Raw genomic sequence first — 102509 nt, forward strand, 5'->3', positions numbered from 1 at the left:
ATGTGTTGGCCCAAGATGATACGCAATACGAAATATGGCTATGAATATAAGCAAAATACAAAGTACGTATGATGTGAAGCGGAAAATAAGTTCGTGTCTTGATGATAACGTGAATACCAAATTCAATCTTTTTAACGAGTGATGCTGCATGTTAATGAAATTTTAGTTCGCTATCTAAGATGACGCCAAGAAACCGCACTTCCCTGGAAATGTTTATGACGTTATTACCAATGTGAAGGGAAGGTTGTATGTCAAGTGAAATGCGCGGAGAATGGAACAACATTAACACAGTTTTAGTAGCATTGATCTGAAGATAATTGGCCTGGCACCATAAGGTTATGTTATGTAAATCTGTGGTGAGGTCAGACTGGAGTGAAGAAACTGATTTAGATGACTGAAAGATGGTTGTGTCGTCAGCGTAAAGTATGCACTTGGTCCTTGTAAGAGTGGTAGGTAGATCATTAATAAACATCAAAAATAAAAGTGGGCCAAAAATTGATCCCTGTGGAACACCAACGTTAATTAACTTGGGCGTTGAAAGATGGCCATTAACATGAACCATTTGAGACCGGTTACTGAGGTAGCTCTTAATAAACCTTAGTGGCGGACCAGACATACCAAATGATTCGGGTTTAGCAAGTAGAACGTGATGATTTATAGTGTCAAAAGCCTTCGTCAAATCGATAAACACAGATCCCACAAGTAACCCTCTATCAATAGCTTGTTTAATTTCCTCCTTTAAGGTAATTATTGCCAGCTCAGTGGAATATCCTTGACAGAATCCGAATCGTTGTGGAAATAAAAGATTAAATTTTTTCAGAAAGCGCATTAATCTAACGTGGAATAACTTTTCCATTACCCTACCGAAGAAAGGCAGGATACAGATTGGCCTATAATTCTGTACAAAAGTCTTATCACCCTTCTTAAAAACTGGAACTATTTTTCCAGCCTTAAGGCAGCTCGGAAACACACCCGCTGAAAACAGCTTGTTAATAATTACTGCCAAAGGTGGTGATATTAAGTTTGAAACTAGTTTTACTTTAAAAGGATCAATATTATCTAAACCAGCACTTGTGGTCTTTCATCATCATCATCATCATCAGCCTGACTACGTCCACTGCAAGACAAAGGCCTCTCCCAAGATCCGCCAGTTAACCTGGTCCTGTGCTTGCTGCTGCCAATTTATACCCGCAAACTTCTTAATCTCATCATCCCACCTAACCTTCTGTCTCCCCCTAACCCGCTTCCCTTCTCTGGGAATCCAGTTAGTTACCCTTAATGACCAGCGGTTATCCTGTCTACGCGCTACATGCCCGGCCCATGTCCATTTCCTCTTCTTTATTTCAACTATGATATCCTTAACCCCCGTTTGTCCCCTAATCCACTCTGCTCTCTTCTTGTCTCTTAAGGTTACACCTACCATTTTTCTTTCCATTGCTCGCTGCGTCGTCCTCAATTTAAGCTGAACCCTCTTTGTAAGTCTCCAGGTTTCTGCTCCGTAGCTAAGTACCGGCAAGATACAGCTGTTATATACCTTCCTCTTGAGGGATAGTGGCAATCTACCTGTCATAATTTGAGAGTGCTTGCCGAATGTGCTCCATCCCATTCTTATTCTTCTAATTACTTCAATCTTGTGGTTAGGCTCTGCGGTTATTACCTGCCTTAAGTAGAAATAGACTTTTACAACTTCAAGTGCACTATCACCTATCTCGAAGCGCTGCTCCTTTCCGAGGTTGTTGTACATTACTTTCGTTTTCTGCAGATTAATTTTAAGACCCACCTTTCTGCTCTCCTTGTCTAACTCCGTAATCATGAGTTGTAATTCGTCCCCTGAGTTACTCAGCAATGCGATATCATCGGCGAAGCGCAAGTTACTAAGGTATGCTCCATTAACTCTTATCCCTAACTGTTCTCATTCTAGATTTCTGAAAACCTCCTGTAGGCACGCGGTAAATACCATTGGGGAGATTGTGTCCCTCTGTCTTACACCCTTCTTGATTGGTATTCTGTTGCTTTCTTTATGAAGCACTACGGTAGCAGTTGATCCCCTGTAGATTTCTTCCAGAATGTTTATATATACTTCATCTACGCCCCGATTCCGCAGTGTCTGCATGACGGCTGATATTGCTACTGAATCAAACGCCTTCTCGTAATCTATGAAGGCTATGTATAGTGGTTGGTTATACTCTGAGCATTTCTCTATTACCTGATTGATAGTATGAATGTGGTCAATTGTTGAGTAGCCTGTTCGAAATCCTGCTTGTTCCTTTGGTTGATTGAATTCTAATGTTTTCTTTACTCTGTTAGCAATTACCTTTGTAAATAGCTTGTATACTACAGAGAGCAAGCTGATTGGCCTGTAATTCTTCAAGTCCTTGTTATCTCCTTTCTTATTTATTAAGATGATGTTAGCGTTCTTCCAAGACTCTGGTACCCTTCCCGTCAGGAGGCACCTCGTAAACAGGGTGGCTAGTTTTTCTAACACAATCTGTCCTCCATCTTTCAGCAGGTCGGATGTTACCTGATCCTCACCAGCAGCTTTGCCTCTTTGCATGCTCTCCAAAGCTTTTCTGACTTCTTCTATCATACTGGTGGGGTGTACCTGGGTTACTTCTAGTTCTTATAGTATTAAGGTCGTGGTTGTCTCGGCTACAGTACAGATCTCTGTAAAAATCATCTGCTACTTTAACTATCCTATCCATATTCGTAGTTATTTTGCCTTCTTTGTCCCTTAGTGCATACATCCGACTTTTTCCTATCCCAAGTTTCCTCTTCACTGCTTTGACGCTTCCTCCGTTTTTCAGAGCGTGTTCAATTCTCTCCATGTTATACCTTCTTACATCGCATACTTTACGTCTATTAATCAACTTCGAAAGCTCTGCCAGTTCTATTTTGTCTGTTGTACTTGACACTTTCATGATTTGACGCTTCTTAATTAGGTTCTTCGTTTCCTGGGAAAGCTTGCCAGTGTCCTGTCTAACTACCCTGCCTCCAACTTCCACTGCACACTGCGTAATGATACTCGTCAGATTATCATTAATTGTATCTACGCTAAGGTTGGTTTCCTCAGTAAGAGCCGAGTACCTGTTCTGCAGCGACACTCTGAATTCCTGTACTTTCCCCCTCAGTGCTAGCTCATTGATTGGCTTCTTGCGTATTAGTTTCTGTCGTTCCTTCTTCAAGTCTAGGCGAATTCGAGACCGTATCATTCTATGGTCACTGCATCGTACCTTGCCAACCACTTCCACATCCTGCACGATTCCTGGGTGTGCAGTCATTATAAAGTCTATTTCGTTCTTATTTTCGCCATCAGGGCTCCTCCATGTCCACTTGCGGTTTTCTCGTTTTCTGTAGAAGGTATTCGAAATCCGCAAATTATTGCGTTCTGCGAATTCTACTAGTAGCTCTCCTCTGGCTTTTCTAGTGGCGATGCCATAATCTCCTACTGCCTGTTCTCCAACCTGCTTCTTCCCTACCTTTGCATTAAAGTCGCCCATCACTATAGTATACTGTGTTTTTACCCTACTCATTGCCGATTCCACGTCTTCATAGAAGCTTTCATCTGAAGCGTCATCATGGCTGGATGTAGGCGCGTAAGCCTGTACTACCTTCATCTTGTATCTTTTATTCAGTTTAATTACAATACCTACCACCCTTTCATTAATGCTATAGTATTCCTCTATGCTGCCAGCTATGTTTCTGTAAATTAGGAACCCCACTCCCAGTTCTCTTCTGTCTGCCAGGTCCCGATGGCAAAGGACGTGCCCATTCTGTAGCACAGTATAGGCCTCACCTGTCCTCCTAACCTCACTGAGCCCTATTATATCCCATTTAACACCCTCCAGCTCCTCGAATAGTACAGCTAGACTTCCCTCACCAGATAAGGTTCTAGCGTTAAATGTTGCCAAGTTCAGGTTCCAATGGCGGCCTGTCAGAATCCAGAGATTCTTAGCACCCTCTGCTGCGTTGCAGATCTGACCGCCGCCGTGGTCAGTTGCTTCGCAGCTGCTTGGGACTGAGGGCCGTGAGTTATTTGACGTATGCATGTGGGAGGTAGTGGCCAGATACTGCAACAGGGTGGCCAATCCTCCTCTGGTGAGGGAGGGCGTTCCCGGCGGTGGTTACCGGTGAGGCCGCACCCCAGGCCTTTTAATGCAGTTCCATCAACACGCGGTTTTTTTTTTTTAATCCGGTTGGGAACTGGGCGGCACCGGGATTTGAACGGACCCAGGGGCTGCGCCAGGGGGGGGGGGCAAGGGTGGGCTGGAGCTTTCCCAAAATTCTCGCCTGCCCCCCCTATGCCCACCCAAGTGCCCGGAAGCATATATTGAAAACCTAGTAGGAGCAGAGCTAGCAACCGACGGCGAGAGCTGATTGGCTACTTGCGCCGAGGGACCATATCGAATCAAGCCATACGCAATTCGATGTGGCAATTCGATGTGGAGGCTGCTTGCTCGCTTGTTTCAGCGATCGCTTTCCAGACTACAGTAGGCAGTGGAACCCAGAGCGCGCCAGCGGCACGGCCTTGTCTAAGCTTAAACCGCGTAGGCCGCTGCACAAAAGCACGCAGAAATGTGGTTTGGTGTGAAGGGGAGAAAGATTCGTTCTGCCAGCCTCAAGGACCCCACAACCCGCGAAAGACTTAAAAAATGCTGGCCGTGGACAGCGGGAAGGAAAAGCGCACGTGGCCGTTCGGAGCAAAAAAAGTTAACCTCTGAAACAAAATTGTCATGCGAAACAAGAAAACGAACAAACCTATCAACTATATACATTTTAGAGAAACAATACTTCCAACTGTTCATCTCCTCTTGCTCAAGTTCGCGGATATTTATTTGCAAGATAGAAATGTGGTGTTTGAAGGGTCACAGCTTATGTACAACGCTGTATACCAGTTTCCTTTATTTCACGAGTTACACGTGGCATGATTGGGTCGCAAATCGGCCAAAGTGCGTGTATGTAGGCTCTGCGCAGTTCCGATTAAAGTTGATATAGGTGACATAAAGGCACGTGCTGGCTCCGGAGACTGCGCCGTGCGCATTATTGCAAAACTGTGCGCGATGGGAAACGCCTGCAATGCATTGTAAGCTTTAATTAATACGTATTATTTTATTATTATTTGCTGTTCGATAAAATAACTTAACGGGCGCTTTAGAGCATGTGGACCAAACTAGGTGATATAATAAAGGCACATGCTGGCTCCAGATACTGCGCGTACTTAACAAAGCAGCTCTCCGCGCGATGGGAGGCACCTTCAATGCACTATGAGCTACATCGGCCAGACAGGGCGCTGCCTCAATGACCGACTCAGGGAACACGAAAGAAATCTTAACAATAACGAGAGAAGTCATCTTGTTGACCACTGCGCGGCGTGCTCGAATTGTGAACCACGGTTCCGCTGCGCAAACATCCTTGGCAGAAGTAGGCAAAAAACGGCCCGTGAAACCTTAGAAGCGTTTTTCATTATAAAAGCAGGTGAGGATTGTGTCAGCGACACTTCCATTGCGCTGTACAAAGCCGAAATTCAATTTCTGACGCGCCTTGTTTGAACGTTTTTTTTCTGTTTCCTGTTCTAAGGATCGCTGTGACGATGCGCCTGCGCAGCTTGCTGGTATATATACTTGTTGATCTGCGTTCAATAAATCAGTTGTTAGTTTGCGCCTGTGCTCGTCTCTTTTTCCCTTGTGTTGTGTGGTAGCGCTTTTACGATGTATTCCATGGCTTTAATTACAGCCCGTTATTTCAGTACCGAATGTTGCTGATAGGCTTTTTTTAATACAATTCAAAAAAGTTTGTGAACGGCGCAGCAATTTTTCGGCGCAAAATTGCGTAATGCTCTGGGAAAAGCTAGGAATACATTCCTAATTAAGGCAACTTTATTCACTAAACAATGCGCGTCGGATGCGATAGGAGATAGCTATGAGCTTTAAGTACAGCCTATGAGCTTTAAGTACTATGAGCTTTAAGCGCTATGAGCTTTAAGTACAGCCATTGTATTGCGATGCGTAATTTTGGCGATTACATGAAGTTTCTTAATAGAGTTCAAATAACTCCATGAACGGCGCAGCATTTTATTGTTTTTTGCAATGCCCTGGAGAAGTGTAGGAATGCATTCCTAGTTAAGGCAACTTTATTCACTAAATAACGGCGCGCGTAGCGCTCATGGTTTGGCAAGGTTCTCCAGTAGTCATCGGCGGCCCAGCGCAAAACGAGAAGCGCCGCGCGAGAGAGAGCGGTTCGGGCGGCCAAACGCGCGCAGCGCGAAAGCCAAAACCGCGTACGAAGCAGCGGTAACGGTGGCGCGGCCAAAGCGGCCAAGATCCGAAGCGGCGCCGGCGCCGTTGCTATGGCGTGACATCACAGCGTCCCTCGGCTCAAGTAGCCAATCAGCTCTCGCCGCCAGTTGCTAGCTCTGCTCCTACTAGGTTTTCAATATATGCGGCCCGGAAAGCTTACCCAAGGGATGCGGTATCAAAATAAAGTATCAAATTATTGGAAATTTCTGATCACAGGCTATTACCCTCTCGCCTGTGATAAACAGGCACTTGAAATACAGTGCGAACAGGCACGATAAGAAAAGAAATGGCTCTGACTGATAGTAGATTGAAACAAGAAAGTCCACAGTTTGTAGTTTCCTCTGCTTGTGTGAAGTAACAAGCTCGTGCGAGATCCTCTTTTCGAGGCGCGCCTTCCCCTCACACACCACCACCGCAGAGAATAAGCTTCGCCCTGCTGGGGCAACGAGCGCTGGGGAACCTTAGACAGGGTGCACGTGCAGTGGCGTAGCCAGGGGGTGGCACATTAGGCCTGTGACCCCCCTCCCTCCAAATATGCCATCGCATACAGGGCACAAAACAAAACGACGCTCGACCACGTCTGCCTGGCCGGCCCCAACTTCGGATCCAGGTAGTATCCCCCCCCCCCCCTCACCTTAAACAAATTTCTGCCTGCGTGCCTGTGCACGTGTGGCCATAAGCAGGCTAGAACACAGGAGCAGCAAGCAGCGTGGGCTCAAAACCGTAGACGTTCATATACGGAGCCGGTTTCGATACCTTTTCATGTGAAGTTTAACCTTGGACATAGGGAGATCCCAGCCGCCCACGTACGTTTCTTTGCATATTCTGCAGGTGCAGTTGGGAGTACAATGGAACGCCAGAGCGTGCGTACGCCGGCGGCTGGGGGTCCCTGGCACTAAATCTAGAACACACAACACGCGATATGCGTGTCGTCTTTAGGCGATGCCAAAGCGGCACGTAAAAAAAACAAAACTGGACAAACTGCCGTGGTATTCCATTCGTTTGCTAGCTCTCGCGGTGTAAGACACACACTTTTTTCTTATTTTCTTACTCTGTGCTCGCTCCCAAGCAGTGTTCGTGTCACGCATAGGCATACGCAGGGTTCCCCTTCAGGAGGGGCGAAGGTTCGTCGCAGTGCCACCCCTCCCTCTTATGTCAATGCATGGGGCTGACTTGGCGCTCCCCCCCAGTCGCAGCCTCTATTATATCAATGTGCAGACCTGACTGCGCCCCCCCTGCCCCCCGTCGTGAAAGAGAAGACCCGAGAAGTTTGTCCGGCGACGTCAACGCTTCTCTGCCGGAAAAAGCGTACAGCCTCCGCTCCCTTTGGTTCCCGCGTATACTTGTGAAGCGCGCGCTGCACGTGAAACAACCCTAGTTCCGCCATGTCAACGCGACAAAGAAGAGGGAATCATAGCTGTGTCGTCAACTGTGACAATGGCCATGTAAACACGAAGGGGTCGACTTCAACATTCCCAAACAGAAAAAGCAGGCGACAAGCATGGATCGCAACAGTGCGCCGAGACAAGTAAATTTTTTTATAAAAATGAGCACGTGCACGATGCATTTAACCTGACAGGAGTTTATTCCTGCGTCACCACTCCTCTAAGCTTTTGAGTTACATGGAGAAACATATCTGCATCTTAAAAGCGCAAATTGCCATATTACTTTCAACTTGCATCTTTTCAGCACTGTCAAAAAATTGCGAAGGCATGTTTATGCTGCTACTGTTATTCGATATTGTAGTAGTTGAAGTTGTGTACACATGTGGTATTTGTGATGTGTGATTATATATTTTTTGTATCTAAGCAGCGCCGATTGAAGAATGTGGTTGCCAAAAGCTTCGACAATGATTTGTAGCAGCCATTTTGTGGAAAACTGCAAAATGACTCAAGCGAGCACACTTCTTATGTACTGACGATAGTTCCAGCGGCTTACAGGAAACGGGCATCTCACGCAGAAACGGCGCAGAGGTATGATAAGCAGCGAAGCGCATAACTGACTATGCATTTTAAAGCATTCTCTTTAGACTGTTGATTCCAAAATTTACGCTCAGCGAAAATTTGTTCCGCGCACGTGCAATTATCAAGTAAAGCTAGAATAAAAGGGTATTTATCATAAACGTGACCCCTTCATACCACCACGTTTTAAGGGTAAGATTGGAACGCGGTTAGTAACAAGGACATTTGTCTATGCAACAAGCGCGCCCGCCCTGTCTATGTGTTTTCTTCATTTGCAGTATGGTCGTGATTTTGGCGCGAAATTGACTATTTAATTGAGACATGTACCAACTAGCCTAACAACGAGTACAACAAGCGCATTGCTCTTTGGATACCTTTCATTAAATGTAATAATGATTCAAGCAACGGACTACGCACAATGTTTGATAAATAAATTTCCATACATAGCTATCTCCGTGCAGTTCTCGTATGACATATTTCTGTGCACACCAGATGGTCGCAATCGCTAGTTTTTTTTTAATGAGGCATTTTGCCATCGCACATGTTTTTATAGAGTTTGATTATGGCGTTGTCTGCTACCACTTGCTCCGCATCTGCTACATGGCTGAGCAGATCGCTGACCTTTCACCAAATTGCTGCCACGAAAAAAATCTTAAATTACGGCGATCTTAAACGCGACAAAAGCGTGTACATCCTAAACGCGCGCGAGGCGAAACTCTCAAAAACACGTGCAGAACGCGTGTAGCGTGGGAGCAAAGGAACAGGTTTTTTAAAGACAGGTTGAAGGGAACATCGGAGAGGTCAACATTCTTGTAACGAGTTTTGCCCCCCCATTCAACGGCAGCGGCCGACCCCGCAGCGCCCTCTACGGCGTGGGTCTCCCCTGCCATCCCTCCAACGTTCAGTCTACATTGGCTTGTCTCAGTATGTCACAGAAAAGGTCTATTGCCGACTTTTTTTCGCCTTCGAGCAAGCGGGCCAAGCAAAAAGCTGTCTCCCCCGAGCTTTTTGCTTCCACAGCAGAAGATTCGGAGACGCTTCAGGAACAAGAAAATGCTCAGTGCTTTGTTTCAATTCCGCTTGAAGAGACTGTGCGTAGCATCGCGTCTGACGATGCTTGCCCGTCCTCGTCAGGGCACATGGACCGCGAATGTGATGACCTTTCCGCATCGTGTGCAGCAAGACATCAACCTGATTCTGCGACAGAATTCACCGCCTCTGATGTGGATGTCGACCACGCAGGCCAGTTGGACATTTCGAAATTCAAGACAGAGCAACCCACACAGCCAATACTGAACCCATTTCCATCTAAGAAGTACGGCAAATTGAGCAGAAGCTTCAACTCAAACTGGTACCGCCTATTTCCTTGGTTGGAGTACAGCGCGCAGGCTGACGCAGCTTTCTGTTTCCCTTGCAGAATGTTTTCAACTGGTGACAATGAGAAATCTGCATTTGTCAATGGTGGATACAGTAATTGGAAAAATGCCCTAGAAAGAGACGGTGGCTTCAGGAAGCACGAAAACTCACTCGTGCATAAGACTTGCCAGGCATCGTGGGTTTCCTTCACGCAGATGAAGGCGGGAGGACAAAGCAGGTCGGTTGCAACACATCTCAGCGACACGTACTCCAGGGAGGTGCAGGAAAATCGCCTCTATATAGCAAGAGTTGCCGATATATTGCGATTTACTGCCGTTCAGGGAATCTCTCAGAGGGGCCACGATGAAAGTGCCAGAAGTGAAAACAAAGGAAACTTCGTTGAGCTCTTGAACTTGTTTGCTAAATATGACGACATTATAGGAAAGAAACTGAATGGTGGAGCAGCGAATGCGAAGTACGTTCATCACTCGATACAAGACCAGATCCTCGAAATTCTCAGCCACATCACATTAACAAGTATAAAGGAAGAGATGAAAAGCTCCCAGTGCTTTGCACTTATCGTCGATGAAACCAAGGATCTAAGTAAGACGGAACAGTTTTCAGTGGTAGTAAGGTACTACCTCAATGGGGCTGTCTTTGAGAGGTTCCTTGGATTCCGCAACGCTGAGCAATTGGATGCTAAGTCGCTCCTGAGCTACGTCAAGGAAACGCTGAATCGCTGCGGCATTGATTCTCAACTGTGCATTGCTCAAACATACGATGGTGCAAGTGTCATGAGCGGTACGTCACGAGGCGTCCAGGCACTATTCAGGCAGGAAGTGCCGCAGGCAGTGTACGTACACTGCATGAACCACCGTCTCAATCTTGTCATCGTGGATGTCTGCAAGGCGATAAAACCGGTGAGGGATTTTTTCTCTCTTTTGGAAAGCCTTTATGTATTCCTAAGTGGATCTGCAGTTCACTCCCTCTATGTAGATGTTCAAAAAAGGTTGTCTTTGCCTGTGACCGAGCTGCAGCGTCTCAGCGATACACGATGGGCCTGCCAGATAACGGCTTGCACAGCTGCCATGAAAAGCTTTCCTGCCATTCTTGTATGCCTCAGCGAAGTCATCGCTACAAACAGCAGGCGGGCAACGGAAGCCGGGGGTCTGCTGGAGCAAATGAACTTCTCTTTTCTTTTCCATTTAAGGCTATTCACCAAGCTACTCAGCCGCCTTAAGGTTTTTTCGGACATACTACAAAGTAAAGACTGCAACCTTAGTCAGGCATGCCTCATGGCGCACACTGTCATTGACGAGTTATCCGAAATCAGAAATTCGCAGAGCGCGTTTGGCACTGTGTGGGAGCAAACCTGCACTATTTCTGAGGAGAACGGGGTCCCCCAAAGGGAAAAGCGGAGAACGAAGCGCCTTCCGCTCCATTTAGAGCAGTTTGTATTAAGTGAAGGACGGCCCGTTGAAGAAGAGTCTCCAGAGTCAAAAGAAACTTTCAGAGTCAAAGTTTTTCTGCCCGTTTTGAACCACCTCATTGTGGAACTGACTAGGCGATTTGCGGAAAATAATGACGTACTCTGCGGAGTCAGCGCCCTCCACCCTCAAAGTGAGAATTTTATGGACGTCTCCTTGCTCAAGCCTTTCGCTGAGCACTATGCATGCGACATCAACAGCGTTGAAGTTGAATGCAAGTTGGTAATTAAACTTCTTCAGCGCATCGAAGCCGAAAGAAAGTGCAAGATAGAAACATTGCTGCAATTGGTCACCGTCTTGGAAGAGTATAAGTTAGCCTTTCACGAACTGCACAAGCTAAGTGTTATCGCCGTGACGATACCGGCATCATCATCTTCTTGCGAGCGCACATTTTCGTGCCTTCGAAGACTGAAGACTTATCTTCGCAGCAAAATGACTAACAACCGTCTGAGCGACCTAGCTGTGCTTGCGGTAGAACGGTCTCTAGCCAATAAGATAGACCTTCAGCGTGTTGTTGACATGTTCGATGCTGCACACAATAATCGGCGTATACGTCTGCACTAGTATGCCGGTAAATGAAACTCTATAGTACCTTTGCGGCACTTTCATAAGAAAAATGTTCGGGCACGGAAACCCGCTTCGCCATCGAATAATTCCGCCCGTTTTTTCTCGCTTTCAAACAAACTGCAAAAGGTGCCCCGCTTGTCTGAGGCCACGTCGGTGCCCCGCTTGTGTGGTGAACAGTGCATAGTAGGAGAGCTGACACGTTTGTGAAAACTGGTGTACTGTTTAGTCAGATGTGAAATGACTTACCTGCCTATGCGTGATCCAGTTTTACAAATCTATGCCCTTCATTTGTTTATTCTTTTGCTACATTGCTTCTTTTTTCTTTTCCCATTTCCAACGTTTAGCAACACCAGCAGGTGCAAGAACAGCCTTTTAACATTTTGTAATCTGGCGCATCATTACGAAACTTGGAATTGATATGAACATTACTTAGTGGTGTTAGTTATCTCTGATGCTCTGAAATGACTCTTTCGAAGCTATATTGTGATCTAGTTAACACGTGTTATTTTGTTGCTGCTGGTTACCAAGCTTAATTTCTTTTATTTGGTACTGCATTTTGTATATCGGTTGTTTGACAAACTGTATCAATTTTCATTTTACTAGCAATACAACTGCTGTGTAAACATGCTAAATATTAAGTTGTATCCTACTGCGTTGCTCGAATATCTTACTTACACTGGTGTGTTTAGAACCTGGGCCTTTAGCCCAGCCAAACGGTTTCAGCCACCGACTAATTGGTGTCCTCTTGTGTTTTCGGAAGATTGTGGTGAAAGATTGTGGTATTTCGTGACTAAGCAGCACTTGCGTGCAGCAAATGAAACAGTTGCAGGTGAGCTAATAGATAGCTATCCTTGGCGAGATTGCAGTGAACTGCGCATAGCAGTAGATACAGCTACAGTGTACTAGACAGCAAAGACAGCGAAGCAGCATAGCGGCGTCAAACCGGTCGACGCTGATGACGTAGCTGACGTCGTGACACGCAGGCTTGACAAGTTCTAGGAGGCGTTGCTTCGGCTCGACTTCTCCCAGAGGCTTGGCTGGCTACCTCCGACTACATCACAGCTGCGCCCATTTTCTCAAGTTGCTATCGTTCTGGTAATATTATCAAGGAAGCTATAGATCAGCTGTTTTTCGCCCAGCTAATCCCATTCTAACCCGTATAAAGCTAGCGCCTAGGTGATTTCTTTTGTAAGAGTTGATTTAGATCAAGAGAAAATCTTTCAGATAATATATTACGTTGAACTCACCTAAGCAGAACAATACGCATGTTTATTGACGTGTTGAGCTACTGAACGAAGTGTAGGTGACATGTAACAGGACATATCGTAGACTTCCATCGAAGAAGTTGGGCGTTTATAAAAGAAGAAAAGGGGAAGAGAGTAAGACAGTGAAAATACAACGCATAAGCTCCCTACTTGCTTGCCCCCCTGGAGGAACTCACTTTTCGTGGTTGCCCCCCCCCAGTAAAAACATCCTGGCGCCGCCCCTGCACGGACCTCTTGCATGCGAGGCGGACATGCAAGAGGTCCGTGGTTCAAATCCCGGTGCCGCACAGTTCCCAACCGGATTAAAAAAAAAAAAGGTCTTTAGTGATGTGATAAACTGAAGGAATTCATCTGCAGATGTGGAATGAAGATAAAAAAAAATGAGTACACCGTGGTATATTGCGTAAATACCTGGGGATTGCTGCGTATCCGCAGATGCGCATAAATGCTCACTGAACGTGGCGGCCACTCTTACAGGGTCGGTATACATTTCGTCAACTTGCTTTATTTTCATTGTGGGCTCTAAGCGGTTTTTCATGTTCAAAAATTTTTTAATGATTTCCCAGCAGCGTCTCGTGTTAACTGTGTGTTTTACAATTAGATTCCGGTAGTAATTGCGCTTAGCACGCCTAAGTAAGGAAGATAATGTTGCTGAGTATTTGTGAAAGCGGCATTTTAATGCAAGGTTATAAGGCTGCGACTTTAGTTTCTTATGAAGGTTATTCTTTTTATTAATGGACTTCAACAACGAGTTGCTTATCCATGGATTTCTAGGGGAACGATACCACTTTGTGACAGTAGTGGAAGTGGTGCATGCATCTATACCTGAAGCTATTACTTCTGAGAAAGACTCAAAAGCCTTTTCTGCGCAGTCTAGATTAGTCACCGATCTCCAGTCTACTGTGCTAATTATTTGCACAAACTTGTCCGTGTCGAATCGGCGTTTCGTAAAGATGTTACTGGCCTTGGAATTTTCGGAGCCCAAAATGAAAAATACGGGATTATGGTCTGCCGAACACCTGATAATTTTCTGTAAAGGGCAAGCAGAGTTTTGCAAAGCACTGGGGTTTAAGGACAGCCAGGGCAAAATAGACTAGAGATATATCGCACTCCTAAGCAGGATATTGCCAAGGAAAGGATCTATGATAATACTCGAGGTAGTTCTCTACTGTTTGAGGCCAGGACCAGGACTTATCGGGCCAAAGACGAAGAGGTAGACACGGTATGCAGTGCGTGTGGAGAGGGGTAGGAAACTGCCGAACACCTGATAATGTTCTGTAAAGGGCGCGCACAGTTTTGCAAAGCACTGGGGTTTAAGGACAGCCGGAGCAAAATAAACTTTAGACGGCTAGAAATAAAGAGGAGGAGGTTATCTGATTGGTGGCTACAATTAAGGCACGAGTTAAAACTAAATCCTTCACTGCATAGTACCAGTCTTCAACTTCTCTATTTGAAGGAAAAACAAGAAAAGATAAATCTAGTTGGTTGGTGACTAAGTAATATTGCTATTTAGCGCAAGCTACCGGCCGATCTAATTTAAAGAGTTCAACCATACTTATCCATCCATCATAACAGCACAGCACATCCATCTATTTATTCATCAATGAGCAGTGTTGTCGTTTAAGAGCTGCGCGCGGCTCTGCACTGCCAAAAGGGCCCAGATTTTTCGGTGAATTTTTTAAATTCTTAGTTTCACTTGTACAGTTATAATGGTTTGATTTTTTTCTTCATTATAGCTTCAGTTGCTACAGGGTGTTACGAAAAGTCACGAAAGTTATGAAGTAAAGAAAAAGAAGTTTGACAGCGAGCGTATTAGACCGCCTACTAGACCGGCACGCTCCCTGTCAAATTTCTTCTTAACTTCACACACGCACTGTCGTTCTGCAGTAGCTCGTGGTGCACGTGCAGCTGTTATCATCACTATGGCTCCTAGGAAAATGGGATTGTTCTACTTTTTAATGCGAGAACTACAGAACGAGCGTAGAGAACGCAACTTCACTTGCACTCTAGAAACAGTCTGAGCAGAGGCTGGAGAGATGTGAAAGGTATGCCGGCACTTTTCTCTATACCCGCAGATTTCGCGTTTTCTATATGTCTTGCCGACGGCATTGTTCACACGAAGGGTTTGTTCATTGCGCGTCAAACAGAACGGCACTGTCCGCGACGTTGCTCTTGGCGCGAGCCTCGCCGCATTCTTTTCTGTCACGAGCAGTTTCCAAACATGAACACGGAGGTTCTACGCTCGTCATGCGTTACTGTGGGTCTTCCTACTTTCCGTACGGCCTTAGAAGTCCTCTGATGTCAATGCCTTGAATGGTGCTCCACCGTTCAGTGCTGTCGTTTCTACTTTTATGAGCTCTAACAGACCTCCAACTTTGCAGTCGTTGATGCAAGAGGAGAAAGCCCGTTACGACTCCATGGCGAATCATTACAAGGAAAAGCAAGTGGGATCCTTGGAGAACTACTTCACGTCTGATGGGCGTAGCATTACAGTGATTCAACACGCTGTCTGGCTCTTTTTACGCATCTCATTCATTTCATCACGCGAGGAGTTGCTTTGCATGTAGCGCTGCATGCGTCGTTTTGCGACATATCTTGTCCCTGTCAGTGCAGCTTACAGGAGCAACGTTGCCATTGTTACTGATCTTTTTTGTCGTGCTGCTCGACTAGAATTTGGACAATTTAACCCCTCCCTGACTTGCCTCTCTCTCTTTTTGCCATATAGAAATCAAGAAATTTTCGTTTTACATTCTGGCAGCCAACATTGTCAGTGGGCAAGGAACATGTCACCCCTTATAAATTGGACTCGCTGTGTATGTAATTCAACAAGGATTCATCCGTGCATATCATAAATTAAACGACCCAGGTATGAAGCTTGTCTTTTTTCATTTGCACGAGACTGTTGATTACCATTTTGGATATTAAGTGCCGGTAACCCATTTTCAGGTACCATACCACTTGGTTTTGCGAGTGCTGCAAAAGGCCACAGTAAGTGCCCCGTCATTTTTGTGATGTTTGGATTGACAATGAAAGAATTGTTCCTAGAGAGCGTTTTAGCAGTCTGAAATGGTGCACATGTGCTTCTGCATATTTCACGGCGTCGTGTTTACTGCAGTGAGTAAGCATGCAGTAAACGTGGTTCTAAGAACTGCGGAAAACTTTGTAAAGTAATTAATTTTGTTTTGCCTCCTGTATCCCAGAACCGTTTGTCTCATAATAGGCCAGTGCTTATTTGAGCAAGATAACTTTAAAAACCATAAAGCTATGCAACATTTTTTAACGTTCCAGCAGGCATGCATTTAAGGTCTGTAGGTTCCACAGCAGTGCCGTGAAAAGTTGTCCTCGAGTATAGTTGTGCTGACTAGTGGCTAAGAAGATACCATGAGCTTTGGATGAACTGAACCACCTGCATAATCAGTGAGTGCTTGTTCAGTTAGCTTATTTTGCTGCACATGCTGCTCAATATAATCACTCTGCTGAGGACGCTACCACGTTCGACTAGGCATTCAACATGCTGCTTTCATTGAGTCCTAACTTAGCTGTTTTTTTTTTTATTCAAAGTGAATGCAACCGAAAAAGAAACTGCTGAATATTTCGAGCCTGAGATTTCTTTCTACTCGTGCCTCAATAGAAGGCGAATGACTTTGTGATAAATGGATATTTTTAGTCAAATTTCATAAACACGAATTAGTGAAACATACGTCAGTCTATATATTACAGCATTATTACTCTTGCAATAGAATATCAAGTATCGTGGAATAGTGACATGTAAATTGGATGCACTTACAAATGCTCATAGGTTACACATGAGGGGCTTTCGTGTCCCTCGGGGTGGATGGGACTAGAACACTGTCAGTTGGCATGCATAATGCGGGTCCTTGAAATCACTGAAAACCCACAAATTCGAAAGATTCATTTTCAAGGCCTTGAAAGTTTTCTTGAGTTTTCGCAAGCCATGAAAACCCTCGAATTCCCCCCCCCCCCCCCTTTATTTTAAAGATAATGTCCCATACTTCATGGCCCATTACTTGTGATGCCATAAATTTAGCAGGTGGCCATCACATAAGATTTTAAACATAAATAGATTCTGCATGGAACCAACATCGTGCATTTCCGGAAATTCGTAAAAGATAGGAGCAGAGGATAAAAAAGAGAAAAAGAAATGTTGCATGCAGGAGGAGGTCGGAATGTTCTCAAAATAACGTGGCTGATAGCCCTACTTAGGAATTGATATTACATGTAAGTCAAAGGTGTCTTTACAGAGGTACTTATGCATTTATTATGCATTGCCTCAGCAACAGCAATGAATTGCAAAATTATGTTAGGAATGGCAAACAGCTCGAAACTTGCAGCGCATACCTCAAGCAGAAATAACGCACGAAATTAGCATATGCAGAACGAGCGCAGACAAACAACTGTCACACTCGAAACTTAGAGCACGCTGTTCAAACAGAAAGAAAAATGCACGATCAAGCAGAAAGAAAGACGCATTAAAGGAGCGCACAAGTATACGCAGGACAAGAGCGAACAACTGTAGTAATAATTCGTGCATCTCGAGTCAGCAGCGTGCTCCTTTCGTAAAAGCGGCCTTAGCAGCGTGCGAAGTGAACTGTGTCCTTTCTCTAATGACAAGTCCGATGAGCGCTCGCGTAGGAGAGACCACTCTCTCTCCTTGTAGGCAGGGTTTCATGGAGGGGACGACCTTCATAGAGCGCCCAACGAGAGCCCATTGTGCTGTCTCGCCACTGATGTAGAAAATGCGCTAAAGTTTCGAAGCCCTGAGGGCAACCGAACGGCGTATGTGGTGTGCACTCTACGCAGGGCACGCCACGTGGTGTAGTGGTTATAGTTGCGCGCTGAAAACCTAGAGGTTACTGGTTCGATTCCGCATGACAGATGCTTGCCTTCTAGTTTGTTTTTTTTCAATCTCTTAGTAAATATTTTTCAACGTCACGAAGTGATGGAAGTACGCTAGCAGAGCATTGGTACACCCTGGCATTTTCGTGGTAAAAAGAAAGAAAAAAAAGCTTGAAGCCGTCAAGTAATTATCAGCTACCGCAGACTCATATGCAGAAAAAGCACAGAGAAACGGCGACCTGACGGGCATCATCAAGTCAAACATTCTTAGGAGGAGTGCCAAGACCAAGCAGCGGGAAATAGTTATATGGATATGAAAATTCAAAAAAAAAGCAACAACAAGATAAAGGCATTGGGTCCCAAGTCTAAGCAGACTTTGAGAGAGGCAGCGAGCAAAACAATAATCACTCCTGAAGTCCCCGATGGATGGAAACTTAGCAGGATGAGCATGATCTAAAAAGGAAAGGGGGACAAAGCTGACACAAACAACTACCGTCTTGTAACAGTGACACCAGTGGTCTACAGGCTGGCAATGCAGATTATGAAGGAGAGACTGCAGGCCTGGATAGAGGATGACGGGGTGCTGGGGGAACTAGAGAATGGGTTTCAGAAACACAGGAGGTTGGAATACAATCCATTATCAATGACGCAGTGCATCGAAATAGCAGAAAAGGAACACAGGTCCTTTCAGCTAGCATTTTTGGATATCAAGGGAGGGTAAGACAGCATGGTTCAAGAGGACTTCTGGGGAATACTGGACACACTAGGTGTGGGAGAAGGAGTCGCTAATTCTTTAAAGGATATCTATAAAAGTAACAAGATAGTTATAAAATGGTAAAAACAGGCATCCTAGCTTACAGAGATAAAAGGGGGGCTTAGGCAGGGGTGTCCTCTGTCACCCTTGTTATTCGTGTTGTACCTACAAGGATTAGAGGCCAAACTATAGGGGAGTGGACTTGGCCTCAAGCTCTATTTCATCAAACAAGAAAAACTCATTGCACAGGCACTACCAGCTTTACGTACGCAGATGATAAAGTACTACTCACCGAGAACAAGGAAGATTTGCAGAGATTGATGAACATCTACGGTAATAAGGTTGACAGGTTAGATTTCAGATTCAGTAAAGAAAAATCAGCAGTCACGATTTTTAATAGTAATGAAGGTGGTGAGCTTAGGATACAGAAGGTCACCCAAGAGATAAGAGATAAATACAAATATCTCTGGGCGTATGGATAAGCAATGGGACAGAGTACCTAAGGGAACATGAAATATGCGTAATGACCAAAGGTAACAGAAATGCAGCGGTGATGAAAACTAGCGCACTGTGGAATTACAATAGGTATGATGTTGTGAGAGGAATATATGTGAAAAGGCGTGATAGTTCCTGGTTCAACTTTCGGCAATGCGGTCTTGAGCATGAGATTAGAGGTAAAAGCAAGATTCGAAATTCATCAACGTGGAATAGGCAGGCTCGCTTTAGAAGCTCACGGGAATACACATAATCGGGCAGTACAAGGTGACATGGGATGGACATCATTTGAGGGCAGGGAAGCTAACAGCAAGATAAATTTTGAGAAGCGATTGAGAGAAATGGGGGAGGAGCATTAAACTAGGAAGGTTTTCAGGTACTTTTACAAGAGGAATGTCGATACCAAATCCAGGAAGAGAACCAGAAAGTTGACGGGTAAGTACTTGGAAAAGTGCAGGGGGCCAAATAAAAAAAAAAGTATCGGTTAAGAAGAAGGTGTAGGAAACGGAGACCGGCATGTGGAGAACTGGCATGATTAAAAAGTTCGCACATCTATCGAACTCCTAAGCAGGATACTGTCAAGGAGGATCTACGATAATACTCGGGGTAGTTCTCTACTGTTTGAGGCCAGGACCAGGATTTATCGGGCCAAAGACGAAGAGGTAGACACAGTATGCAGTGCGTGTAGAGAGGAAAAAGAAAGTGCCGAACACCTGATAATGTTCTGTAAAGGGCGCGCAGAGTTTTTCAAAGCACTGGGGTTTAAGTACAGCCAGGGCAAAATAGACTAGAGATCTATCGAACTCCTAAGCAGGATATTGCCAAGGAAAGGATCTATGATAATACTTGGGGTAGTTCTCTACTGATTGAGGCCAGGACCAGGACTTATTGGGCCAGAGACGAAGAGGTAGACACGATATGCAGTGCGTGTGGAGAGGGGAAGGAAAGTCAAGTCAAGTTTATTAAATAGTTCAGTTGAGTTACATGGTTAGTGTTATTACAGCAGGAGGTCCCAAAGTTTTAGAAAAACTGACAGGGGGACCTCCTACGTCTACATGGATGGGGTAATTAGAAAAAATACAGCAATAGTATACGGACGTGTGAGTAATAATGAATAATCTTGATTAACAATAAAAATATGATCAATACACAACATAATGGTAATACTCACTATTGAAAAATAACAAGCAAATAGTCAAAAGCAAGTGAAGACAAAAAACAATATTAATGAACTCTACGTGACAAATGCAACATGTTTCATTATCAGTGTTATCAATTATACAAAGGCAAATTGAAGTAGTGAAATAGCACAGAACTGTGGAGAGCTATTAACAGTTAATTACACAAATCGGATGAGCTGATTAATTCCTGAACGTAATATTTCTTACTGCGCAAAGTGGAAATATGGATGTTATGCGATGATTTCAATTCGAAAGGCAATGAATTACAAATGGCTATGCTAGTAAATAAGTTTGAGAACTTGCCGTAGTTTTTCCTTACGGCCGGCAAAAGAAGATTACTGCACTGGGAAAACTGGGTGATGTTACCATTAGTCAAGTGACGATGATCAATGCATGCAATAAATATGTCATGCGTGATGAGTCTAAAGGCGACAATGGACATTCTATGACATAATAATATTCTCAATGGGAGTATGTTAAGCTGAGGAAAGAACGAGCTGCAGGAGAAGTAAAATGGGCTTAAAGTCATTAATCTAACTGCTTGATTCTGAAGTCGCTGTAAACGTTCGATGTGCGTGAAATATGTGTTGGCCCAAGATGATACGCAATACGAAATATGGCTATGAATATAATCAAAATACAAAGTACGTATGATGTGAAGCGGAAAATAAGTTCGTGTCTTGATGATAACGTGAATACCAAATTCAATCTTTTTAACGAGTGATGCTGCATGTTAATGAAATTTTAGTTCGCTATCTAAGATGACGCCAAGAAACCGCGCTTCACTGGAAACGTTTATGACGATATTACCAATGTGAAGGGAAGGTTGTATGTCAAGTGAAATGCGCGGGGAATGGAACAACATTAACACAGTTTTAGTAGCATTGATCTGAAGATAAATGGCCTGGCACCATAAGGTTATGTTATGTAAATCTGTGGTGAGGTCAGACTGGAGTGAAGAAACTGATTTAGATGACTGAAAGATGGTTGTGTCGTCAGCGTAAAGTATGCACTTGGTCCTTGTAAGAGTGGTAGGTATATCATTAATAAACATCAAAAATAAAAGTGGGCCTAAAATTGATCCCTGTGGAACACCAACGTTAATTAACTTAAGCGTTGAAAGATGGCCATTAACATGAACCATTTGAGACTGGTTACTGAGGTAGCTCTTAACAAAACTTAGTGGCGGACCAGACATACCAAATGATTCTGGTTAGTAGAACGTGATGATTTATAGTGTCAAAAGCCTTCGTCAAATCGATAAACACAGATCCCACAAGTAACCCTTTATCAATAGCTTGTTTAATTTCCTCCTTTAAGGTAATTATTGCCAGCTCAGTTGAATATCCTTGACGGAATCCGAATCGTTGTGGAGATAAAAGATTAAATTTTTTCAGATAACGCATTAATCTAATGTGGAATAACTTTTCCATTACCTTACCGAAGAAAAGCAGGATACAGATTGGCCTATAATTCTGTACAAAAGTCTTATCACCCTTCTTAAAAACTGGAACTATTTTTCCAGCCTTAAGGCAGCTCGGAAACACACCCGCTGAAAACAGCTTGTTAATAATTACTGCCAAAGGTGGTGATATTAAGTTTGAAACTAGTTTTACTTTAAAAGGATCAATATTATCTAAACCAGCACTTGTGGTCTTTCATCATCATCATCATCATCATCATCATCATCAGCCTGACTACGTCCACTGCAAGACAAAGGCCTCTCCCAAGATCCGCCAGTTAACCTGGTCCTGTGCTTGCTGCTGCCAATTTATACCCGCAAACTTCTTAATCTCATCTGACCACCTAACCTTCTGTCTCCCCCTAACCCGCTTCCCTTCTCTGGGAATCCAGTTATAGTTACCCTTAATGACAAGCGGTTATCCTGTCTACGCGCTACATGCCCGGCCCATGTCCATTTCCTCTTCTTTATTTCAACTATGATATCCTTAACCCCCGTTTGTCCCCTGATCCACTCTGCTCTCTTCTTGTCTCTTAAGGTTACACCTACCATTTTTCTTTCCATTGCTCGCTGCGTCGTCTTCAATTTAAGCTGAACCCTCTTTGTAAGTCTCCAGGTTTCTGCTTCGTAGCTAAGTACCGGCAAGATACAGCTGTTATATACCTTCCTCTTGAGGGATAGTGGCAATCTACCTGTCATAATTTGAGAGTGCTTGCCGAATGTGCTCCATCCCATTCTTATTCTTCTAGTTACTTCAATCTCGTGGCTAGGCTCTGCGGTTATTACCTGCCCTAAGTAGACATAGTCTTTTACAACTTCAAGTGCACTATTACCTATCTCGAAGCGCTGCTCCTTTCCGAGGTTGTCGTACATTACTTTCGTTTTCTGCAGATTAATTTTAAGACCCACCTTTTTGCTCTCCTTGTCTAACTCCGTAATCATGAGTTGTAATTCGTCCCCTGAGTTACTCAGCAATGCGATGTCATCGGTGAAGCGCAAGTTACTAAGGTATGCTCCATTAACTCTTATCCCTAACTGTTCTCATTCTAGATTTCTGAAAACCTCCTGTAGGCACGCGATAAATAGCATTGGGGAGATTGTGTCCCTCTGTCTTACACCCTTCTTGATTGGCATTCTGTTGCTTTCTTTATGAAGCACTATGGTAGCAGTTGATCCCCTTTAGATTTCTTCCAGAATGTTTATATATACTTCATCTACGCCCTGATTCCACAGTGTCTGCATGACGGCTGATATTTCTACTGAATCAAACGCCTTCTCGTAATCTATGAAGGCTATGTATAGTGGTTGGTTATACTCTGAGCATTTCTCTATTACCTGATTGATAGTATGAATGTGGTCAATTGTTGAGTAGCCTGTTCGAAATCCTGCTTGTTCCTTTGGTTGATTGAATTCTAATGTTTTCTTTACTCTGTTAGCAATTACCTTTGTAAATAGCTTGTATACTACAGAGAGCAAGCTGATTGGCCTGTAATTCTTCAAGTCCTTGTTATCTCCTTTCTTATGTATTAAGATGACGTTAGCGTTCTTCCAAGATTCTGGTACCCTTCCCGTCAGGAGACACCTCGTAAACAGGGTGGCTAGTTTTTCTAACACAATCTGTCCTCCATCTTTCAGCAGGTCGGATGTTACCTGATCCTCACCAGCAGCTTTGCCTCTTTGCATGCTCTCCAAAGCTTTTCTCACTTCTTCTATCATTACTGGTGGGGTGTCATCTGGGTTACTGCTATAGTTCTTATAGTATTAAGGTCGTGGTTGTCTCCGCTACTGTACAGATCTCTGTAAAACTCCTCTGCTATTTTAACTATCCTATCCATATTCGTAGTTATTTTGCCTTCTTTGTCCCTTAGTGCATACATCCGACTTTTGCCTATCCCAAGTTTCCTCTTCACTGCTTTGACGCTTCCTCCGTTTTTCAGAGCGTGTTCAATTCTCTCCATGTTATACCTTCTTACATCGCATACTTTACGTCTATTAATCAACTTCGAAAGCTCTGCCAGTTCTATTTTGTCTGTTGTACTTGACACTTTCATGATTTGACGCTTCTTAATTAGGTTCTTCGTTTCCTGGGAAAGCTTGCCAGTGTCCTGTCTAACTACCCTGCCTCCAACTTCCACTGCACACTCCGTAATGATACTCGTCAGATTATCATTAATTGTATCTACGCTAAGGTTGGTTTCCTCAGTAAGAGCCGAGTACCTGTTCTGCAGCGACACTCTGAATTCCTGTACTTTCCCCCTCAGTGCTAGCTCATTGATTGGCTTCTTGCGTATTAGTTTCTGTCGTTCCTTCTTCAAGTCTAGGCGAATTCGAGACCGTATCATTCTATGGTCACTGCATCGTACCTTGCCAACCACTTCCACATCCTGCACGATTCCTGGGTGTGCAGTCATTATAAAGTCTATTTCGTTCTTATTTTCGCCATCAGGGCTCCTCCATGTCCACTTGCGGTTTTCTCGTTTTCTGTAGAAGGTATTCGAAATCCGCAAATTATTGCGTTCTGCGAATTCTACTAGTAGCTCTCCTCTGGCGTTTCTAGTGGCGATGCCATAATCTCCTACTGCCTGTTCTCCAACCTGCTTCTTCCCTACCTTTGCATTAAAGTCGCCCATCACTATAGTATACTGTGTTTTTACCCTACTCATTGCCGATTCCACGTCTTCATAGAAGCTTTCATCTGAAGCGTCATCATGGCTGGATGTAGGCGCGTAAGCCTGTACTACCTTCATCTTGTATCTTTTATTCAGTTTAATTACAATACCTACCACCCTTTCATTAATGCTATAGTATTCCTCTATGCTGCCAGCTATGTTTCTGTAAATTAGGAACCCCACTCCCAGTTCTCTTCTGTCTGCCAGGCTCCGATGGCAAAGGACGTGCCCATTCTGTAGCACCGTATAGGCCTCACCTGTCCTCCTAACCTCACTGAGCCCTATTATATCCCATTTAACACCCTCCAGCTCCTCGAATAGTACAGCTAGACTTCCCTCACCAGATAAGGTTCTAGCGTTAAATGTTGCCAAGTTCAGGTTCCAATGGCGGCCTGTCAGAATCCAGAGATTCTTAGCACCCTCTGCTGCGTTGGAGATCTGACCGCCGCCGTGGTCAGTTGCTTCGCAGCTGCTTGGGACTGAGGGCCGTGAGTTATTTGACGTATGCATGTGGGAGGTAGTGGCCAGATACTGCAACAGGGTGGCCAATCCTCCTCTGGTGAGGGAGGGCGTTCCCGGCGGTGGTTACCGGTGAGGCCGCACCCCAGGCCTCTTAATGCAGTTCCATCAACACGCGGGTTTTTTTTTTTTTTAATCCGGTTGGGAACTGGGCAGCACCGGGATTTGAACCACGGACCTCTTGCATGCGAGGCGGACATGCAAGAGGTCCGTGGTTCAAATCCCGGTGCCGCACAGTTCCCAACCGGATTAAAAAAAAAAAGGTCTTTAGTGATGTGATAAACTGAAGGAATTCATCTGCAGACGTGGAATGAAGATAAAAAAAATGAGTACACCGTGGTATATTGCGTAAATACCTGGTGATTGCTGCGTATCCGCAGATGCGCATAAATGCTCACTGAACGTGGCGGCCACTCTTACAGGGTCGGTATTTCATTTCGTCTACTTGCTTTATTTTTATTGTGGGCTCTAAGCGGTTTTTTATGTTCAAAACTTCTTTAATGATTTCCCAGCAGCGTCTCGTGTTAACTATGTTTTTTACAATGAGATTCCGGTAGTAATTGCGCTTAGCACGCCTAAGTAAGGAAGATAATGTTGCTGAGTATTTGTGAAAGCGGCATTTTAATGCAAGGTTATAAGGCTGCGACTTTAGTTTCTTATGAAGGTTATTCTTTTTATTAATGGACTTCAACAACGAGTTGCTTATCCATGGATTTCTAGGGGAACGATACCACTTTGTGACAGTAGTGGAAGTGGTGCATGCATCTATACCTGAAGCTATTACTTCTGAGAAAGACTCAAAAGCCTTTTCTGCGCAGTCTAGATTAGTCACCGATCTCCAGTCTACTGTGCTAATTATTTGCACAAACTTGTCCGTGTCGAATCGGCGTTTCGTAAAGATGTTACTGGCCTTGGTATTTTCGGAGCCCAAAATGAAAAATACGGGATTATGGTCTGCCGAACACCTGATAATGTTCTGTAAAGGGCGCGCAGAGTTTTGCAAAACACTGGGGTTTAAGGACAGCCAGGGTAAAATAGACTAGAGATATATCGCACTCCTAAGCAGGATATTGCCAAGGAAAGGATCTATGATAATACTCGAGGTAGTTCTCTACTGTTTGAGGCCAGGACCAGGACTTATCGGGCCAAAGACGAAGAGGTAGACACGGTATGCAGTGCGTGTGGAGAGGGGTAGGAAACTGCCGAACACCTGATAATGTTCTGTAAAGGGCGCGCACAGTTTTGCAAAGCACTGGGGTTTAAGGACAGCCGGAGCAAAATAAACTTTAGACGGCTAGAAATAAAGAGGAGGAGGTTATCTGATTGGTGGCTACAATTAAGGCACGAGTTAAACCTAAATCCTTCACTGCAAAGTACCAGTCTTCAACTTCTCTATTTGAAGGAAAAACAAAAAAAGATAAATCTAGTTGGTTGGTGACTAAGTAATATTGCTATTTAGCGCAAGCTACCGGCCGATCTAATTTAAAGAATTCAACCATACTTATCCATCCATCATAACAGCACAGCACATCCATCTATTCATTCATCAATGAGCAGTGTTGTCGTTTAAGAGCTGCGCGCGGCTCTGCACTGCCAAAAGGGCCCAGATTTTTCGGTGAATTTTTGAAATTCTTAGTTTCACTTGTACAGTTATAATGGTTTGATTTTTTTCTTCATTATAGCTTCAGTTGCTACAGGGTGTTACGAAAAGTCACGAAAGTTATGAAGTAAAGAAAAAGAAGTTTGACAGCGAGCGTATTAGACCGCCTACTAGACCGGCACGCTCCCTGTCAAATTTCTTCTTAACTTCACACACGCACTGTCGTTCTGCAGTAGCTCGTGGTGCACGTGCAGCTATTATCATCACTATGGCTCCTAGGAAAATGGGATTGTTCTACTTTTTAATGCGAGAACTACAGAACGAGCGTAGAGAACGCAACTTCACTTGCACTCTAGAAACAGTCCGAGCAGAGGCTGGAGAGATGTGAAAGGTATGCCGGCACTTTTCTCTATACCCGCGGATTTCGCGTTTTCTATATGTCTTGCCGACGGCATTGTTCACACGAAGGGTTTGTTCATTGCGCATCAAACAGAACGGCACTGTCCGCGACGTTGCTCTTGGCGCGAGCCTCGCCGCATTCTTTTCTGTCACGAGCAGTTTCCAAACATGAACACGGAGGTTCTACGCTCGTCATGCATTGCTGTGGGTCTTCCTACTTTCCGTACGGCTTTAGAAGTCCTCTGATGTCAATGCCTTGAATGGTGCTCCACCGTTCAGTGCTGTCGTTTCTACTTTTATGAGCTCTAACAGACCTCCAACTTTGCAGTCGTTGATGCAAGAGGAGAAAGCCCATTACGACTCCATGGCGAATCATTACAAGGAAAAGCAAGTGGGATCCTTGGAGAACTACTTCACGTCTGATGGGCGTAGCATTACAGTGATTCAACACGCTGTCTGGCTCTTTTTTTACGCATCTCATTCATTTCATCACGCGAGGAGTTGCTTTGCATGTAGCGTTGCATGCGTCGTTTTGCGACATATCTTGTACCTGTCAGTGCAGCTTACAGGAGCAACGTTGCCATTGTTACTGATCTTTTTTGTCGTGCTGCTCGACTAGAATTTGGACAACTTAACCCCTCCCTGACTTGCCTCTCTCTCTTTTTGCCATATAGAAATCAAGAAATTTTCGTTTTACATTCTGGCAACCAACATTGTCAGTGGGCAAGGAACATGTCACCCCTTATAAATTGGACTCGCTGTGTATGGAGTTCAACAAGGATTCATCCGTGCATATCATAAATTAAACGACCCAGGTATGAAGCTTGCCTTTTTTCATTTGCACGAGACTGTTGATTACCATTTTGGATATTAAGTGCCGGTAACCCATTTTCAGGTACCATACCACTTGGTTTTGCGAGTGCTGCAAAAGGCCACAGTAAGTGCCCCGTCATTTTTGTGATGTTTGGATTGACAATGAAAGAATTGTTCCTAGAGAGCGTTTTAGCAGTCTGAAATGGTGCACTTGTGCTTCTGCATATTTCACGGCGTCGTGTTTACTGCAGTGAGTAAGCATGCAGTAAACGTGGTTCTAAGAACTGCGGAAAACTTCTTGTAAAGTAATTAATTTTGTTTTGCCTCCTGTATCCCAGAACCGTTTGTCTCATAATAGGCCAGTGCTTATTTGAGCAAGATAACTTTAAAAACCATAAAGCTATGCAACATTTTTTAACGTTCCAGCAGGCATGCATTTAAGGTCTGTAGGTTCCACAGCAGTGCCGTGAAAAGTTGTCCTCGAGTATAGTTGTGCTGACTAGTGGCTAAGAAGATACCATGAGCTTTGGATGAACTGAACCACCTGCATAATCAGTGAGTGCTTGTTCAGTTAGCTTATTTTGCTGCACATGCTGCTCAATATAATCACTCTGCTGAGGACGCTACCACGTTCGACTAGGCATTCAACATGCTGCTTTCATTGAGTCCTAACTTAGCTGTTTTTTTTTTTATTCAAAGTGAATGCAACCGAAAAAGAAACTGCTGAATATTTCGAGCCTGAGATTTCTTTCTACTCGTGCCTCAATAGAAGGCGAATGACTTTGTGATAAATGGATATTTTTAGTCAAATTTCATAAACACGAATTAGTGAAACATACGTCAGTCTATATATTACAGCATTATTACTCTTGCAATAGAATATCAAGTATTGTGGAATAGTGACATGTAAATTGGATGCACTTACAAATGCTCATAGGTTACACATGAGGGGCTTTCGTGTCCCTCGGGGTGGATGGGACTAAAACACTGTCAGTTGGCATGCATAATGCGGGTCCTTGAAATCACTGAAAACCCACAAATTCGAAAGATTCATTTTCAAGGCCTTGAAAGTTTTCTTGAGTTTTCGCAAGCCATGAAAACCCTCGAATTTCCCCCCCCCCCTTTATTTTAAAGATATTGTCCCATACTTCATGGCCCATTACTTGTGATGCCATAAATTTAGCAGGTGGCCATCACATAAGAATTTAAACATAAATAGATTCTGCATGGAACCAACATCGTGCATTTCCGGAAATTCGTAAAAGATAGGAGCAGGAGGATAAAAAAGAGAAAAAGAAATGTTGCATGCAGGAGGAGGTCGGAATGTTCACAAAATAACGTGGCTGATAGCCCTACTTAGGAATTGATATTACATGTAAGTCAAAGGTGTCCTTACAGAGGTACTTTGGCATTTATTGTGCATTGCCTCAGCAACAGCAATGAATTGCAAAATTATGTTAGGAATGGCAAACAGCTCGAAACTTGCAGCGCATACCTCAAGCAGAAATAACGCACGAAATTAGCATATGCAGAATGAGCGCAGACAAACAACTGTCACGCTCGAAACTTGGAGCACGCTGTTCAAACAGAAAGAAAAACGCACGATCAAGCAGAAAGAAAGACGCATTAAAGGAGTGCACAAGTATACGCAGGACAAGAGCGAACAACTGTAGCAATAATTCGTGCATCTCGAGTCAGCAGCGTGCTCCTTTCGTAAAAGCGGCCTTAGCAGCGTGCGAAGTGAACTTTGTCCTTTCTCTAATGACAAGTCCGATGAGCGCTCGCGCAGGAGAGACCACTCTCTCTTCTTGTAGGCAGGGTTTCATGGAGGGGACAACCTTCATAGAGCGCCCAACGAGAGCCCATTGTGCCGTCTCGCCACTGATGTAGAAAATGCGCTAAAGTTTCGAAGCCCTGAGGAAAACCGAACGGCGTGTGTGGTGTGCTCTCTACGCAGGGCACGCCACGTGGTGTAGTGGTTAGAGTTGCGCGCTGAAAACCTAGAAGTTACTGGTTCGATTCCGCATGACAGATGCTTGCCTTCTAGTTTGTTTTTTTTCAATCTCTTAGTAAATATTTTTCAACGTCACTTCTGTGATGGAAGTACGCTAGCAGAGCCTTGGTACACCCTGGCATTTTCGTGGTAAAAAAAAAAAAAAGCTTGAAGTCGTCAAGTAATTATCAGCTACCGCAGACTCATATGCAGAAAAAGCACAGAGAAACGGCGACCTGACGGGCATCAACAAGTCAAACATCCTTAGGAGGAGTGCCAAGACTAAGCAGCGGGAAATAGTTATATGGATATGAAAATTCAAAAAAAAGCAACAACAAGATAAAGGCATTGGGTCCCAAGTCTAAGCAGACTTTGAGAGAGGCAGCGAGCAAAACAATAATCAATCCTGAAGTCCCCGATGGATGGAAACTTAGCAGGATGAGCATGATCTAAAAAGGAAAGGGGGACAAAGCTGACTTAACAACTACTGTCTTGTAACAGTGACACCAGTGGTCTACAGGCTGGCAATGCAGATTATGAAGGAGAGACTGCAGGCATGGATAGAGGATGACGAGGTGCTGGGGGAACTAGAGAATGGGTTTCAGAAACACAGGAGGTTGGAATACAATTCATTATCAATGACGCAGTGCATCGAAATGGCAGGGAAGGAACACAGGTCCCTTTGGCTAGCATTTTTGGATATGAAGGGAGGGTACGATAGCATGGTTCAAGAGGACTTGTGGGGAATACTGGACACACTAGGTGTGGGAGATGGAGTCGCTAATTCTTTAAAGGATATCTATAAAAGTAACAAGATAATTATAAAATGGGAAAAACAGGCATCCTAGCTTACAGAGATAAAAGGGGGGCTTAGGCAGGGGTGTCCTCTGTCACCCTTGTTATTCGTGTTGTACCTACAAGGATTAGAGGCCAAACTATAGGGGAGTGGACTTCCTCAAGCTCTATTTCATCAAACAAGAAAAACTCATTGCACAGGCACTACCAGCATTGACGTACGCAGATGATAAAGTACTACTCACCGAGAACAAGGAAGATTTGCAGAGATTGATGAACATCTACGGTATTAAGGTTGATAGGTTAGATTTCAGATTCAGTAAAGAAAAATCAGCAGTCACGATTTTTAATAGTAATGAAGGTGGTGAGCTTAGGATACAGAAGGTCACCCAAGAGATAAGAGATAAATACAAATATCTCTGGGCGTATGGATAAGCAATGACAAGGAGTACCTAAGGGAACACGAAATATATGTAATGACCAAAGGCAACAGAAATGCAGCGGTGATGAAAACTAGCGCACTGTGGAATTACAATAGGTATGATGTTGTGAGAGGAATATATATGAAAAGGCGTGATAGTTCCTGGTCCGACTTTCGGCAATGCGGTCTTGAGCATGAATTAGAGGTAAAAGCAAGATTAGAAATTCATCAACGTGGAATAGGCACGCTCGCTTTAGAAGCTCACGGGAATACACATAAACGGGATGTACAAGGTGACATGGGATGGACATCATTTGAGGGCAGGGAAGCTAACAGCAAGATAAATTTTGAGAATCGATTTAGAGAAATGGGGGAGGAGCATTAAACTAGGAAAGTTTTCAGGTACTTGTACAAGAGGAATGTCGATACCAAATCCAGGAAGAGAACCAGAAAGTTGACGGGTAAGTACTTGGAAAAGTGCAGGGGGCCAAATAAAAAAAAAAGTATCGGTTAAGAAGAAGGTGTAGGAAATGGAGACCGGCATGTGGAGAACTGGCATGATTAAAAAGTTCGCACATTCGCACATATATCGAACTCCTAAGCAGGATACTGTCAATGAGGATCTACGATAATACTCGGGGTAGTTCTCTACTGTTTGAGGCCAGGACCAGGACTTATTGTGCCAGAGACGAAGAGGTAGACACGATATGCAGTGCGTGTGGAGAGGGGAAGGAAAGTCAAGTCAAGTTTATTAAATAGTTCAGTTGAGTTACATGGTTAGCGTTATTACAGCAGGAGGTCCCAAAGTTTTAGAGAAACTGACAGGGGGACATCCTACGTCTACATGGATGGGGTAATTAGAAAAAATACAGCAATAGTATACGGACTTGTGAGTAATAATGAGTAATCTTGATTAACAATAAAAATACGATCAATACACAACATAATGGTAATACTCACTATTGAAAAATAACAAGCAAATAGTCAAAAGCAAGTGAAGACATAAAACAATGTTAATGAACTCTACGTTACAAATGCAACACGTTTCATTATAAGTGTTATCAATTATACAAAGGCTAATTGAAGTAGTGAAATAGCACAGAACTGTGGAGTGCTATTAACAGTTAATTACACAAATCGGATGAGCTGATTAATTCCTGAACGTAATATTTCTTACTGCGCAAAGTGAAAATATGGATGTTATGCGATGATTTCAATTTGAAAGGCAATGAATTACAAATGGCTATGCCAGTAAATAACTTTGAGAACTTGCCGTAGTTTTTCCTTACGGCCGGCAAAAGAAGATTACTGCACTGGGAAAACTGGGTGATGTTACCATTAGTTAAGTGACGATGATCAATGCATGCAATAAATATGTCATGCGTGATGAGTCTAAAGGCGACAATGGACTTTCTATGACAAAATAATTGTCTCAATGGGAGTATGTTAAGCTGAGGAAAGAACGAGCTGCAGGAGAAGTAAAATGGGCTGAAAGTCATTAATCTAACTGCTTGATTCTGAAGTCGCTGTAAACGTTCCATGTGCGTGAAATATGTATTGGCCCAAGATGATACGCAATACGAAATATGGCTATGAATATAAGCAAAATACAAAGTACGTATGATGTGAAGCGGAAAATAAGTTCGTGTCTTGATGATAACGTGAATACCAAATGCAATCTTTTTAACGAGTGATGCTGCATGTTAATGAAATTTTAGTTCGCTATCTAAGATGACGCCAAGAAACCGCACTTCCCTGGAAATGTTTATGACGATATTACCAATGTGAAGGGAAGGTTGTATGTCAAGTGAAATGCGCGGTGAATGGAACAACATTAACACAGTTTTAGTAGCATTGATCTGAAGATAATTGGCCTGGCACCATAAGGTTATGTTATGTAAATCTGTGGTGAGGTCAGACTGGAGTGAAGAAACTGATTTAGATGACTGAAAGATGGTTGTGTCGTCAGCGTAAAGTATGCACTTGGTCCTTGTAAGAGTGTTAGGTAGATCATTAATAAACATCCAAAATAAAAGTGGGCCTAAAATTGATCCCTGTGGAACACCAACGTTAATTAACTTGGGCGTTGAAAGATGGCCATTAACATGAACCATTTGAGACTGGTTACTGAGGTAGCTCTTAACAAAACTTAGTGGCGGACCAGACATACCAAATGAATCGGGTTTAGCAAGTAGAACGTGATGATTTATAGTGTCAAAAGCCTTCGTCAAATCGATAAACACAGATCCCACAAGTAACCCTTTATCAATAGCTTGTTTAATTTCCTCCTTTAAGGTAATTATTGCCAGCTCAGTTGAATATCCTTGACGGAATCCGAATCGTTGTGGAGATAAAAGATTATTTTTTTTTTCAGATTACGCATTAATCTAATGTGGAATAACTTTTCAATTACCTTACCGAAGAAAGGCAGCATACAGATTGGCCTATAATTCTGTACAGAAGGCTTATCACCCTTCTTAAAAACTGGAACTATTTTTCCAGCCTTAAGGCAGCTCGGAAACACACCCGCTGAAAACTGCTTGTTAATAATTACTGCCAAAGGTGGTGATATTAAGTTTGAAACTAGTTTTACTTTAAAAGGATCAATATTATCTAAACCAGCACTTGTGGTCTTTCATCATCATCATCATCATCAGCCTGACTACGTCGACTGCAAGACAAAGGCCTCTCCCAAGATCCGCCAGTTAACCTGGTCCTGTGCTTGCTGCTGCCAATTTATACCTGCAAACTTCTTAATCTCATCATCCCACCTAACCTTCTGTCTCCCCCTAACCCGCTTCCCTTCTCTGGGAATCCAGTTAGTTACCCTTAATGACCAGCGGTTATCCTGTCTACGCGCTACATGCCCGGCCCATGTCCATTTCCTCTTCTTTATTTCAACTATGATATCCTTAACCCCCGTTTGTCCCCTAATCCACTCTGCTCTCTTCTTGTCTCTTAAGGTTACACCTACCATTTTTCTTTCCATTGCTCGCTGCGTCGTCCTCAATTTAAGCTGAACCCTCTTTGTAAGTCTCCAGGTTTCTGCTCCGTAGCTAAGTACCGGCAAGATACAGCTGTTATATACCTTCCTCTTGACGGATAGTGGCAATCTACCTGTCATAATTTGAGAGTGCTTGCCGAATGTGCTCCATCCCATTCTTATTCTTCTAGTTACTTCAATCTCGTGGTTAGGCTCTGCGGTTATTACCTGCCCTAAGTAGACATAGTCTTTTACAACTTCAAGTGCACTATTACCTATCGCGAAGCGCTGCTCCTTTCCGAGGTTGTTGTACATTACTTTCGTTTTCTGCAGATTAATTTTAAGACCCACCTTTCTGCTCTCCTTGTCTAACTCCGTAATCATGAGTTGCAATTCGTCCCCTGAGTTACTCAGCAATGCGATGTCATCGGCGAAGCGCAAGTTACTAAGGTATTCTCCATCAACTCTTATCCCTAACTGTTCCATTCTAGGTTTCTGAAAACCTCCTGTGGGCACGCGGTAAATAGCATTGGGGAGATTGTGTCCCCCTGCCTTACACCCTTCTTGATTGGTATTCTGTTGCTTTCTTTATGAAGCACTATGGTAGCAGTTGATCCCCTGTAGATTTCTTCCAGAATGTTTATATATACTTCATCTACGCCCTGATTCCGCAGTGTCTGCATGACGGCTGATATTTCTACTGAATCAAACGCCTTCTCGTAATCTATGAAGGCTATGTATAGTGGTTGGTTATACTCTGAGCATTTCTCTATTACCTGATTGATAGTATGAATGTTGTCAATTGTTGAGTAGCCTGTTCGAAATCCTGCTTGTTCCTTAGGTTGATTGAATTCTAATGTTTTCTTTACTCTGTTAGCAATTACCTTTGTAAATAGCTTGTATACTACAGAGAGCAAGCTGACTGTCTGCAATTCTTCAAGTCCTTGTTATCTCCTTTCTTATGTATTAAGATGATGTTAGCGTTCTTCCAAGACTCTGGTACTCTTCCCGTCAGGAGACACCTCGTAAACAGGGTGGCTAGTTTTTCTAACACAATCTGTCCTCCATCTTTCAGCAGGTCGGATGTTACCTGATCCTCACCAGCAGCTTTGCCTCTTTGCATGCTCTCCAAAGCTTTTCTGACTTCTTCTATCATTACTGGTGGGGTGTCATCTGGGTTACTGCTAGTTCTTATAGTATTAAGGTCGTGGTTGTCTCGGCTACAGTACAGATCTCTGTAAAACTCCTCTGCTATTTTAAGTATCCAATCCATATTCGTAGTTATTTTGCCTTCTTTGTCCCTTAGTGCATACATCCGACTTTTGCCTATCCCAAGTTTCCTCTTCACTGCTTTGACGCTTCCTCCGTTTTTCAGAGCGTGTTCAATTCTCTCCATGTTATACCTTCTTACATCGCATACTTTACGTCTATTAATCAACTTCGAAAGCTCTGCCAGTTCTATTTTGTCTGTTGTACTTGACACTTTCATGATTTGACGCTCCTTAATTAGGTTCTTCGTTTCCTGGGAAAGCTTGCCAGTGTCCTGTCTAACTACCCTGCCTCCAACTTCCACTGCACACTCTGTAATGATACTCGCCAGATTATCATTAATTGTATACGCTAAGGTTGGTTTCCTCACTAAGAGCCGAGTACCTGTTCTGCAGCGACACTCTGAATTCCTGTACTTTCCCTCTCAGTGCTAGCTCATTGATAGGCTTCTTGCGTATTAGTTTCTGTCGTTCCTTCTTCAAGTCTAGGCGAATTCGAGACCGTATCATTCTATGGTCACTGCATCGTACCTTGCCAACCACTTCCACATCCTGCACGATTCCTGGGTGTGCAGTCATTATAAAGTCTATTTCGTTCTTATTTTCGCCATTAGGGCTCCTCCATGTCCACTTGCGGTTGTCTCGTTTTCTGTAGAAGGTATTCAAAATCCGCAAATTATTGCGTTCTGCGAATTCTACTAGTAGCTCTCCTCTGGCGTTTCTAGTGCCGATGCCATAATCTCCTACTGCCTGTTTTCCAGCCTGCTTCTTCCCTACCTTTGCATTAAAGTCGCCCAGCACTATAGTATACTGTGTTTTTACCTTACTCATTGCCGATTCCACGTCTTCATAGAAGCTTTCAACTGAAGCGTCATCATGGCTGGATGTAGGCGTGTAAGCCTGTACTACCTTCATCTTGTATCTTTTATTCAGTTTAATTACAATACCTACCACCCTTTCATTAATGCTATAGTATTCCTCTATGCTGCCAGCTATGTTTCTGTAAATTAGGAACCCCACTCCCAGTTCTCTTCTGTCTGCCAGGCCCCAATGGGAAAGGACGTGCCCATTCTGTAGCACAGTATAGGCCTCATCTGTCCTCCTAACCTCACTGAGCCCTAATATATCCCATTTAACACCCTCCAGCTCCTCGAATAGTACAGCTAGACTTCCCTCACTAGATAAAGTTCTAGCATTAAATGTTGCCAAGTTCAGGTTCCAATGGCGGCCTGTCAGAATCCAGAGATTCTTAGCACCCTCTGCTGCGTTGCAGATCTGACTGCCGCCGTGGTCAGTTGCTTCGCAGCTGCTTGGGACTGAGGGCCGTGAGTCATTTGACGTATGCATGTGGGAGGTAGTGGCCAGATACTGCAACAGGGTGGCCAATCCTCCTCTGGTGAGGGAGTGCGTTCCTGGCGGTGGTTACCGGTGAGGCCGCACCCCAGGCCTCTTAATGCAGTTCCATCAACACGCGTTTTTTTTTTTTTAATCCGGTTGGGAATTGGGCGGCACCAGGATTTGAAGCACGGACCTCTTGCATGCGAGGCGGACATGCAAGAGGTCCGTGGTTCAAATCCCGGTGCCGCGCAGTTCCCAACCGGATTAAAAAAAAAAAAAGGTCTTTAGTGATGTGATAAACTGAAGGAATTCATCTGCAGATGTGGAATGAAGATAAAAAAAATGAGTACACCGTGGTATATTGCGTAAATGACCTGGTGATTGCTGCGTTTCCGCAGATGCGCAGAAATGCTCACTGAACGTGGCGGCCACTCTTACAGGGTCGGTATACATTTCGTCAACTTGCTTTATTTTCATTGTGGGCTCTAAGCGGTTTTTCATGTTCAAAAATTTTTTAATGATTTCCCAGCAGCGTCTCGTGTTAACTGTGTGTTTTACAATTAGATTCCGGTAGTAATTGCGCTTAGCACGCCTAAGTAAGGAAGATAATGTTGCTGAGTATTTGTGAAAGCGGCATTTTAATGCAAGGTTATAAGGCTGCGACTTTAGTTTCTTATGAAGGTTATTCTTTTTATTAATGGACTTCAACAACGAGTTCTTATCCATTGATTTCTTGGGGAACGATACCACTTTGTGACAGTAGTGGAAGTGGTGCATGGATCTATACCTGAAGCTATTACTTCTGAGAAAGACTCAAAAGCCTTTTCTGCGCAGTCTAGGTTAGTCACCGATCTCCAGTCTACAGTGCTAATTATTTGCACAAACTTGTCCGTGTCGAATCGGCGTTTCGTAAAGATGTTACTGGCCTTGGTATTTTCGGAGCCCAAAATGAAAAATACGGGATTATGGTCTGCCGAACACCTTATAATGTTCTGTAAAGGGCGCGCAGAGTTTTGCAAAGCACTGGGGTTTAAGGACAGCCAGGGCAAAATAGACTAGAGATATATCGCACTCCTAAGCAGGATATTGCCAAGGAAAGGATCTATGACAATACTCGAGGTAGTTCTCTACTGTTTGAGGCCAGGACCAGGACTTATCGGGCCAAAGACGAAGAGGTAGACACGGTATGCAGTGCGTGTGGAGAGGGGTAGGAAACTGCCGAACACCTGATAATGTTCTGTAAAGGGCGCGCAGAGTTTTCGAAAGCACTGGGGTTTAAGGACAGCCGGAGCAAAATAAACTTTAGACGGCTAGAAATAAAGAGGAGGAGGTTATCTGATTGGTGGCTACAATTAAGGCACGAGTTAAAACTAAATCCTTCACTGCAAAGTACCAGTCTTCAACTTCTCTATTTGAAGGAAAAACAAGAAAAGATAAATCTAGTTGGTTGGTGACTAAGTGATTACACTTTGATCTTAGCCAAAAGGCCGAGAAGTAATATTGCTATTTAGCGCGAGCTACCGGCCGATCTAATTTAAAGAGTTCAACCATACTTATCCATCCATCATAAGAGCACAGCACATCCATCTATTCATTCATCAATGAGCAGTGTTGTGGTTTAAAAGCTGTGCGCGGCTCTGCACTGCCAAAAGGGCCCAGATTTTTCGGTGAATATTTTAAATTCTTAGTTTCACTTGTACAGTTATAATGGTTTGATTTTTTTCTTCATTATAGCTTCAGTTGCTACAGGGTGTTACGAAAAGTCGCGAAAGTTATGAAGTAAAGAAAAAGAAATTTGACAGCGAGCGTATTAGACCGCCTACTAGACCGGCACGCTACCTGTCAAATTTCGTCTTAACTTCACACACGCGCTGTCGTTCTGCAGTAGCTCGTGGTGCACGTGCAGCTATTATCATCACTATGGCTCCTAGGAAAATGGGATTGTTCTACTTTTTAATGCGAGAACTACAGAACGAGCGTAGAGAAGGCAAATTCTCTTGCACTCTAGAAACAGTCCGAGTAGAGGCTGGAGAGATGTGAAAGGTATGCCGGCACTTTTCTCTATACCCGCGGATTTCGCGTTTTCTATATGTCTTGCCGACGGCATTGTCCACACGAAGGGTTTGTTCATTGCGCGTAAACAGAACGGCACTGTCCGCGACGTTGCTCTTGGCGCGAGCCTCGCCGCATTCTTTTCTGTCACGAGCAGTTTCCAAACATGAACACGGAGGTTCTACGCTCGTCATGCGTTGCTGTGGGTCTTCCTACTTTCCGTACGGCTTTAGGAGTCCTTTGTTATCAATGCCTTGAATGGTGCTCTACCGCCGTTCAGTGCTGTCGTTTCTACTTTTATGAGCTCTAACAGACCTCCAACTTAGCAGTCGTTGATGCAAGAGGAGAAAGCCCATTACGACTCCATGGCGAATCATTACAAGGAAAAGCAAGTGGGATCCTTGGAGAACTATTTCACGTCTGATGGGCGTAGCATTACAGTGATTCAACACGCTGTCTGGCTCTTTTTTTACGCATCTCATTCATTTCATCACGCGAGGAGTTGCTTTGCATGTAGTGCTGCATGCGTCGTTTTGCGACAAATCTTGTCCCCGTCAGTGCAGCTTACAGGAGCAACGTTGCCATTGTTACTGATCTTTTTTGTCGTGCTGCTCGACTAGAATTTGGACAACTTAACCCCTCCCTGACTTGCCTCTCTCTTCTTTTGCCATATAGAAATCAAGAAATTTTCGTTTTACATCCTGGCAACCAACATTGTCAGTAGGCAAGGAACATGTTACCCTTTATAAATTGGACTCGCTGTGTATTGAGTTCAACAAGGATTCATCCGTGCATGTCATAAATTAAACGACCCAGGTATGAAGCTTGCCTTTTTTCATTTGCACGAGACAGTTGATTACCATTTTGGATACTAAGTGCCGGTAACCCATTTTCAGGTACCATACCACTTGGTTTTGCGAGTGCTGCAAAAGGCCACAGTAAGTGCCCCGTCATTTTTGTGATGTTTGGATTGACAATGAAAGAATTGTTCCTAGAGAGCGTTTTAGCAGTCTGAAATGGTGCACTTGTGCTTCTGCATATTTCACGGCGTCGTGTTTACTGCAGTGAGTAAGCATGCAGTAAATGTGGTTCTAAGAACTGCGGAAAACTTCTTGTAAAGTAAGTAATTTTGTTTTGCCTCCTGTATCCCACAACCGTTTGTCTCATAATACGCCAGTGCTTATTTGTGCAAGATAACTTTAAGAACCATAAAGCTATGCAACATTTTTTAACGTTCCAGCAGGCATGCACTTAAGGTCTGTAGGTTCTACAGCAGTGCCGTGAAAAGTTGTCCTCGAGTATAGTTGTGCTGACTAGTGGCTAAGAAGATACCATGAGCTTTGGATGAACTGAACCACCTGCATAATCAGTGAGTGCTTGTTCAGTTAGCTTATTTTGCTGCACATGCTGCTCAATATAATCACTCTGCTGAGGACGCTACCACGTTCGACTAGGCATTCAACATGCTGCTTTCATTGAGTCCTAACTTAGATGTTTTTTTTTATTCAAAGTGAATGCAACCGAAAAAGAAACTGCTGAATATTTCGAGCCCGAGATTTCTTTCTACTCGTGCCTCAATAGAACGTGAATGACTTTGTGATAAATGGATATTTTTAGTCAAATTTCATAAACACGAATTAGTGAAACATACGTCAGTCTATATATTACAGCATTATTACTCTTGCAATAGAATATCAAGTATCGTGGAATAGTGACATGTAAATTGGATGCACTTACAAATGCTCATAGGTTACACATGAGGGGCTTTCGTGTCCCTCGGGGTGGATGGGACTAGAACACTGTCAGTTGGCATGCATAATGCGGGTCCTTGAAATCGCTGAAAACCCACAAATTCGAAAGATTCATTTTCAAGGCCTTTAAAGTTCTCTTGAGTTTTCTCAAGCCATGAAAACCCTCGAATTCCCCCCCCCCCCCCTTTTTTTTTAAAGATATTGTCCCATACTTCATGGCCCATTACTTGTTATGCCATAAATTTAGCAGGTGGCCATCACATAAGAATTTAAACATAAATAGATTCTGCATGGAACCAACATCGTGCATTTCCGGAAATTCGTAAAAGATAGGAGCAGGAGGATAAAAAAGAGAAAAAGAAATGTTGCATGCCGGAGGAAGTCGGAATGTTCACAAAATAACGTGGCTGATAGCCCTACTTAGGAATTAATATTACATGTAAGTCAAAGGTGTCTTTACAGAGGTATTTTGGCATTTATTGTGCATTGCCTCAGCAACAGCAATGAATTGCAAAATTATGTTAGGAATGGCAAACAGCTCGAAACTTGCAGCGCATACCTCAAGCAGAAATAACGCACGAACTCAGAATATGCAGAACGAGCGCAGACTAACAACCGTCACGCTCGAAACTTGGAGCGTGCTGCTCAAACAGAAAGAAAAACGCACAATCAAACAAAAAGAAAGACGCACTAAAGGAGCGCACAAGTATACGCAGGAGAAGTGCGAAGAACTGTCGCGATCCTTCCTGCGTCTAGTGTCAGCAGCGTGCTCCTTTCGTAAAAGCGGCCTTAGCAGCGTGGGAAGTGACCTTTGTTCTTTCCCTAATGACAAGTCCGATGAGCGCTCGCGCTGGAGAGACCACTCTCTCTCCTTGTAGGCAGGGTTTCATGGAGGGGATGACCTTCATAGAGCGCCCAACGAGAGCCCATTGTGCTGTCTCGCCACTGATGTAGAAAATGCGCTAAAGTTTCGAAGCCCTGAGGGCAACCGAACGGCGTGTGTGGTGTGCACTCTACGCAGGGCACGCCACGTGGTGTAGTGGTTAGAGCCGCGCGCAGGAAACCTAGAGGTTACTGGTTCGATTCCGCATGACAGATGCTTGCCTTCTAGTTTGTTTTTTTTCAATCTCTTAGTAAATAGTTTTCAACGTCACTTCTGTGATGGAAGTACGCTAGCAGAGCCTTGGCACACTCTGGCATTTTCGTATTAAAAAAAAAAAAAGCTTAAAGCCGTCAAGTAATTATCAGCTACAGCAGACTCGTATGCAGAAAAAGCACAGAGAATCGGCGACCTGACGGGCATCATCAAGTCAAACATCCTTAGTAGGAGTGCCAAGACCAAGCAGCGGGAAATAGTTATATGGATATGAAAATTCAAAAAAAGCAACAAGACGTTGCATAATAACTGTTCCTTAGTTTTTCCTATCTGAATAAGAGTTTGCAATTTGTGTCAGACTGAACGGTATTACCCAAGCAGTTTCAAGAAACTATAATTGAAAGTTGTCTGAAGAGAAAATGTCACTGGAGCCACATTTTGACGTCTGCTCCATTGATGTTGCGTTTTTTTTACGAATAATAGTTACTTGAAGCCTTTGTCTTTCCCTGAAAATGTTGATTGGGATTTTAACAGACACTGTGGTTCTTGAAAATTGCTAGACATAGCCTTGAAAGTCCTTCAAAACCCTTGAGTTTTTTTCATGTAAACAAGCATGAACCTTGAGCTAGTGATGTTGCCGCTTGGTTTCTTCACATTGTTGCCCACTTCCTGACCTTATAAGGACACTGAAGGGAAAAAAATATGTTTTTTCTAGTTGTAAGTTACTAAAGACACCGTGCATGCTGTGAGAAGATGCTTGACGATTGCAAAATACAGGTGGTGTCAACTTGAGTTCGTGATAATGAACAGCGCCGAAAAAAAAAAATAAACTGAAGGAAGAACCACCAAGACAAGCTCAGACAGCAGACTGAAAAATTAGTGCACATAACCTGTGCTTAAACGTCGATATTAATTATTATTATTATGCATTCATACCAACTAGCCCAGTTTGAACCTCTTCATTCTTTGAAGTCCCTACACTAGTCGCTGTGTCATTAAATTTTGATAAAGTCTGCTAAATGAAGTACGTTTTTTCGTCAGGGGCCCAGAGAACGAATGAAATTTCGGAAAATTTCTTGACCAATGCAAAAAGAAAAAAAAGCCAGATATCTCATATCACCACTCCAAGACCACGCTCGGAAATCTCGAAATTTTTATTTTTTCGCTTGCTCGTAAACCAATGGTGGTGAAATCAATGACGCTAAAGTTTTCATAGAAAATTTGTGTGTCTATAATCACCGTTTGGCTTTATAACCCTTTGATCATTATTTTTTTTTTTCTGTTTCCAGGCGAAGACACTCACGGGATCCTTATCACTGGTTTTGAGCTGGGTACGCCCGACTGCCGGGCTGTTGTGTGAGACCTGATGGCCCACCTCCGACCTTCCTCGGACGGCCTGGCTCTGCCACCGTTCTTCTTCATGCCAGACATTGTGCGCCAGGCTGACGGCTACCTGCAGTGGCTCGTAATGCATGGAGATTGAGGGGGGATGAGGTGGAAGAAACCTTGACTATATTTGTTTTTCTTATAATTGTGATATTCATATATTTATGATAAGTTCAATAAAATCAGTCAATTAAAAAATTTGAGAGTGATAAATTCCGACATAGCATGCCGCTTTGAGTCCTTGAAAAAGTTGCAACAGGTCCTGGAAAGTCTTTGAATATCTTTGATTTTTCGGTTTGAAAACCTGTATGAACCCTAGACCGAACTCGGTGCAAAATGATGTAGTCATCTTGAGCTGCTGAGCATACCAGCAGTGACTGAAATGTCTGGTTTGAATTTTGAGCACTGCACATACTTGGCTGTGTTGTGATTGCGGCTTGCAAAATGGAAACTGAAAGGGCCAGGAAGATCATCATTATCATCATTTATTGAACCCTTAAAGGCCCCTTGCGGGGTATTACATAAAGGGGAGGCAAAAACACAATTCAACAGATGCATGAATGTCAATGGTACAAAGCATAATCGAAAGTGAACTACATGATAAGAAACAATGTCAACAGAAGGAAAAAATATATATACATGGAAGAAAATGGCAACAATTGCAAATTAACTTAACATATCAAGTGATTTGTGATTAGCTGTTTAAATTTTAAGGGGTTTTGTTCGTGCACTATGGATTCAGGCAAATTATTCCAGTCTTCAATGGTAGTAGGTAAAAATGATTTATTGAAAGCGTTAGTTGAACCATGTAAGGGCTGTAAACATAGGGAGTTAAAGAGGCGACGCGATGAACGGGCGGGAGGTAGAAGAACGGTATTGCGTTGCGATGGGAAATTATGGTATAGTTTGTACAGAAGGCAGAGCCGAGTGACTTTGCGGCGAATTTCTAGAGGCGGGAGGTTGAGTGATTGTTTGATACTGGTAATACTTAAGCGAGAACTGTATTGTGAGGTGATGAATCTGGCAGCGCAATTTTGAATTGCTTCTAATGTGTCGATTAGGTAATTTTGATGAGGGTTCCAAATAGCAGAAGCATATTCAAGTTTAGTACGCGTGAAGGTTTCGTAAGCTAATTTGCGGTGGGCAGGACGTAAGCAATGTTTTAATGTAGCCAAGTGACTTTGCTGAAGCGGTGACTAGTTTATCTATGTGCTCGGACCATGTTAGTTTACTTGTTATTATTACGCCAAGATAACGATATGAGTCGACCTGGGTGAAGGGTTGGACGTTCACAGAATACTGGAAGGGAAAGTTAGGGCGCTTGCGCGAAACTTGCATGAATTTACATTTTTGTGTATAAAGCTGCATTAGCCACCGCGAACACCAATTATGTATGTTAGACAAGTCATTCTGGAGTGTAATTTGGTCAGTGCAACATGAGATGCGACGGTAAACCACACAATCGTCTGCAAAAAGGCGGATGGTGGATGAAATTTTGTCTGGAATATCATTAATAAAGATTATAAACAAAAGAGGCCCAAGAACGGAACCTTGTGGTACACCGGAAACGACATCAACACGGGTTGATTCATTATTCGTGACAACAGTATACTGAACGCGACCGGTTAGAAAATTTTTAATCCAAGATAGGGCTAAGGGGTCTATACTGAGACAAGAAAGTTTACTTATTAGACGGCGGTAGGGAACACGGTCGAAAGCTTTGGAAAAGTCGAGGTATATCACGTCTGTTTGAAAGGAAGAGTCTAGGTTAAAATGAAGGTCAGTAGAAAATTCGTACAGCTGTGTCTCGCACGACAGTCCATGCCGGAACCCGTGCTGGTTAGAAAAAAAGAAGGAATTTTGGTCCAGATGAGTTGCAATATGGGAGTAGATTACGTGTTCTAGCAGCTTGGAGGCAATGCATGTTAACGAAATAGGACGATAGTTTGAGGGGTCTGAAGGGCTTCCTGATTTGGGCACGGGGGTGACTTTACTTATCTTCCAGTCTTTAAGAATAAAACCAGTGTCAAGGGATTGGTTAAAAATAAATTGTAGGATAAGACTGGACATTATTTTTCTGCTTTTCAGTATTTTAGCGAGTATATTGTCTGGGCCAGGGGAACACGAGAATTTAAGGTTGTCGATTAGATTTGCTATTCCTTCACTTGTAGCAAAAATGCGTGGCATCTGCGGGAAGTCTCTGGGCGGCAAGGACGGAACATCGGTGGAGGGTTCTTGCGTGAATATAGACGAAAAATGGTAATTCATAATTTCGGCGGAGTCAGTGGCGGAAACGTCCGAACCATCGGGATTAGTAAATGGCAAGTTTTGAGCAGCGCTGTTTTTAAGAGACAAATACTTCCAAAATTTTTGTGGGTTGTCGCGCAGGATGCCGAGGAGACCATGACCGAAGAATTGCCTTTTTGCATTTTTAAACAGTGAAGTGTACTCGCGCAAACATGTGCAATACTTTTCCCATTTAACAGGGGATTTCGATCACTTGGCTTCTCTGGAGAGGCGTTTTTTCTTTTTTGACAGCCTCCTCAAGGAATTAGAGTACCATGGTCTTTCAGCATCCCCGCGAATACAGATTATAGGTATATGTCTGTCAATTAAGGACAGCAATTTGTTTTTAAATAACACCCAGTTTTGTTCGACTGATCGCGAAGCAGCACAATGTAAAAAGATTTCATAGAAATCTGCCAGTTCTTCATTAATTTGGGAAAAATTGGCTTTGTTATAATCGCGGATGTACTTATTGAGAGGTTGTCGGGTAGGAATAGGAATGGAAAGGCCAATTAATAAAATTTTATGGTCACTGATACCATCTACGCATTGAACTGAGTTTACAAGATCGGGAGTTGAGACCAAAAATAAATCGAGTATGTTGGTACAACGAGTGGGCATAGTAACCATTTGGGCAAAATTAAACGTAAGGCAGGTTGGGAAAGTTAGATTTACGCACAGGATTTCATGACGGCATTCTGCATCAATTCTGGAGGAAGGCAAACTCGGCTTTACAAGCGCCACAACCCCGCCTCCCTGGCGCCCCAGCCTATCTTGCCTGTGAATACAGTATAAAGATTTTGCGGAAAGTAGTTCATTATCCTGAATGTCCGGGTTAAGCCAAGATTCAGCAAATATCGCGAGGTCAGTACCGTTATCTTCCAGTAGAGCTTCAACGGTTTCTCTTTTGGACAGGTAGCTCCGGACATAAGTAAGCATTACAGTTGCGATATGGAAAGCTGAAATGGCTGTGAAGGGCTTGCTTGGAACGTTAGCATGAGAGAGAGCGGACTTGTGGGCACGTGGAAATTGCTATGTGGTTAGTTCAACAACGGAATCGGTCATTACAACGTAGGTGTATTTCTTATCAATTGTCAGTTTGTGAAAGCGGATTTTGAAGGTTGCGTTACTTTGCTGCCCAAAAGAGTATAACTTTTGCCTTACGAGGCGCACGCGTGCTGAATAGTCTTCCCGTATAAAGAAGGTTGCTTTCTTCAGTTTCCGAGAAGACTGGAGGATTCTAGATTTATCTTTGAGGTGCGCAAACTTAACGATAATTGGACGCAATTTGTCGGCGCAGTAGCGACCGAGCCGGTGCGCGCGCTCTAAAGCTGCGTCGGTGATGATTATTTCAACGTTCGTGGCGCAAAAAGAAATTATTTCTGCTTCAGATTTGGCCCAAGTTTTTGTATTTTCGTCTTTAATTCCAAAGAACAGTATATTCGATTGGCGTAGGCGGTTTTCAGCGTCATCACATTTGTCAGCGAGTTGTTTTACCTCATAAGAAAGAGAAGCAATTTCGGAGGGAGGGGGGGGGTTCGAGGGGTGGGCTTTTGCACTGGTTTATGTCGAATTTTTTTTCAGTCTCATCTAGACGCGAAGAGAGGTTGCCGACAAGTTTTTCGATGTTAGCATGAGCCAAGCGGATTGATGCAAGTTCATTCCAAATGGTAGATTGTCTACAAGTCAAGCATGAATGTGTTGTATTGTGCTCTATTCCAATTTCATTCTACAAATGCAAGTCAACCCATATATTGCGAGAAAAAAAAAAGAACTTGACTCGTGTCTGTTTTCAAGAAACATGGCGTAAGTGCTATAATAAGCATGGTCAAGACCCATTGTACGTGCCGGTTTTTTTGGCAAGGGAAGGCACGGCCTTTGCGATGAGAATTCCCAACTGTTGGCAGCAATGAAATCTGGTATAGCGAGCATGGTTCTGCGGTTGATGCAGTATTTATTTTCTTGGCTATATCACTCAAAATCAGATCTTGACTAAGGGTTCCGGTGTGTGGAGCTTGAACGGCCGAGCTGCAGCATTCTAGGTTGTCGGTGTACATTTTTTCTAGAGTTGCTTATAATTTTGGTTGTGTGTCAACGTACTGCAAGTGTACGTGTGTGAAGTACCTGTGTAGCTGGTGCGAAAGTAGAGCTCCATTATCTCGATACATTCACTAGCTTTGATCAAGCTCTTCTGGTTTCAGAGAGAGGTCGAAAGCTAACTATAGGTGGCATTTCCGAAAAAAGAAAAAAAAGCAGTTTCGCTGCTAGGGTGAAGCAACTAATGCGATATCAAGCAATTCGAATCTCACACGAATAACGACAAGTACCTCGACGATTTCAGCATGCCCCTGCAGCACAAAGGAGGATGCTTGAAAAGAACTCATAGGTATACTCGGGACACGTGCCGCTGTATGTCGCCACCATCGCTAGGATCTTTTGCTGCCATTTGAGCAGGGCGGTTTTTCCTTTTTCTTCATGTTGGACAATCATTAGAGCATGGAGGTTTTTCCCCTTTTCACTTGTACTCATCGGGCGAATAAGAACAGTGAAAATTGCGGAAATGGAGGAGGCATATTTCTGATGTCACGGAAAGTTGAGTGGGCCGCTTGCTCGAGTAAGGGCACTTGCTCGGAGGTTTTACGATCGTGTCGCAAAATAGCAACATGTCATGCGACTGCCATGTATGTGTGTTCAATCCTGTCATGCAGGGGTCCTTTTTAAGTTTTTGCACCATTGTTACACAACTGCCTTTGAAAACATGTTTGGAACAGTTCAAAAACAAATTACACAGAACAAATAAGTCATTATATGTTCTTCCCCAGAGCCCTGAGGCCAACAATGGAGCCCAAGACAATTCTACAGAGTCACCAATACTCAAGCCACGTGGGGTCCGTGGAAGAAGAAATGGACGACTTGAGCATAAAGGCAGAGCTAAATGGGACATAAGATATATGGGTGGCAGGAATAGGTTGAAGTGGCAAGAGATAGAAGAGCAGTTAAGGCAGGAGGAGCTGATTGTATATGGCGTTGTGGAGACACATCTTCCGGACACAAAGCAAACACCTTGCCATCCGGACTACGTATGGGAATATTGCAATAGAACAGAAGGCAGGAAAAAGGCAGGCGGAATTGGGGCATTTACACTTAAAAGTATGTGTTGGCAAAAAATCAAGCAGGGATGCACGGATCATTTATGTTTAAAACGGAAAGCAGCTGGGCACATGAAACTCCTTGGTTTAATGTACTTGTGGACAGGAGCAAAGGCCAGAGAGGAAAACAAGGCAATGGTAGGCTGTATAAGAATTGACATTGAGGAATTAGGAGGAGAGTGCGAGATAGTTATACTAGGCGATATGAATGTGCACATACAAGATATAGAAAGCTATACTGACCCATCATTAAAAATGATCATGGATATATGTTAAAGGCATGATTTGATCATTTGCAACAGTACTGAGAAGTGTGAAGGGCAAACAACATGGGAGGTAGGAAGGCTGCAGTTAACGATAGATTGTGCACTGATGTCACATAGGATGTATGATAGGCTTAGGGGAATGCACATTGATGAATGTGGCTCCAAAAGTCTGGTTAGTGATCACAAATGTATCAAGCCAAGTTTTGGAAGAGCATTGAAAGTGGGAAGGAGACAATGTGATCAACAACAAGCGAATTTTTATTCGGAAAGGCAAACAGAAATAGCTACTGAACAAGTTGAGAAAGTAATTGCTGACGATAATAAAACAGTGTGGACGTACACGAATCAAATTAAACTGAGCTAGAACTTGCTAGGGCACGTGACAAGTTGCCCCAGTAAAGGACACACAAACTCAAGAGTTGTCGGGATGAGGACGTTAAGAGAGCCATAGCAAAACGTCGGGAAGCCTCTAGGGAACACAGACATGCTAAACAGTGGGGTGAATCAACAGATGATGTTGAAATAAAATGGGAACGTCTTTCTAAGCTGTAGAAACGAAGCATTCCTTCTGCCCTTCTGATCAATGAAAAGATTAAAAATGCTGGCTCAGAGTGTGGCAGAAGTACATAAAAAGATAGAAAGGCAGCTGCAAAATTTTGGAACCAACTTAACTCCCTTAGAAATGAGACAAGCCTAGAGCAGAAGTTTATAACTGTAGCTCAAGGTGTCAGCATAGAAGGGGACGAAGCTATTGAATATAAGAACAAGGGTGACAGAAAAATTTCAACAAGGATGTGCCTTATGCACATTAATAGACAAGCATAGATCAAGTGGTGCAGTGGCTCCACTTTCACAAAGAGAGTGGGAAAGGGCTAGAAAAAGGGTTCCAGGAAGTATATCAACAGGCCCTGATGGCATCCCAAATATGCTGATAAAGGCATTGGGTCCCAAGTCTAAGCAGACTTTGAGAGAGGCAGCGAGCAAAACAATAATCAATCCTGAAGTCCCCGATGGATGGAAACTTAGCAGGATGAGCATGATCTATAAAGAAAAGGGGCACAAAGCTGACACAAACAACTACCGTCTTGTAACAGTGACACCAGTGGTCTACAGGCTGGCAATGCAGATTATGAAGGAGAGACTGCAGGCATGGGTAGAGGATGACGGGGTGCTGGGGGAACTAGAGAATGGGTTTCAGCAACACAGGAGGTTGGAATACAATTCATTATCAATGATGCAGTGCATCGAAATAGCAGAAAAGGAACACAGGTCTCTCTGGCTATCATTTCTGGATATCAAGGGAGGGTACGATAGCATGGTTCAAGAGGACTTGTGGGGAATACTGGACACACTAGGTGTGGGAGATGGAGTCGCTAATTCTTTAAAGGATATCTATAAAAGTAACAAGATAGTTATAAAATGGGAAAAACAGGCATCCTAGCTTACAGAGATAAAAGGGGGGCTTAGGCAGGGGTGTCCTCCGTCACCCTTGTTATTCGTGTTGTACCTACAAGGATTAGAGGCCAAACTATAGGGGAGTGGACTTGGCCTCAAGCTCTATTTCATCAAACAAGAAAAACTCATTGAACAGGCATTACCAGCATTGACGTACGCAGATGATAAAGTACTACTGACCAAGAACAAGGAAGATTTGCAGAGATTGATGAATATCTACGGTAATAAGGTTGATGGGTTAGCTTTCAGATTCAGTAAAGAAAAATCGGCAGTCACGATTTTTAATGGTAATGAAGGTGGTGATTTTAGGATACAGAAGGTCACGCTAGAGATAAGAGATGAATACAAATATCTCTGGGTGAATGGATAAGCAATGACAAGGAGTACCTAAAGGAACACGAAATATACGTAATGACCAAAGGTAACAGAAATGCAGCGGTGATGAAAAGTAGCGCACTGTGGAATTACAATAGGTATGATGATGTGAGAGGAATATATATGAAAAGGCGTCATAGTTCCTGGTCCGACTTTTGGCAATGCGGTCTTGTGCATGAGATTAGAGGTACAAGCAAGATTAGAAATTCATCAACGTGGAATAGGCAGGCTCGCTTTAGAAGCTCACGGGAATACACATAATCAGGCAGTACAAGGTGACATGGGATGGACATCATTTGAGGGCAGGGAAGCTAACAGCAAGATGAATTTTGAGAAGCGATTGTGAGAAATGGCGGAGGAGCATTGAACTAGGAAGGTTTTCAGGTACTTGTACAAGAGAAATGTCGATACCAAATCCAGGAAGAGAACCAGAAAATTGACGGGTAAGTACTTAGAAAAGTGCAGGGGGCCAAATCAAAAAGAAGTATCGGTTAAGAAGAAGGTGTAGGAAACGGAGACCGGCATGTAGAGAACTGGCATGATTAAAAAGTTCGCACATCTATCGAACTCCTAAGCAGGATACTGTCAAGGAGGATCTACGATAATACTCGGGGTAGTTCTCTACTGTTTGAGGCCAGGACCAGGACTGATCGTGCCAAAGACGAAGAGGTAGACACGGTATGCAGTGCGTGTGGAGAGGAAAAAGAAACTGCCGAACACCTGATAATGTTCTGTAAAGAGCGCGCAGAGTTTTTCAAAGCACTGGGGTTTTAGTACAGCCAGGGCAAAATAGACTAGAGATCTATCGAACTCCTAAGCTGGATATTGCCCAGGAAAGGATCTATGATTATACTCGGGGTAGTTCTATACTGTTTGAGGCCAGTACCAGGACTTATTGGGCCAAAGACGAAGAGGTAGACACGATATGCAGAGCGTGTGGAGAGGGGAAGGAAAGTCAAGTCAAGTTTATTAAATAGTTCAGTTGAGTTACATGGTTAGCGTTATTACAGCAGGAGGTCCCAAAGTTCCAGAGAAACTGACAGGGGGACCTGCTACGGCTACATGAATGGGGTAATTACAAAAAATACAGCAATAGTATACGGACTTGTGAGTAATAATGAATAATCTTGATTAACAATAAAAATACTATCAATCCACAACATAATGGTAATACTCACTATTGAAAAATAACAAGCAAATAGTCAAAAGCAAGTGAAGACAAAAAACAATATTAATGAACTCCACGTGACAAATGCAACACGTTTCATTATCAGTGTTATCAATTATACAAAGGCAAATTGAAGTAGTAAAATAGCACAGAACTGTGGAGAGCTATTAACAGTTAATTACACAAATCAGATCAGCTGATTAATTCCTGAACGTAATATTTCTTACTGCGCAAAGTGAAAATGTGGATGTTATGCGATGATTTCAATTCGAAAGGCAATGAATTACAAATGGCTATGCTAGTAAATAAGTTTGAGAACTTGCCGTAGTTTTTCCTTACGGCCGGCAAAAGAAGATTACTGCACTGGGAAAACTGGGTGATGTTACCATTAGTTAAGTGACGATGATCAATGCATGCAATAAATATGTCATGCGTGATGAGTCTAAAGGCGAGAATGGACATTCTATGACAAAATAATTGTCTCAATGGGAGTATGTTAAGCTGAGGAAAGAACGAGCTGCAGGAGAAGTAAAATGGGCTGAAAGTCATTCATCTAACTGCTTGATTCTGAAGTCACTGCAAACGTTCGATGTGCGTGAAATATGTGTTGGCCCAAGATGATACGCAATACGAAATATGGCTATGAATATAAGCAAAATACAAAGTATGTATGATGTGAAGCGGAAAATATGTTCGTGTCTTGACGATAATGTGAATACCAAATGCAATCTTTTTAACGAGTGATGCTGCATGTTTATGAAATTTTAGTTCGCTATCTAAGATGACGCCGAGAAACCGCGCTTCACTGGAAATGTTTATGACGGTATTACCAATGTGAAGGGAAGGTTGCATGTCAAGTGAAATGTGCGGAGAATGGAACAACATTAACACGGTTTTAGTAGCATTGGTCTGAAGATAATTGGCCTGGCACCATAAGGTTATGTTATGTAAATCTGTGGTGAGATCAGACTGGAGTGAAGAAACTGATTTAGATGACTGAAAGATGGTTGTGTCGTCAGCGTAAAGTATGCACTTGGTCCTTGTAAGAATGGTAGGTAGATCATTAATAAACATCAAAAATAAAAGTGGGCCTAAAATTGATCCCTGTGGAACACCAACGTTAATCAACTTGGGCGTTGAAAGATGGCCATTAACATGAACCACTTGAGACCGTTTACTGAGGTAGCTCTTAATAAACCTTAGTGGCGGACAAGACATACCAAATGATTCGGGTTTAGCTAGTAGAACGTGATGATTTATAGTGTCAAAAGCCTTCAGCAAATCGATAAACACAGATCCCACAAGTAACCCTCTATCAATAGCTTGTTTAATTTCCTCCTTTAAGGTAATTATTGCCAGCTCAGTTGAATATCCTTGAAGGAATCCGAATCGTTGTGGAGATAAAAGATTAAATTTTTTCAGATAATGCATTAATCTAATGTGGAATAACTTTTCAATTACCTTACCGAAGAAAGGCAGGATACAGATTGGCCTATAATTCTGTACAAAAGTCTTATCACCCTTCTTAAAAACTGGAACTATTTTTCCAGCCTTAAGGCAGCTCGGAAACACACCCGCTGAAAACAGCTTGTTAATAATTACTGCCAAAGGTGGTGATATTAAGTTTGAAACTAGTTTTACTTTAAAAGGATCAATATTATCTAAACCAGCACTTGTGGTCTTTCATCATCATCATCATCATCAGCCTGACTACGTCCACTGCAGGACAAAGGCCTCTTCCAAGTTCCGCCAGTTAACCTGGTCCTGTGCTTGCTGCTGCCAATTTATACCCGCAAACTTCTTAATCTCATCTGCCCACCTAACCTTCTGTCTCCCCCTAACCCGCTTCCCTTCTCTGGGAATCCAGTTAGTTACCCTTAATGACCAGCGGTTATCCTGTCTACGCGCTACATGCCCGGCCCATGTCCATTTCCTCTCCTTTATTTCAACTATGATATCCTTAACCCCCGTTTGTCACATAATCCACTCTGCTCTCTTCTTGTCTCTTAAGGTTACGCCTACCATTTTTCTTTCCATTGCTCGCTGCGTCGTCCTCAATTTAAGCTGAACCCTCTTTGTAAGTCTCCAGGTTTCTGCTCCGTAGCTAAGTACCGGCAAGATACAGCTGTTATATACCTTCCTCTTGAGGGATAGTGGCAATTTATCTGTCATAATTTGAGAGTGCTTGCCGAATGTGCTTTGAAGTACCTTTGCAGGGAATCAAGTGTGATTGTAATGTAAAACATTCTGATAAACTAAACTGCACTACTGCAAAGCAAAAGTCGCGCTAAAGAGCCACAGCTTCCCCCTCTTCAGTGATATAGCTAGAAATTTTTATCAGAAATTGTGAAAACACTGCTGAAAGGGGAACTGGGGGTGTGAAGGCTAGTTGTAGAGAGACTACTGAAGTCAAACAGGCAGCTTTAATGAGATAATTAACAGACCTTACTGTAATAGGATCCCACCGATACATATCTTAGTACCTCAGTACGCAACTACTGAAGGTGTCACCAAGCTTTACTCAAATGTTCCAAAACATCCAAGCTACTATTCAAGACAGCTCATCTGTATGAGTACGTAGTACACTAGCATTAAGGCTAACCCCCGTATTCTAGGACCTCCCTTCACTCAACGCTTCGCCTTCACTTGAGAAAGCTGATGGGAGCGCCATCTCTATAGGTACGGCAAGTCACTGCATATTAGCGATAGTCTGTTGCAATTCTTGTGTAGTGCAGCATTATTTTTAGCCGAGTGGTGGTACAGTGCTCTACTCTGTCAAGTGAAGGGTGAAAGTCGAGTCGAGGAGCGTTTGTGAATTCGGGGGTAAGTTTCACAACTGTTGAAAGGACTGTCTACCATCATTTAGGATGTTTGTTTTGTATCACAATAAAAAGCATACCGTCTGAAACATACAACCTTGCAGCTGTTTCTCTCAAAAGTGAGCAGAAATTTTCAAAAAGGATTTTGCAATCTGTATTTTGTCATCATCTATTGGTGTAAAGATGCCCACAACATGAGTTGGTAAAAGCAATGACTGTAGTGCCGGCGAAAGCTGGAATTGCATGCAGTTTTTGCAGGCTTCAAGTTTTATTTAATAATAAAGCAAATACCATAGTGCTCATATAAATCCTGCAAATTGTCAAATAAAGTATTATTATGCCAGTCTCTCCAGCTTCAGCCTGAAAAACCATCGTATTCGAACGGATAAGTTGGTCAGTTCCAGCAATAATGGTACGTCAAATGTGCCACTATAACGAACATGAGACTTGCTGAAACGTGCTTTGTAGAACAGAAACTCCTTACCATCTTTCCATTTTGTTTAGGTGTTCTGCGTTGCATATGTGATATGAGAGCCAGCATGTACATCTTGAGTGGAAGGTGATGGCAAATCTTCAATGTATAATTTCGGTGAATACCAGTGTGCATTTTACGCATGAGGACTTGTGCAACATTACACTAAATTAGGGCTGACTCAACGGAACAATTCCAAAATTTGTTAAGTCAGAAAACTGCTCTTTAGTGAAAACTTTTTTTATTGCGAGTGCCGCTAGACGCTGTGTTTGTGTTCCTTCACCGTAGGCAGGCAGGTGAACACACCGCACGAAGTGCTACGTCTATAAAGGCTTGGGAAAAAAAAACAAAGCCCTCTCTGACACAACCAAAAGCTGCCTCAAGTTTGTAAAATACAATTTCATGGTATACATCTTTGTTTTTTAGCAAAATAAGTCTACCTGTGGGGATTTCTTGTCCTGCCAGATTGAACCAAATCGCTGTTGGGCGACTAGCGGCTATTCTTATAAGAATTTTCAGCATCAAGTTAATATAATTTTTCTACCGAGACAAAAGCATGCTCGTTTTATGTGAAAAATGATCTTGTCATTTTCACCACAATGAGAAGAAATTGTCCGAACGATAGACAGTCCCTTCATGGAGAAGTTGAGAATCTTAGGCCATAGGCACTTCGTACAGTGTCATCTCCATACACATGCTGTCGGCTGCAAAAGTTTGCAGGATCTGTCGTACATGGAATCGCAAGGAAAGATTGAATTCTTGCACCACCTATAGGCACACAATGTCACAATGAGGCGAACGGGCGTTGCCTCCGCGCTTAGCCTCATCAAAGTGCCGTTGCCAGATCTGATGGGGGAGGCCATGGCCTGGCAGCCTCAACACCACAGCGTCTGACAGCTGATATAACGTAGGAATGCTGTTTTTCGTGGCTCCATCACGCACCGCAAATTCCCCAAACTTTTGCATCCGACAATTCAACCGGTACAAAAAAATTGAATTGCTGTTATCTGATAATTAAAAAACTGGCACTCACCTTTTATAAGCTCACGCTTTCTAAGCCTCGATGAAATTCAAAGTTCGCCAGCAATTCGCAGTGCTTCAGAGTGCACATGATCCTCACGGCAAGCATAGATTTTGGCACTTGCTTCTAGAGTACAGCTGGTAGCCTGTTTACATAAACTAACTATATTGGCTTCTCACATACCACTCTCACATGAAATCCCAAAGCAATCTTACAATATAAATGATTGCAGACATAAATCAACAATATTTAACCTGAAAGTTTGTAGATCCATCTTCAGATTGCAAGACTTTTTTATTGTTATCAATCAAATGCAAATGAAATGCATTTTTGACGTTGATTTTCTGACAAAAAAAACGGCTCGATTAGCATTAATCTTCATCTTTAAGTTTGAAAAAGACCTCTAGTTTTCGGTCGACAGGCGAATACGATTGGTGTAATGCTCGGCAAGCTGGACATCTGTGAATGTCGGACGCACCAGTCCAACAGACCTGCATCAGTTAAATGCCGTAATGTAGTCACGCAACTTTCACTAACAACACACGTATCTACAACGTAAATTAGGTTTTCAGAAAAAATGTTTCTGGAATAAGTATCCCCAAAAACACACCCCCTGAATAAACCTACCAGAAAAAAATGCCCCATTTGCTTTGTGAGAAAAAATGTCCCTTTAACAAGGGCCTTCAAAAACTGTCCCTTCCAGTTGCCAATTTTTTTTTCTCATAAAACAAGAATCCATGCCCAGATTGCAGTTTACTGAAATTTAATGTGCAAAAAATATATATCTTATCATATCCACAGTGCAAGAGGTGAGACTACAGAAGGGGCTCAATAATGACAAACCAGCATGCCCAACTTTAAGTTTCATCTACGCAAGTTTCATGTCGGAGACAATATCACATACAGTGTGCACATCAGATACAGTGTTATCTACCTATTACACGAGCCTCAAACAACATGAAGGGAATGCCAGTTTAACAGCCATGCATTTCATCCTGAAGCAGCAGTTTAGTCACACAAGCATTCTAAAAGTAAGCGTACGGTTTGAATAGGTAATTACATACTTGCCTTGGTAGTGACCTAAATGACACAGAACTAATCTGTAGAATGGAGACAATGAAATCAACCAAATAAGCACAAAGCTGTGCCTTGATGGTTATATATACACAATACAAAAAGACATTTCCTCAGGCTGGCATTCGGTTTAACGTAATGAATGCAAAGGTACTTTATTAATGTACAATTAAAAAAAAAACAACTACCACCTGACAGCGCATTCACACTAGAGCGACACGACAACGATTTCGATCTGTGGACTGTTTCTAAGAGTGTCTTTCCTCTTGTCGTTGGCCTATGTACATTGCAAAGACACAAACAGTTCGCCGGTGGTCTCTCGAAGACCCCACCCGCACCTTGTCGTACTCACAGTATTTCGTTGGCCAATTCTGTAGTCACATTGGAAACACACACAGCGACACCAACTAAACTTGCACACCTGCAGCTCATTTTCAGGCACGCTCGCTGCTCTGCCATTACATGCATTGCACAATCAGCCACCAGTACACTGTAACACTGCTATGTCCAGTATGTTTAAGACAAAATTTATGGCATACAAAAACAGCCACTTAAAAAGTCTTGCTTCATTTCAACTTATTACTTAAAAACAGAAATGCTACTGCTTTTCTTTGGCGTCTCTCATAATCATACGGTGGTTTTGGCATGTTAAACCCCACAGATCAATCAATCAGTCTACTGCTTTTCTTTAAACAAGACAGAAAATCTGCATTAGTGTAACTCTGCAGAATGACAGATTATTTTTTAAGACAAAGTGCATTCTCAAATAAAAGGCTCAGAAGAAGCTGCAAGTGGCATAGCCTTGCCAGAGGCGTGTACAGTCGATTGTTGCATGCAGATTTTGTAACAGTTACACACTTGCTAAATTTGTTGCATCTTCAAATCACTTTAGGCATATTTTTTATGGTATGTGGGTACCATCTACCATGGGTCACACTGCGATACAGGTCACTGTGAAAATTTTCAAGTAAGATGACTTCCCACAATGCTGACTACGTTTCCCAAATCTGAAGTAAACACAATCAGAGGGCTGATATCAGTACAGATATCTCTGCCAAGTAGGCATAGCTAACTGTTCCTGTAATTAATCGAATGAGAACAGTAGCACCTGTCAGAATAATTGTGTCAACTACTCTGTGAAAATTGATGCTGGTGATATTTTTTTTATCGTGGATTGTTGTTTTATGCATGGTAGAGGTTGTGAAGGTGTACGGCTACAGCCGCAGTGATATAGTAATGGTCCAATGTATTTAAAATGTCACTGTTACTGAGAATCAAGCCTTCATGTTTTTTGTGTATTCTTTTATTCTTGCAGACCCCAAGCCAAAGGCCTTTAAATTTATGTGCAGTTTTTTTGGTTGTTCCAGTTCAATTGGTGTAATGGTTAGATAAGTGATTGCTCACACTTGAGAAAATATAATTGAAATATAATTGAAAAATAATTGAAAGACCACAGCTTCTTGCTAGCATTTTTTACATTAAAGCAGCAAGTCATGAAAAATTGTATTAAGGTCAGCATCAAACGATGTCACGTAGCTGGCTCCCATAGCAATACTCGGGTTATTGGCCTGGGAACTTTCGACCCCCCCCCCCCCCCTGTATGTACGTTCTGTTATCTTCATTTTTTTCTCCTTTTTTTTATTGTGTCAAAAGAGAGCATCCGCTTTTATAGCGAGGAAGAGGAAAGGAAGATATTGAAGCTTATGTGGTGAGAGTAAGTGAGGGTTGTAATCATTTGTCAGATCTGTCGTGTCCCTAGCTCTGTGAGCAGAGGCATAGGTGCGCACAGGAGGAAGGCAGGGGGGCAGCCACTTGCCCGAATAACCTGAAAGAGGGTGCCGATTCTAAATAATTGTTTTGTTAATGGAAAAGTACTGTGCTGATCTTTGTTGAAGTCCTTGTATATAATAGACCTGAAAAGCAATGTAGTATTCATACAAATTAAGGCAACAGTTTGAAGTGATTAACTGTCATCGTAGCTGTTACTGCCACTGCTTCCTATTCAGCAAAAAGATTTACTTCCATCAAGCAAACTGCATATTCTTTCCTGTGTGCATTTTTTTATTCTCCATAAAACCTGACGATGTTCAACAGGGATTACAAAACAACACTGTCTACATTTCTATTAAGATTATTTGACATTTCTAAGAAAAGTATCACTCTTGTGATAGTATGTAATGCGTAGCAGCTTGAGAGATGTTGCAGAGCCAAACATGCTTATCTCTTGAAAGTTACCCAGGTGATCATTGTAGGCCTATTTGCACACTTTTAGAAATCTCCGTGTAATAACAAAATTTACGAGGTGCCATTTGCTCGATATAAGCAGTGCCATGTCTTTAGAAATACAGACACAGTGCAGCAGCAGAGCATTCAGTAACAATGCTTCATATCGCCCTTTTGCTTAACATACTATTGTGTGGTGCCACTGAGTAAGGGGTACGAACCAAGAAGACACAGATGCTGAACTGCTCATTTCAAGGAGCATGAGACCAAACTTCTTTTATTTCATCATCGTCAGCCTGACTATGTCCACTGCAGGACAAAGACCTCTCCCTTATTCCACCAGTCAATGCTGTCCTGTGCTTGCCGCTGCCATTACTCGCAAACTTCCTAATCTCATCTGTCCACCTCATTTTGTCTCCCCCTAACCCGCTTGCCTTCTCGGGAAATCCAGTCAGTAACCCTCAATGACCAGCGGTTCTCCTGCCTACGTGCTACGTGCATGGCGCGTGTCCATTTCTTCTTCTTGATTTCAACTGTGGTATTCTTAACCCCGGTTTGTTCCCTGACCCACTCTGCTCTCTTCTTGTCTCTTAATGTTACACCTATCATTTTCTTTTCCATCGCTCACTGCGCCATCCCGAACTTAAGCTGAACTGAACCTTCTTTGTAAGCCCCTTGGTTTCTGCTCTGTGCGTAAGCACAAGCAAGGTGCAGCTGTTATATACCTTCCTCTTGAGGGATAGTGGCAATCTACCAGTCATGATTTATGGATGCTTGCCGAACGTGCTCCACCCCATTCTTATTCTTCTAGTTAATTCGATCTCGTGGTTTGGCTCTGCGATTAATACATGCCCTAAGTAGACGTACTCCTTTACAAAGTCAAGTGCACTGCTACCTATCTCGAAGTGCTGTTCTCTTCCGAGGTTGTTGTACATTACTTTCGTTTTCTGCAGATCAATTTTAAGACCTACTTTTCTGCTCTCTTTGTCTAACTCCGTAATCATGAGTTGCAATTCGTACCTTGAGTTACTCAGGAATGCAATGTCATCGGCAAAGCGCCGGCTACTAAGGTACTCTCCATTAACTCTTAACCCTAACTTCTCCATTATAAGCCTCTTAAATCCTCTTTTAAACACGCGGTAAATAGCATTGGGGAGATTGTATCCCTTGTCTTACACCCTTCTTGATTGGTACTCTGTCGCTTTCTTTATGAAGAACTATGGTGGCAATCGATGCTCTAGATTTCTTCCAGAATGTTTATATATGTTTCTTTGATGCCCTGATTCCACAGTGTCTGCATGACTACTCATATCTCTGCTGAATCAAATGCCCTCTGGTAATCTACGCAGGCTATGTATAGTGGTTGGGTGTATTCTGAGCATTCTTCTATCACCTAATTGAGAGTATGAATGTGGTCGATTGTTGAGTTGAAAATACTGCTTGTTTCTTTAGTTGATTGAAGTGTAATGTTGATGAATTTTGTTAGCAATTGTATTTGGAAATAGATTGTATACGGCCAAGTGTATAAAATAGATAGATATGTGGGGTTTAACATCCCGAAACCTTCATATGATTATGAGAGCTGCCATAGTGGAGGGCTTCAGTAATTTCAACCACCTGGGGTTCTTTAACGTGCACCCAAGTCTAAGCACATGGGCCTACAGCATTTTCGCTTCCATCGAAAATGCAGCCACTGCAGTCGGGATGTGATCCCGCGACCTCCGGGTCAGCAGCCGAGTACCTTAACACCGCGGCGGGGCGAAGAGTATAAAATATAAAATATTGTTAATATAATACTCTTTAGTATAAAATAATGTTAATATATCTGTATACAGATACTAACATAGAGCAACAGTCACACAGGTGCCAACCTGCAATGGGATTAGGCTGCTTCTAGCAAACAGGACTTGACACATACCTCATAGGCATACCCTCATGGTTACTAGCACAAGTGATAAGATTGACCAAGATTGATTATTGCATTTTCTGGCTCGATGGGAATTCCAAGTAAGGTTGACTTTTCCTGCAGTTTCAAACATTTACGTGTAGCTTCATGACAGTGCAGCCCAAGAGAAGGTTCATGGGCATAAAGAGCATTCATTTTTCATATTTTGTCATGTGTCAAGTGGAAGATTGATCTACTGGTCAAACATTTGCTTTAAAAATAGCTGGCATCGGAAGTCAAATGGCACGTGCAGTGAGAAATCTGTACAGACCTGCAACCACCTACCTTGCGAAGTTGTTGAAGCAAGCACAAGATGATGGTAAACAAAAAGAAATTGAGTACATGAATTCAAAAGGTGTGAAGTGCTATCACTTTAATAGAGTGGTGGTAAGCTGTGTTGCCCTTTATAGCCAGTTCTACAGAAATCTATGATGCATTCACTACTTCATTTGGCTCTTGATGTACAACATTTCTTTAATCACAATGCGTTGCGGTATAAGAAACCAAAGTAACTGTACAGTGGTAGACCATGACATTAAGAGCACATATTTAACGTTGCATCTGTGCTGTGCAAGAAAGTTTTGCAGAAGTGAACATATATCGTTTCAAAGGTTTCTATGCACGTATACTTGTTGACTAAGCAACGCTTGCAAAAATACCCTTTCCCTGCAGGATATCTTGCCCCTGTAAACTTTCATCAGTGTGCATGTATATGCTCATGGCAAAACCTGCAAAACAATGTGGCACTAAAAATGTGCTTTTAATATCATGGTGTGCTAGCACACAGTTACAATGCTTTCATATACGAAGTTGTAGTCAGTAGGAATATTGACACTTCTTGCATTGTAGCTCAAGCTGTGCAAAACTTCGTAGAGCACAGGACATATTTGCAAAAAGTGGAGTTCTAACTTAACCAGAGAACATATATAGCCGCTAATTGAAAGATTCCTCCTTTAGTAGATTTTAAAATGCACACTTGTGTATTAAATGAGAATGGTCATTTATATTTAACTAAGCACAAATTTGCCATATGGAACCTGTGCACCACAGTCTTTTGTCCCATGCAGTACCTTTATTGTATAACCATATAGTAGTAGGTCCTTTGACAGAAGCAAGCAACAGTTAGCAATCTTTAAAATAAATGAAAAAAAAAGTGATTGGGAGAACAGTTCGGTAGAGGCATTACTTGAGCTCGGTGAATAAATTGGTAATGTGTTGTGAACTTATAACCCACTGATCATAACTTGAATATAGCAGCAAAACCTCTCATTATTGCTTTTTTTTATGCCGGAAAGTCTTCTATATGGCTCCTTTAGTGTGGTGAAGCATTCACTGTAGTCCGTTGCACAAAATTTAGATGTACGGAATCGCTGAGTTTGCTAACATTTGCTAACAGCAATGTCAACATATCGTCTGTAAAGATTCTTCTGCTGGCACCTCCACCATGGACCACTCAAGAAATGTGGGATATATATATATATGTATATATATATAGTATAAAATAATATATATAGTATAAACGCGTTCGAGCATCGAACGCGTTATTCGAAGGTCGCAGGTTCGATTCCTGCTCACGGCTGGTTATTTTTTCATCCACTTTTCTTTCTTCTTTCTTCTGATTTACATTCCATTTGGTTCTAATAACTTCCCCAGTACATTCCTTGGCATTACTGTCTGTTAGATCTCATTTATATATATATATATATATATATATATATATATATATATATATATATATATATATATATAACGGACAGTAATGACAGTATAGATCTAACAGACAGTAATGCCAAGGAATGTATAGAACTTATTAAAAGCCAATGTAATGTAAAATAAGAAAGAAAAGTGGGTGAAAAATAACAGAGCATCGAACGCGTTATTCCAAGGTCCTAGGTTCGTTTCCTGCTCACGACAAGTTATTTTTTCACCCACTTTTCTTTGTTCTTATTTTACATCACATTGGTTCTAATAAACTCTCCTATACATTACTTGGCATTACTGTCTGTTAGATCTTATTAATATTGTGTCAAAACACGGAAAAACGAGCTCTTAGGTATACACTTCATTCCAGCAGATTTGCATCAGTTTAGCTATGTGGCTGAGTTAAGTCTGTATGTTTCAACGTGAACGAACTTCATTTTAAGTAGGTTTTTCACACTGGAGCGAAAATACCTTTTCCTGAAGAATCGCGCAAAACAAAATGCTGTTGCCAGAAGTCCACAAAACCGAAACTTGCAGCACACCACCACCATCTACAGTCGTGGCCTCGCTAGTGCCGTAAGAGTATCACTGACATTGTCACCGCATCAACTTCTTCGCATAATATTTTCATATGCGAGAAGTAATGTTATAAAACGCAAAAAATAGTGGTTAATTGTTACTGCAATAAATATCTGGGATTTGTGACTATTTTAAAACCACTATAGTCAGCCGCATCGCTGTAATCATAGTAACAATAGGTTCATTATGGCGGCAATCAAGCACGAGCTTTCACCTCAACGAAGGTTGCTGTAATTCGAGTTTGGCGTCGATTATGCCGATTCAGTGACATCTATTTCTGCACAAACCAAGAAAATGCTTCACGAACTCATTTTCGCTTTGAATGGATACCCAGGAAGCATTTTTGTGGAAAAAGAAGGCACTTTTTCGGTAATGTTACGGAGGCAGTGTCGACTAGTCAACGATAACAGCAATCTGAAATTTCTTTGCGATCTTACGATAATTTTTTTCGCCATGTCTGAAATGAACATACTGTGTTTTTGGCAATGATATCTACACTCATAAAATGTTAATCTCTTCGAACGATATGGCGTCTTGCGAAACTGTCCCGGTGCGATGTAGAAACGAACTTCCATTGAAATTGCGGCCTTTAAAGAAAGGTGACACTTCACCTGCTGGGCTCGTACTTTTCAGTTTCTATTAAATTTGATACCTAACTTGGTTATGATTCTCAGTTGATATCTGTTATGTCATTTCATGAGTTATGAGTTATGTCATTTCAAAGCGAAATTTATGGCTCTAGGGATTTTAAGAACGTGTAAAAGAGTTCAGGTACACATATAATTCCTGTAAAAGTTTCTAATTGTTGTGCACTTTATTTCAGGTCACCAAAGGACTTCCGTTTATGCACCCATCTGAAACACTGATTTTGGATAGGCTTTGTGCTTTAGGCTACCATGTCAAGTACCTGCGAACTTTCGTGTCAACTCACCGAAGTCTCATCGCGAGTGGTAATAATCGTGTATCTCTTTTTATTTTCAAACATTGCCAAGAAGCATGTGATTTGCAGATTTTCAGAGGCATTGTCATTGCCCATACCTGCATAGTATTGTGAGTAGCTGGCACTAAAATATTGTTTCAGTTTCATAGAAGATGGGATGGAGACCACCACTATATGTGTACACCCTTCCATTCAGCACCTGTTCGCACTTGATGTCATTTGCTAGACGTGACATGCACAACACAACTGTTGCATGTTTCTTTAATGCACTGGACCAAGCAAAAGAAGTAGGTGGTGTGTGTCTAGCGACTTAAAAGGACCGACAACTGCCTAGAACATGAAATGAGATCACTGCATGAAAGGAAAGATTGTCCCTTATAGTGACTCAAACCAACCCTGTTTTTTCTCGTGACAAGTGGATTTTTGTTTTTATTTTTTCGTTGAAAATCACGAAAAATGGTTTGTGGTGTCTCCGGAGGCAAACACATAAACTTTCATGAATGCCTTGCCACGTGACCATGGTTTAATGTACACGATCAACGATTTATTGATTAGTACTGAAATATTGTTTGATTCATTATAGCAAAAAAATAATATTTTATAAAAGTATACGTATAAGCTTGCGTTAATAGTACGCATTGAAGTAGTGCTGCCTTTGCGTGACATATGCGCAGTTTTGTTTCAGATTACTTGGCTTGGCGACGGGGTACAAACACAGGGAAGCTCTATAGAGCCACACCGTCTCATTTTAATGGCTTGTTTAAAAAAAAAAATAGTTGTAAAGCGCAGAAGAAATGTGGTTAAGCATAGTTCCAGAAAATCCTGCAAAATAAGAACAACGACAGCATGCATAAGCCACCAGGAAGCCTACCGGCATCACTATCAATACTCAGCTTTGCTGTATGAAAAGGCACTACCGTGTTCAGAGCCTTTCAGATCGAAAAATACTGCTTATAAAATGACTACAAGCTCTTGGGATCAACTACTGCAGCTACGATCACTACGAAGGGTAAGCTTTCCGTCACGCAGGAAAAAACTGGATCGAAAAGAGTCAGTTGTAGGTCCCTTTAACTTGATGGCGAGCACACTGTTCTGCTGAGCAGTAAGTTTCACGGTCATGTGTTGGCCCTTCTGGTTGCATTGTGATATGGGCAACATTACGGTGCACTTAAGGTCGAATAGGTGAATGTTAGGGACACCTGTATAACCAAAACGGTTGGAGCCCTCCAGTTGGACATCTCTGATAACTTAGATGTAGTCTCCTTGGAAGCAGATCATTTTAACATCACTTACTAAGATTACAATTGCTTTCAGGGGAGATATTTTTGTCTCTGTGTAAGGCGAAACTTCAACTGGGGCATCTGTTCTCATTTAAAGGCGCTCAGGGAGACCAGAGGCCAGTTAGACGTGGCTTGTATCTGCATGCAGTCTGCTCAGGGCTGCAAAAAGTCCTGTACGAGTACGCAGATGAGCTGCTTGTTCTTGAAAAAGAAGTTCTCGGGGCACATGAGGTCTCTCTGATGCGGTTTCAAGAGAGGCTCGAAAAAGTGAGTGTTTTTTTTCTTATGCCAACCAGTGTGAGACATCCAAACACTGGGCTTAGGTCATATGACAGCAAACATTACCTTTGCCAGAATTTTAATGCAGTATACTGGATGTTGATCTTCTATTGGAGCGTGGATGCAGCATAATCCTGTTATGCCCTTATTTTTTTTTTTGGCTGGTCATGAAACGTCTCCCGAGTGTCTTATTTTACGCTGCCAACTGTACCATGTAGTAGCAGTTGGGGCTGGTTGGTACCTTGTTTCGAGTGCTTGCCACAACTCGTAGTAAAATGAAACAGAGGTGGAGGTCGGAGGAAAAACAAGATAGCAGTACTCAAGCTGTCGTCTTGTCTTCGTGTCTACATCTACCTTAATTTCCTCTTAGTAGCTCTGTTTGAGTTGCATTAAACACTCGAAATGTTGGTACGGGGTTTTTCGACATGTCCAACAACGAACAATATGGTGTCTGTCTTTTTCACATCTTTTGCGCTGTTATTCGAATTTTCAAGCATTCTCACTGTACTTTTTCTGCATGCAGTACCACCTGCTTTTTCTGAAGTTGCATGACCTTGTTGCTGAAATCGAATCCAGTCAAGTGCATGGTTGCAACATTCTACAGTCCCTGCATCGGAGCTGTACCACAGCACTCCCTGTTGGCAAAGCAAGCATGTCGCTGTGAGTGTGGGCATTTTGTGTACCATGCTATAGGGGTTATAATGTTTATCACATTTTTTTGGTCGTAGTGAGCCAGAGCACAATATTTGTTGAACATGCTCGTTATTGTAATGGCAAAATTTTATTCACTGTGACGATGAAATATCACACTTTACACTGTAATGTGGGAAGGCGTGTTTTTTGAACAATAAAAATTCTGGAAAAACAAAAAAGCATTTTTAAAGCAAAGGTGATTCAAGAGCTGGTGAATTCTTGTTTTACTGCCTTTCTTTTTCTATGATGTGTATTAATATCATGTCTAATGAACGCCCACACTGGGCATTCATCAGATTTATCTACATTATTCATACATGCTTATTATCACGGGTGTTCGTTGTCTTCGTTGGTTATGGAAACTCGGCTTGACTGCAATTTGTGCCTTGGGTGTGGTCACTTAACCGTGCCCTTGCGGTATAATAAAGGTTGCATTAATCGTTGCATCACAGTATCGTAGTATCTTTTTAACTTGATGCGTATCTTAATAAAGAACTGGTTAGTTCATTGCTGTATAATATTGCCTTCTCCTTAACCACATATCTTTAGTGCTGTAGAAGCCTTGTTAAAAAGAACTTAAAAAGTAATGATTTTCTCACCTACTTGTAGGGTATTAGCCTGCAAGATTAACTCTATTGATATTTGAAATAGCAATGGCTACGTACAGGCTTCCCTATAGACTTCTTCATAAAATTCTGGCTTTAGTGGCAATTCTTGGAGGATGTTATTCTATAACCTAGTGCCACTTTCACTCATTTTATGTAAGCTGCAACCTATGATTGATTGTTTGTCGAAGAGCGTCGCCGTAAACAATTATTGCAATGGAACTGCTCCCAAAAAGTGTTACTGTACCAAAGAATGTCTATGGCGTCCAGGCAGCTGAAAAAACATACACCGTTATTTTGTAAAACACTTTCTAGCCTAGCCTTTTGGTATACACACTATATGCAGGTTCTTGCACCACTTTCACTAAACATTGTGCAGTCCTGGGATGAAAGCTTTCTAATATAAATGTGTACTGCAGCTAACCATGTACTTCTAGTAAAAATTCTTTTGAGCCTACTTGTTTCATAATCCTAGAATTACTTCTACAGCGCAAACGTAGACACACCACAAAGGAAGAGACGACACGCACAAGCTCTGACTATCAACTGACCTTATTTCGGCAATTGTCAAAGCATATATACCTCCAAGGCAGCCTTGCCACGCACGTGCCTCGCAATTGAAAAAAAAAAGCAGGAACATAAAAATGAAATAGAGCTGAAAAATGAATCGGTGTATTACATACGGGATGAAATGAAATCAAACTTGGATGGTTGCAGGGACAGGGACGTGTCACTTATGCAAGGATGAGCACTTCCTCTGACATGATATGCTTTCAAAGCGAGCCGCACATGCTCGTGGTTGCTCCTGCCAAGGACCTATGCCCTTTCAAATCGTGCCTCACATTTGCAACAAGCATTAATATGAGCCACAAGATGGGCTCCTTTATCTGCATTTTTGTTAATCTTTTGTGTGTGTTCCCTGAGCCGCTCGTTGATGCATCTTCCAGTTTGACAGACTTTACATTTTCCCTGTAAAAGCACTTCTAGGACCATGTACTTTTAGCTTTGCCATTTGCCATAGAAATAGAAAAGGTATTGAAGTAAATGATGACAAAGCAAGCTCTGTGCCTAGTTGTATTTAATAATCCGTAGTTCAAGTTCATCTCGTTACAGAATATGTCAGGTACAACACGACTAAGTGTTAAAGTTATAGTGAATAAGAAAGACGTTGATACCATTAGGTCAGCTATCATTAACACAAGAAAAAGGCACGTGATCGGCGATCGAGCTCCGTCATATGGGTCGGCCTGCGTTCCTTTCGAGCTACCACCCACTTGCTCAGTCCTTCAATAAACCCTCTTTACATTTGGTGGAGGTGCGGGGTAACTACATCACCTACACCCTGGAACTCCGATCCTGCACCCTGCCGTCGACCATGCAAGTTGACGCTGCCCAACAGACAGCACCTCTCACGGCCGCTACTTGCCCCGGCCCGGTTCACGAGCGAGACCCCCCGATCTTTTCGGGCGCCGAAGACCAGGACGTCGAGGACTGGCTGTCGTCCTACGAAAAAGTCAGTGGACCAAACAGGTGGGATGACGCTGCTAAGTTGAGCACCGTCAACTTTTACTTGGCTAATGTGGCGAAACTGTGGTACACAAACCACAAATCCGAGTTCGAAAACTGGGCCGCTTTCAAGCAGGCAATATCCTCTGTTTTCGGTCGCCCTGCCGTGCGGAAGTTGCGCACCGAACAACGCCTGCGCTCACGGGCACAAGAACCTGGCGAAACGTTTACCGCCTCTATCGAAGACATACTCAATCTCTGCAGGCGTGTCGATGTCGCAATGAGCGAAAGTGCCAAGATCCAGCACATTATGAAAGGTGTCGATGACGACGTATTTCAAATGCTCCTTGCGAAGTCTCCTGGCAGGGTGTCTGAAGTGGTAACTCTGTGCCAGAGCTACGATGAATTGCGACGGCAACGAGCTCTCACCCATCGTTCATTTCAGCCTAACCAACCACTCGCTGCTCTGGACGTTGTACCTGACCACTCCCGCCTTCTAACACAAATGAAAGACTTTGTGTGTGAGGAGGTCGCATGTCAGCTTTCCCTCCTGCCGTTTTGTCAGTGCCAAGAGCTCCCGCAGCAGCAGCAAGAGCGGCAACCGACCCCGTTAACTCCCATGCTCCGACATGGGCTTCAGGACCAGATTGCCGAGGCTATGCCAGTATCTTTCAGCAACAAGTTGCCACCACGCCTCTTACTTATGGTGACGCAGTAAAGAGGCAGCAGCCACACCAGCCCTCGCCGTTCAATGGACTGCCGCATGTCACCGCTCCTGCTCAGTCTTCCGTCGCATGGGCTCCTCCCCTCGCTACCACAGCCTCGACTCAGCCGTATGTTGCCTGGGCGGCGCCCGTTGCTGCAAATGCCTGGCGAACGCGCGATAACCGGCCGATCTGTTTTGCATGCGGCGGCCCTGGCCATATTTCCCAATACTGCCGTCGTCGCGTGCCCGGCTACACAGACGCCCGACCACGAAGCAACTACACGGACCGACCCCTTTTTGGTTATGAAAGTTCGGATCATCAGTCGAACACGTCTTCCCGTGACTATCCGGCAACTTCGTCTCGTCGCTCACCTTCACCCAATCAACGCTCCTTGTCACCCTTGCGTCCACGACCAGCCCCTCAAAATGAGGGAAACTAGCCGTCGCAGTTCAAAGAGCAAGAACTGCGCTATCGATATGTTCAAGTCCTCGCACATTGCCGTCAAATATTGTCGAAGTTCTTGTAGACAGCGCCCATGCATACGCTCTTGTGGATACCGGTGCCGCTGTGTCTGTTATAGATGCCAAACTTTGCCGCAAGCTCCGAAAGGTGACCATGCCGCTTGATATGATGTTCTTATGTGCAGAAAATGGAGAACCTGTTCGACCTATAGCCGCCTGCACTGCCAGACTCACAATTGCAGAGGACCACTACATTGTTGAGTTTATCGTCATTTCCTCGTGCTCTCATGACATCATATTGGCTGAGATTTTCTATCGCGTAATCGCGCCGTTACAGATTGTGCCCGTTCCAAACTTGAACTGCTTCCGTTGTTTGACCAGCCCTACGACCACACTAATCAAGCCGCGCACAAGCTAGTTGTCAAAGAGGACACTGACATTCCACCGACAACAACTGTTTTTCTCCTGTGGTCTCCGACGGCATGCGTGATGAAGTAGCATTTTTTGAGCCATCAAGCCTCTTTCTAAGTCGGAAACCACTTCTGCTCCCTTATTCAGCCCTCCCAATTTCTAATGGAGCCAGTGCTCTCTGCCTTACCAATCCCTTTCCGCATATCATCAAACTGTTTAAAGGCGAGTCTCTTGGATGCGTACAGCCGATTGATAACGTACAAATTTTTACCGTGCCGCAAGAATCACCCCAAGGTGACCTCGCCGCCGTCAGTGCTCTTAACCACTCTAATCTACAGGCTTCGAAAGTGTTCGATTCGGCGATCGCAGACGGACTGTCACCATCTGGACGATCTGAACTCCTCCAACTGCTGTACCAGTACCGCGAATCTTTCGATGTTGTTCAACCTTCACTTGGCCGCACTTCTACCACTCTACATTACATCGATACCGGCTCCCGTGCGCCACTACGACAACGACCATATCGTGTCTCTGCAGCGGAACGCCAAGTTATTACTGAGCAGGTGAACGATATGCTGCAACGCGGCGTCATTGATTGATATATGTGGGGTTTAACGTCCCAAACAACGCGGCATCATTCAACCTTCCCAAAGTCCATGGGACTCACCTGTAGTGCTCGTTAAAAAAAAAAAAAAAAAAAAGGATGGTTCCGTTTGCTCCTGCGTGGATTACCGGCGCCTAAATAAGATCACTCGAAAAGATGTGTATCCTTTACCCAGGATTGACGATGCCCTTGATACTTTACAATGTGCCGAGTTTTTTTTTTTTCATGATTAGATTTTCACTCAGGGTATTGGCAGGTCCCCCTTGCAGATGCCGATCGACCAAAAACAGCCTTCGTGACACCGGACGGTCTATATGAGTTTGATGTCATGCCCTTCGGCCTCTGCAATGCGCCTGCCACCTTCGAGCGCATGATGGACTCGGTTCTTCGGGGTTTGAAATGGCAAATCTGTTTCTGCTATCTCGACGATATTGTCGCCTTTGCGCCAGACTTTGGAACACATCTTGAGCGTCTCAAACACGTCCTCACGTGCCTGAAGAATGCTCAGCTGCAACTCAGCCTAAAGAAGTGTCACTTCGCTGCTCAGCAACTTACGATTCTTGGGCACGTCGTATCAAAGGACGCTATACTTCCAGACCCGGCTAAGTTACGTGCTGTCGCCGACTTCCCCAAACCAACGACTATGAAGCAGTTACGAAGCTTTGTGGGGTTATGCTCCTACTTTCGCCGGTTTGTGCGCAACTTCGCCTCTATCATTGCGCTTTTGACCGAACTTATAGGCAGCACCACTGATATTTCGTCATGGTCTTCTGAGTGTGACCAAGCCTTCTCTACCCTTCGTCGTCTCTTCACTTCACCACCAATACTGCGTCACTACGATCCTATGGCAGCAACTGAGGTCCACACCGACGTCAATGGTGTCGGCCTCGGTGCGGTTCTCGCGCAACGCAAGCCTGGTTTTGCTGAGTATGTCGTCGCCTACGCCAGCAGAACTCTCACCAAGGCTGAATTGAGCTACAGCGTCACCGAGAAGGAATACTTGGCGATCATTTGGGCGCTTGTCAAGTTCCGCCCATATCTTTATGGCCGTGCTTTTGATGTAGTAACGGACCACCACGCATTATGCTGGTTACCTTCGCCCAAGGACCCGTCGGGTCGTCTTGCCCGTTGGGCTCTTTGGCTTCAAGAATATGACATTCGCGTTGTATGTCGTTCCGGCCACAAACATACCGATGCTGATGCACTGTCGCGATCTCCCCTATCCCCGGACATTGCATCTGTTTCCTCGGACAACACGTCAGCTCTTGACGAGGACACCATCTCTTCTGCACAACGCAACGACCCATGGATCGCTTCGCTTCTTGACACGTTATCCGAGGAACCGACACTTCCAACCACTCGAACACTGCGCCGCCAGGCGCCGCACTTCAGTGTTCGGGATGGCCTTTTGTACCAGCGCAACTATTGAGCAGATGGTAGGAAATGGCTACTAGTCATTCCCCGAACTCTGCACTCTACTATCTGCGCGTCGTTTCATTCCGACCCGCAATGTGCTCACGCCGGTGTATTCAAGACCTACGAGCGCCTACGAAATGGTATTACTGGCGTGGAATGTTTACCTTTGTCCGCCAGTTCATTCGCGGCTGCCACGAATGTCAGCGGCGGAAAAGCCCGCCACATCCTGCGACAGGTTCATTGCAGCCATTTCCATGCCCAGACCGCCCATTCGACCGAGTAGGAATTGACCTCTATGGACCACTACCATCGACAACGGCAAACAACCGATAGGCTATCGGGGCAGTGGATCATTTAACACGGTATGCTGAAGCTGCTGCTCTCCCCACAGCTGCAGCACAAGACGTCGCAACTTTCATACTCAATTGTTTTGTGCTTCGGCATGGTCCTCCTCGAGATCTCCTCAGTGACCGAGGGCGTGTTTTCCTCTCCGATGTAATCCAAGCACTTCTTCAACAGTGCCATATTGTACACCGGAAGAGTACAGCCTACCACCCACAGACGAATGGCTTGACTGAGCGGTTTGATTGTACTCTGGGGGACATGCTCGCTACACATGTCGCTTCTGATCAAACAAACTGGGGCCTCGTTCTTCCATTTGTCACATACGCGTATAACACCACTACGCAAGTCACTACCGGGTTTTCCCCATTTTTTCTCCTGTACGGTCGCCAACCATCGCACACCATCGACACTTTACTGCCATACTCACCGGATCCCTCCGAATGCACGCCTGTCTCGGAAGCCGCTCGTTACGCAGAAGAGTGCCGCAAGCTAGCCAAGCGACTTACTACATCCGACCAATAGCGCCAGATGGAGACCCGTGACGGCGAACATCATTCTGCACCAACGTTCGTTCCTGGAGCACTTGTATGGCTTCATGTATCGCCCTGCGCCCCTGGTGTATCACCCAAGCTACTCTCTAATTATCATGGTCCCTACCGCGTGGTCGAGCGTACCTCACTCGTGAATTACGCGGGTGAGGTCACGCCACCGAGCGACCGTCGTCGGCGTGGACGTGATATTGTTCACGTAAACCGTCTCAAGCCCTACTTTGACCTGCTTGTCCCCACGTGTTAGATTGCCAGGATGGCTTCAACTTTTTTGCCAGGGGTAATTATAGTGAATAAGAAAGACGTTGATACCATCAGGTCAGCTATCAACACAAGAAAAAGGCACGTGGTCGGCTATCGAGCTCCGTCATCTGGGTCCGGCTGCGTTTTTTTCGAGCTACCAGCCGCTTGCTCAGTCCTTCAATAAACCCTCTTTACAAAGTTTACACATAAATTATTTTTCTTTCAACTTTCTCATCATTTGTGCAGGCTCTTGCAGGCTGGCTATGGAGTGCTGTGCCAACAGATTTCCTCCTGGGTGTTGTATGGTATTCTGCGGGACCCCTATCAAGAATTTTTTGTGGAGGCGTTGGGTGGTGACCCATCACTAACAGAGCCCAACACCAGCAGCAGCTGTTTAGAGGTTAGTTGTAACACACATCTTGCCATGTAGGTAAACTTTTAGTAGTTAATAGGTATAGGTTGGTAGGCATCCTATTGCCAGCCTATTCCAGTGGATTCTAGATGTAGAATCTCATTAGTTGATTTCGTGCAATTTCTCAAGTCAATTTTTTATGATTATGCAGTGACACATACAGGGAAGAAACTGTTGAAATTTTCAAATTGCTTTTTTTTTCCTTACACACTGAACATTGTCCTATAAAAAGGTGGTAAGGCTAAGTTCTGGCATTAACAAATTAATAGTTTTTTAATGACAGACGGTGCTAATGTGCAATACTTTAGGTGATACCTTACAAATTCTGTGTAATTGCTATACAGGACTTCAATAGATATTCTCTTTAAAGTTGTGTAAACTTGCAAAGTGTTGTAAGAAAAACATGCATTTTGTTTTTTGTTTGAGAGAAAGCAATAGCTAATGTCCGCGGTATTCATGCAGTGAGAAACAGTACATAAATTTGGTCATTAGTTAAACCTAGTAGCTGTTTGTTTTACACTCAAACTTTGTTATAATAAAGTAGCACCTTACTATAAAATCAGCTTGTCACTTTCAAAAATTCACTGTACAGGTTTATTCCTAACTCTATATCTATTGCAAGACTATATTTTATTTACTTCATTATGACTAATATTTCATTATATCTGGTTTTGCTATATCGATGTCTGAGTGTATTGTGTTAACAATTATATTGACACTCTTCGCAAGCTTTTGCTACTGCCGGAGTGCTCCGCACATTTCTCTCTGCATTGGCGTTCTCAGCGAGTAAAAGCATGCAGGTGCTGTGTACGAACATGGATAAAACGGAAATGAAACGAGCTAGCCAACTCTGTCGCACAAGAAGTGCATGAGATAACATTACCCTGTGTAACAAAGTCTGCAGTCAATGGCTTCTCAAGCAGCGAGAAAGCGTCCCGGCTGTCCTTCAGGCGGAGGAGCATATGCAGGGGCTGCGTCACTTGAAAAGCAACTTTGCTCAAAAGGGGGCAGTGGCCAGCACTGGTGCACGCGCTATCTCAACATACATCAGTAGACGGCTTTTAAACTTGCTATGCACTCAACACTTTACATTTAGAAAACTGGCTACACAAAAAACTGCTTCGATCGCTGGAGCGGCTATATTCCCTTCAACCAGCATCTTGCTGCGTTTCGTGAGGTCGTATCTAATATAGTTATCTGCTAATCTAATTTCGTATAACATTTAAATTTGTAACTTCTGTTCATTCCTTCGTCCTTGTGGTGCAACTTAGATTTTTTACGGAAGTACAAGTGGAACCCCGCAATAACGAAATCGCCGGGAAAACCGTAAAAATTCGTTTTCGCGAGAATTTCGTTGCCGCGAGTATGAGACATAAAAACAGTGATATGGCCAGCAGAACGAAAATTTATTGCCAGAAGTTGCCGACTTTGCCGACCCTTGCCATGCAACAACTTCAAAGCTCTCCTTTTGCACTGGAAAAAGTGGTCCGTTGCTACGTCGTCATCATGTGCGCCGAAGAAGGAGTGAATGGTGTCCACCGCATCCAAAACAACCCGCGGGTTGGGTTTCTCCGCGTGCGTCTCTTCTTGCAGAGACGCTGTGCTACCGGAGGCATCTAGTACAGGACGATCAAGCTAATGCGTTCACAAGAAGATGGCTCCGTGTGATCAAAATTCACGAAAAAACATAGCGGAAAATGGTCTTCTGCTATCGCGTTCATCAGGATCTTGCGTAAGGCTCATGGCCCACTGCGCTGTCACATTTTGATTTCGCTGGTAGGGAGGGCAAAGATAATTGTTATCATGTATGCCTACGCTTCCACCCTCTTTACACACTATACACCACACGCAACAGATGCGTCACTTTAGGGCCGGCCAGGCATGTTGCAGGACACAGACCCCATCGCTGATTTAAGTAAACAAAAATGGTGGTACTCAGGCTAGCGCGGCAAAAAGCAGACGTTTACAAATTTTGAGTGCGCATAACATGCATAAGAGCATATTTTCGACAGTTAAGCTTTGGCGGGAGGGCAAAATAAGGCCTGCACCGTGGTAGAAAATTCGTTAATGCGGGATCGCTGTTTAAAAACATTTTGTTGCCACGAGATATCTAATACATGGGCTTCTATGAACGTTAGTCGGGGATCCGGAAATATTTCGTTGCCGCGGGGATTTCGTACTCGCAGGGTTTCATTATTGCGGGTTTCGACTTAGTGTCCAGTCATTGGGCTAAGCTCATTTGTAATAAAGACTTCACATCCAAGACATACCACTGTATAAGAACTCTGGGGTGAAGACGGCATTCATCTGTGTGAATGTTTTGTTTTTGACATTGCAGGCCCCTTTAGCGTCAATGCAAGATTTTCGTTTGAAATCCAATCTGCTGCTGCCAGAACAGCTGTCCCAGTCTTTCGCCAGCAAAGTGCTTTTTGCTGGTTCAGCGGTGAGGGTCTTTGGGCAGTCTGGAGGTGAGTATCCCATGATGACTGCCTCAATGCATGAATGCCAAATGGCTTGATTGTAAAAGTGGCACAGAAAAAATTGTGCATGAAAGAAAACAGTAGTCATGCAGCAATTTGTAGCACGAAGCTATAAGAAATGCAGGTTTCTCATGGAGAGAGGTTCACATCTGAGAAAATAATCACAGAATATCTACAGAGTGAATGATAAATAGTGGGGCGAAGCGTCCGTTCGTGCATGCGTGTGTACTTCTGTCTGTGCATTCGTCTGTCCCTCTGTACATCTGTCTGTCTGTCCATTCATCTGTATGTTCAGCCGTCCATCTGTCTGTCCACTCCGGCTGAGTGAGTCATTGAACTAGGCAGTCACGAACCATGGTGAGCTAGGAGGAACAGACCCACGGCTTTGGAAGCTTCACCCCTAAAGATTTGCCCTGGTATAAGGAACAGAGGATGAGCTTGTCGTTGAGGCAGAAACTGGTTGATGCAGAAATGATATCAGTTATCCTGTGCAACATGGAAATGACCGCAACGAAACAAAACAGCAGAATGTCAATTAGGGTACAAGGATCAACTAGTTGGCTACTGGCTTGATGAAACATGGTTTAAATAGCACTTATGACCATTATAAGTGCTGTTTTAAGCTTGTGTCATTGTGCAGAACATTACTGAGTAGTGTGTACAGTGTCGGTGTCATTGAATGGCAACACAGATTTGAAGTAGATGCAAACATGGCAAGGGTGGCCAAACATTAAATTGGGTCGCCGATATCTATGCAAGTTTGTAGGGGAGCTGCATAAAAACAATGCATAATTATCTACCCCATGTTATCTGCCCCATCAGTTCTTTCAGGGAGTGACGCTTCTTCTAAACGTTTATGAAAATCTTGCTGCAGATTCAGTAGGAATAGTTGTCACTTGCATAAATCTGTCTCTCCCAGGTTGTCGATGACTGTTATTGTTAGGTTCAAGTGCAATCACTCATGTAATTTCTCAACAGATTATTTTTATTTATATTGAAAGTTGTCATTATTAGCACACTCTTGGTATTATTGTGTTGGATGTTATTCTGTTAAGACTTATTTTTAATTTCATGCTAAATGGTCTTATTTTATTTGTGCAGAGCGGCCAGTCTATACAGCTGAGCAAGAGGCAGAGTTCTTGAAGCGCCTGCAGAAAATCAGCGAATCTGAAGAGATTGATTTGTTCCAGCTAGAAACCTTTGTTGAGGACGTTCGCTCAGCTGCAGCTGCGGTAACCGTCTTCCATTAATTTAAGCAGCATTCAATCATGAGGGGAATGCATTCGCCTGTCACTACTGTCGAATGATTTGGCATCGAGTTCTCCTGCACTTGGTACAACCGACAGATTCTTTTTCTATTTCAAGTTCGAGGGAAGCATAAGTATTTTTGAATAGAGATAACTTTATCAAATGCCAAACTTGACACCTTGAAACTAAGCAAGCACTATTTGATAGATATCAGTGGTAGCTTGTTGCTGCCTTTAAAAAAGTACTGAAACAGTCTTGGAATATCGCAACAGGGACATTTTTGGTTTCTTTCGTATGCAGTGTCAATGATTTCTAAACACTCGAGTCAGAACACAAGTATAAAATGTATTTTTGTATTTTAAAGTTATCTGTGAACTAGCGCCACTGCGACGGACATTATCCCGATGAGTCAAGACAGTTCCTGAGTCTGTGAGATTTGCGTCCTACACACATCCTAAAATCGCGGAAATCACTGTCAGGCTCACCAGACAAGAATTTACTCGTTATTTACGTGCACCATGATCACATGACAGATTTGTCATTATTACGTTGCCAGTGTTTCTCTTCCCATTACGTCGCACTGCTGTGACACGCCTCCTTGATACCGAATACAAAATTGCTGTTTTATGGTAGCGGCATTATATTCAATGCGTTCCCAAGCACTATGACATTCTTTATATGTTTCTCAACACTGGTGGTTTTGTTCAGAGCAACAATCTGAAAATATTTAAAATTTGTGTGAGTACTTCTTCAAGCTCTTTGTCAAAAGTCATGTTGTTATGTTGCTGACAATCTAGGACAAAATACTTGTTGCAGGTCTGAGGTAACCTGTATATTATTGAAAAAAATAACTGCATATCGCTATATAACTGCCACCACAAAAATTTTTCCATGGTAAGACAGGCTGTAACTCTGAGGTTATTACAGACAACTACGTACCCCGGCCCGGCGATCCTACGCCTGTGTTATCCTCACCTATACCCGACGGACGCGTGTAAAGCGTGTGGGGAAAGGGCCACACTGCGGCACATGTTTTAGGAGTGTGCTGGAAAAGCTGATGTCACTGCCGTCGCTCCTTTTGCGATGCATGTTAGGCAGTGACGAACTTCGAGGCCAATTGCTGCTGCTACCACTGCACGAGGGCCGGGGCCGGCCTCCGCCGCGGCTGCGGTCACTCTTGCCGATCAGCGGCATCAGCTACACTGCCGCTGGTAGGCGGCACTCACCAGCGATGAGCTGGCCGACCAGCTTTGGGCCGTCCAGCAAGCTGAAGATGCTACCCGGGTCCAAGGATTTCAAGCGGTCACCTGAGGCACCGCCATCATAATTGACTGAGGGTGGGAAAAGACAGGGGTTAATCCTCTATTACCCCCCCCCCCCCCGGGTGGGAAACTGCGGGCTTTAAATAAAGTTTATTCATTCATTCATTCATTGGTAAGTCCAGCAACCCTTGAAAGCCTGTAGGGCCTGAAAATCCAATTTTAGTTGAATCTGGCACAAAGTTTTAAATCTATGACCGGATAACAGCCATTTTCGTTATTGCATGACCATTGTCTTGCATCGCTCTCTGTTGACAGCACCTGTGGAAGCTGTTTGTGGAAGAGGGCAGGCTGCCTTCTCAGCTGCGGCTTTTGAGGGACGCCTTTCTATTGGGCCGGGGGGAGCTGTTCTTGCACTTCTCACAGGTGGCCGAACACATCCTGTGCCAAGTGCGCGAACCCACTACCGAGCACAGTGAGTGACATCCCCAATCGGGGAGTGACCTTCATCTGACCAGCCTGTTTTGTTGGTACACTCAAACCTCGATATAAGGAACCTGGATATAACAAAAGATTGGTTATAATGAAGTAAATGAAAAATAGTATTGCAATATATATAACGTTACGAATATACCTTTATAACAAATTTTTGGATATAACAAACTTATTTTTATGTAAGATGTAACTTTGGTATAATTGGGTTTGAGTGTAGCATCGATAGCACCTGCGATGCCAAATGGGAGAAGATAGGGCTGTTCCGTGTCTTGCTTCTAATCTCTCATCAGTTCATGTCTTTCCGTTACACTGATTCAGGAACTTGCCCATATTTCTATAGAATTATTGCTGATTCCTTCAAGTTGGACGCCTGAATGCACAAGTTCTGTGCAAGGCAGGTCAACTAGATGCAGTTTATGCTAAATCAATGCACAAAAGTAGAGAGGTTTGCTTTCTTGCAAAATCTGTTCACGCGCTGGTTGCTGCACAAGAAAGTAAAATATCACCTCTTGCCATGCTTCTTATTTTGGGATACTTCATGCTTTCACACATGTAAATACATGCAGGAAAATATAGTGATAGTTATATAGTAGCACACATTGCATTATGTAATCAAAGCGATAATCAGCTGCAGCATGCCGTCAGCTTAAAATCACCTTCTCTGGTGCTTTAGTAGAGCGTGATTGTGAAAACAGCAATTAATTATTATAAACAGTAAAATTGTTTTTGAAGCTTTGTTTAGTGTTAACCTTACTCATATGGTTAGTGTCCTGTGCTTTCTTTCTTTTTTTTATTACGGGAAATCTCAATAAGAACACATGTGATTGCTTTCTACAGTAGTGCCTGTAGATTTCTTTTTCTTTCATTTAATTTTTTTTCTGGGGTTTTGTAATTGAGCCTTACAGTTATATTAAGGCGTGGGTGACTTGGTGTGCTGCTGTGTGTTTCTCAAATATGACTTTACAGAGGACCTACATAATGCTGTTGCAATCAGACAGCGAATATAAATACTCACAGGAGTAATGCACGCACTGCATGAAGAGCCATCGCTGTACCATTCTGCACCTAGTGTTAGCTTCTCAGAGGCTTTATGAAAGTACTGTTAATTAGGCTTGTGCCATTATTCGAGCCCTTTGAATATTCAAACAAATATTGCAGTATTAAAAATTACTTCGACATGATTTTGAATTATTTTGAAATTTGAAGTATGTGATATGAACAAAGAAAAACCAAGAACCACGTGTAATTTTTTAAAAAATATTTTACTGCTGTGGAGAAATGCTACACTGTGAATACACCTACTCAAGGAAAATCCGCACTGCCGAGAAGCCCCATTTCAAGGTTAATTGTAGGACTACCCTCACATTGAATCATACACTTTTAAAATTTGAAAACTTGTTATAGAGGCTTATATGCTCTTCATAAATGTTGAAACGTAGCATATTTTACAGGTGTTCTCACTTGCATTCCACCGAAAGTCAAATTCTGCTACTGTTCAAAATTGCTTCCTCTTCTTGCGCCAATAAGATTGACATTTGTATGTCCCTTCTTTCAATTTTAAAAAAATATTGAGTGGTTAGTTGGGTCATGACAGATATGCTCATTTTTATTTATAATGTGTGACATATAATATTCGAGTTCGATTCGAAATTATTTGACCAAATCACTGGTAGCTTTGAACCTAAAATTTACTTCTTACACAAGTCTGCTGTCTCTGTATTTCAAATAAGTTTTGTGGACAACTGCACAGGTTTATTGCAAAAGAACCGAAAATAGATTTATCAAATGCTATGTCACTGTACAAGTGTACAGAGGCAGGCTTTCATGTACCTGTGCTTGCCTTTCTTTTGGCGCACGAGAAAAGGCGAGAGGGTGAAATGTTGTTTTATTCGCAGTAGATTTTACATGAAATGCAGGATCCTTTCCTGGAGTTTTAATTTTTAGGTGACAAATACATTATAGCATAGCATTTGTGCAAGTGTGGTACATCAAGTTTAAGTGTGATTCTTCTCCAAACTAGTATTTACAATACTAATTTAATGTAGTTTGCTTGCGACGTGGCTAGTTGAAAGAAGGAGTTCAGCAAGAGCACCATAGAAAAAATTTTGGGGCTGTAACAATCAGATCTGGAGGGATTGCTAGTGAAAGTGTATCTCTGTTTCTGCTGAAGACAGCTGTCCAATCGTTTCCTCGGCCTAAGCGACTGCGGACAGCAACGTTCTCAGATGCGTGGTCTTTTAACGCATTGTCCACTTTTACTCGCTCCCACTTTCGCGGTCTGTATTGGCAGTGTTGCTGTCAAAGCCTTCACTATTTTTTTAGCTTTTTACTGCAACACGAATGCACTGCACCGGCTCGACATCTCTTGTATTATTTTTTTTGTCTTTGTGAGCACGCTCTGCTGGCCACGCCAGCTGCATTTTTGTCTTTTAGTTTTTGTTGCTGTTGCTGTGCTCTTTATCTGAAAACACACGGGCTAGAAGTAAAAAGTTTCTCTGTAAAAACAAGAAAGCGTTAACTATAAAATTTTTAGGACTCCATGCAACCGCAACATCATCAAACCATACACACAAGAATGAAAGATTAAATGCTGTCCACGCCATCAAAAAGAAAGTAGAAAGAAAATAGTGTAGAAACAGAGTGTTGTGTAGGCATTGAAGCTCAAGTTTTAGTTTATAAAGATAATAGTTATCCTTTTTTTCTTTTTTTTTTTTTTTTTCAGTCACAAACGGGATATTTCAGCAAGCCTGCAGTCTGCTCCAGTCAGATGATGAGAACCTCGCCGAACAGTTCCGCATCACAATTGGTCCTACAGGGTGTGAGTGACAAATGAAAAAGTAACCAACGATCAAGACCGGAAAATCACACTCAATGCTTAGAGAAGCATACATTCACTTTGCTATGCATTCCCCAAAAAATGCAAATAAGTTAGAAGACGTCAAAAGGAGACTACAGTATAGTTTTACAAATCAATAATTCATTTTCAATAGGTATACATGCATTGACACGTCTTTTCTAATTTGCTGGAATTACAACTCGCTGGAGCTGTGACATAATTGCTGTTTTTATGATATGATGTATATATATCTGTATATGATGTATCTTTTTTGTTCTTGCTGCTTACACCTGTGTGCAATGTTATGATCTTTGCCCCTCCTGCTGGGGCCCTTAAATGGGTCTGCAGTATTTTGTAAATAAATAAATAAATAAATAAAATATAGAGAAAACTTTGAAGTGTCTTAAGTATCACCTGCCTGCTTTACATGGGCATCAAATCAGCATTATTAACACATGTAGGGTAGCTTTTGGGAAGCTTACCTGTAAATAATTCAACTTTTCGTGCCTCTAAGGCCCTATTTTCAACAGCACTGCCTTTATGAACCCCAGTTAGCCTTCAGTTTCACCTTTCCATGCCGGTGGGGGGGATCAAATAATACCGGTGTCACACGGGCACTTTTAATTGCGATCAGTGTCGATCCGGATGAGGTGTTGCTACACGGTCACTTTTCATCACGATCGGGCATGATTGTGATCAAGACTATCGTGATCCGTGCATCACGGTCTGGCTGAGGTATCGCGATTTCGTGTCGTCTGCACCCTTTGGCCAATTTAGTTTAAAGCAAAAGAAAAAGAAAATCGAGCATAGTTTAATAAAAACACATTAAAGTAGATAGAAGTTTATAGAAAAGCAATTTATAAACTGTTTAAACTGGAACTATCACTGAAATATTGCATATGTTGCGATTCGTATTAACCACATGTAGTTATGAGAGAAGCAGACGATAACCAGACGACTGTTGTCTCCTGTGCTTAGTTCAACTCTCGCACCACTGGAGCAGTTGGAGCACCTCGAAGCAAACTGATTACGAGTGTCGCAAGCCTTTTGACTGCGTCGCAACATACGCGCACTTCGAGGTCGAATGAAGAGACCTTTCTAGTAATTGACAGCTGGCAGGGGCGACTCAAAGACCTAAGGCGCCAGAAGTGAAACTCTGTCGCGTACAATGAGATTGACGCTTCGCTGTGACTGGACGCAAATAAACGGGGGCCATCAGAAATAAAAGGGAAGAATAATAATCTCTGAAAGCAATACAGGCAAGTACAAGGGAAACTCTATGGAATGATGAACTTAATAAATTGCTCTTGTAGTGGCACGCAAAGTTTTAACGTTTGAGCAGTTCTTGCACGAATAAGATTGCTGATAAATGGCGCTACAAAATCTCGCACTCCAACTTTTGTCAGTGAGATGTTTTACGGCACGCAATCGCCACCTGGCGCATTTAATTTGACCTTAGCTTGAGCAGATTGGCTTGGGCCGTGTAGCAGCGGTCATAAAGTTGATCGCAATCAAGAAATCCGATCCGGATTTCTAATTAGGATCCGGATAATTGTGATCAACCTGATCGCAATTAAACATGCCCGTGTGATACCGGTATAATTCTTCCAATAATTAAGCCCTTTTTGCCATTGCGCAGGCCCTCTTTGCTGGATAGACTGCAAATTAGAGACAAACACCTATTTTGTTTCCTTGAGCTTGCGCTACAACACTCTTGTGTACAAGGAAATACATGGATGAAGAAGTGATTTACAACATGCAACTGTATATGCATGTTTATGTATTGTTTCATAATACTATATATACCTGTTTTCTATTCTCATGCGGGAATGGTTCCTTGAAAACATTAGTACATAGAAATATGTTTCCTTGAAAATGGGTCCTTTTTTTCTGTTTCTAGGGAAAATTCGGTTACTTGTTTGCAGAAGATCGGGCAGCATTGACAGTTTCTAACAGCAACTCAATTGGCAACGGGACCTAGAAACAAGAGCTAAAGTTGCCAACTTCATTTAGGCTTTTTATGGCCTCTCGGCCTGGCACTCTTTATCAATGCCCGAATAAAGCACCATATAGTCTTTTGCTTCGGCATTGTACATGCAATTCTTTGCTACACCGCAGGTAGTTGTTTGAAGCAAAGACAAGCTAAACTGTTAGGGTAAAAAAACTGTGCTGTAGACTGCAGTGGATGCTGTGTTTAGATGTCTTTTCCAAGAAAGTTTGTTCTGACAGAATATGGAGAGGGTTAGCAGACGAGTATTATTGATTGTTTTATGCTGGGTTTCCTGGCAAAAGAAATTTTTGAGGTGAATCTGTGTGTTATTTCCAGCATTCAGGAGATTTTCGCTCTAAAGTACACTACGGGACACCTTGCACTATCGTATTTCAATGCATTCGCACAGAACTGCACACAACTACATTACTGGAGGCCTGTCAGAGCTCATCATACGAACATTGATGTTTACGTGTTTTAGTGCAGCATGCATGTTTTACAGAAAAGCATCATTTTGTATGCCAAGACGAGCCCATTGCACCAAAATTTGCACAACACCATTTAGTGCCTTTCATACATTGCAAGTAAAAGCTGCGTCACATCTTTATTACAGAAATGTATTGCATACGCATTGCAGAAAACAGGTTTTGATTTGTTCACCGCTCATCTTGTTTGTTGCAGACATTATTATGCCCTGAACTACAGCTGGCACTGATGTGCTATGCTGAGTTGCAGTTTAGTGCATGCCTTATGCACTATAAGTGACCTTTTTCATCCTTATCTTGAAAATTGTGCTGTTTCATGAGACTGGTTCTTATTGGCTCTATCTCACATAGCCGCAGTGCGCGTGCTGTTGTAGTTGCTAGATTGAGAATTTTATGCTTTTGTAGATTATGCTGCACCGCGTCCTTGTGTATAATGAATTTATCTATTTGTCTTTCCTACAGCACACGACAGCAGTGAGCCACATTTGGCTTGCTGGGAGACAATAGGCTTAAACTACAAGGTTGAGCCACCTCTTCACGTGTTCTTCACTTCGTCTATCATGTCAAAGTAAGTTTTCTGGGAAGCTCAGGTATCGTATGCAGTATGGTGAACAATTCATTGTGCCGCATTAGCTTTGTTGTTAATAAGGAGTTTTCGAATAGGGGCCCCAAAAAGATTTGCACGCCGTAAAAATAGCTTCAAGGCAACTGCACATGCACAAAATCCAAACCGCGTTTGGGTTTTGGTTCAAGAACGCTATTTATCGAATTTAGCACGATCCCCAAAGGTTTTGTGTCAGACAAGCCTGACGCAACACACTGAAGTGACAGCTCTCGGCAAAGGCTAGAGTGCCCAAAATGCCGCAGATCCTTTTCGAAAACTCATCGCTCCTGCTTGACCCAAAGCGTGCATACGAAAAGGGCTTTTGGGGCCGCAAACTTCTGAAGCCCCTATTCGAAAACTTCCTAATGCTTAGGGCTAGAACTCTTCTGCGTGACATTTTTTTTGTGCAAAGCAACGTTTAAATTGTTCCCAACTACGACTGTGATTTTGACAGTTACATACTAAGTTCAGCTGGGGAGGGGAAACAGATGAAATGTCGCTGTAGAAAGTTGCATCGAGGTAAAGTGAGTACAACAATTACTGTAAACAATGCTAATCTGAGGCACCCTGTTGAGGATGCTACCTGGTTCACTTAACTAAAGATTAGAAGAAGAGAGCCAAGTAAAAATGTGGTCTCGCTTCCATAGATTGGATGTAATGTGTTTTCATGTGTCTGAAGTTTTGAGTAAACAAACATGCTTATAAAACTATCTTTTCTTACATTTTGTTCTGTATAAATTGTGTCCCATGAATGTTGGCTGAGTTATTGGGGAAATCGTGTTTTGGAACAGCATGACAATGACACAAGATTAGATTACTAGTGTAATGGCTTCAGCACAGCGGCTGTCTTACAGGTACAACCGACTGTTTCGGCTGCTGTTTGGCTTGCAGCGTGCTCAGACTTTTCTTCAGGAGTGCTGGATGCTTCAGTGCAAGGTTGCACGTGCAGGGCACTTGCACAAATCAGATCTGATGCGAGACATGATGCTGTTGCGGGCAGAAATGGCACACCTTCTGAACAGCATCCAGTACTACCTCCAGGTAGGCCACAACCCTATGATTCTTTTGGCTTCCTGTCGTTCTCGGTGCACCCTCTCAGAGTGTTTTGCTTGGACAAATCTGTGAACTTATCTATTGAAATTGTGACTGATTAGCAAAATGAGTCGAAATTTCAAGTGAATATTAGCTATATCAGTCACAGTTTCAGTCAATCAGGCAAAATAATAGCAAAATGTGATTGCTCACTGAGGAACCACAGTAAGTTGTAGTATTTCATGCCCTGCCCCGCCGCGGTGGTCTAGTGGCTAAGGTACTCGGCTGCTGACCCGCAGGGCGCGGGTTCGAATCCCGGCTGCGGCGGCTGCATTTCCGATGGAGGCGGAAATGTTGTAGGCCCGTGTGCTCAGATTTGGGTGCACGTTAAAGAACCCCAGGTGGTCTAAATTTCCGGAGCCCTCCACTACGGTGTCTCTCATAATCATATAGTGGTTTTGGGACGTTAAACCCCACATATCAATCAGTATTTCATGCCCTGTAACTCTGCTAGCCTAAAAAGTTTATACAGTAGTGAGCAGGGTCTGAGAAAATTGTGGACTTTCTAAAAGTTGTCAGTAAAATCATATAGCACTGATGTTAACATGTAGCATCAATAAATATTCCAAGTCCAAATGCATATGAATGTGAGACTCGCAACACAATACTCAAGGATACAAAACAAGCAATATCTGACACGAAACACCTGTTTTTCATGGTTAAGGATCCATGAACAGAAAGCACATTTAAACAATCACGTTTTCTCGTTTCTTCACCACCTTCTGAAGCCATAAGGGAACCCTTCTATGGGTTATGCCTTCATAGCACATATAGTCAAAAGGCCTTCATAGAACATACAATCAAAAAGAGACAAGCTATGTTATTTCACACACAGGTTATTCATCCCATCATCATGAAAAAACTTGCAGTACCTCTTTTCCTAACTAGAAAAAATTCTGAGCTTCTGTACACCAAAATAGCCAATAATTGCAAAGCATGCAATAACTACATCACCAGTTCCCACTAATATTTCATGCATGTCCTGTGGGGAACCCAAACATCATGGCTTATGAGAGCTGTGTGGCTAAGACAGCGACTAGGAGACCTAAAAGCCGTGCAGCGAAGGTAACATTAAGAGCTGCTAGAGCATTTGCTGGAGCGTGGAAATGCAAGACTTCTGATCTACACTTGCAGCATGCCCAGTTGATGGAGGAGCTTATTATAATTTCTCAAATCGAACATGGATATCTCAAATATCTGTGTTCTCAACTGCTCTGAAATTTGGCCACAAAAAATATTCCTATCTTGACTGTCCTGTTTTTAAAAAAGTTGTGCTGAAATGCACAAGGAATAGTATTTAGACCAGTTTCTGCAGGAATTTATGGGACACAAGTAGTTTCATGAAAATTAGTAACCATTTTCATTCAACGCTAATCAAACAGTCGAGGTTTCATGGTGCATTTGAAAGGGGACATGGCTCTCCAGGACTGATAATCAGCTGAAAAATTGAGTTTTTGTGGACCTACCCTTCATGTTCCTGAACATCATGATATGACTTATTTAAAATTCTTGTTACTCAATACCATAAACTTTTACCTTTGTCCAGTTTCTAAAAATCATGCATCCTGTTTTTAAAATTGAAGGTGAACAACGCACGTTTCTGCTCTTAATTTACTCAACTATGTGCTTGATTGGTGCCATTTTTGGTCTTCTTGTTTGAGTGAATACAAGCATTTCGTTTCACAGTTAAGCAAATGCTTTGTATCTTAGAGACATGGTTAGCACAAATAAATTGGCAGCATCTTAAAATTTTTACCGTGAGTGTCCTAATTTTCAGCTTGGTGTTATTCTCGTATGTTGCACATTGCATTTGACTCATAAGATTATTTTAAGAGTCGTCGTTTGTGCATTTTCACAGAGAACACTAGACTAGTGCAAATTTGACCTTGATGTTATGCTGTGAGCCATTTTGGCTAAGCACCCATCATGGACAAATGAAACAAGAACAAAACTGCCATGTGTAATGGGTCTCACTGGTGCTGTCTCGGGCCACCAATTATCTGATTTCCAAAAGATGGTTTATGCCGCACATAGCAAAACATGCAAATCGAAATCATGTGTTCTGACCAAAAGAATGATGAATAAATTTGGTTTAGTTACTAGGCTTGTGCTAATAGTGAATTTTAGGTTCGAAGTGAATTAAAGCAAATTGTGAATTTGGTCGAATAATTTCAAATCGAATTTGAATATATATATATATATTGCCACAGAGATGAAGTAAAGGAAGAGGAAGAACTCAAGCAGCTGATAGGCGCACGAGGGTGTTAATCAGCCATTGTGACTCTTGCCTGTGGGTCTTCCTCTGCAAACGCATTTTGTACAAAAGTCTCTAACCCCGTAACATATTGGTGAGAGGTGCTGGGTAACCATCAGGCAACGGAGCTCTGCAGCGGACGTCGCATCGGTTTTCCAAATAGGCCAATGCTGAGCCCTCCACGTCAACGTCAGTGTCTTCCACGAACACGGCGTCACAACCATACGTTTTCACGCCACGTAAGAATTCCGGTACATTCTGCGGGACCGATGGCGTCGACGTTGACGATTGGTTATCCATGTTCGAACGAGTGAGTGTGCCGAACAAATGGGATCCCACACTTCAATTGGCTAATGTACAGTTTTACTTGAGAGGCACGGCCAAGGTGTGGTATGAAAACAACAAAGAGGAACTCGCAAGCTGGGACCAATGCAAAGAAAAGATGTGAGAGGTGTTTGGGAAAACCGCGAGTCGCAAGATCGCCGCCAAAAAGGAATTGGCCTGCCGTGCCCAATCTCTCACAGAATCCCACTTCACATACATTCAAGACGTGCTGGCCCTCTGCCGAAAAGCCGAAAATGACATTACAGAAGGTGACAAGGTCGGGCATGTCCTGAAGGGGATTGCTGACGACACGTTCAATCTGCTGATGTGCAAGGGCTGTTCCACCGTGGACGCGATCATCAAAGAGTGTCATCAGTTTGAGCAAGTTAAAAGTCGACGCATTATGCCAACATTCACCCGACTTCCAAACACCGCTGCAACATCGACTTGCGAGGGCCAGTCCGCAACACAACGTCCGTCACCGCCGGGAGACCTGACACGCATTGTTCGTCGCGAACTGGAAGCAATGGCACCCTCGGCGTTCTATTCGCGCAGTACCGATACCACTCCTGTTATTGTTTCTTTTGTTCAAGCCATCATGCGCCAGGAGCTTGAAAACATCGCAGTGCATTCCGTGTGCCATGTCACCGCGCCCAGAGTCTGTGAACGCCCTATCACGATGTCCTCCTCTGACCGACGGTTTTCTCCACGTACTCGCAACCCTGCTGAGTGGCAAACTGCAGATAACCGCCCTATATGTTTCAACTGCCACCGCATCGGACATATCATGGTCCTTGGCACCTCGTGCAACGACTGATATGACCCGTTTCGACAATACCGCCCGCACATTTTCACCTGCCCAATAGTCCAATGCTGTTGACCATTATCGGAACACTTGTTACAGCCGCTCGCCTTCACCACGTGGGCACCAGTCTCGTTCACCGCAAATACGTCGGCCAACGTCCTGTTCGCCACAGCCATGGTGCTTCTCGTCCCCCGTGGCTTCCGGCCACGTTGTTCCGGAAAACTGAAAAATGCAGCCCCGGAGGTGATGCCGCATTGACGACTTCTGCAGCAAATCCTCTCTCCGTTGCCACCAGACGAAATGTAATAGACGTTGAAGTAGACGGTGTACCTGTACAAGCACTTGTAGACACCCGCGCAAGCATTTCAATCATTAGTTCAAGCCTTAGCACACGTTTAAAGAAAGTTCTGACACCAGCGGCGGCACAAATGCTCCGTGTGGCCAATGGCCGCATGCCGATGGTTCTCGGTCTGCGCACTGCCCGCTTAAGTATAAAAGATCACACTACTTCTGTCATTTTAGCCGTGATTGACCTCTACCCTTATGATGTTATCCTAGGTCTGGACTTCTTGTCAAATCATTCTGCTATTGTCGATTGTGCTACCGGCGTCCTTCAGCTAGAGCTGCCTCAGATAGTCGCTGAACCCCACACTGCCCCGCTGCACCTGTGCTTTCTACAGGATGTGCGACTGTCACCTCCGGCTGCTACCTACGTCGTTTTGACCACACAGCCACAGGTTCCCGATGGTCAATATGTCCTCCTTCCTTTCGCCGACATCCTTTTGAGCCGCAACATCGCCATTCCCCATACACTTGTGACTGTCACTGACAACTGTACCTCGCTCCCACTTCTCAATTTCAACTTGTGCCCTCAAGTGCTTCCTCGTGGCATGTTCTTGGCCGGCGTATCTAATGCTGACGAATTCGAAATAGCGGCTCTAACCTCTGAGATTAATTTGCTTCAGTCTCCTGTAGATAACAGCACCTGTTCTCTGCCAAATCGTTTCTTGAAGATGATTGCACCCAACCTCAATCCTGCGCAAGCCAACGACATCCATCGCCTTTTCGCGTCATATACCGACATTTTTTATTTCGTCGACAGACCTCTCGGGCAAACATCCACCGTTCAGCGCCGTGTAAACACTGGTGATGCCAGTCCTATTCGCCGATGCCCCTATCGTGTCTCCCACACTGAGTGCAGAGTTATTCAAGCGGAAGTTGACAAAATACTGAACAAAGGTGTCATAGAACCATCAAGTAGTCCTCGGGCCTCCCCTGTCGTCCCTGTGGAGAAGAAGGACGGTACTTGGCGCTTCTGCGTTGACTATCACCACCTCAACAAGATCACGCGAAAAGACATAGTATACCTGCTACCATGCATCGATGACGCATTGGACTGCCTGCACGGCGCTACATACTTCTCGTCTATTGATCTTCGGTCCGGCTACTGGTAGATTTCTGTCAATGAAAAGGACCGCGAGAAGACGACCTTCATTACACCGGATGGTTCATACCAGTCTAAGGTCATGCCTTTTGGACTATGTAACGCCCCTGCCACATTCGAACGAATGAGGGACTCTCTCCTGCATGGTTATAAGTGGTCTACTTGTCTTTGTTACCTAGACGATGTGATAGTCTTTTCATCTACTTTTGATAGCCACCTGACCCATCTCGCTGCAATTCTCGCAGTCTTCAGAACAGCTGGGCTACAACTCAATTCCAAGAGATGTCAATTTGACTGCCATCAGATTGCCATTCCGGGCCATCTTGTAAACGCCGATGGCATCCAATCAGACCCCGAAAAGATCTGCGCCGTCCGTAACTTTCCGGTACCCCGTTCTACATCCGATGTCCGGAGCTTCATCGGCTTATGTTCGTACTTTCGTCGTTTCGTGAAAAACTTCGCCGACGTTGCCAGGCCACTCACTGATTTGCTGAAGAAAAATACCACATTCTCATGGGGCCCTGAGCAGGCTCAATCGTTCACCGCTCTCATCGGCTACTTAACTACGACCCCCATACTTGCCCACTTTAATCCTTCTGCTGCCACAGAAGTTCGCACCGTCGCAAGTGGCCACGGTATCGGCGCAGATCTCGCTCAGTGGCACCACGGCAGACAGTGCATGATAGCTCACACCAGTCACCTGCTTTCTCCCCCTGAGAAAAATTATTATATCACCGAGAGAGAGTGTTTAACTTTAGTTTGGGCTGTCGCCAAGTTTCGGCCATATTTATATGGTCGCATATTCTCCGTCATTACGAACCACCACGCCCTCTGCTGGCTGACTTCTCTAAAGGATTCGACTGAACGTCTGGGTTGCTGGGCTCTGAGGCTTCAGGAATTTTTGTCTAGCATCAGCTACAAATCTGGCCGTTTGCACAAGGACGCAGACTGTCTTTCTCGCCATCCGGTGGATCCTCCTGATCCCGTTGCGACTGACCTGGAGATCAGCATAGTGGCGTTTGCTGACATCGGCGATATGCGCATTGAACAACCGCGGGATGAGTCAGCGCGCACTATCGTCGACGCCATTCAGTCTGACGGCCATGACACTGAATGACGTATGTTCGTACTGCAGGACGGCATCTTCTACCATTGCGAGGTCAGCACTGAAGGCCCTGAGCTTCTGCTCATCATTCTTCGTCATCTACGGCCTTCCATACTTGAACAACTTCAGGACGCAGTAACTGCAGGACACCTCAGTGTTTCCCACACATATTACCACGTGCGATGTCAGTTCTTCTGGCCAGGACTGTACCGCAGCATGCGTCGATATGCCGCCACTTGTGACCTCTGCCAACGCCAGAAAAGACCTTCTTTGCTGCCAGCTAGATATATTCACCCAATTGAAGTTCCCTCTGAACAATTCTATCGCGTGGGACTCGACCTTCTTGGCCCTTTTTCGATGACGACACTGGGAAATAAATGGATCCCTGTCACCACAGATTATGCGACCCGTTATGCGATAACAAAGGCCATGCCAACCAGTTGCGCCACTGACGTCGCATATTTTCTTCTTCATGACGTCATCTTACACCACGGTGCACCCCGACAGCTACTTAAGGACCGCTGCTGCTCCTTCTTGTCCAAAGTTTTCGACGACCTCCTTCGATCATGTGCCACAGGGCATAAGCTCTCTATCGCCTACCACCCACAAACTAATGGCCTAGCTGAACGCCTCAGCCGCACGCTCACAGAGATGCTTTCGATGTACCTCTCCAAAGATCATCGTGACTGGGACACCACACTGGCCTACGTGACTTTCGCATATAATTCCTCTCGACATGACACCATGGGATTCTCACCTTTTTATCTTTTGCATGGTCGCGACCCCAAATTTCTATTTAAAACCACCTTGCCTCTCAAGATATCTGCTTTTGAGTATGCTCGCGAAGCCATTGACCGGGCTCACATGGCTCGTCAAGTCGCCCAGTCTCGTCTCACCGGGCCACAGGATATGCAAAAAGCCCGCTACGACCACCGGCATCATAATATAACGTTTGCCCCAGGTGACCGCGTGCTCCTCTGGTCATCGTGTGGCCGTGTAGGTCTCTCTGAAAAACTTTTGTCCCGATACGCATGACCCTACCTAGTCTTACGTCAAGTTAGCAACGTCAACTACGATATGGGACCATTGCACTTCAATAAATCAAGTTCTTCACTTGTCGACATTGCCCACGTTTCGCGCATGAAACCTTATCTCTCCCGTACTTCTCCAGACTCGTGCGGAGACGGCGCTCCAACGCCCGGGGTCCTGTCACGGAGATGAAGTAAAGGAAGAGGAAGATTTCAAGCAGCTGATAGGTGTGCGAGGGTGTTAATCAGCCATTGGAACTCTTGCCTGTGGGTTTTCCTCTGTAAACGCATTTTGTACAAAAGTCTCTAACCCCGTAACAATACTACACGTTATAAAGTAAAATGGGCATATTTGTCATGACCTAACTAACCTGCACAATATACTACAAATTTTCCAAACTGGAACAAGACCTGTGCAAATGCCAATTTTTTGGTTCAAAGGAAGTGGAAACAACTTCAAATAGTAGCAGAATTTGACTTTTGATTGAATGCAAGTGATACCCTGAAAAATATGTCACTTTTTAATATTTGCTATACCTAAAGGATATAAGCCGGTATATCAATCTTTTAAACTTGAAGGGTGAATCGATGTGAGGGTAATATCCTCCTAGCTTTGAAGTGGGGCTTCGCCGCAGTACGAATTTTTTTCGGATATCTGTTTTCACGGTTTTGCACTGCTTTAATGATTTGATTGATATGTGGGGTTTAACGTCCCAAAACCACTATATGATTATGAGAGACGCCGTAGTGGAGGGCTCCGGAAATTTAGACCACCTGGGGTTCTTTAACGTGCACCCAAATCTGAGCACACGGGCCTACAACATTTCCGCCTCCATCGGAAATGCAGCCGCCGCAGCCGGGATTTGAACCCGCGCCCTGCGGGTCAGCAGCCGAGTACCTTAGCCACTAGACCACCGCGGCAGGGCCACTGCTTTAATGAAGTGAAACTACTTTTACAGGAGCATTTTATACATTTGAAGTTTTTACGGTTTAGCACTGCTTTATTGCAGTGAAACCACCTTTACAGAGTGTCACATGCAAAATAATATGCATTTATTCGTTCGTTTCGAATTATGTTAAATTTTCAATTATTTCAATTTCATTCAAAGTGAATTCAAATACTGCATTATGCTCGAACCTAATTGTAACAAAGTTTCATCTTACACAAAAGTAAGTTCGTTATATCCAAAAATTCATTATAAGGTATATTCCTAACACCATATTTATTTCATAGACTATTCTTCATTTACTTCGTTATAACTGATAATTTGTTATATCTGGGTTCGGTATATCGAGGTATGAGCGTATTCGTTCGAGTATTCAAAGCATTCGAATATTTGCACGACCGTGTTAGTTACCCTAACTCGTTCATACTTAATTTGTTTATGAATGTACATCACCAGAGCTGCTCTCCTAGAAAGTATGTACATGTAAAGAAATACATGTGACACACCAATGTGAACAAAGCTTGCTCCTCATTGCAGGTGGATGTGATAGAGATCCAGTTGGGTCGTCTGCTTACACAAGTGATGGAGACTCGAGATTTTGAAGCCATCCAGCACGTGCACAACGCCTACCTCGCTTCCCTTCTTAAAGACAGCATGATAATGTTGCAACCTGTAAGTTACCTACTGCATATTTCGACTTGTAAGTGGTGTAGAGCTTCCTATAAATACACTGGAGGAAACTCTGGTGCTGGTGTCTACGAGAGCTGCAACGCACGGCGCTTCAGCCAGCATGAGAATGATGGGTAGTATACAAATTTGTCTAATCTTCATACTTTTGGCTCTGTTCGACTTCACGTGGCTTGGAGCTGCTTGGTCACAAGACAATCAGCAAACGTTCAGCAGTTGCACTTCACTACCTTGAACTTTTCAGGCCCACCAATTCAAATCGGCTCACGAAGTTCACAAAAGTTTATTCTTTTATTTGAAACAAAACCAAAACACAACAACAAACGAAGCGACAAGTGTATTTGAAGCCAGCAAGCACGAAGACTATGCAAATTTGTGTGCTACCCATCACTTCATGGTGATTGGTAGCACACTCTTTTTTCACGCACCCTCAGTACTAGTGTGCCGAGATTCACAATGACTTTGGCTGGCATTTATTCCTGTTGCCTAGCAATTGAACGAGGTGATGTATCTTAACTGCACAGTATATTTTGATGATAGAAGCACTATGACTGAGATGTAGCAACTTTAATAATGCTACGTTGCAATTAGTACTCTGATGAGGAGCTGTTTGAGGGACACATATTCAGTTGAGTGTCTCCTGTAAGCACTTGTTCTATTGCGTCTACCTTGTACAGTGTCAATTTTTATGAAAGGGAACACGGCAGTGCGTGGCCTGCGTGCTCTGGCGGCTGCTGGCAGCGTGTTCAAGGGGAGCGAGAGCAACCGCAGTCTCTTTTGACGTCATCTCGCGGCAAGCAAAACAACCATTCGTTGCTGAGATGGAACCAGCGGCAAAATTGCGACCCCCTCCCCCCTGAAGGCGATTACGCGAGAGCCGGTAATCGCCTTCAAGGGGGAGGGGGTGTTGCAATCTTGCCAGCGGTTTCAGATCAGCCCTGACATCTTGTTTTGCTTGCTGCGAGATGACGCAAGAAGAGAACATGATTGCTCTCGCTCTCGCTTGAACACGTTGCCAGCAGCCACCAGAGCACGCAGGCCATGCACTGCCGTGTTCCTTTTCATAAAAATTGACACTGTACATGTCTGCTAGTGTTGGGGCACCTTTTGTTGCGTTTGATCAATTAGCTCAAAAAGCCATGTTCTCTCTTAGATGGTATAAGGCTCAATTCACAAAGCTGTATCATTTGACAACTGTTAGGAATTGTAATTTAGGCATACTGACTACATCATTCAAAAGATGGTGCTGCCCTCCATTGCTTTGCTGGAGGAATGTCAGGCAGAGGAATGCCTCCATGTACATTACTAATAATTATCTGGTGAACCACTTCCTTTTAATAATGTTGCCTAGTGTTCAAATTTCAAAACTTTATTCTTTGCGATGAATCTTGAATGCAAATATGGTGTGTTGCTTTCAGGTGCATAACTGTTTCAAGTCACTCTTTGTTCTGAGCAAGTCATTACATGGCATCTTTCCTGTCTCTATCGACAAACAGCTTTCTCAAAGGCAGTTCTCAGAATTTGAGAGAATCGAACAAGTAAGTTGGCGCTCCTTACGTTCATAGACCATTGCGTAGCATTGCCTATTGTAGCGATTGCAGACCTTTTTCCAGTGTTTACGTGCTTCAAGGATGTCATTAGCTTCTTTGATATGCAGTTTCTTATTCCCCTGCAACTTATCAACACTTGCTTAAAGTGAACTCGTAAAAGCATTTTAATTTCTATGATGTGCACTATTCGCACTTTCCACACACTGCAGCCAGACAACCGGTGTAAATTATTCTACTTTGATCTTAAAGTTTTCATCACCCAGCATCTGCAAGCAAGCCCCACCACGATGGAAATATCACAAATCAACAAAGTGTTCTGGGTTTTGCGAAGTCTGCATCTTGCATGCTGCCTAAATCACAAAAACTACTGTCGGAGTTAGCAGACGACAATTAACTCAGCGTTTTTTACATGAACTGCGTGCGACTGAGAGCAAATGACAGAGCTAGTGCTAGTAGTTGGTGAGTTGCAGTCTTCCCGTAAGGCTAGTGTTGACACCAGGCTAGTGTCAGGCTAGTGTTGACACCAGGGTGTCAGAACAAACTGCTTTTCGTTTTAGTTTTAGTTACGTTTCGTTTCGTTGCTGTTCCGGAATAAAAAAAAAATATTTCCGTAATAATATGTAATAGTTTTTATTTTCAGGCAAGGTTTGAAGTTAAACTAATTATAGCTTTCCTCTTTAAAAAGTGGGGCAGGGGTAAAACACATTCTTCAAAGGAGTCAAAGTAACTGTACAACGAATTCTCACAAAGTAGCACAAACCAGTACTCTTTAAAGTCATAGTATTTGTTTTCTTAAGTCAGCAATAAATTTTTTTGAGCAGGCTCACTGCTTTTTTTCAAGGGAGTCGCCATTATCTCAGAAGCAGCAGATCATCGAGCGTTATCTCCAATGTGGGAGACCACTGTTCTAATAAAACAAACTTTAGCACCGAGAATGCCCTCTTCATGCTGGCCAGCATGAAAGGCACACGATAGGCCACCTGTGTTGATAGACATCTCTATTCGCCACTGTTTTCATTTATTGTTGCAAAATTTCAGCACATCTTTACTTTGGAATGTCTGTCTGAAAAATGCTCTATTATTGCATTCCGAGGTATGCATCATTGCTCACGTTGCATTACCTCGGTAGTTCCAGATTGCCAAAATTTACCGAAAAATGATTGAAAAAAATTTTGATTTCACTCCAGAACTAAATAATAGATAACATTTCGGTTATGTTTTCGTTCAGATATATACTTTTTTATTTTTTTGTTTTCACCACTGTAAAGCCATCCTCTTGATATCAAAACTAAATATGTCTTTTTAAGGTAGTGGTGTTAAAAATATGTTCAATGCATTCCCAAGCACTACAACACTGTTTTTAGGGTTTTTGAGACTCGTGTTTGAGCAATTTAGAGCAACAAGCTGAAACTACTTAAGTTTCGTGTCTGTAATTCTTTAAGGTTTCTTTCTCACGAAACCCATGTTCATTTATAGCTATCGAGTATGAAAAAGTGAATATGTGGAATATTTCTGATGGGACCTTTCCAGCCTTGTGTGTAAAGCAATGATAAAGGTTTAGTTTATAGTTAACAGAAATAGCCATAGTTTGAAAGCATATTGCCACCTAGAGTTATGAGCCGGGAAGCCCTAGCGAGCCGAAAAGGGAAAAGAGAACAAAGAAGAAGTGTGTGTTAGCGCTTCGTTTAAAGATACACGCTCGTGTCTTTCTGCCCCGCTGTTCCTGTCTTGTCTTCACGGCTCTTGGTGCGGGACAAACTGATGGACGTGCTGGGTGATCTATGCATCGTACCCCTCCACATAGCAAGAACTCAAGCGTCGTACCGGTGGTCACTCCTGTGCACCGCACCAGCAGAAGAATCTGAGGGCAATCCCCTGAGTTTGGACTGCTCGTAAACAACATGGCAGCTCCGACCAGCCCTACTGACACCAACCGAAACGGTACGAACGGCACAACACCGCTTCATTGCACCTTATTCACACCGCGAACGCCAAATCCCTTTCATGGCACTGCACTTGAGGATGTCGGAGATTGGCTCGTTCATTGCGAGTTCGTTGCCGTGCACAACCAGAGGGATGATGCAGACAAACTGCGACATGTCTGTTTCAGTCTTTTGGACGGCGCACGTATATGGTATGAGAACCGGGCAGGTATTTTTACATCGTGGGAAGACTTCAAACGCCGACTTCTTGGGACATATGCCAGCCCTGACCAATGGGAGAGAGCTGAGCGCGATCTGCAGTCCCTTATACAACTGCCGAATGAAGGGGTTGCGATGTATGTCGATGCATGGCGCGTCTTTTTCATTGAGCTGATCCCGGGATGCCAGAAGAAAAGAAGGTACAGTACCTCATGTCAGGGGTGAAAGAATGCTTTTCAGTGGGCTTGTGCGCAGTCCTCCCAAGACTGTGTCCGAATTTCTCAGAGAAGCCGTCACCATCGAAAGCACTCTTAGGCACTGGGCCCCGTCATACGAACGGCACGTCAACGCTTCAACTATGGACTACTTGAGCTTTCGGTGGTCAAATGGATTTCTTCCGACAGCTCATACGTTCAGTCATCAGTGAAAAACTCCTGAGCAAGTACTTCGGACCCTACAAAGTATTACGGCGGTTGAACGAGGTCAACTACGAAGTCATTCCAGACCGAGGCTCGGCAACCACCCAGCGCCACTCACCACGAACAGAGATTGTGCATGTCGTCCCGTTAAAACCTTATTTTACGTGGTAATACTCGCCTTATTGTGCCAGGGCAGCAAACATTTTCTTTTTTTTCGTTGTCCATAGGGTCTCGAACGAACTTTGAACTGTATTAATGTTTTTTTTTTCTTATGACCAACCACAGACATTTTTCTCTTTTTTTTTGCACCTGCATATGCCCTGTGCACTATAAGTATAATTTCTCCCTTTCTTTTTATTCCCTTATGGGCCTTGCTGTCACCTTGTGTATGAGCATCGAGTAGATGCTCTGATGGGAGGGGGAATAATTCCACCTAGAGTTATGAGCCAGCAAGCCCTAGCGAGCCGAAAAGGGAAAAGAGAACAAAGAAGTGTGTGTTAGCGCTTCATGTAAAGATACACGCTCGTGTCTTTCTGCCCCGCTGTTCCTGTCTTGTCTTCACGGCTCTTGCTGTGTGACAATAAAAAATGCTATAATACTTAATTTTGTTACACATCAATCAAACCTAATTTATGTCTGTCACATTCAAGTGTCTGAGTCGGATTTAGTAAGCAATTGTAGTGAAATTTTGACTTAAGTGCTTGTTATTTTTTTTAAAGAAGTAATTAAAGTAATAACTTTGAGATATTGATACCTCAAGTTTAGAGGTCTACAACTACAACTTCACAGCAAAAGTTTAAATTGCAGTTTTATAATCTCTGCATGGCAGAGCATTTAGAGTGTCACTGAAGAGAGAGAGAGACAAAAAATAAGTTTATTTGTATCATAAAATTATGTCTATATTAACCTCAAATATCACTCTTTCCACGCTACGCAACTTGGCAAGCCTCAAGAGGCACAAAAACAAAACATATGGCACCATCACACTGAAGTTTGCACACCAGCTGATGATTGTAAACATTTGTTGGCATCTGCTCAGGTCTATTTAGTCGTTTGATGGTAAAAGTGGACTATACCATACTCTTAAAGGAGAACTTTGGTGTGTCCTCTATACTGGCTGTTATTGAGTGGAAATACAGTCTGGTGACTGATGTAGTCTAAGTTTGCTTGGAAGCTTGTCGACTACTAGATTATTAGATGCTGTAACGCCGTGGTTCTTGTTTCGCACAACGTGCAGGTTCGACTTGGGAGGTCCGAGGAGCCACCTCAGGACACTTCCCGAAGGACGAGTCCATTTGATGCATACCTTTAATAACAATAACTTGAGAACACTTGCCCCAAATATCACTGGTCCTACTCCTCAAATACAGTTACAAAGAAATGTACATGCTATGAGTTAATTACTCATCATTGAGTCCTACCACTCAGTCCCTGCACAGAGTTGGTCACGGAGAGTTGCAAAGGAGCGGGGTCTCACCCGCGTCGTTGAGTGGAAACCTGGCATGAAGCACGGGGTTGATGCAGTTGTCGTTGTAGTTGGCATCAGCACTGGGCAGCTACAGGAACCGTAGGAGAAGCAGCTTTCCTAGGCTGCCGGTAGGCACTGTACCAGCTGACGCTGCATTTCACGCACTGGCCTCGAGGTAGAGTCCCGGCCAGACAGCCCCACTTGAGCTCGAGCCTGAAGATCAACAGCTCAGACCTGTCCACGGGCACGAGAACGTCAGCGCAGCCAGGTAGTCCTGGAGCCCCCTCAGGTCACTGGACAATGAAGGTAGAAGCCTTGGCGCGGGTCCGAAACCAGACCGCCCTGATGCGTGGCTCGTCTTTCTCTGGCCACCGCTGTGACTCTTCTTTTTCTTCTCTGTCTCGTGAATGCTTCAAACAATCGCTGCGTTCAACTAGCGCTTCAGTCATTTGACGTTTGTTCGTTCACATCTGTGCCAGCTTCTTTCTCGTTGCCGATCTTCAACTTGGTTCACGGCGGGCACTTTAAACTCGGCTCACTCAATGTGCTTCAATTTCCGCGCACTCCAATCACTTTCAATTCCACGCACTCCATCACAGATGCCAAGCAGCTCGTTGACTAGCGTGTGCAATGCTGTCCCTCCGTACAAGGCACCGCAGGTGTTGGCACGGTGCCAAGTAAATTACACCGCTGCTGCACATTGACATCACGCTCGTCGCGGCGCCCACACTTGCCACCTCGTCTGTTCACCCGTAACATGTACAGCGACCGCCGCTCACGACACCGCTGACTCGTGGGTTCACGAGCAATAAACCTGACGTACGACGAAAACATTTCTGTACGTGTCACCTACTAGGCCTACGCCAAGCACCGCTTCAAACGAATCTTACAGAGCTTACCACAGCACCTGCGTTAGTACCGTTCAATCCGTGAAGCCACTTGTGTGCAACGCTACTGCTTCGCATCCCATCGGGGTTCCCTTCGGGGAGACGGACCAAGTTTTTTTTTTGTCTACAGTAAACCCCAGAATAATTGCTTCCAGAAAATTTTGCCATTCAATTATTTTTAGAATATTGGTATCCACTTGCGTGGAGTGTTGAATAGCAGGCTTGTCACTGCAGAAATTTTGCAAATTTTCACGGGATTCTTTAAAACTTAATACCGTGCACCACTTAATATATTGTTTTCTTTTCAAGTGAAAGAGTACACACCGTGATGGAGATTTTGAAAACACTTTTATGTCATCAAAGTATTTTCCCAAGGACCTTTGCTTAGTGTATTTCCCTCGCTTAGTGTATTTGCATAGCAACTGCCCCAGTGTTTAATATAGAATTTTTTGCAGTTTTTTACATGTTTGCAAGTATGGCATATTTATTTGCTGTTTCTAAACCCATTTACATGTTCCTGCAATGAAAAATGAGCTTGTCTAGAAGTTGATCTTTGTGATAGCAGTAGTCATTACTTATCAGGTTGCACAAATACATTATCATAGCTGTTTGTGATTGAAACCATAAACATAAACCTTAGGTTGTGTTTCATAAATTACACTTTTTTTTTTGCAGGAGTTCCAAAGTAATAAGCGGCTGCTCATAAAAGTGCTGTCCTCGCTGCACAGCAAGCTATCTGAAACACAGCCCTCCCAACTGCTAGTACGCCTGGACCCTGGTTGTATATCAGCCCTTGCAACCAATTAGGTGCGACACCTGAAGGCATTAAAATGGAATGTGCCAAAAGAATATACATAACATCAAGTGTATGAACTATTTGTTGTTTCAATCACAAATATAAAATACACTTCAACGGTTGTCAATTGGGTTCGAGCTGACTGGCACATTGACAAAAGGACAAAAATGATATTTCTATCATTGTTGTGGTTTGATCAAAACTAGGATGCTTGTTTAATGGCTTATTCCAGCATTGAAGGTACATGCATAGAAGAAAAGGCAGATAACCGTGGCTGCTCAGGCATACAACTCGGGGGGGAGTGAACTCCCCCTCCCTCCCCCAGACAACTTCGTGGTGAAAGGACAGAAGCGAGGGAGTGCACACACTTGCCCCACAGTTCCTCAAAAGCAACAATGGTAACTAATGTAAAACAGAAATT

The 102509-nt window shown here is 43.4% G+C and overlaps 2 protein-coding genes across 17 annotated transcripts; both read left to right on the forward strand.

Annotated features, from left to right (window-relative positions):
* Positions 1-6648: 6648 nt before the first annotated feature.
* LOC142788229 (zinc finger MYM-type protein 1-like) lies at positions 6649-44067 on the forward strand. 14 transcript variants are annotated; one of them, XR_012889302.1, is made up of 9 exons: positions 14608-14974; positions 15311-15436; positions 15655-15795; positions 15876-15917; positions 27540-27680; positions 27761-27802; positions 39204-39344; positions 39425-39466; positions 42665-44058. XR_012889302.1 is itself a non-coding variant. In XM_075884812.1 (5 exons), exon 1 carries the CDS (start codon positions 9181-9183, stop codon positions 11659-11661), a length of 2481 nt encoding a protein of 826 aa, XP_075740927.1. In that variant the 5' UTR covers positions 8273-9180; the 3' UTR covers positions 11662-12759; positions 15655-15795; positions 15876-15917; positions 27540-27680; positions 27761-27802. The 14 variants fall into 14 exon arrangements, 3 of the variants coding, with proteins under 3 accessions (XP_075740927.1, XP_075740928.1, XP_075740929.1); XR_012889304.1 differs by lacking the exons at positions 14608-14974; positions 15311-15436 and adding an exon at positions 6649-6903 and having other exon boundaries at positions 42665-44056; XR_012889303.1 differs by lacking the exons at positions 14608-14974; positions 15311-15436 and adding an exon at positions 7972-8266 and having other exon boundaries at positions 42665-44056.
* A 19412-nt stretch (positions 44068-63479) lies between these two features.
* LOC142788232 (gamma-tubulin complex component 4-like) lies at positions 63480-102161 on the forward strand. 3 transcript variants are annotated; one of them, XM_075884817.1, is made up of 14 exons: positions 63480-63663; positions 64118-64244; positions 65549-65781; positions 66317-66453; positions 73579-73732; positions 76083-76212; positions 77326-77456; positions 79050-79206; positions 81949-82044; positions 85000-85105; positions 85996-86182; positions 94678-94812; positions 96246-96365; positions 101968-102161. In XM_075884817.1, the coding sequence occupies exons 1-14, from the start codon at positions 63589-63591 to the stop codon at positions 102097-102099; spliced, it is 1920 nt and encodes a 639-aa protein (XP_075740932.1). In that variant the 5' UTR covers positions 63480-63588; the 3' UTR covers positions 102100-102161. The 3 variants fall into 3 exon arrangements, with proteins under 3 accessions (XP_075740932.1, XP_075740933.1, XP_075740934.1); XM_075884818.1 differs by having other exon boundaries at positions 65612-65781; XM_075884819.1 differs by lacking the exon at positions 65549-65781.
* The last annotated feature ends 348 nt before the right edge of the window (positions 102162-102509 follow it).

This window comes from Rhipicephalus microplus, unplaced genomic scaffold, assembly GCF_043290135.1.
Source record: "Rhipicephalus microplus isolate Deutch F79 unplaced genomic scaffold, USDA_Rmic scaffold_48, whole genome shotgun sequence".
Taxonomy (NCBI): Eukaryota; Metazoa; Arthropoda; class Arachnida; order Ixodida; family Ixodidae; genus Rhipicephalus; species Rhipicephalus microplus.

Excerpts from the sequence above, each read along its gene's own strand:
- LOC142788229 (XM_075884812.1), top strand. The coding sequence starts at position 9,181 with ATGTCACAGAAAAGGTCTATTGCCGACTTTTTTTCGCCTTCGAGCAAG.
- LOC142788232 (XM_075884817.1), top strand. The coding sequence starts at position 63,589 with ATGCTTCACGAACTCATTTTCGCTTTGAATGGATACCCAGGAAGCATT. Across the intron at positions 66,454-73,578 it reads GGCAAAGCAAGCATGTCGCT|GCTCTTGCAGGCTGGCTATG; the intron begins GTGAGTGTGGGC and ends TCATTTGTGCAG. Across the intron at positions 79,207-81,948 it reads CGAACCCACTACCGAGCACA|TCACAAACGGGATATTTCAG; the intron begins GTGAGTGACATC and ends TTTTTTTTTCAG.